The sequence below is a fragment of the Macrosteles quadrilineatus genome, unplaced genomic scaffold (genome assembly GCF_028750875.1).
Source record: "Macrosteles quadrilineatus isolate MER2022 unplaced genomic scaffold, UCM_ALF_1.0 Scaffold_9__3_contigs__length_116548681, whole genome shotgun sequence".
Taxonomy (NCBI): Eukaryota; Metazoa; Arthropoda; class Insecta; order Hemiptera; family Cicadellidae; genus Macrosteles; species Macrosteles quadrilineatus.
Window position 1 is genome coordinate 78993193 of NW_026542602.1, and position 144179 is coordinate 79137371.

General features: G+C 33.5%; 4 protein-coding genes across 4 annotated transcripts; 3 read left to right on the forward strand and 1 right to left on the reverse strand.

Annotated features, from left to right (window-relative positions):
* The first annotated feature begins 614 nt into the window (after positions 1-614).
* On the forward strand, positions 615-8215 carry LOC129003902 (mediator of RNA polymerase II transcription subunit 10). Its single transcript, XM_054432238.1, has 3 exons — positions 615-872; positions 6488-6571; positions 7852-8215. The coding sequence occupies exons 1-3, from the start codon at positions 751-753 to the stop codon at positions 8051-8053; spliced, it is 408 nt and encodes a 135-aa protein (XP_054288213.1). The 5' UTR covers positions 615-750; the 3' UTR covers positions 8054-8215.
* Positions 8216-12541: 4326 nt separating this feature from the next.
* LOC129002079 (vigilin) lies at positions 12542-51075 on the forward strand. Its single transcript, XM_054429610.1, is given in 24 exon segments — positions 12542-12587; positions 12670-12744; positions 22925-23139; positions 23872-24087; positions 27799-28005; positions 28415-28630; positions 29430-29750; positions 30269-30446; positions 31147-31256; positions 32119-32275; positions 35852-36027; positions 37491-37622; positions 38314-38460; positions 41163-41321; positions 42467-42601; positions 43274-43492; positions 44480-44618; positions 44915-45069; positions 46257-46385; positions 47238-47348; positions 47972-48169; positions 48452-48670; positions 49596-49619; positions 49622-51075. Coding segments are annotated over 22 exon segments (3723 nt in total). The 5' UTR covers positions 12542-12587; positions 12670-12744; positions 22925-22965; the 3' UTR covers positions 49823-51075.
* A 6033-nt stretch (positions 51076-57108) lies between these two features.
* Positions 57109-79049, forward strand: LOC129003589 (protein scarlet). Its single transcript, XM_054431886.1, has 16 exons — positions 57109-57125; positions 62437-62558; positions 63689-63827; positions 63912-63960; positions 64651-64700; positions 65431-65567; positions 66826-66948; positions 67184-67470; positions 68097-68289; positions 69259-69287; positions 71256-71361; positions 72441-72668; positions 73421-73556; positions 74448-74553; positions 77940-78040; positions 78880-79049. The coding sequence occupies exons 2-16, from the start codon at positions 62463-62465 to the stop codon at positions 79047-79049; spliced, it is 1950 nt and encodes a 649-aa protein (XP_054287861.1). The 5' UTR covers positions 57109-57125; positions 62437-62462.
* Positions 79050-127860: 48811 nt separating this feature from the next.
* Positions 127861-141729, reverse strand: LOC129003590 (uncharacterized). The gene is made up of 3 exons (XM_054431887.1): positions 141631-141729; positions 132724-133008; positions 127861-131769 (listed from the first exon to the last, which is right to left on the reverse strand). The coding sequence occupies exons 1-3, from the start codon at positions 141727-141729 to the stop codon at positions 127861-127863; spliced, it is 4293 nt and encodes a 1430-aa protein (XP_054287862.1).
* Positions 141730-144179: the final 2450 nt, after the last annotated feature.

Below are 144179 nucleotides of genomic sequence, written 5' to 3' on the forward strand. Positions count from 1 at the left end.
CACTCGAGTCATCTATTTTCTTGTAAACAAGGAAAGAAATAAAAAAGATAAATAACTTATTTACAATATAAAAGTTTTTAGTCAATAAATGGCCAGCTTGAAGATGTCCGTCGGAATTCGGATTTCGGAATCAACAATCAACAAATATTACGATACGACTCATGAGTTGAGGAACTGAACGATGAATTAGAACAACTCCTTTTCAAGAGTAGCTCCGAAGAACGGGTGCTTGTCGATATACTGGGACTATTTCAGTGTCGACATAGTGAAACTATTTCATTGTCGACAATATGGGATGTCGACAATTTGTGGTGTCGATCGTTTGCGACGTCGGTTATTTGGGATGTCGGTTAAGTGGGAATATTCCAGTGTCGACAAACTGGGAATAATTCAGTTTCGATCAATTTCTACGGTTGTCGATATTATGGAACCCACCCTGTTGGGTTTGGGTTGTCCACGAATCCGTTTCGTTCTCATTCCCTCCCCTCTCAATCTCACTCTCATCTCAGTTTCAGTTCAGTTCAGTCAGTACTTCAGTGTTGTTAGTGTAGTTGTCTGTTCTGTTGACAGTGTTGAGTTGACTTAATTTGATCTGAGTTGTGTTGACTGTTGACTAGACTAGTTGTTGTGTTGTGGTTGTGAGTCCCTTTGCGTTGAATTGTTGAATAGCTTTGGTGGCTGTCTTTCTTTGCTATTTTGTTCTGAGTTGTAAAGTAGTAAGGTGTAGATTTTTAAAAACTTTGTCTCAAGATGGCATCACCTTTGGAAGATTTGGAATCTAAACTAGAACTTTTTATTGAAAATGTCCGCCAGATAAGAATCATCGTTGCAGATTTTCAGCCACAGGGTCAGAATGTTCTCAACCAAAAAATGTAAGTTGGACTTGGCCTAGGTCTATCAGTTTCACACCAAGGAAGGGTAGGCTACAGTTTCTTAACTGGGCTATGCTAATATCGATTGAATTTATCGATTTGATAAGTAAACCTTCATGAGATTTTTTCACTATCAGCAAGTTTGGTTGGTTAGGTTAGGTTTATATTATGTAGAATTACATCGACGGTGCAGTAAGTTATTACACTTATTTATAAAACGCAGATTGAACACTGATCTAATGTGCATGTGGGGAAGGTAGGTCGGGGTTTATGAGTATTCGTGACTAGGCTACATTAGGCCTAAGTGTTTTAAAGTAAGGTTAGATTAGGGAGGTAAAGTTAGTTAGTTTAGTAGGAGGTTGTTAGTTTATTCTAGCAAATTACTACATAAAAACCAAATGAAAAAAACATTTGGATCTTTGACCATACCTAACAAAACTAACATATACCTAAATTATGAAATGTGAAAAGTTGTATAACTTAAATAAGTTGTAGGCTATATCATTAAATACTATTCTGTAATATTAATAATTGTTCGGCAAATCCTCATTTTAATGGCTCGGCTGAAAATGGAATCTGTATTTTGTGAAACAGTAATTTGGTACGGTAACAATTATTCAGTAATTTCAAAAGTTGATAACAGTAGCCTATCCTATATAAAAACAAGTCTATTGCAATGCCATGGATACAGCTTGTGCATTTAATATACATTAATGTTTTAAGTAAATAAGCGAACAAGTGATTTTGCGGCCCTAGGGATGTAAACCCCTGCTCGGCCCCTATATGACGATGACAGCTGGCTTGGCCAGCAAAACGTAACTTTCAGCCCCCAATTAACATATATGTAAAACAGCTAAAAACATCATAGTGTGGTGAAAAATTTGCTACGCATACTTTTACATTACCATGAATTAATTCGATGCATAAAGAAAAAACTTATTACAGAGTCATACTTATTGCGTATTTTTATATTCCCATGAAACTGATAATTTACCCAGCAAATTAAGGCCTTTAATCCAAGTATCTAAGTTCGCAAACCATACATACAATGTGACGATAAAATATCAACGACATAGCATGTAGTTTTATGTAATCCTCACAACATTTCATTTGGTCCATTGACTTTAAATCCAATAATTGTCAAAATCATTGGAGCTTGGAAAAACTGCATGTAAAAAAATCGTTACACTAATAAAAGACGACGTGATGAGCGCGGGCAATGAGCTACAGCGGCTTGGGCATAGCCACATGAATACGGAACGGAAGGAAGGTACTAGAACGGAGAACTGGCAACAGCGCACGCGAGAAGTAGGGGGGGGGGGGGGCGAACACACCGCTCAAGCGCTGGGAACGCATTAGTGGCATCCTGTCCACACACTGTTGATTTATACCAATTTGTGGCAAGGTGCCACAATTAAAAACTGGAATGTTAGATGTTAAAATGGAGTGTTCATTAAAAATATCGATGCACACATGGTTCTACCACCTTCCTTCATCCACTGGTGGCCGCAGTTTGAAAGATGCCACAATTAGGTGTTTGCGAGTATTCGGTAAAACCCCGTAAGTTATGTGTGTGTGTGCGTCTGTGTGTCTGTTTGTCTGGGTGTGGACAGAGCTAGAGACTAGACCTGTGGTCCGATTTCGATGAAATTTGGTGTACCGTATGTTCTAATCCATGGTATCTCCAGGCGTTTGATTTCATATTTTTGAAATTTTGATTTTTAATGGGGATTTTCCCATAAAAAACAGGAAAAATCAAATTTTCTCTAAAATGGCCTGAACGATTTTGATAAAAATTTAGTATGTTGTAACCCTTAAAATTCTGAACAAAATGGTACAAATCCCATTTCTCTAAAAATTACGGCTCAAAAGTTATGGTAAAATATGTTATTTTCCCATAAAAACCCCATAAAATTATCTACGAAAAACAGGATTTTAGAAAAAATTTGGTTTTTATTTTACATAGGCTAGTATGTCATGGTCATTACAGTTTTAATTGGTATAACAAATTGGTACAAATCAACCACAAATTGGTATAAATCAACAGTGTGTGGACAGGATGCCACTAATGCGTTGCAGCGCTTGAGCGGTGTGTTCGCCCCCCCCAACTTCTCGCGTGCGCTGTTGCCAGTTCTCCGTTCTAGTACCTTCCTTCCGTTCTGTATTCATGTGGCTATGCCCTAGCCGCTGTAGCTCATTGCCCGCGCTCATCACGTCGTCTTTTATTAGTGTAACGATTTTTTTACATGCATTTTTTGATTTTTAATGGGGATTTTCCCATCCCCATAAAATAACGGAAAAATAGGATTTTCCCAAAAACGGCCCGAACGATTTTGATAAAAATTTAGTATGTTATAAGCCTAGTCCTTAATATTCTGAACAAAATGGTACAAATCCCATTTCTGTAAAAAAATACGGTTCTAAAGTTATTGTTTCAAATTATCTTATTTTCCCATAAAAACCCCATAAAATAACGGAAAAATCGGATTTTCACAAAAAATGGCCCGAACGATTTTGATAAAAATTTAGTATGTTATAGTCCATTAAATTCTGATCAAAATTGTACTAATCCCATTTCCGTATATTTACTCTATCCGCTTACACATGATAAAGGTTGTTGACAAACTTATGGGAGAAAGTATGTGTCAGAATTCTGATACCGTTTATTTGTATATTTTTAGTAACCTCCTAGATGTAAAACTAAACATAAACTCATTTTCTTCACAAGCTTCCTGTCATGTACACTTAACCAAAAATAGAAATGATTTGTCCACCCCCCATGTTAGGCTGAAGTAAAACCTTAAATGTCATTTGTATCAACAGTTGCAGTTTAATGTTTCATAACGATGACTGAATTATAGTTTAAATGTGTTGAAATAGTACTGACCTTTCCTATTACAATAAGGTAATATTGTTTAACTGAATAAAGAATTGTCTATTGTCAAACAAAAATGTTAAAAATAACAGTTTATCGATTTTCATCACCAACTTAGGCTAGGCCTATTTATTATAAGTTAGGGACAGTGCTTGATTTGCGGGGGAACACAGAGTCCCGGTACCTCCCTTTCGGAAAGATAAAAATATTGGCATAAATAGGGTAGATATCACATTAAATAGGTTACAGCCTCATTTTTTACAAATCGATCCCTAGTCATGTTTGTAGCAGGCATTTAAATGATTCCATACAACTATTAACTCTAAGCTTGACAAGGTTCTTCAACTTATTATATATTTTTAAACTGTTCCATGCACGAATACTAGAAAATACCCAAAGTGGATCATAAAAATAAACAAATGATGTTTTTGGTCTGAAAGTAAACAAAACCCCTCTATACTAATAGCATTAATTATCATATGGTTTTGCTTACTTTAGAGCCAAAAACGTCATTTGTTTATGTTTATGATAAATACCGGGTATTTTCTAGTATTCGTGGTGACGATAGTGACAAGAGTACGTAAAATGAGACTGTGTTATGTTCTAGCATCAACCTCCAACCATGCTCTGGTATATTTGGCAATAGAATCAGTTAAATTATGAATATTCCTAAACTTAGTCAAGTACAAAAAAATGTGTTGCTTTCTTTGTTTCAGTCCTCGTTCAATAATTAGTAGAATAACTTTACTTACTGGCTTCATACCCAAAAAGTTTTGAGTTATTTTTATCGCTAATGTAAATTGTGTTTCCCGCCAACAGAAACGGCCACTCCCAAATGTCACACATGTTTCTTCAAGTAGGAGTGTAGATTATGACAATCAGTGGTGTAGGGGTGCGGGAACGTCTTTCCTTATCTACTTAAAAAAAAGCCTATATATTGATAGGCGGCCCATGTTGTTTCTACAACAATGGTGAGCTACACTGGAACATTAACGACTACACCACTGATTGCTAGCGGTTCATTTGATATCTCTTTATTTTTTTATTCTCCACCATACAGAGCCTCAATTCTGCTCTAGCTTTCTTAGCCTTTGGGTAACCAATTTTCCAACCAATTTTACCAATTTTACCAATTTTTACCAATTGTACCAATTTTCGACTATCACCTAATTCTTTCCGGACTTTATACAATCGATAGTGCTCTTTAAGACGAGTGCAAAGAGTATATATTTGTATATATTAACACAGTTACAAAATCAAGTCTTTTTGTTGAACCTTGATCTCCCAAAACCAATTTTAGACTTTCATAAGATTCTTTCCGGACCCTACACAATTAATAGTGCTCGTCAAGACGAGTGTAACGAGTATATTATTGCATATGTAAAGAAGATTAAGAAATCGAGTTTTTTAGGTGGACCTTGATCTCTAAAAAACCAATTTTCGGCTATCACTAGATTCTTTCCGGACCCTATACAATCGATATTGCTCGTCAAGACGAGTTTAATGAGTTTATAACTGTTTATAATAGTTACACTCGTCTTGAGGAGGCCTATCGATTGTATAGCGTTCGGAATGAATTAAGTGATAGTCGAAAATTGGATTTTAAAAGATCAAGGTCCACCGAAAAACTCGATTTCGTAATCTTCTTAACATATGCAATAATATACTCGTAGCACTCCTCTTGACGAGCACTATCGATTGTAAAGGGTCCGGAAAGAATCTAGTGGTAGTCGAAAATTTTTTTTTTTAGAGATTAAGGTCCACCGAAAAAACTCGATTTCGTAATCTTCTTAACATATGCAATAATATACTCGTTGCACTCCTCTTGACAAGCACTAGGCTATTGTTTGTAAAGGGTCCGGAAAGAATCTAGTGGTAGTCGAAAATTGGTTTTTTAGAGATCAAGGTCCACAAAAAATCTCGATTTCGTAATCTTCTTAACATATGCAATAATATACTCGTTGCACTCCTCTTGACGAGCACTATCGATTGTAAAGGGTCCGGAATGAATCTAGTGGTAGTCGAAAATTGGTTTTTTAGAGATCAAGATCCACAAAAAAACTCGATTTCTTCATCTTCTTTACATATGCAATACTATTTATAATATATGACAATATTTGTAAATTTATAATATTGTAATAATATATGGGTATTGTATAATATATTGTAAAATAAGCGGTGACAAGTGTGTGCTCACCCAAACCAAAGATCCTAGTCTTAGGCCCCGTCCTAGCTGGACGGCAAGAGCGGCGTTACTGACAATATCGACAGATACAAACACATGGCAAGTAATGGGAGTGTGCTAGCTGAGCAGCAACAGCGGCGTCGCTCCTGTCGGTCGTGCTAAGAGCGCTTCTTGGGACCATAAGCCATAATTAGGTGTCCTGAAAATTACTTAAATCGGTTACCGCATTGTTTGGATCATATTGAAATAAGGATTGTATCTTATAATATTTTCATTAACTACTAACAAGCATTGTGCGTCTTTTGCAGCTTGTTGGGAACTTATTCGTAAAAATTAATTTTTGTAGGCCAAAACTTATCTAAATAAGCTTGAAATAAAAAAAAAAAAAAACTGCCAATGTGTGCTGTAAAATTAGTTGCCTGAGTAAAATATGCATGCATCAAATTTTTTAAGTTTCCCCTCAATAATGTGATCTTTTAACTTAATAAAAGGGCTAGACTATTTCATAGCACAGGATGCCTAAAGGTTTTGTAAATTTTACATTGTGTGTTTCAGACAATCCTTGGTTTATGGACTGCAAGAAGTTGATAAACTAAAAAATCAGGTCCAGGAAGTTCACGTGCCTCTAGAAGTTTTTGAGTAAGTACTATTAAATAGAACAATTTTAAAAATTAGGAGAATTTTTATTAGACCAAGCTATCTAGGCTAGTTGGTAGATCCCTTGATCAGAAGCAAGACCTTTTAAGATAATAAAGAAGGCTAAGCAAAATTAAGTGTTTTGAGAGAGCTTTGCCTGTCAATCGTAGGCAGCGCCACCAGCGTTGCTATGCTGAGTGCATGGCAACGCTGGTGGCGCTGTCTACGATTGGCAGACAAAGCTCTCTCAAAACACTTAATGCTTTTTACCATGCAGTTGGCATTCTGGGTTATAGTAATATGTTTTCTGTGCTGCAGTAAACTTGTTTTCAGGCCAGATAAACTACTTACAACATTTGAAGAAAATCGTCGTAGCCGTTTTTGAAATCTTTGTGCAAACATACACACAAACATTACCGGTACTCGTATTAGAATATAGGATTGTAAACCTTTCCGAAATCAGTAAAAATAGATATAAAATTAAAACAACATAAAAATTTATTAAAAAATAATAAAACATTTTAACAAAGGAATGCGCTTAATTATAAGAAAGCATAAGTTATTTTACCTTTGACCATTTCAGTTCAGGTCTTAGAATGGAAAAAGTTTCACATAACAGCATTGTTTTCTTTCATAACAACACAGGTAACGATTGGACCAATGAGGTTCAAGGATTGAGAGAGAAGAAGTAAAATTGCAATGATTCAAACCTCAATTAATCAGCTGTTCAGGCCAATTTAATTGTTGAGTGGTGCAATTAGTGTTTGGTACAATGTTTCATTGCAATACTGTCAGTGGCAATGAGAGGTTAAAAACAAAAACATAACCTCTCTTAGAAGTTTTGAGTAGTGATTTTTAGTAATTAAACACTGTCGTAGGTAAAGTAGTGTACACAACTCGCGTAAATATAGTGTTAAAGACACGAGTAGAACATTTAAGGTACAAGCCTTCTGTTGCATCAACTACTAAAAAAAGACCAGCCTAATTTTCATGACACATTTAGTTTAATGTAGGCTAGTGTAAAGTGTTTTAAGTGTGTCAGTGGGCATTTAAAATTGAAACCACTAACAGGATCTAGTTGAATGGATTAATAGGTACCACTAAAACATGGAATATTACAAAACCGTTTTTATAATCAATAGTCATTTTAAATTTTTACATACATTATGAGTACATTTATTGTGCAGTACAATCCACAGTGATGTTCACAACCATTCCGAAATTTTGCTGCTGCTCTTTCTATGGATTGTGATAGAGGTTGGGTAACATCAATTTTGTTACAGCTACATTGATAATGGGCGCAATCCACAGCTGTACACAAAGGACTGCATTGAGAAGGCCCTCACTAAAAATGAGCAGGTCAAAGGGAAGATCGATGCTTATCGCAAGTTCAAGGCTCATATGATGGTCGAACTCAACACTGTGTTCCCTAACGAGCTGGCCAAGTACCGAGCAATCAGAGGAGATGAGCGACCAATGCAGTAATCTCTCTTGTCTTTCCCTTAACAGTAATGTGTTGTGAATAAGTGGAAAATGTATGTAAATAGGTATACAGCAAGTGTGAATACAACTTACCTGTCCAAAAACTTACTTTAATTAATGTTTTATATCAGTGTACAATAAAAGTATTACTTGTGTTTGTAATAATTTGTTATTAGTTACCTTTAAAAAATATGAAGAAAAATCATGGTTTTAGGCCTACCATTTAATGAAGCAGTAAAAAAAATTTAAAATTAAGATAATTCTGTACGAAACCAATAAGTGTTGTAATTAAGTCAATTTATTTTTGAAATATTCTTCTAAACCCTAAATCATCAACAGCTTTAATTTAGTCATAAGTCGAAAGTAAATAAAAATTTGTCTTATAACACTTGAAACCATGGTGGAAGGATAAAACATAGGTGCGGTACTTCATCATAGGTTAACGTGTTGTCGTCACCCAGATTTTAAACAGAAAATTGCCTGATTGTAACTGTCATATAAGTCCTAAATAATATATATTTGTTTTTATTTAATTGTTAATGTTTTTATAATTTTTTGTAAATAGTGAAATGAAGTTTACAATCTGGGTGACGTCAGCCAAGATTCACTGCCATATACCATATGTTTTAGGTAAATATGCTGGCTGTTTACGTCCGGAAATTTTGTAATTGAAGTACAACTATCCACCACTGTGATACAGTGTTGCGGCTGCAGCATGGCCTTTTTTCTAGTGGGGCCTTGCATCACCCTATGACGGGAGTATCACACCTATGTTTTATCAAAAAATATTTCCAATAAAACTGTGGAAACCAAACCATCTGTTTGTTCATAAAATTTGTCACTAAATCTAAAGCAATTTTGACCAATCCTTCGGAACACTAGTAGCCTTGTCTATAGGTGGAATGAAATGAAAAGGTGCTTTATTTATTATACCAGTCTGCCTAAGTGTATACAGCTACATTAATTTGTTTTTGTTAGTGTTATGATGGAATCCCATTTCAAATGTTTGTTAGAGGGGGCCCACTTTTTCTACAGGTATTGTTGCATATTTGAAAACAATCATAGTCTGACTAACTTTACGTGCAACACTTATTGTCATCAACATGACTCCTAAACACTTTGGTGCTTGTGATTTTCTCGTATTGATTGATCAGAAGCAAACAGATGCCGGAACACCCTGCCATGATAACGATGTTGTCGGCATTTGAGCAGAAAACGAGTACGGTACAAGCGAGTGTGTCGGCCACTGCTTGGTCGCAGAGAGTACTGACGTCAGTTTCGGAGTTGGTTGATCTCACATCTTCTTCATGTGAGAGATCTCCAGATATAACAACTTCAAACGCCCCAAAGATATGGTGGAAAATTTCTTGAGAGGGGAAGTGGGCAAGGCCAACCTTGTTTTCCTCAATGCTAAAAAAATATTTCAATCTTTTGGCAGTGGAACTTTCTTCAAGAAATTCTCCATCATAACTTTGGGGCGCTTGAAACACATCTTCTTTTTGGTGTTATGAAAAAACCGGAAGCCTTGCCTCCAACAAGTGATATATAGGTACTGAGACTAAAACTGCTAACTTGTCATCAGGTAAAGACACGATCGTAAGTGAGGACATACTGTACTCAATGGATTTACAAACCAATTGAGTTTTTGGTAATACTTGCGATTAACGTGGCCATGGGAACCTATTTCTATTTATTTATGACCATAAAATAGATTTTTTGCTAAAATTAATGGTGCAAAAATTTCTCCACACTCAAAAATATTAACAGAACCACTGCTGTTTAAAGTTTTGTTTACTTTTGTAAATCTACAGAATTTTAATGCAATGTTTCCTTACTAAAATCTTTAATATAAATTTTCTGTTCAATTTAAATTATTTAAAGTAAATATTAGGCCCACACTTAATAGTTACTTAATATGTTATTTAAAGTATACGCTAATTTCATATCAATAGTTTGGGAAACAAAAATAACCCTGGCGCAGGAAACCTGCGGACTAAGCGAATTTCCACTTGTCTGATTACATTTTTACTAAAATATTTCCATAAATAAGACATATTTATTCCCAATTTAAATAGCATTAGATTTGACGAGTGCTTTAGGTTTGCTGATACAGGGAAGGTAAAAAGTGTTTTGACCAAACAACAATATAGTTTGAAATAAATAAATTTGCCAAATTTTATCAACATATATCCATAAACATGTAAACTACAACAGTTTTCATTTCCTCCATAAGAATAACATAAGAATTTTAAATTTAAACATTTTTAATTATCTCCGTAACCATTAGGCATACAACAATGCTTCAACTGAATTATTTATTTTTTCTAGCTCTCATGGTTGGGAAAGAAATCCCAAAATTTTATGTTTTTAGGATCAAAATAGGAAAACCCATTTTTATCCCATAAAAAACCCCATAAACCCCCGTTCCCATGATCCGATCATGCTGGTTCGCGACCTCGTTTGATTTGAATGTTCAGAAGAGAACAAGAAATATGAGAAAAAGGCAATTTTAGAGTAAAAATCTTTTCATTGTAATATTTTAAAGAAGATACGAACAAAATAAATCAACCATTGGTTCAAACATTGTCGAGAACGGTGGATGGATATCGAAATATATCATATAGCCGCCTTTAGTAACATTCAGTTTGGTTGTCTAAGATGACGGGGGTTTTTAGGGAATTTTCCAAATAGGGAATAAGCTATTACCGTAGGTCGCATGAAGACCTGGACCCGGGACCGATTTACTTTTTCGTTTTGAGGTCAAATTTCGCTTTGGCAACAGGCAGATTCGTACTCAGCAGGGTCGAATTAGCCTAAAAATGTTTTTCCAATCGTTACATGAAATGCTTTTTGCGTTGCCCTATTTTTAAACGTGCCTGGTCTAATAGGGAAATTCGCTAAAACCAACCTAGATACGGGTATAATTTTTTTAAAGGCATAAATTTGTATCATCGTCATGTTCTATCTATTTGCTTGGAGCGACTGAAGCGGTAGTCCGCACAGCGATTATCGTTCAGCTACTATCGCTGATACGGCGGCCGTTTTGCTTAGAGCGATTGATTTTCGGTCGCCACGCGATTTTTCATAGTTAGTTAAATACCAGCACTCACAATGGTGAAGTCATGAGTGCGTGTTGTAAGCACTGAGCTATAATTCTAACTGGAGGTAGCACTGAATGTCAAAGATGCGTGTCGCCAGCCGCCATGTTTGCGTGAGTCTGGTGTCATAAGAAGCCATATTATTGCTATAACTATTATTATACTTGGCTTAAAATACCTACTTTGTATAGTCGCCATTTCAAAGAAAATTATTAAAGTATTAAAAGTATTCAAGTATGACAAAAATACTCACTGCTATACCAACCTAGTTATAGAAGCCATGTTATTGCTATGGTAAGAAAACTTACTGCTATACCAACCTAACAAAATCAGCGACACGCTTTTGACAGACTTCTGCCATGGCAGCTACCTCCAGTTATAATTTTAGCTCAGTGGTTGTAAGTCATAAAGTATCTCCTCAGTGAGGAGTTAGGAGACGAGGCTCTACTCGGCCTTAGTGGAAGTATCAATGGACGATCAGTAGAAAATACATAGTGATACTTAGGATTTGGGATGGATACGTATCACTAGAGGTCACGAGATAGGATATAAATAGAAAACTGTAGTGATATCACTAAAAAAATATATTTATATCGATAAAAAATAGTGATATTAATAAGAGTACATGAATGTCGGAAAATAAAAACTGGAGTCTAAATATAAAAAAATAATAATCATACAAAAACTTGCACAGTATTAACGCCCACACTACAAATAACACATAACAACTTGGAACAGTCAAGCATTTTATATTTAAATTTGAATAGACGTGGATTACCTTAACACAACCATTTGAGCAATGACATTGCAAGGTTCGCTGGAAATAAAGAGTCGCCTGTTTCTTCTAAAATTTAATTTAAAAAATTAAATGAATGTGTAAGGAATTATACCGTAACCAAAACAGTACAATCGAAGAGCACATGAATAGAAAAATTCATGTGAACAAAAAAGTAAATTATGGTTAATTCAACCCCTATTATGTGCCTACTGAGTGAACTGCACTGTTTTGAGTCCTAGTATACATCCAGCAAGTTTCATTGGCTGGCGTGAAAAGGTCGTCGACGGTCGACGTTATTGTTGTTAACGTTTTTAGATCCAGAATATAGTGACCATGAAATATTCTATTGTTACGATCCAATGCCAGCAAACGAGTGTGTTAGGTTGTTTAACACTCTTTTCTTGTTGATAACAGGGTCTCTACCCAACGCTATGAAACACAGGAGTGATGAAGTATTACATATAATATGGATATGCTCAATGGTCTTAATATTAATCCCTTTCCTTTTTGAGAGGTGAAAATAGGTAATACACTGTCTACTGTACACTCTGCGCTGATTTGGATTGTAAACCGATACTAGCGCTACTTGTGTAGAAATCACGAAACATTCTGTAATTCTGTGTCTCTCTCACTCTCTCAGTCACTTTATGTCTACCTCTCGGTAAGTCTGCAATCAGTTTGTTATTTTACTTGTAATCAAGGGTATAATTTTCCGTATTGTAACATTTTTGTTTAATTTTTAGGAAGACATACATTCGGCAAACTGGAGCAGTTAACGCCTAAAAGGTCGTAGGACGGATTTCTTGGATATCAGTACAGTAAGTAAAACATGTTTTATACCCAAGTTCATGACCGATACACGTCTTGAGTCCCGATTGCCAGGCACGGTGACACGTCGACTTCTTATTTTAAAGGCCTATTGATTATCTATCGTTGATATACTGATGTAAAATTTATAATTTGATAAAATATTTTCAAACTTTACCTATTACAGTGTCTTGTTATATTTATTATTGTTTAACATAAATTTATTCTATTTCTGCTTGTTTAACAACTTGGGAATCTACCGTATGACAACGTGTCAGCGACCTAAACCAGTTTGTAAGGCTACAAATTAAAAACGAAATTGCATTTTTGGTGTTCACTTGGCTTATCTAAATCCTATCTTTTTGTTGAGACTTCATAGATCCGCTATTATAAATAGTAAGTTAAACTTAGTAGCTTACCACTAACTTAAGTTAAAGAGATAGGCCTAAGTTAACTTAAGTTAAGCAATAATAATGGGAATGAGTTTAAATTTGGTACTTTCCTACATATGAGATTTCACCTTAAAAATGTTATGATGTTGTGAAGAATTAGGCTACATCTATTTAGGCCAGATCACCACTGTAATTTGTCTTCCTGTCACTCTTAAAGGAAAATAGGGTTTTAACCTATTTTTTTACCTACTAACTTAAGCTTGGATTTCATGTTAACATTTGGCATGTTTGACAGATGGATGACAGATAGAACTAAACTAGCCTAAGTGCACTCAAGTGGATTTGGATAATATAACCAGCATTAATAGCCACGGCTGTTCCAATTACTAAGTTAAACGCCCCATGTTCCAATTACTAAGTTAAACTCCCCATGTTTAACTAGTTAAAAAACTTAAACTAGTTAAAAAAAGTTCACTCATCAGGCCTAAATTAATTTTTATCTAAGAAGTTACTTAGGCCTACCTAAGTAAGTTATCTTAATCAACATCTTAACTTGCGTTTTTCTAAAGATACTAAAGATACTAATATTATGACAGTAAAAAATTAAATACCATAGGGTATTTTGCATATAACTTTGGCCTAAGTTTAGGTACATAGGCCTATTTTATTTATCTGTTAAGTTACGGTAGCCCCCTACAACAAATATTACTTAAGAAGGCTACTTACATTTTATTACTAAAAGGCTTGTGCCAATGTACTTTAACTTTTTTTAAGTTACCAGATCGGGGGGGGGGGGGGATGACGACAGAACAGCGGCTCAGTGTCATAATTAGGCTACCTATTTTCATCTTGTCCATTACTGTCCTCATAAAGAACAACGCTAGAGAAGTGACTGGGCCGAAAAATTCATGCATGTTGAGTCTCGATATTGTACAAATTATTAATGAAGATGAGGTAGAACATGGCATCGTCCTGTAATACAGCGAGTAGGAGGTCACGAATTGTGAATATTTATAGGCATGCACTGTGGATGCGATAATCCCTGGTGTGGATTAACGTCCACACTAGTGAGTACCGCTGGGATGGGGTTACGAATTTAACATTGCTCTTATGGCGAGCAAATCCAAGATGGCCATTGGATTTTATGGAGTCCCTTGGAAATCAATCCAAAACAACAACAAAAATTTCTAATCTCATAGTAAGTTATATTAGATATTACAATTATAATCACATTGGTGTTTGAAAAAACTTTTTGGATGATAATTAGCCTAGTAGCCTAACTCTTCAGCAGCTGTTTGAAATTATCGAAGATGGCCGCTAGCCTCCAAGGACTCTTAACTGAAATATGTTTGATAACTCTGTTACTAAAATCAAAAACATCTTCACTTTTAGAAGGTTTCAGAGATCTCATTATTTGAAGCACATCAAGCTCACTAACAAGTTAAATGCATCTTAAATTTCCCTGCTGGTTCTACATTGTTTAACCCTTTCAGTATTAGGCCAATAATTCATATTTTGTAAGACTTTTTTGTTTGCCTTTTAATTCCATTACCTGTTGTTGAATTTTAACTTTCATGTTGTCACTATTTTATTAATTAGGCTAATTTTGAATAATAACACAATAAGAAAATATATAAGAAAGATAAATCCCGCTATTTGTAGTAAACATTAAATAAAACTTAGTTTTTGTTGTAATTTTCCTGGTTTTCCTATAAATTTTTATGTTCTGATAGCATTATTTGAAACCAAAATCTCATAAAATCAAAAGACATATAGTTTACAATGTAATATTAAATTTAACCTTGATTTAGTTGGACGAGGTTATCGTAATATAGCCATTTTAGGGAAACTAATGTTTTGCAGCAAAGTCTCAGGAACACATTTATGATCACTGTTGTGTTTAAACTAAAAGATTGCATCTAAATAGTCCGTGAATAACTGGTGCTGCAACCTAGTAACGCATTGAACAACCATCTGCAGCGCCATCTGTTCGCAATCGGTGGCGACAGCTTAAATACGGGGTTTTGACTCCCCAGTCTTCAAGCACAGATAGCCGAGAAGGCTAGGGCGTGTGTCACTTGGCCAGTGGCATTCGTCTGCTCGGGTCCGAATCCCGTCCTGTGTGGCAAATAATTGGTGACCTGTGTGTTTGTAGCGATATACTACAACCACTGGGGCATAGTGAGGTGTTCATAATCCTTGGTTTAGACATACACCTCGAAATCATCGGATTGGGCGAATCTTTTAGCTAAGTGGTTGATAGTGTATCCTATGAACATGCAGGTCACCAATGGCCGTTTTGCTATTTTTTGTTAAAATAACCTTCCTCTCTATATCCCTTAGAGATTTTTTAAAACAACGATATATCGTTTCATAGCACTGAAAGGGTTAAAAAGGTAAAATAACTCAAATTACATTTATTAATTAATTTAGTACCATCAAGCACCTTTTAACGAATTTCCCATATAGAGAATAAGCTATTACCGTATTACTCATGGTAAGACCTGGACCCGGGACCGATTTACATTCTTGTTTTGAGGTCCCTAGAGAGGCTAAAAACACCATCCGTTAAAATTCATATATATGTACTGTATATGTGTCCGTTAGCACAATAACTCGAGCAAAAATGATCTGATTTTGATGAAATTTGGTATAAATGTGTAAACCTACATTTATTCGAACGAGTTCGCAAACCACACTGATCAGATCATGGGGGGTTTTATGGAGTGAAAATAAGGTTTTCCCATTTTTGATCCTAAAAACATAAATTTTTGGAATTTCTTTCCCAACAATTTTGTTGAGCTTAAAAAAAGAAATAGGTAATTTAGTATATTGAAGTATTGTTTTATGTCTAATGGTTATGGAGAAAATAAAAAAAATTTAAATTTAAAATTCCTATTTTATTTTTATGGAGAAAATGAAAACTGTTGTAGTTTACTTGTTTATGGATATAGGCTAGGCCTATAGGCCTATATATGTTGATACAAATTGGCAAATTATTTATTTTATCCTATTTTATCGACGTTTGGCCAAAAAACATTTTTTACCTTCCCCGTAGCAGCAAACCTGAGCACTCATTAAATCTAATAATATTTAAATTGGGAATAAATAAGTCTTATTTATGGAAATATTTGAGTAAAAATGTAATCAGACAAGTTGAAATTAGCTTAGTCTGCAGGTTTGCTGCGGCGGGGGTATTTACCCTCCCTGTTGCAGCAAACCTAAGTACTCGTAGAACTAATTCTATTTAAATGGGGAATAAATGTGATATTTTTAAGGAGACATTTTAGTGTAAATCCAATCAGGCAAATGGAAATTCGCTAAGTCTGCAGGTTCGCTGCGGCGGGGGTATTTTCCAATTAATCATTAAATTCATCAGCTGAAATGGGTGGAATTGGATTTTCCCGCTGATACTGCAGTAGTTACCACCTTCTGATTTAATTATATGCCATGCGGCTGAACACTTATTCCTAGAACTTTTTGTTCTGCTTTCATTGTGCATGATTTTGGCTTACTTGATTTTGGACCTACCTATACAATTTCTTTTTTTCTATGTAATAGTTCTTTAGTCTCATGTTATTTTTATAATTTGGTACACCTATCTTTAATAGATCCTGTAACAAAATTATTGTGCTTCTCATTCTTCTTTAGTTATGATCAAACCATGAAGAATTATGTCTAATTTGTTTTCTTTGTTGAACCTTTTTACTCTTTTTTGGTTAACTGCAATAATTATACACGGTTGATAACTTAGTTTAAAACAATAATAGGCCTACCGGTAAGGTTAAAAGGTGTCCGGATAAGAGGGAGTCTACTGTACTGAAATAATGAAAAATTAATTTAATTTCTCATTCTTCTTAAGCTATAGTCAAACCATGAAGAATTATGACTAATTTGTTTTCTTTGTTGAACCATTTTACTCTTTTTTGGATAACTGTAATAATTATACACGGTTGATAGTTTAAAACAATAATAGGCCTATTATATTATGTTTATATTTATTTTTTATCTATGTCAGGAATCAAATGATTTAACATTTAATTAAAAAAGTAAACGTTTGGACAAAGGTCATTGAAAGTGACCAGTGCAATGGTTTGAGAGAGATTTGATGATAAAGCTTTTTGTAGTATCAGTTCAAGTTCACGGGTTATCTGGTGATACTGCCAAATGCTGAAGTATTCAAATTTATAAAGAATTGTTGCTGTATAGTAATTTTGGTTTAAGGCTATTTGCAATATGGGTGATACTGCTATATGCTATATGCTATATGCAATATACTGATACTGGGTGAATGTTGAGACCAAAAACCATTATTCACATATTCATTGAAAGACCTAATTAAGCAGCTTCTAATTATGAGTAGAATTGAAAAAAGTTTCTTTATCATGTGCTATCCTATAAAAAAATGGCATTCTTTACTCAGCAATCATTTTGTTTTGCATATTTAAGAAAGGTGCTGTAATGTGGAAATGTTAATCCACTACCAAAAGTCTTAATATCTTGTTGTATTTAAAAATTTTAATTTTAGGACTGTAATATTTACCAACTTATGATTATTTTTATTTTTGAAGGAAAATGAAAGATAATTAGAAAAAAAATGTAGCCGATTGCTGGTAACAGCAGTTTCTCAAAAGCTACCAAATCAAGAGTTCACACCAGAGAGGCCCCTCTATTCTGATTCTCGGTGGATGGAGCCTTAGACTAACTATGTTTAAGTTATGATGGAGCTTAGGGGTTTAGAAATACGGGGTATTGCTTTGACCAGATAAATTCAACCCTTTTGTTTTTGCCAATCCAATTGGCAAATAAACAGGATACCAGCTAATCAATCATTCCATTTTAGCGAATTTCCCATATAGGGAATAAGCTATTACCGTAGTACTCATGGTAAGACCTGGACGCGGGACCGATTTTGTTTTTCGTTTTGAGGTCCCTAGAGGCCAAAAACACCATCCGTTCAAATTCATATATATATATATATATATATATATATATATTTATATATATATATATTTATATATATATGTGTCCGTTAGCACGATAACTCGAGCAAAAATGATCCGATTTTGATGAAATTTGGTACAAACGTGTAAACCTACGTTTATTTGAACGAGTTCGCGATTCAGCATGATCGGACCATGGGAACGGGGGTTTACGGGGGGTTTTATGGGGTAAAAATAGGTTTTTCCCATTTTTGACCCAAAAAACATAAAATTTAGCAATTTCTTTCCAAACCATTTTGTAGAGCTTAAAAAAACAAATAATTTAGTATATTGAAGCGTTATTATGCGCCTAATGGTTACGGAGAAAATTCCAAAAAATTGTAAATTTAAAATTCCCATGTTATTCTTATGGAGAATAAGTAAACTGTTGTAGTTTGCTTGTTTATGAACATATTTTGATCAATTTTGGAAAATGTTTTTATTTCTTACTAACTATTAACATTTTACAAAAAAAAACAAAGTTTTACCCTCCCTGATGCAGCAAACCTAAGTACTTGTTCAACTAATTCTATTTAAATCGGGAATAAATGTTATATTTTTAAGTAGACATTTCAGTGTAAAAATCAAATCAGTCAAATGGAAATTCGCTTAGTCTGCAGGTTTGCTGCGGCGGGGGTATTATTTTATAAAATTATAATATTAGAGGGTCTTTGGGCCAAACTTTGAACTCGGGTTGAGTAAATATAATTTTAATTCTAAGATACCACGTGAAAATGGGATTGCTTTGTAAAGAATTGATTTAAAACATACATATTTATTAATAGGTACTCTAATTGGTCTATACAACTTCTGAAATCATGGCAAAATAGAATTTTAAACACAAACCTAATTCAAAAATGAACTAAACTGTCCTCAGTCATGACAAAATGCCCAGGGGCCTGGCCAAAGCCTGAAAACAAAACTACAATTTAGATAACTATCAATATCTTTTCTTTAAAAATATTGGTAGTTATCTAAATTGTCCATGAAATAGAAAAAAATACTTAAATATAAAACAAAACTGTCCTAAACTTCAGTGCCCGCGTATGCATAGGCCTACCATATGTAAATGTTGGGAATCTACACTGCAGGTACACGTCCAAAACGCATTACGTCACGGAATGCCGTGGCCTCCAGCAGGTTCGTTCCATTTTATTTAGGATTATTTTTTTGATTATTTTGCTATGTAGGCTAATTGTAGTTAAGTTTTGGCCAAATGTAGGTTGGTGATAGGGGCTCGTTATGGTATAATAACTCAATGCTACTGAAATAATGTCAATAATAAAAACAATCAACAATTAATTTTTCAAGGTTGGAAAGTCAAATCTTTGTTTTGTCAACCCTACGGTTTCTTCCTGGATTAAATAATTCTTCCTAGGTTGGGAAAGTGTAACAAATATATATGGACTGTTATTGCTATTTTTCTGGAGACAGTTCTTACGCATAGATATTCTAAATGTGTATTAGACTAGACTCTTCACATTCCAGAATATCAACCCTTTGCCCTTGAATGGCCAGCAGTGCTGGCCTCAGCTGTTTCTGAGTCAGCTTGTCATTGTTTACGCAGTGCCGTGCCTCTCACGTCGTACCCCTGCTGGATTTCTCTCGGCAGCCCTGTTAGGGAATTATGGCCCTGACTAAGTCTGCCAATCATGTTTTTGAAAAAAGAATTCCAAACCAATTATTGAAATACCCAAAAATAATTTCCAACAATTCTTTGAGGCACCCTCCCAAGCCGACGTCCACGGCCGCGGCAGCTGCCTTGTCCGTCGTTAGGGAACAGGGCCGCCGGAGGGGGAGGGGGGGGGGCAAATGCCGAGGAGGATATCTCCCTCTGCTAGAAATACGAGGTGCTATGACATAGTGATGGGGTGACAAGAATTATGAGAATAGAGAATGATGGGGTGACAAGAATTATGAGAATATGACTGAAACTTCGAACTTAACATTTTTGGTGGGTTGGGGATCCAGTGTTGTCCTATTTTGACTTAATTATTTGAATTAACCTATGGCTTGATTTAGCAGTTAATAGCTGGGAAGACCAATTAAACCATTATCAATTGATCTGAAATCTAAGAGAATGAAATAGCCGTTCTACACAAATCAAACATACACCCCTGTGAAGAACCATTTTAACTGAGATAATCTACTCTTTTATCCCCATGAATTTATAGGATATATGAATGTATGAATCCTACAAATATATGAATATGGTTTTTGAATTGTTTTATATTTCATTTCACTTTACCAAATGTATTAGGCCGGCGCCACACTATCCCGGTTAAACGGGACCTGTTCGGATGATTTGAGCTCATGGGTTTTATTGGGCGCGGCCACATTGATGCGGTTGTGGTGCGCCAACGGGATCCACCGCATGCATGCTGCGGCGTAGCGGGACGACCAGACGGGACGAACGGCAAAATACATACAGTTTAATGAGAGCAGCCACACTATCCGGTTGTGCCGCGCGTTTATCCCTACTGTTGTCGCTATCAACAGTGCTCAGCATGTGATGCTCGCGCTCTTCACTCGGAGTATGTTGCGGTAGAACAGGAAGGTGTCGCGCCGGCCTTAAGCCTACTTTTGCTCTTGGGAAAATACTCATATTCACGCACTTAAGTTTGTACGGTATCTATTGTGTTGGTGTAGTTGTCTATTTTCCTAGAAAACTAAGAATGGTGATTTGGTATCTAATGTTCTTTCCTGTGCTGTTTTATGTTTTGAACGGTATTGGTTGCTGGCGTATAGGCCAAACTAAATTTTTTTGGTTTGTTCCTCTTTGTATTAGTGCTACAACACCTTCATTTATGCTGGTTTTATATTTTAACAAAATCCAAACCACACAGTCAGTGATTCACCCACTACTGCTACTTGTCACCAAATCACTTGAACCACTTGGTACTGCTAGAGCTGTGAAACTTTAAAACGTAATGTAATTCCTCTGAGGCGTAGGCCCTACCCTACCTCTGCTGCCTGGGATTCAATATAGAACTTCTGTTCTCTGGTTTTGGGTTTGCCAGTGTTGTCGAAGCTGTATACCAATGGGCGGCAATAAATCTGATCAATTATTGAGCGGTCTAAAGAAAGATGATAATCGAAATATTTTAACATTTCCATGTAGGGAAATAAATTTCAAACATTTTCATTTTATATATCTTGAATTTCATTTAAAGAATTTTTTCTTCATGCAGCAAAGTTTTACTTTTAAAATTTTACTTTTAAAATTTCAAAATTCAAAAACCAATTTTTACTTTTTCCCTCTATACGGAGAAAGTATATGGGGAAAGTATTGTTTTCGTCCAAATTAGAGTTTTATATCAAATGCTGTTGCACCTTTTTCATGTGGCGATCAAATCATTTCTTCACTATGACAACATTTTTCAAAAGCGGGCTAAATGTAATGTCCAAAACATCAACTTTAGTAAGTCTATGCTAAAGAAACAGTTTACAAAACTTAATATGTACAAATAATAAATATTATTCAAAGTGATAAAGTCACAGTCTCACCCGCGATATTTGTTGTTGGTAAACAGTCAATAAAGTTCTCAAAAACCGGTTAAAAATAGTGTCTCAAGTTTCTAGTCAAGGCTCAATAAATAATATCCAAACAAAAAATTTACAAATTTACAACTTATAATCACAATGTAAACTAATACCTACCTAAAGTAATATCACACCAAACTCGACTTGTTAGTTGTTGGTCAACAGAGATTGAGGTTAGTTAGTCAGACAAATATTTACAAAAAGTAACAGCTGATAACTTAATCTAAAACAATTAAATACCACAATACACAGAATTTCATGAACTTTCGAATGAGATACATTATCTTATGGACAATTATATATTTCAGTGAATAAAATGTGTTTTATGACTGCGACTATTATATAGTTGCTCTGCCACTTCACGAACACGTAAAAATTGATTGATTTGTTTTTGTTGTGAGATTGTATGTAATTATATCAAAATGATTTTTGCACCATAATTTAGGAAATTTATTCCTTATTGCAGTGGTGCCATATGTTTCTTTGTAGACAAAAAATATCCCTTGTTATGATTTTTTTAAACATACCGTGTGTTGTCAGTTTTGTGACGCACACATGTTGCAACTGACTTTGCACAACATTTTCGTTCACTTTAGTGCTCAATTACAGTCATCCTTTTGTGAAATAAAGTTCATTTATGTAACAGAGTGCAAGATTAGAATCTTATCTTTCTAACGGTATAAAAATTATTCCATTTCACAATAGTTTTTAACTATTTATTTAGTGTCAACCAAAATCGTGCAAAACGCGACTATTTTAGTCGCTGCCACTACAGCAACCACCTACTAAGACTAGTTGGAGGGTTAAATAGACCAACTTTAAAAACTAGCCAAACTAAAAGGGCAGTAGTATACTATTGAATCTAGCATATTTATTGTCTCAGTGATTCAAACTAAGGGAGAAAATACAATTGTTAACCGCTCACTCACTGTGAGTAGCTTATTCAGCTATGTTCTTTTTATATTAAAATTGGTTACATGTGGTCCATTAAAATGCCTGTCTATTTCAGTATAAAAAATTTGATGGTGACATGTAGTTAAAGATGCATTTATACATTAATTATACTATAACACACAAATGGTCTTTCAATGCACTTTGATTATTTTTGGCTATTTCAAATGATTATGTTGTACTAAATTGCTATACAGTTTTGAATGAAACAGTGCTTATCCACAACACTATCATAAATTAATCGACTTTAATCATAATTTATATCTAACTTTTTTCATGTGTCATCTGCAACAAATATCTACAGCAGATGTATTGTTTTGTAGTGGTACTGTAGACTCGGCGCGAATCAGGACTTCCAATCACAATGCAGCAAGTAGTAGAAGAGGGAGAGGGTTACGGAGGAGAGGGATCCAGCTATGTGTACGACGACATGTTCCCGGCACTGCCAGAGTCAGCAGCGCCAGCCGCACCGGCCACTCAGAGCGCCTGGGGCCAGAGTAACAGCAGGATGAGAGTGGGCACTTCGGACATTACTCAGGTTAGGGCAATGTGGCTAACTTACTTCTGAGAACAGAGTCCAGGCTTGGAGAACAGATTTAAATCTCCTTCCATCAATTCTCTTATTAAATTGCTATGCCATGTTTAAAATACTAGTAGGCCTATTGTGTTAGTTGTTTATTTGAAGCGCAGTACAATTCCTTTGTAGCATGATACACCATAACTATCTTTTTTTTAATTTAGTACCTGTAGACATTTAACTTGATGTCCTAGGACATCACTCGACTCTCTACTCTCCTTGTTTGTCTGATAAATTATGTTTCATGCTAGGTAACACTTTTTAACAACAAATAATGTGTATAGGCCAACTTAGTTTTGAAAACTCGACTCTCTACTCTCCTTGTTTGTCTGATAAATTATGTTTCATGCTAGGTAACACTTTTTAACAACAAATAATGTGTATAGGCCAATTTAATTTTGAAAACTCAACTCTTTACTCTCCTTGTTTGTCTGATAAACTATGTTTCATGCTTAAGTAAATCTTTTTGACAATAAATAATATGTATAGACGAACTACAGTTTTGAATTAAAAGTGCCATTAATAAGTTCCTACCCTATGTTGCTTTCACTCTATTTTTTGTTTGCTTTTGAGTTTAATTTTCCTTAAAATTGTACTTATTTAATTTTTATCTATACATATTCGGCCATTGAAATGACAGAATGTAAGGTCCGTCACTGTACAGCAACTAAAAGATTTGATTGGGTTCGCCAGGTGTTCCACGTCCCCGCAGAAGAGCGCAGAGGTGATCAGAACAACAGCTTTGGAGACAAGGAGTCAGTGAGGACATGTCAGAGCATCATGAAAGAGACGGGTGCTTGTATAGAGATGTCTACCAGCAAGGACCAGAGCCTCACGTTCTTAGTCAGTGGCAAACAGGACGCGGTGTTGGATGCTCGCAGACGCATCCTCAACAGCTTCCAGACTCAGGTACATACATGTATACACAGATGTAAGGCCAAGTATGTTAGTCTGAGAATAATAGTACAGGTAAAACTCACCTAAGAAAACATAAAAATTAGTCCATTCATGAAACTTTCAGGAAACGTAGTAATTACCATTAGGTATTGGAATCTGAAGAGTCCCTAGTGATTGTGGGGGTGGAAGTACCATTTTATGGGGTTGTAAGTTTATGGGGGTAGTGATTTTGAGAAAATTTTTATTTATGGGATCCAAGCAAGTGGGGTGTCGTTTTCTATGTTTCTTAGGATGCAGAATCGAAAAAGAACATAATAAAAGCAATAAAACGGACAGTTTATCAGAAATAGACTAATTTAATGAAAAACTAAATATGACGAATTAATTAGGGTAAAATAATCCAGTTAATTAATATCAATCACCTATTACAAAATTGATCATGAGTCTGTGTCACATGTTAAAGTTGTGAGGAAAATTAACCAAGAAACTAGTAGTTACGCCTCTTTAACCACCACGTGTCATATTGTTCATCAGCTACTGATGCATCATCACCTTCCATGGAATCGTCAGGGTATCTAACTCGTTCTTCTCCATCATCGTCTTGCCTTAACACTGACAGCTTGGGAATGGGTAGCAGAAACATATTTCAGTTCTGGCGGTGATCCTGCAACTTTAGGGTGAAGATAATATATAAGCCCAAGAATGTAAGACCGCCTAGACCCCAATTTTTAAGGACCTTGGTCGCCCGTAGTGACGTCATCAATATGGCGCTCGGAAGAGGATGCTGGGTCGCTATGAATTGGTTATTATACCAAAATGCCAGAACCGATTTTAATAAAATTTGGCATACAAGGGCTTGAATACGATATCTAATCCCAGTTTGTCAATGGTCGAGTTAGATTCGGTCATTTCAAAATGGCGGCCGTTAATAATTAAAATAATTAAAAAACTTGTAATGTTTTGTTTTATTAACTCTCTTCAGAAATCTGCAGCGATCATTCATTTTCCTTGCAATCACAGGTTGTGATGCCATCTCTGCATTTCATGGAATAGGCAAAATACCCCCACCGCAGCAAACCTGCAGATTAAGTGAGTTTCCATTTGCCTGTTTGATTTTCAATTAAATCTATTTCAATAACATCAAGTTTAATTAGTACCTAGGTTTGCTGCTACGGAGAGGATAATAAAGTGTGTTTTTTTAATTAAAAAATTAATAGCTTAGGTAAGAATAAATAAACTTGCCAAGTTTTATCGAAATATATCCATAAACGAGTAAACTACAACAGTTTACTTATTCTCCATAAAAATAAAATGTGAATGATCAATTTACAATTTTTGAATTTTCTCGGTAGGTTACCAATATCCGTACAAAAACACATCAATAAACAAAATAATTTGGTTTTTAAGGTATTAAAATTCATCATGGTATCCAAAATGGTTTAGAGAGAAATTGGAAAATGTTATAGAGGGTTAAACATGACAAAACCCAATTTTGACCCCATAAATATCCCCGAAAACCCCGGTCCCATGGTCTGGTCATGTCGGATTGCGAACTCGTTAGAATCAATCCAAAGATTTGTTGTACTTTTCTATATGACATAACATCAAACTTTAACAGCGTTCATGACTGTAGACTTGTACTTTTTAAAGAACGTTAGCACAACTCAAGTAAAAATTACCCAATGTTGTACGAAGTTTGGTAAAAACGTGTAAACCTACGTTTACTCGAACGAGTTCTCGAACCAGCATGGTCGGACCATGAGAACGGGGTGTTCTGGGGGGGATTTATGGGGTAATAATTGGGTTTTCTCATGTTTGCCCCTCTAAACGTCAAATTTTCAAATTTCTCTCTAAGCTATTTTGAATACCCTGATTAGTTATTTTGCTAGTTTATGGTTATATTTTGGTAAACTTGGCGAATTTATTTAACCTATTCATATTTTAATAAAAAAACACACTTTATTATTCTCTCCGTAGCAGCAAACCTAGGTACTAATTAAACTTGATGTTATTGAAATAGATTTAATTGAAAATCAAATCAGGCAAATGGAAACTCACTTAATCTGCAGGTTTGCTGCGGTGGGGGTATTTTGCCTATTCCATAAAATGCAGAGATGGCATCACAACCTGTGATTGCAAGGAAAATGAAAGATCGCTGCAGATTTCTAGAGAGAGTTGAAAAAACAAAACATTAAACAATTTTTAATTATTTTAATTATTAACGGCCGCCATTTTGATATGACCTAATCAAACTTGACCATTGACAAACTGGGATTAGATATCGTATTCAAGCCCTTGTATGCCAAATTTCATTAAAATCGGTTCTGGCATTTTGGTATAATAACCAATTCATAGCGACCCAGCATCCTCTTCCGAGCGCCATATTGATGACGTCACTACGGGCGACCAAGGTCCTTAAAAATTGGGGTCTAGGCGGTCTTACATTCTTGGGCTTATATATTATCTTCACCCTAAAGTTGCAGGATCACCGCCAGAACTGAAATATGTTTCTGCTACCCATTCCCAAGCTGTCAGTGTTAAGGCAAGACGATGATGGAGAAGAACGAGTTAGATACCCTGACGATTCCATGGAAGGTGATGATGCATCAGTAGCTGATGAACAATATGACACGTGGTGGTTAAAGAGGCGTAACTGCCAGTTTCTTGGTTAATTTTTCTCACAACTCTAACATGTGACACAGACTCATGATCAATTTTGTAATAGGTGATTGATATTAATTAACTGGATTATTTTACCTTAATTAATTTATCATATTTAGTTTTTCATTAATAAATAAATTAGTCTTTTTTTAATAAACTGTCGGTTGTATTGCTTTTATTATGTTCTTTTTCGATTCTGCATCCTAAGAAACATAGAAAACAATACCCCACTTGCTCGGATCCCATAAATAAAAATTTTCCCAAAATCACTACCCCCATAAACTTAAAAACCCATAAAATGGTACTTCCACCCCCACAATCACTAGGGACTCTTCAGATTTCAATACCTAATGGTAATTACTACGTTTCCTGAAAGTTTCATGAATGGACTAATTTTTATGTTTTCTACTGGTTTTTTAGTATAATTTTACCTGTACTATAAGGTAACCAGTGATTCAAAAGTACTAAGAAGTACCAGCCAATGCTGTAACCTCACATTCAAAGTGCCTTACTGAAATTACTTAATACGTTACATAAATTATTACATTACATTTAATACATTTTAATATTAATAATTTAAGTCTAAATTACTAAAATAAACACAGCTTCTTTATTTATGAACCGATTTTATTAATTTTTGTTTTGTTGGATTTGTCATAATAAATACTAAAACTTTTGTCTCTTACAAAATGTTGATTTAGGTACCTGTTTTCATGAAATTTGGCATTAAAAAATTCAAACGGCCGCCATTTTGAAATTTGGAAAGTTAAAATAATTTTTTTTATAAATGTTATTTACTATAGTGTAAACAATTTTGCCAAGTTTCGTAAAAATATCTCAAAGGGATTTTGAAATAATAAATATTTTCCCCAAAAAACAAAATGGCGGATTACGGCTAAACTAAGCCGAAATCCAAAAAATTTTACTCTTCATTTTTGACTTATTTTTGCATGTAGAATTAGGTCCTGTATAGCCCATCACACTTTTTTGTGACACCCTTCCAAACTGAAAGATTCCAATAGGTTCTATTTGTTAATTAAACTGGACTGTTTTTGATTGCAGGCTAGTATGACAATAACCGTGCCAAAGGAACACCACAGGTGGATCCTAGGCAAGGCCGGCACCCGACTGAAGGACCTAGAGAAGGAGACGGCCACCAAGATAAACGTGCCTAGCATCGGTGACAGCTCTGACAAGATCACCATACACGGCACCAAGGACAGCATCGACAAGGCGGTGCACGAGATAAGACTTATATCTGACGAACAGGTGAGATGGAATAAACTAAGCCAATTGCCAACGTTTTTATTGGTAACTGATATAAAAGCATTAAATGGTGTTAAGTTAAACCTCTTGATCTCTTTATGCCTTTTGAGAGTTAGGACAGTACCTAACTGATTGGCTTTCAAAGTTTCATGGTGATTAAACAGCATGATATTTTAAATTTCAGCTGGTTTTGGTAATGACATTCGATTAAAATTGTAGTACCGGTAACAAGTTATATAGTATTTTCTATTTTGTCGTCAATTTTTCTATATAACCTCCTAAAATTTTGTAGCCTTTGGGTTTTAAGGTTAAAGAGGTGAAAAAACCGTAGAAATTAACTTTTCCAATGTTATAAGTGTGTTATTGTGAAGTGCATGTAGGCCTATTTCAATCCTGATCCGTCTGTTTGCAGTCTAAGAAGGCTCTGGAGAGGTTTGACGTGCCCAAGTGCTATCATCCGTTCCTGTTTGGGCCGTTCCAAGAGACGCTGAACCAGATGAGGGCGGAGACAGGGGCCAGCATCAACATCCCCCCACCTTCCGTGGACAAGACAGAGCTGAGTATCTCAGGGGAGAAGGATGGGGTGGCAGCCGCCAAGGATAAGATCATGAAAATATATAAGGATATGGTGTGTATTTTTTAACTTTGCCTGTACAGTTGTGGATTGAAACAATGCTCAGTCTTCCTAATCGCTTTGAATCCACTAAACTCTGCTAAAAATTGTTAACAATTACACTGGTTTTCAGATGTAAATTCAAATTCTATTCATCAAATCTCATAACCCTAATATACATTGAGTTGGTGATTTGGTCTTAGTCAGTAGCTCAACAGAAAAAACAAAGCGATATGTTGGGTTTGGGTCCTGGTACTGTCAGTTAAAATTGATCAGTACATTGTCAACATGTCTTGCGATCTATGTGCCATCTTCAATATGTCCTGTGATCACGAAGGTATCATGATTGTCTCCTGGGTTTGTGAAAACTTTCTGAATACTTCTTGCAATGGGGGTGGCATTTCCTATGATTGCAGGGACGTCAATCATCATTTTGTGTATCGGTAACAAATGTAACAAATCTTGTCTTGAAAAAATCCCAAATAAAATCTAATCCAGTTCGAAATGATATTTTCCTCAAAGATTCCTGAATATTATTTAATCTTTGCGACATACAAACGTTTTTCCAGCAAAATTTTTTTGCAAACACACTTTTTGCTAGCTGTGTAATTTTAATCTGGAAGACTGAAAGCGGTTTAACAAAAGTTCCACAAATATTCACTGAACCAGGTTTTTGTTTGGATTTCAATATCATTAGATAATTCTAAAGGCAATGTTAGATTTAATAATTGGAGGTCTTAGGGTACCTGGTTGTTCCATAAAACAAATTCATAAACATGTGGGAATAGTTGAGTACGAAGTGTTGTACTTGTAGGAGGCAAGGTGTGCCACAGTGTCGGTGGAGGTGGCCAAGCCACAGCATCGCTTTGTCGTGGGACCTCGTGGCTCCGGTATACAGGAGATCCTGCAGAAAACTGGAGTCAGTGTGGAGATGCCTCCCTCAGACTCAGGACCTGGCCAGGGAACAATCACCCTGCGTGGACCTCAGGAGAAGCTGGGACAGGCTCTCAACATGGTTTACGAGAAGGCCAGCAGTGTTCAGATTGAGACAATAGACGCTCCTGAATGGCTCCACAAGCATATCATCGGGCGCAAGGGAGAGAATATCAGAAAAATAACTGGTGAAAACCCTAAGGTAAATTATTGACAAAATACTGTTACTTCTAAGTAAAACTTTATGCTCGGATTCAGAAAATTTAGATATATTTTGTCGAGTTTACATGTATTTGTTTATTGTTGGTTCCAATTATGTAGATAAAGGATTCACTGGTTTAGTAGTTAGAGTGCAGGACTTCAAACTAGAAAGCTCACATTCAAATCATATCACTCGTCAAAAGCCCATCCATCAGTAGTGGAATAAAATTTCAGGAATAAATTTTGCAGTGTGCAACCAAAGTAAACTGTCCATACAATGGATGTTGAATAATCGATTCCCTACACTTCGACAATTCTTAGATAGTAATGTAAGATTCATATTTGAGTTATTTACGTTATCGAGCTAATTGAGTTGATAATTAGTTATAAGTTGAGCAAACAAAAGATGATGCAAAAATTATTTTACTGTTAAACAATAAAACATTGTTAGTCTTTTTAGTGACTCGATTATTCTTTTAGTAATAATCTTGAGTTTATTTGGTTGTTTTGATTTTATAGGCCCATGTAGAGCTGGCTGATAACAAGATCAAGGTGGAGGGACCACCAGAAGAAGTGAAGCAGGTGAAGGACCAGTTAGAGGCTGTAGTGAAAGACTTGGTGGCCAACATGACATACGCATTGCTGACTGTAGACTCAAAGCACTCCAAGCACATCATCGGCAAGGCAGGGGCCAACAGTAAGTACACATGTGACTGGTCTGCTGATAGCCCACAGTAGGACCAACTAGAGTCTGTAGTGAAAGTCTTGGTGGCCAACATGACATACACATTGCTGACTGTAGACTCAAAGCACTCCAAGCATATCATCGGCAAGGCAGGGGCCAACAATAAGTACACATATGACTGGTCGGGTGATAGCCTACAGTAGGACCAACTAGAGTCTGTAGTGAAAGAAGTAGTCTGGTGTTACACAATCTCCAGAAACCAGGCTAGGATCTGCTCGATCTTGAAATCAAGCTGCTTGCAACCTAAAGTTTTTAAAATGTCAGGTCGAGGATTTGGTAGTTTTATGCTAGTTTAATCTGAAGTATATGACGAAGGCTTTTTTGTTATGATGTAGGTTAGATTTTTATGTTATTTGTTTAATTTGAATGAAAGCTAATTTTGGGGTTATTTCTTACAATAAGACGACCATAAATCAGGTTTACACAAAAAATTGTTCTTAACTCTCTTAAGCGTATTTTAAATCATGTGAGTATTTTAAATGGTCTCAGGATTCCAGGATTTGTTTTCAAATTTCATAGTGATCACTTAGGTCCTTATTGAGAACATTAGCTCTCCATTTAAAAAATTACAAGGCTCACTTTCTGCACAGACGTGTACGTACCTAGACAGGTAGTGTAGTAGGTAGTAATAGGTTCATAATTCTTGTTACAGTAAACAGAATCAAAGAACAGACGGATGCCCAAATCTACATAAGTGAATCTGATGGACACAGTAACATTCGGATAGAAGGAAACAAACAAGGAGTGGACCAAGCAAAACAGGCGAGTAGCAGTTTTTATGTTTGGCTAAAACATGGCTATTACCCCGGATATTTGAGATTCTACTAAATTTAGTTTTTAAGTGACATTTAATGTCACTTAAAAACTAAATACATGGTGGGGGGGGGGGGGGGGTGAGGGAGACCACAGATGTACTTAATGATAATAATAATAACCGTAAAATGAGAAAAGATAACAATGGCATAAAATATTACTTATTATTTTTATTTCTATTCTTTCTTGGGTTTCTCTTCATACACATATTCAACAATTACTAATCCACCCAACCAAAGGCTACTAAAGTTGCCCTGGCCAATCACTCAATCACAGATTAAACTTGTCATAGTTACTGATTGCCCAATCAAAAAACTGTTGTGACATAGAAAGGATGTGAAAGGAGCAGACGATTGTCAGTGCAAGCGGGTAGCTTGACCTTGAAATTATCGATCAATATGTCTTTGTCTTGCTTCCATTTTATTTTTGTCAAATGAACTGTGATGTTTCAAACGCACTAATGTGGGAGCCTACTGCAAATAAATAATTGGTAGAATAGTTAAATATACAATGCATTCCAACACATTAGTCTAAAGAAATATATTTAAAAAATTGTTCTTTGACTTTGAGGTTATGTAACCTAATTTTAGAGGCAACTATTGACCACAGTTGATCTGCCGCCCAGCTTATCTGCCCCCGATTAATCGAGGATCTTGTTGTAGATCTCACTATTTAAAAATTTTATTCTTACATCCTACACTTCCGTTCACTGTACTTAATTCCTAAGGTTTATTTGTTGGATTTATTTTAGAGTTGGAAACTTCTTAAAAAATATGATGATAATCAATTATGAGTTTGTTTCATTTTACAGGAATTGGAAGACCTAATCAACAAACTAGAAAATGAAAAAGAAAAGGATGTAATAATTGAGCAAAGGCTTTACCGAAAAATTATTGGCCAGAAAGGGGAAAAGATTAAAGAAATCAGAGAAAAATTCAATCAAGTTCTTATCACCTTCCCAAACCAAAGTGAGTAGAGATGATAGTTTATATTGACTATTTGTTTTTCTGAAGCTTATTAGGAATAAGATATATAAAAGTAGTTTTTGTTACAAAAGATTTATTGCATTAAATTGTTTCATTTTAATCATTTAAGTAGGGATGAACGGGTCCCGAAATTTCGGGAATTTTTCGGGAAAAAAATATTCCCGATTATCGGGACGGGATTACATTTGACTCGGGAATTTTTCGGGACGGGATTTAGTCCGATCGTCGGCGATTTTTCCGCTTCGCAAGTGCCGATAACGCCGTTATTGCGAGTGATAGGTCCGCGAACGCAGGAGATGAAGTCATACCGACGATCGCGCCGTGATCACGGAGTCCTACCGACGATCGCGCCGTGACTGCGAGTCATACCAACGATCGCGCCGTGACCGCGAGTCATGACGACGATCGCACCGTGTCTGCGGAGTCATGCTGACGATCGAGCCGTGATCGCGAGTCATACGACGATCATGCCGTGACCGCGAGTCAGACCGACGATCGCGCCTTGACCGCGGAGTCATGACGACGGTCGCGCCGTGACTGCGGAGTCATGCTGACGATCGAGCCGTGATCGCGAGTCATACCGACGATCATGCCGTGACCACGAGTCAGACCGACGATCGCGCCTTGACCGCGGAGTCATGACGACGGTCGCGCCGTGACTGCGGAGTCATGCTGACGATCGAGCCGTGATCGCGAGTCATACCGACGATCATGCCATTACCGCGAGTCAGACCGACGATAACCCCGTGACCGCGGAGTCATACCGACGATCGCGCCGTGACCGCGGAGTCATACCGACGATCGCGCCGTGACCGCGGAGTCCTACCGACGATCGCGCCTTGACCGCGGAGTCATGACGACGGTCGCGCCGTGACTGCGGAGTCATGCTGACGATCGAGCCGTGATCGCGAGTCATACCGACGATCATGCCATTACCGCGAGTCAGACCGACGATAACCCCGTGACCGCGGAGTCATACCGACGATCGCGCCGTGACCGCGCAGTCATACCGACGATCGCGCCGTGACCGCGGAGTCCTACCGACGATCGCGCCGTGACCGCGGAGTCCTACCGACGATCGCGCCGTGACCGCGAGTCATGACAACGATCGCGCCTTGACCGCGGAGTCATGACGACAATCGCGCCGTGACTGCGGAGTCATGCTGACAATCGAGCCGTGATCGCGAGTCATACCGATGATCATGCCGTGACCGCGAGTCAGACCGACGATAACCCCGTGACCGCGGAGTCATACCGACGATCATGCCGTGACCACGAGTCAGACCGACGATCGCGCCTTGACCGCGGAGTCATGACGACGGTCGCGCCGTGACTGCGGAGTCATGCTGACGATCGAGCCGTGATCGCGAGTCATACCGACGATCATGCCATTACCGCGAGTCAGACCGACGATAACCCCGTGACCGCGGAGTCATACCGACGATCATGCCGTGACCGCGAGTCAGACCGACGATAACCCCGTGACCGCGGAGTCATACCGACGATCGCGCCGTGACCGTGGAGTCCTACCGACGATTGCGTTGTGACCGCGAGTCATGACAACGATCGCGCCTTGACCGCGGAGTCATGACGACAATCGCGCCGTGACTGCGGAGTCATGCTGACAATCGAGCCGTGATCGCGAGTCATACCGATGATCATGCCGTGACCGCGAGTCAGACCGACGATAACCCCGTGACCGCGGAGTCATACCGACGATCGCGCCGTGACCGCGGAGTCCTACCGACAATCGCGCCGTGACCGCGAGTCATAACGACGATCGCGCCGTGACCGCGAGTCATGACGACGATCGCGCCTTGACCGCGGAGTCATGCAGACGATCGAGCCGTGATCGCGAGTCATACCGACAATCATGCCGTGACCGCGAGTCATACCGACGATAACCCCGTGACCACGGAGTCATACTGACAATCGCGCCGTGACCGCGGAGTCCTACCGACGATCGCGCCGTGACCGCGAGTCATGACGACGATCGCTCCGTGACCGCGAGTCATGATGACGATCGCGCCGTGACCGCGAGTCATGACGACGATCGTGCCGTGACCGCGAGTCATGACGACGATCGCGCCGTGACCGCGAGTCATGACGACGATTGCGCCGTGACCGCGGAGTCATACCGACGATCATGCCGTGACCACGAGTCACAAGTTACTATAGGTACCTGTAAATTGTTACCCATTTTTTGGTTTTTATAGATCAGTGCCACAAATGGTAAAAATTGATTTCGTATGTCTTTTTTGATAACTGCAATACAGTACTTTCTTTTTATGTACAGAAAAAAATCCAGTCCCGTCCTGAAAATCGGGAAGGAAATAAAAATCCCGTCCCGTCCCGTCCCGAACTAAAAATTCAATCCAGTCCATCCCTACATTTAAGTACCAAGTTTAATTCTTTAATGCAACAAATGATTTATCAGATAGTTTATTATTCTTGATTTTGGCATGAGGAATCTTTGTCATCATTTTTAGTTTAGAGGGTGTCCTGGAAGAGTCCTGAAATTCGGTTGCCAGTCCTAAATAATGTTTTTATGGAGTTTAAAGGAATAATACGGACAGTTTCTATTACAATTTATTAAACAATAAGTTTGTATGACATTTTGGGATCTGAAATCTGTGTTCAATATGATTTTGGAAATACAGTAGAGTCCCGAAAACTCATCGTAATGTGGACTAGAAGGGTGCCGAGTTTGTGAAATGCCGGGTTATCGGGAACTAGGGTTAAAAATAAGTACAATATAATTTTTAAGCTTATTGATTTTTTGGCCTCTTTTATTTATTTTTATAAAAGTTTTGGTTTATTTTTATTTTAATTAGTATTAAGTCATCAGATATAGTACAACAAATCCTTGGTACGAGCAGCGAATGATTTTACTTGAGCTGGCTTGAGTCCATGTTTAACTCTGACTAAAAAATAACTAATTTTCTGATCCAGGGGATGGCCGAGTTATCTAGACTGCCAGGTTATCGAGTGCCGAGTTTGCGGGACTCTACTGAATCATATTAGGGATGGGTCGATTCCTCTTTTTCTCGATTCCGATACCGATTCTTGCAAATCGATTCCCGATTCTCGATTCCGATTCCGAATAAGTAAAAAAGTCCTAATGAGTAAAAAACATAGAAGTAGCCTAATTGAATAACAATTTTTTCAGATTTTCCCAACTCACCATTTAAAAAGTATGTTATTTATTTATGACTTTTAAACTCTATAATATAATTCTTATAACTGCGATTTCGCATTTTTTTTTTTAAATATACAGGCTACCATTCAACAGTCCAATCAAGCCTACAAAAACTATAATTTATGTAATCAAAAATAAAAAGTTATATGTTTGTGTTTACTTATTTATATCACCGTTTCCTTTTTCCCCTACCATTAATAATGTTTCATTCATGACCCAGGCCTTGGGATAGCAGGATTTTTAGTTGGAGGTTTTAAAATTTTCTGTTAAAATTCTGTATTCTGAAAAATTCAATTATTAAATTAAATAATGATCTGAACTTTTGAACTAGGTTTGGTAGTAAGGTTGATTGTTTTCAGATGAGAAGAGGGACGTTGTAAAAGTACGAGGTCCCAAGGAAGATGTGGACAAGTGTCACAAGTATTTGTTAAAACTCGTCAAAGAAATCAACGAGAGCAGTCACACTGTTGAAGTACCGATATTCAAACAGTACCACAAGCTGGTCATCGGCAAAGGAGGCGCTAACATTCGCAAGGTATTTTCTTTTATGCTTAAGCACAGTGTTGAGTTTTATGTAGCTTGTGTTTGTTAGCTTTGTATTGACAGACTATTATGCGTTTTATACAATAACATATTTTATAATTAAGTTTAATAGAAAACTAGGACACATTTGAGAAATTTAAATTAAATTTTAACCTCTCTTGTTAAAATGTACACTACCATAAATATACACTACCTTAACCCTCCAAGTGTCCATAGTTTAGGCCTTAATGTCCACCTATTTTTGGCGCATTTGCAAGGTTTTATTAAAACGGATCTGAGAAGCTTAAAACGATGTTAATTCTAATGTTCTATATACCATTTTGTTTGGAAAATCATGGGCTTCAATATTATATATAAAACATAAGGAACATTTTTTCAAAAAAAAAAAATTTTTAGGTAAAAAAAATATAATTTCGAAAATTTTCAAAAAAAAAATAAGTTTGCGCTCAATGAAATTGTATAAATTATAGGCCTATAAATATTTGAAAATAGCCACTTTGTTCTAAATTTTATGAGGATTACAAATATATAATAATATAAGGAAGTATATTTGCAAATAAATAAGTTATGGGCAAAAAACTGATTTCAGTACATAGCGTTTAGCTAAGAATGCATAGCCTAACCATAGCTAGGAATCTGGCTGATAATTTACATCAATATCACTACCTACTTCTTCAGGATCATCAACCAGCACTTCAAAACCACTTAAATCTTCTTATAATGCACCACGTATATCACTACTTTTGATTTTTAACACTAAAACAATGATAAACGTAATAAAACACATCAGTCATCGGTCCGGGGGAACCTAGCTGTTTACAAATACACGCACGTCAGCTGTCTGCTACAATATTTTCGGAACTAAAATGAATAGCGCTTAGAGACAGACCTCTGCAGAAAGCTTAGAATATTACGGAAAGAACGATACCTAACTCGATCCAGTTCAATCCGATTCAGTCAGTTATAGAGCCTTCGCCGTAAACGATGTCTGCTTGTCGAAAAATCGGCAAGTAACACTATACAAAGTGTGGTGCTTGCCGAATTTTCGTCAAGTAACACTGGGAGGGTTAACTACTAATTAAACTTTTGATTCCCATGTTAAGTTGTAGCCGGTTTCAAGTTTGATAAATATTGTTTAGTTGTAAATATTGATTTTCCATCCATCAATATTTTACTTACTCCAAGCTGATAGGGCAACTTATGAACTACTACCCCCTTTATTCTTTATAAACTATCATTGTGAAAGAAAAAACTCAAACAAAAAATGAGATTCATTAAACATCTACATTGATATCATACCTGCATCCATCTGATAATAGCATGATTATAGATACATTGAGCCAAATGGTTTGACAAATTTTACTTAAGGTTTTCAACAAGTAAAAATTTAATATTTTATTTTGGAATTTCTATGAAGATTGTTGCGTTCTCTGACAGAATTTATACTGTGTCTAGATTCGAGAAGAAACCCACACTCAGATTGATCTGCCAGCTGAAGGGGACAAAAGTGACAATATCATCATCACAGGCAAGAAAGAAAATGTGGAAGAAGCTAGAGAGAGAATTCTCAAAATTCAAAATGAACAGGTACATACAGTAAATTTTTAACATTGTACATTTTTTAGCCGCTCTTAAGAATCTCCAAGTAACACACATATTGTGGCAGTGTTAGTTGAAAGTGTTAGTTACATTTTTAACTGTGGAGCCATGTATGTATAGATAGATATTTGGTACTTATGATCTCAATTTCTCAATTTCTCAAAGCCACAAGTCTTCCTGAGTTTCTACAATTCTCTTCAAATCTGCCTTAATTTTCTTCCATTTTCCTTTTTTTCTGCCCCATTATTTCCCCTATATCCCCCCTTAAGTCCCTTTTTATTACTTGTTTTTACTATATACTCTCTTTTCACAAAGTGGCCCTCTGCCAAATCCTACTTAATATAAATTTACATTCTTACTACTTTTTTGTTCTAAAAACTAACCTTTATTGCCATCTTTCACTAGATTATCTGGATGGACCTCATACATTATACTTTTTTTAGATTACACACCTTAAGATGGTTTCTCATTCTATATCATAATGTAAAATGGGAATGGTAGGTTATCTGGAATGATCAAAAGAACTTTCATGGCTGGTAGTTCACTTGTATCTTGATGGCTATTCCAGTTGTTTTGAACCTGTTTAGGGTCCTAGCAACTTAAAAACCTACTAACTGTTTTGACTATCAAAATATAGTCTTGTAGATATTGTGCTATATTCTGATGTTTATTGTTACAGGCTAACATAGTGACAGAGGAAGTGTCCATCCCTCCCAAGTATTACAACTCCATCATCGGTGCAGGAGGCAAGCTGGTCAAACATATAATGGACGAGTGTGGAGGCGTACAAATCAAGTTCCCAAACACTGACAGTAAAAGTGATAAGGTAAGGTGTTCTTGTGTTGTTCGTTTGGTAATTTGGCCAGTGATTGATATAAGTTACCGATAGCAAATGCTGATTTTGCAAATATGTACATATGTTATGTTTACAATTTTAATCCTCTTTGAGTCCAATATGTTAATAGTCGTTTCAATATTATGACATTTTTATTTTGAAAAGACAAATGAGATGGGTTTATATTAGGGGTCTGCGGTGCACCGAAAAAGTCGGTACGGTACGGTACAAGCTTAATTACCGTCATCGGTTCGGTACAGCATTTTACACGGTACAAATTCGGTTCGGTACAGCCTATTATAATAATAAATTACTTTCAGTTTACTATCGTAGTCAACGGCAGTTGGTTCCAAGCACATAAAAGTCTTATCAGATGTTTGTTTACGATCTTCATAATTTATTACTAGCGTGATGATGCAATAAAAAACCCATTAGCAGTCCCAAATCCATTAACATTTTATCACGACAATAATTGTTGTATTGAAGTACTTCCAAGAACTGTTGAGTTTTATCACTTTTATTTCTTTACGACTTTCCCCAATTCTGTTTTATCATAAAAATAATAGTTTTATGATGACTGTTAAATGTTATCTCTAACTTAATCAGTATTTTCGTGAATATTGAATTTGCCGCTGGCCATTGCCTACTGCCATAAAACTGTTTATGGCTACATATTAAACTTGTAACTAATCTACAATCTTATTTTATAAATTAAAATATTTGTTATGGATATTTTATCTGTCTATTGACGACCATGGATATATACAAACTTTTGTTGTGATTTTAATTTCAACATCAAAATACAATATTGCACAATCGTGATATTTTAGGCCATTGACCTTCATTATGCATCCGGTATTGCTGTTTCAGAAGAGAAGCACGTTGATAAATTATAAATTGATATTCCCGTAGTTAAAAAGAATTATTTTATAAACCTATAAAACAAAATCATAAAATCTTACATAAAGATAACAATAACGGAAATTGTAAAAAGGGTATAAAGATAACAACGTCATTCTTTCTCTTTGTTCTTCTATTTCTTGGGTTTCCCTTCATCACGCATTCAACAAGTTGCCATGGTTACTAATCACCCATGTCGTTATCAGCTTTTGTGACATAGCGCACAGCAGGGGGTAAAACTTGACGAAAATCGGTAAATTTTTACCTATTATTTAATTACCAATGAATGTACTACTTTATTGGTATTTGGTATTGTATTAATAATCGGTCCAAATGGCAGATTTTTGTCAAATTTTACACCAAATTTATTGAAATTTCAAGGTGAATATTAATAAAACAATTATTACCAAATATTTGTATTCATTTAAAAGATTGATTTGTGGTATTGGGTTCCCCACTGAGTGCAGCCGAGCGGCACTAATGAGGGTCGGACCTTCTTGGGGGTGAACAATAGACGGCTTATCAGACCCTCCCCTCCCCCGTGGTCTGGAGAAAGCATGTAAACAAACTATTGCACAAGCGTGACTTTGACTTGACATTGAGCTGCTTCAACTATAATTTTGTCAAATGAACTGTGATGTTTCAAAATCAAAAACAATAATTTGGGACCATACTGCTTAACAATAATGGACTGCAATTATTGTTGAACATACAATCCATTTTTAACAAACTAAGATTATATGATTAAAATACAATTATAAAAATTATCTTGGTATTTTACTTGGGGTAATGAAGTTATGTAGGCTAGTGTAATTCTCGGTTCATCAAGGTTCTACTGAATTATGTTTGGCAGTGAATAAGTGTAGAATGCAATTTATAAATTCAGGGATACACACCTTTTACACAGTTATAAAGTCTAATTGCCCAACATCAAATCTTACTCTGTGATAATCCAAATTTTAGTTTCAGAAAAAAACTTTGCAAGAATTGTATCCATCTTATAACTTAACTAGTTTTGAAGCTGATAAAAAAAATGGTCTTTGCCATTGCCACTTCATCATAACCTCCAGTTTTTCATTGTCATCTGCTGTGAACAGCTGGCAAAACCACACTGTCTTCTACTGAATGCTTTTATATGTTTTTAAAATTAAAAAAAAAACAACAACTAGACATTGTGTTGGTTGGAAATAATTTACCAGTTTTGTGAAATTATCTTGTCAATAAATGTTTCAAACATGTTTATTCATAAAAACTCTTATCCTATTTTTAAACTACTTTATCATGGCTATTCAAAGTATCTCAGAGTAAAATAGGTAAAGCCTTTATCTCAACTGTGATTTTTCTTGACACAATCCTCGTAGTAGTAAAAGGTTTTGTTTTAATAATATGTGGTACAGTAATTGTTGTTAGAAAACCATGAATGTAGGATACTATCCATTTTCATAGTAATGTCTATGTATTAAAGTTAAAAATAATGGTTTGGATACAGTTCTGAGAAGAAAACCGCAAAAATACGGGTAGCTGCGTACCGTACCGATTTTGTACCGAGAACCGAGGTACAAAATATTGTACCGTACCGAACCGTACCGACCTTAAATTTTCTGTACCGCAGACCCCTAGTTTATATAAAATTATAAATATTTTATTTCCGATGATATTTGTTATATTTACATGAGTAGAGTAAGTGTTACAAGACATCCTACAATTTTCACCAGATTAAAGTTAAAACTTCCTCTGTAAGCGTTTTAGTCCAGGGTCAGTGCACTTGTGAAATTGGTGTGTTGTTGCCTCAGGTGATCGTGAGAGGTCCCCAGGATGATGTGGACAGAGCCAAGCAACAGCTGCTGGAACTGGCTTCCGAGAGGGAGCAGAGTAGTTTCACAGCAGAGGTCCGCGCCAAGCCTCAGCACCACAAGTACCTCATTGGCAAGAGTGGCGCCACCATCAGAAAGGTGAGACCTTGTCTTCTATTTCTTGTTATATAATCCATCCTAGCTGAACAAGAATTAGGGTTACTGATTGGCTTGAATTTTTGATCTTACCGATCACTATAGGCTCATGGTCTGCTCAATGACCTGTATGCAGTTAAGTATCGTTATGGCAAGTCATATGGCCAATGTAGGGGTTACCGCAGGGATAAGATTTTGCAAGGGACTGTATTGAACCAGCAATCACAGTCTTACTATCACAAGGCACCACCATTGAACCTTTTAGTCAAATGTAGGTTATGTAACTTTTGTCCACTATCTATTATTTATTAAATGATTGGTTACTCAGATGCTCTCAAAATATTATAATGCACTAGCTGGCCCGACAGACGTCGGCCTGTCCTATTGTGGTTTTATGTCACATGCTCGTTCATTTTCAAGATGAGCTCGTTCGCATGGCTCAATCACGTCCTGGTTGAAGTTCGTTCGCTACGCTCACTCATCTTTAGGTTAAAGCTCGTTCGCTGCGCTCACTTGCCTTCAGGTTAGCTCGTTCGCTACGCTAACTCGCCTCCAGGTTGAAGTTCGTTACTCACATTTTGGTTGCAAATGAGCTATTCTCATAACTTAAAAAAATATAGTGCTGCACCCTGTTGGTAAACCTATTAACTTTTTAATGTTATTGAACATCACAGAATCAGATAGTTTAGTTGAACCAGCTGTTAAGATTCTTTAATTCCATTTAAATATGAGTACTCATAAGGTTAACATGGGAAACTCCAGAGCCACTGGGACGGAGCCCTTTTGACGGATCTGCACCAAACTTCACACAAACCATCCTTGAATAATGCTTAATAATGCCTGAAATCTTCATTACAATCTGTCGAACGGTTTTGGAGTCCATAAAGGACAAACATACAAACAAACATACATTGGATTTTTATAGATATAGATTGACACTATTAATCTAATAATGCATAGTGCATTGACGACGGCAAAAGGTATATAAACCTATATTCAAGCCTTTGTATGAATCCTGGCATCCTCTATGGCTGAATTGGCAGTGGAGCCTATCTTCCTAGCAAATGCTATCAATTTCTCTGTCTGTTTGTGATTGATATAATGGTTTCTGGATGATTTTATGATTTATATGACGATTGTGTTTGCAGCTAAGAGAAACAACTGGCTGCAGGATCATCTTTCCCTCAGCAGATGATGAAGACCAAGAACTCATCACCATTGTTGGCAAAAAGGAAGGTGTCCAGAAGGCTAAGGAAGAATTGGAAGCGACAATTAAAGATATTGTAAGATATTCTACTTTGCAACCCTTTCTGTTTATAATTCCTATAAAGTTGTTTATATTTAGCAATTATTATAAAAACAAGTTGATAAAAAAAATAAAGCACACTTTTTTACTAATTTCCATTGAGTTTTTGCATGTGTAAATTATAGATTAGTTTGTGTTTGAGCTGTTAAAATTTGATTGACATTTTTTACATTACCAGAAAAGCATTTATAGACCAATTAGTGCTAAAAGAGTTATAATTAAATATCATAGACAAAAAGAATGAAGTATAGACCGTCAGCTGTGCTGCGATTAGCATAGGTTCTGGTGTCCACTGCTGGGAGCTCCATGTAGTTACGTAGCGAGTATGTCGTGGACGCCAGAACCTATGCTAATTGCAGCACGGCTGACAGTCTAGATTTAATTCTTTTTGTCCATGGTAACGTTGAATACAAAATAAAAATAATTAATAAATAATCTCAAAAGAGAAAACGTGTTTAGCAATGTAAATTAAAGAACAAATGATTTTCATTTTACATTCTTATAGATTGGGTCTACTACAGTTTTCAAAAGTCAATTAAGGTATTCATTTTTAATTTTCACGACTTGCTGGATACCCTTTAAACGTCTCTGGAATGATGCTTCTTAAATTTAGTCTCAACAGTTGGGTTAAACATCTTGTTGGTTGTAGGACAATGTAGTGGAAGACGAGATGCAGGTAGACCCGAAGTACCACCGTCACTTTGTCTCCCGTCGTGGTGAGATTCTCCATCGGATATCCGAGGACTGCGGCGGGGTCACCATCTCCTTCCCTCGTCCTGGAGTACAGAGCGACCGAGTTGTACTGAAGGGAGCCCAAGAGTGCATACAAGCAGCCAAGCTTAAGATACAGGAGATCGTCACTGACTTGGTAAAATTATTTTACACCTCTGGGTTCCACATGAATGAGTTGAATGATGTTTGTCCGATAATGTTTGTAGTATGTCAACTGTCTGGGTAGCTAAGTGGTTGTAGTGCCAACCTTCCAAGTGAGATCGTTTCTGAACCAGATGCAATTCGCCATTGCACTTTCAAAGCTGCATACAGTTTTGGTTTTAATGACAAATAAATTTTTAAATTTAAATGCAAAGTTTCATTGTGATTTGTAGAGTTTTGCAGGAGTTACAGGTACCTAAAGTATGTAAATTTAACATGCGTCGTATAGGGCCGCTGGATTCCCCATAAGTGATCAGATGATCTCATACCTTTGTTTTTGTGTCAAATACTGCTTCCATAAAGTATTACATTGAAATTTTGAGGGCCCGTGGGGTGGATTCTGTGGAGAATTTTTAACACCATAATAGCACTCGCCGATGGTATTTATGGTATGGTATGGTATTTATCACCATGCGAAATTTGAGAACGATTGCTTCAGCCGTCTAGGAGGAGTATTACAAAATGCTCAAGAGTCGACGTATAAGAGCTTTGGTTGCTCCGCTCAATAATAATGAATGAATGAAAATTCTTTATTTATACAGGCAAAATTAGTTGCATGTACAACTCATTTTTGATATTATAAGTTGTAGTAAATTATAATAATGATAATTAATTCAGAATAAATATTTCTTAATTTTCAATCTCACCTGTGGTGTAATTTTTTTTTGACCTAGGACGCTAGGCACGAGCCTGGAATTGTTTTTCACATTACTTCAGGCTAGACCTAGTGGTTGCGGCATTATCACTTAGATCCATTGGTGACTTGGCGGGGATCGAACCCGGGACCTCACGGACCGAAGTCCCGCGCTCTAGCCACTACGCCAGCTCACTCCCTGTGGTGTAATAGCGCCTTACAAATCTAAAAAAAACATATTTCAATAGTTAACCATACAGTTGTTTGATTGTAATAATTTGTTAACAGGAGTCCATGGTGACAATAGACTGTGTGATCCCTCAGAAGTACCACCGCTCAGTGATGGGTCAGCGTGGAGTTAAAGTCCAAGACATAACCTACAAGTATGACGTCCAAATCAAGTTCCCCGAGAGAAGTAATTATCAAGGTATGTCAATTTAGATGAATCACACAAATTTGCCATATCCCAGTTAAGTTAGGCTGTCTATTGATCCGAAACCATCTTTCTTTATCCAACCAACATCTGAGTTACCAAGTTGAACATTGAACCTAACCTAGTCTGACAACTCCTTACCTTATTAACTATCCCAAACTAGCATGACATCTCCTAATATAAACCTGTCGTACAAATCCCAACCTTACCTCACCTAATCTGATAGTTTCTAACCTCTAGAGTAACTTAGCCATAAGGGAGCTTGAATGACAATAAACTGTTGGTTAAAGATGAAGAAGAGGGAGACCATCCAGCAGAGAATGGAGACCTAGTGAACGGAGATGTTGCCCCCAAGCTGTGTGACACCATCAAGATCACCGGGAAGCCAGAAAATTGTGAAGCTGCCAAGCAAGCTCTATTAGACAACGTGCCTATCACCGTTCAGGTAAACTGATGGAGCGAAACAAAAATCTACATACTCTTACGGTTTAGCTACAAAAGCCATTAGTGGCTTGTCTGTAGCAATTACTACTAAAACAATTAGTGCCTTGTCTGTAGCAATCTAAATATATAAAAGGCAAAGCCCTCACTGACTCACTCACTCACTCACTCACTCACTCATCACTAATTCTCCCACTTCCCATTTACCTAGGAGGCTGAAATTTGGTACACCAATTCTTTGGGCATTAAATAGGAAAACTAAGTAGTTTTTATTCTGATCGGGCTTTTGTGCTCCGCCCCAGTGGCTCTGGAGTTTCCCATGTTAGCCTTATGATTTTTCATGTTTAAAAGGAATTAATGAATCTTAACAGCTGTTTCAATTAAACAAGTTGGTTCTGTTCTATGATGTTCAATAGCATTAAAGTTACAAGGATTACCAACAGGTTTTTTATTTATGACAACAGCTAATTTGCAACCAAAAGGTGAGTGAGCGTAGCGAACGAACTTCAACCAGGACGTGATTGAGCCATGCGAATACTCATGAAGTTAAACGGGGCAAAGCCCGCGGGTACAGCTAGTTACTACTAAAGCCATTAGTGGCTTGTCTGTAACAATTATTAAACATTATTTTACGTCACCTCCAGGGGTACCCTGAGGGAGGCCTGCGGCACTTGCATTACAGTGATTTTTGGAAGAATTATATTTGATATATTTTCATTAATAATTTAGAATGTTTTTTATTAATTGACCTTAACAGTTTTTTGACAAATTCATACAACTCTATGGGTCCATCCTTCTTATACGTATGATTGAAATGAAATGTTATAGATAAACTAACATAATCTTTTTCTAATCTACAATCTTTTTCACACACAATCTAACACAATCTTTTTTTAATTCATATAATGCATTTAGATACTAAAACCCTAGTTATTTCCTGGATCAAGAACCAATTTATTATTTAACCATTACATTAAAATGGTGTCATAATTTTCACTACTTGATTTATGTTATACATGTAAGTTTATATAAACATTATAAGCTTAATAAAGGTGTTAAGTGGTGTTTTGGTGCCAACACTGACTGACTTAAAAGTCGCTACATTGGTTTAGCCTTATTTCTGTACTAAAGAGTATACTATAAAAGTGGTAATTTTACAACATGTATTTTAACTTGTTATTTGTTGCACAGATGGATGTCCCGTATGACTATCACCGATCCATCATTGGCCAGAAGGGCCAGTCCATCAGAGACCTCAGCGACAGATACGATGTGCACATTGAGGTTCCCAACAGCGACGATCACCTAGACTACATCAAGGTACGAACCATTGAACAAGTCTTGGAGATTCACCTGAATTGTAATGTAGCGTAAATTGAAAAAAATTATGTATAACTTTTGTAGAATGTATTAACCATAAAAGGTTAGTAGAAGCTATTAATGTTGACAAATTATATAAATTACAATGATTTTGGAGTGACCTGTTTTCATTTTGGCTATGTTTACAGTAGTAAAACATGTCTCACACTGATTAAACTTTACAAAACTCATAATTTGGGATGTCAAAACAAAAAATTATAAAACAATTACTAAAGCAATAGTTACATGTAAAGAATTAATTAAATAAGAACGTCTTCGCTAAGGAAACGTAACAACAACACGCTCCTGTATTGCGGTATTGCTTAGACTTTCTATAGGCGTTTTTAAGAGTAAATTTTTTTTATAATTGCGTCTTTAAAAAATTTTAATCAAAATAAAATCTTGTCTCATAGAACAAGATTTAAAGTTTCCCGAAAATTTCCCAAAATTTCGAAACCCCTCCATCTCTAATAAAAAAGGTAAACGTACCTTAACTACTATGTGTTCAGTCTTTTGAGGCCAATAACCCATCATCAAATCCGATGTCAAATTGAAAGGGTTTATAACCGACAAACCTTAACCTCACTACACACCGACACACCTTAACCTCACTTCACACCGACACAACACGATGGACGTTAAAAACATCAAGAATAAATTCACATTTGAAATGTTTGCTTCAGATGTTTGGTAATTACAAGGCCTACAAGTTGTAACTCTCCTACTAAGTTATGAATAAATTGGGCGCAAAGAAATGTTTATTTTTCTCTAAACCTACACATGTACTAATTTAGATTTAACAATTACTTTCAGATCACCGGCACCAATGAAGCTGTAGAAAATGCCAGAGCAGCGGTGGAAGATAGGATTAAAGAAATCGATGCTGACAAAGAAGATAGACAACTCAGATCATTTGAGCTCGAGGTAAAGTGATTAATACTTTGACATTAGTACACATTGTTAAGCATTATCTAAAAGCTTACAGTCTAAAGGCGTCGTGATACAAGCACTTAATGTTCAATTCATCCTTAGTGACATTCTTCTTAATTTTCTAACAGATAGTGTTGCTCTGTCAATCGGGAACTTTAAACTGACTTAGTATATATTGTTTTGGTCGATCGGCCTACTGGTTGATTTCTTATTAAAATCTTTACAAAGCATAGATTTGTTTTGTGGCAGTTGACTGTCCTTATGTTTGTCTATGTTGCATTTTGTTTCTATTTAACTTAGTTGTTATGATTATAAATATCAGGATAAGTTTTATTTGGACTTAAAAATACTGTGGGGTTTAGAGAAAATGTATAGTTAAGTTGGTTTATGAACTTCACAAGTTTACACGTTACTCTTCCTTAAAAATTTTATAAAAATATAGCGTATGATTATTGGGAAAAAGGTTTTTACAAACTGTTTCTACCATTAATAGAAGATATTTTACCAAATGTCTGCAAAACAGCTGCCTCCTCAGAGGAAGTAAACCACTTCCTCAAAGAGCCTAATGTATGTGTATCAGTTACAGAATAATATTTTTGTGTCTTGTTTTTTAACAGTTTGAAGTGGATCCGGAATTCCATCCTAAGATCATTGGAAAGCGAGGCTTGGTGATCAACAAGATCAGACAAGACCACAACGTGCAGATTGCTTTCCCTCGCCGCGGAGACGAGAACGAGAAAATTATCAAGATCATCGGCTACGAAGACAAAGCTATAGCTGCCAGAGATGACATTCTCAAGATTGTCAATGACCTGGTATGTTTGCTCAAAAATATAGTACAATTGAATTTTTCTCCAAATACAATATTGTTTAATCTTAAAGTCCAGCTGTTCCTAGATCATTGGGCTTTTAAAAAATAGGCCTCACTGAGAAACAGCTGGTCGTAGTCGACCAGTAACATAGCTTCACAGATCATCTACCTTCTTTCTACACTCACCCTTAATTTGTATTGATCTTAAAATAAAGAACCCTGGTGTGCTTCACTGTCTTAAAGGAATGAGTTGAAAATAAAATAACAAATTTTAAATTTGTGACAGAACGCGCTGGCCCGTGTGGAAGTGTACCTGGACGCCAGAGTACACTCCAGACTGATAGGCACGCGGGGGCGCAGCATCCGCAAGATCATGGATGAGTTCAACGTAGAGATCAAGTTCCCTCGGTCGTCTGACCCGGAGCCTGACCTGGTGGTCATATCTGGAGCTGAGGCCGACTGTGAGGAGGCCAAGGACCATCTGCTCAACCTGGAGGAGGAATATGTAAGTGTCCTTCTCTTAGCTACCCTGGATATCTTGGCAATCATTACTCCGTAAAGAAGTGTATTGTAGAATGGTGCACAAATCATAACAAAAAATATAAATGTATTCTCATAAAAATTATGGATGGACAAGATTGGATTTTTATTTTGAGACAGGATTTTTTATTTCTTATGCTATTTTTTTTTTAGACAAGATGGAGATGGGATTTCCCTTTGGGATATGCACGTGCAACATTTTAACCAGATTTTGTAACATTGTTAAATACCTACTAAATTAGGACAGATAACTGGTTAAATACTAAAATAATAATAATTTAATATTAATAATCTATTAATAAAAAGGTATTAATAAAAAAATATAGGTATAAAAAATATTAATTAGTCCTACCTTATTAAAATAACTCTTACAAATAGGAAACATGGTGATATCAGTTAGCATAGAGTTCAACTTTTAAAAATACAAAATTTGTTAGTCTGAATCACCAGTCTTAATAGTTAAATACTAAATTACAATAGTAAAATTTGAAAAATACCAAATTTATCAGTCTAACTAACTAAATAAATAAAAAAACTTATTCTATGGCAAAAATAAAGCTTTCTCCCAATAAAACATCAGTTATTTTTAGAATGGTTTAGAAGTGACTTATTTTGGCTTTGTTTACAGTAGGAAAACATGTATCACACTGCTTACACTTTTTAAAACTTCTCATAATTTGCAATGTCAAAACAAAACATTATTAAACAATTAATTAACACACGTGTGGTTGCGTGATGGCCGGCCGCAGGCCGATGGCAAACCCCTGCGTGATCGAGTGCGCGAAAACGTTTTGAATTTAGTTTCATCCAAATGAGAGGCATTTTATAGCATATAGTCGTCAAACCATACAAGATAGCTATATTGATAATGATTATATCTGTTTTGACAGTTGCAAGATGTGACAGAGACCAGCCTTATGGCAGACCAGAGGAGACCAATAACTTCTTTGGCAACAACAACTCCAAGGCTGGTGGTGCCAAGGAAGGGTTTGTGGTGAAGGGTGGTCCGTGGGAGCAACAAGCTCCTGACACCACCAGCACCGAGGACTTCCCGTCCTTCGGTGGAGGCACTACACACGCGCCAGCCTCCGCCTCCTCCTGGGGCCCGCGCCGCTAACTGACTACACTCGCCACTCACGACACATCCACGCCTCATCAGAGCCTCATAGGTTCAGGAATGTTTTATTGTTTTGCCACCTTCAAATTCATTTTTGCTCGATTTATATCAAGTATTGGCCTAACTGTATCGACATAGTGCAATCATTCAAACCGTCACGTGGAATCGTCAACCGAGACTAGACTGACGGCTGCGGCCGTCTCTCCCTCTTGTATCCTGCTTGCTGCATTGGTAAGACCCGGCTCGTTTATGGATTTATGAATTCGGTCGTCAAAAAGTACTTTCTGACTTGGAATAATTTCACTTAAACTCTTTTCTTAAATATAGATTATTTATTTACTGTTAGTTACGGTTTATTTTATTGTTTTTCCTCTTTTCGAGAGGTAAATGGCTACCTTTCTGTACCTCCAATCTTCGAGTTTCTATCGATGTTAATTTATTGATGTCTTCTCTCTTTGCGGTAAAGACAGCAACAAATGTCTTCCTAGACCGACTCAAAGTCAGTTTCCTTAGATAGTTCCTTTTTCTTTCTTTTGTCTGTGCAATTTACAATTTTATATCCGCGTTGTATGACTATATTTTTTTATACTGTTTTGAAATCTGGTGCCTTTTATTTAACTGATATTGGTTTGTCGAGATTGTTGTTTGATATGTTTTTGTACCTTTTACACACAGGCAATCACTAATTAAGTTGATTGAAGCAATATTCTGATCTGTTTAAAAGTATTTTAACGACAATACCATCTCAAGTGGAGTTTGAGATTATCTTGGCCTCATGTGAACATGTTCTTTTACTCGATTAAGTGAATAATCATATTAAGTAAATTTAAAATCAAATTTTCTATATTTTTATTTAAATTATGTTATAGATTATTGTTATTATTTTCTGTTAGCGATTAATTATTTATCTCTATATTTTCAAGTGGTTTTGTAGATTTAAAAAGTATGATTTTGTTGTGTTTTGAGTCTATGTATAAAGAAGATTTCTTTACAGGTTTTTTATGTTGTTATTGTTAAAATGTTAAAAATTATAAAAATTGTAAAATAAATAATAGACTGAAAAAAACTAAAACTATATATATTTATAAGTAAATAACAGATAATGTATCTGAGCTATATCCCAGATCCTACTGGATTTGTCATCTCCGGAAAGTTATTGTGTGATCATATTTTATATTACAAGATGTACATACGTAGGCTCTCATTGTCGTTGGGTGGATAATATTCTTACGAATAAAGATAATAATACCCAAGTCTGTTTATTTTAATCACCCTGGCCTCTATTTATTGCTAAATATTTCTACCATTTTTAACGGCTACATCAAGTACATAATGAATTATGTAAAATTGTCTGACACTTTACCTACAACAAATTTAAATCCTCTAACACTCTTAGTTTGCAAATGCCAGTAATTTTATCAGAAAAACGTGCAAAAAGCCTAAAATTTAGCAAACAAGTTAAAGGAAAGATTTAACCGTTAAAACTCTGTGAAGGGTAGTGACTGGTATAGACTCTTGAGAAAATTTTCCATTAGGTTTCAAATGGTGTTGTTCGAAACGTAAACTAAATTGAATAAAAAACTGTTAACCCATCAAGGGCTGGCCACAGGACCTTAAACACTCTTAAAGACACAAAAACATTTGAAACCTAAACATTTTAGCACCTTTAATTTTAGTGTTTGTTTCTCTATACAAACACAGTTGGACTAATATCCAATGATTAGGTTCCGACTTTGATTTCCCAAGGTAGCCCCCCCCCCCTTTGTTTGAGTATTACCTTTAAGAATCACAGTATTTCTTAGATTATTTCCCATGATGCCAGAGATATAATAGGTTAGTTTATTTGTTCAATGAATAACTCCAATGAGATTCATAATTTTGCAAACAGTAAATTGTTAGTAATTTTCATCATAAGGATTATAAGTTATTATTAGAGTTAAAATCATGCTTTATGAAAAAAGAGAATGATATAGCCAATAAATGTACATTAGTTTGTGTTATACTGCAAAAATAAACATTTGATTTACTTTTTCAAAAGCAAAATTTTGAACTGTAAAGCTATTTAATAGCCAATGTGAGGTTCCTTGGATTAGAAGTTCTCTATATAGGTACTTTCATAAGGATAATTTGTATGTGCATAATAATTTTCAGAGCTAATTAGCAATGTGTTTGTTATACAGTCTTGAACCACAAAGTCAGAGTCATGTTACAGGAATTTTTCACATTCAACACCTTTAAAAAAAGTATTGAAATCTTTCACGTTTAAGGAGAGAACCTATCCCCGTTCTGGATAAACATATATTTAAGGGGATTGTATGGGGTAAACACATCGAACTATATAACACAACTGGAACACCGGTTAGATAGGAGATTTGGGATGAAAAGCGCGCCGTTTCAGCAACCTTCCCCCACCACAAAGGGGGACTCGACGCAGATATGTCAGTTCCTCAAGCCGTGCACACAGTTGTTTATACCCTCCTGGCCATGCATACAATAGGTTGACTGCAATTAAAGTAATATATTCGGAATCTGCATTAACTGCAGAATCTGACAGTATAAATATAATCTTATTTAAATCGTAATTCAAATTTTAACTACTAAAAATGTTAAACAAATATCACACCTTGACATGAAAAAGTTACTAGGATTTTTTTTTATTTTTTGGTCAGAAGCAAACTTCAAGCGACAAAATTGTAGCTAATGAGATGATCTTCAGCATATAACCAACACCTCAAATAAAATAAAATAAAATTCAAATAAAATTTTCTAGTCGTGTGTAATGGAGTAATTAGTAACGCAAAGAGGCTCTTTATAAATCGCGCCGCGGGCCGTCCTCCCTGGTTCCGCTGATCTTTTTGTTTACGGTACTCCCAGAAATGTTTTGAGTACAATAAATAGTTATACTAAATAAATTTTAATTCCAGGTAATTAAATTTTTTTTAGTATAACTATGTGTTACAACTGTGAACTGTGTTACAACTAAACTGTGTTACAACTAACCCCCTAACTCTTTTTAAATATGGAAATTCTATTTCAAATCAGAAGTAAACATTATTTATACCATTACATTCTGCATTTGATGCAGATTACAAATATATAAACATTATTGTACATATTATTTGTTATTGAAGGCTAGGAGCGAGTTAACAACTTCGCGCACTATTCGATGAATTGGCTAAAATCCGCTGGGTCCCCCATGGTGGTGGGGGAAGGCTGCCACAACGGCGCGCTTTTGTGAACACGTACCTAGCATTCCAGTTGTTTTATATACTTCGATGGGTAAACATTGTTTTTTATGCAGTTGTTAATTCCATACTTGGAGCTGCCCTGTTTGACAATTTCTGTTTCATTGGCAGTGTTCCTTGCTAGAATCTCAGAATACTCGTGCATTCACACATAAACATCCCTATCTTCATACAAAGGGCATTAGCAAACAACTCAACTGTAACAATTAAAAATAGTGGAGGAAACATGATCCAAGAGAATGGATGCTAAGGATAATTGGAAGCTTAATTACTTTAGATCCTTTTGTGTCTGTCTGAAAAAAAAAAAAAAACTACAAGGAGATCCTTTACTGTACAAGAAGTTGAATGATTTCTGAAAGTAACTGGTAATCTATACGACATCAAGCTTGTCTCTGAAGTAAATAGTAAAATATTTGCTAGATATTTTGTTACTTTTAAAATACATTATATTTTAAAATTATTAGTTTATTGCATTACTCAATAAAGTTTAAAAAAATGAGGAATGGTAATTCAAAGTATTTTTTACATACCATTTAATTACTCTGATTTTATAACAACTAACAACATGCTTTTAAAAGTTATGGATAAAGTAAAATTCTGTACCACGCCAGCACAGCAAACCTGCAACACATTCTTATTTGATCAGGTTAATGTCATAGTACAAGAAAATTTTCACTTTAGAGCAAATCAATGGGTGAATGAGGAAAACAATTGGTTTGCTGCTATTTGAAAAACAAAAGATATTGCTCTTATGGTTAAAATTTATCAATGATTAGAAGTTATTTTAGCAACTAATTGATTCTTTGTGCAAATAAGATGAGAAATATTGTTTCCAAAAAGCGTAGAATGGAAATTAATCATTATAATTACGAACTGATTTGATTTGTAAAACCCCTATGGAAACGAAATAAGACCATGCTTGTCTCAACTGGCTCTTTATGACTCCATCGATTTCAATCTATTTACAGATCCACAAAATTCAATTTGAGTATGGCTAATGGAAACATCCTAGAGACAGTTCAGATTGTAACTTAAATATCCCTCAAAAGAATTTACTCTACCACACAGTAATAGCAACTGTCAGAATCAATTAAAATCCCCTCTACCTGATTCTACCAACTTTAACACTTAAATATTTTATTCTAAATTCCTTTAAATTCAATTTCCCTTTACAAATTCCCTGATAAGAAGGGCTTGGCCTGAAGACAGAGTAAGCAGTAGCCAATAAACCTATGGGCACCCTGCCCCGGCCGACTATCCCTTAGCATTCCTCAGGTGGCTTATTTATTGACCTGGACTGCTAGTGAGTGCAAGACCTTTCTCTTGACCGTTCCACTGGGCTGAAAACCTACTAGGGCTGTTTTAGGACTGCGTCCTCCTCAGCATTCTCAGTGTTAACATTAACAATGTTGAATGCCTCTTGAACAGTTGCATGTTGACAGTACAGCGAATAAATATTTCCATAGAAACCATTAATTTTATTCATTCGCCAGTTCAATAAATCAATGCAATACAACATTTTTTCCTTATGTAAAAATTATGATGAGGAAGAGTAAAACTAAAGAAAGCTAAGCGTCATGACTCCATTCCAGAGGGTACTACAGTAAGTAGATCAGTTCTGGAAGATCAGTGAAAACTTGCCATGATTCGTCTATTCTTGTCATTACTGCTTCATACGACCTAACTTGCAGGATCACTATAGGAAGCAACCAAAATAGGGACTTCTAAGGAAAATGGAAGTTTATAAAGCTACACAGAAACCTGGTGTATATTGCTTCTGTAAAGCAAGAAGGATCCACATAGTTGAAAGGATTGCTCAGAGTAAAGTGCCAAAGGATCTGCAATAGGAAATGATTTAAGAACATGATGGAATATAGGAGATGAATGCAGATAGGATGAGGAGCTGGACTATCTGGGAAACTTCAAGAGGAAGAAATCAAAAAGTTCTGCAGCAACACTGTAAGCCGATTGAAGACAATTTGCGATAGAAAAGAAGGATGAAGCCTGAAGATGAAAATAATAGTTATAAGGAACTTGTTAGTATTAAGTATGGTATGTATCTAGTATTAAGTATTGCTGTACCTATTGTTAGTATTTTATGTATCTTTTAATAAAGTATCCGTGCGCTTTCCTACTTCAGCGTATACGGAGCGTCCCCTGGGTGGCGGATAGGGGGAAGGTCGGTGGATCTGCTTGTCAGTCCTCCCGGCTAGGTCCGATGGACCCGCTGACCAGAAGTAGGTGCGGTCCTCCATTCATATTGGGGGTTGTGGCGATGGGCTAACCACCCTCCCATGTAAAAAAAAACTCTTTTAAGCATGTTGTGTATCTAAGGTTAAATATGTCATATGTATCTAGTTGTATTATTTGTACATAGTGTTAAGCTTCTTACGCCTCTTTTACACGATGCGGCGCTGCGCCGGACAAGCGTGTTTCTTCACACTAGTACGGTTTCGTATGGCACTCCTGAAGATTTATTATTTATTATAATTATTATTACATATTATTATTACAGCACATTTTCATTTAGGTTAAACCACCCCAAACATTGAACAAAATGGGAAAGCTGCACCAGCTGATCGTAGTCGTAATATCTTTGAGTGCTGCAAACTTATTTTCAAGGTACTGGTACACTGATTATGTGCACAATAAAAACACGCTGTTTTGTGTTTTTTTGTTGTTGTAATCTTGGAGTGCAGCAAAAAAAAAAAAAAAAAAAAAAAATGGAGCAGGCGAGCAGGACAATGGCTATGCTGACCCCACCGTGAATACTCCACTTAAAAGTTGAATAGGCTAATTCAAAATATAATAAATTTGTCATATCTGAAAATATTGTATTCTAGAAGTCTCAAAAGAATGTTTCATTAGTATAAATTACTAAATTATTAATTTAATACTAAATATTCTCCTGTAGTTATTAAAGGAAAAAAAATGTTTTAATACTTTAAGTTGGCCGATTTGCATGAACATAAAAATATATGTTTTGTGATAACTTCAAATATATTATTTTCTGATACTGCGATATATATTTTTTAATAACTCTTGCACCCTCTTGGTCAGGTAGTTCGCCTAAATTGTGACAGCGTAGAGGTTGGGCCGTGCGGCGTTCGCCGCACCGTGTGAAAGCTCCCATAAGAACCAATAGCCCTTCACCGAGTTGTCCGGAGTTGCGCGGCGCTGTTGTCCGGACAACGGCTGTAGGTGCATCCGGCGGTAACTCGAGCGCCGTGCGCGCGCCGGACATAGTGTGAAAAGACTCATATACTCCCATAGCCCTACGCCGGATCCGGTGGGCGCCGCATGGCGTGCGCCACGTCGTGTGAAAGAGGCGTTTATGGATCTAGTATAAAATAATTTTATGAACTAACTATAATAGTGTATAGGATTTATTTCACTCATAATTATTGAGAAATCAAAATTCAACCTTTATGGCCGCAGGTACGAGCCCTGGTGTGGAGGATGCAATACGCCAGCCCCCGGCGAGGAACACGCAAAGATCGGCAGAAAGTCCTCCCGATGGGGTAACCCATTCCCCGAAGATGAGCCACATAGTCATAGCCTTTGCCCTTTACAAGCATTACCAGCAGGTTAGCTAGTCTCCACAAGACTGAAGAGGGCATTGTCCTAAAACCATCCTAAACAGTCACAGAATGGTTTCAGCTCCCTGGAACGTCACGATGATCACGTCACTCCAATGAAACGGTGCTAATTTTGATTACATAGCTACTTTAGCCTCTAATATTTCTAAAATCGGTTTTAGTACAAAGTTTACTTAGCCAAGTAAATTTTAAATTAGTTTTGTCGAAACTGTCACCATTCACTGTCAATCAAACGTGCTAGAAAGGAATCTGTAATGAGAGACCTTGAGTTCGCTCTACAACCAAGACAAAGTATAACGTTACAAAAATAGTAAGTTGATCGATACAGGACAGTCGATCTGGTGAAATATGAGTGTTTCGGCCTGAGAAGCGGCGGGGCTTCTATTAGGTAACCGTACAGTACTGGACATGGATCAGTGTTTGTGTGTTTGTGCTACCGCGCGCGGGCATGTCCTAGGGGTGAGCTATACATTGACTTTGGATACGGTAGGTAGAATTAGAATTTTATTGTTAACTCAGAAGTCTATTATGTTTGTGTTTCGTACCCTACATTTGGGTTTACTAATGTCAATTTTTCGTTCAATTTGTGGTAAATTTTACAATATTTTCTTTGCTCTTCGATTGTAATATAAGGTGTTAAGAAATCGCTTTTGTTCTGGGGGTAGTAGTAGGTGACAAAATAGCCACGAATAAATATTGACAGCTAAAATGTTAACAAAACTTAAAATCTTCTTTTTAATTTTAAGATTAAATGGATGGCTAAGTTTAAACCACACTACTTTTCAAGAGGCAAGGAAACTCTTCCAGTTCTTAAGTAGGCCTATTCAAATTTTCTTCACTGATTCATATAAGAGTGCTAAATCAATAGCGGGTTTTAATGATAGATTTTGAACAGTGTGAATATACTTCTTTTCCTGTGGTAGGCCTAAAATATGAAGATTGTTTTTGTATCTCATGTTGGCATCGTTCAGAGAAAATTAGTATTAAATAAGTCTATCTGTTTGATTTTAGGGTGGATTGTACAATTTTACCTTGTCTTTTTTTTAAACCAGAGAAAGCTTTTAAGAATACATAGTTTTATTCGGTTCAAATAGTTTTCAAATAAGTTTAATAACAAGGAAACGTGTTAAAGGAAAAAACGCATTCTACTGTTTTTACACCGGACGGAATTAACTCTAAAACCGACCAATAGAGATGATACATGTTATTACGATGTATCCGCTGTAATTGAATTTAGGATACTGAATCAATCTGTCAATAGTCTATCAGTAATAACAGTTATTGCCACGGAAAAATAAATAGTTTTCAAAATCTATAGTTGTTTATGGTAAACTTTTTACAAGTTCGTGAAATAACAATAAGTAAACAGTAAACTTAAAAAACTCCCTGTCTAAACCAGATAAAACCGCATAACAGTAGTTTCTAGCGGATACTGATACATAACGACGACAACATCTGTAAGAGTGATTTAAAATATAGGTTTAAACGTAGATAATTGAAACGCACACTTTGACACTAAACGGTTTGTTTATTTCAAGGAAATTTGTATTATTAATATACAAGCACATATAGAGATATGCTTGTCGTACTTTGAAACAGCCTCTGATTGAAAATGTTTCTATCCCACGAAGCTAGTCTATCACTGACGATTGTACTAGGAAAAGTGTTATCAATGGCAACACCAGAGGATTAAGAATTATATTAGCTTTACTTAGGATTGTGTTTCAATTAACTTTGAGAAAATACAAAATGGAAGTAATTGGAAAATGCGCAGATAAAGATTGGAGTTATTCATCCCGTATTTCACGTTCTATTATTGCATATTATTTATTTTATACTTTTGTTAAATTAATTTTTCCTACAGTTACCTAACAATGTACATGTTCTCTCACTGATTTGAGACAGCAAAGTGGCCAATTCGCTCATCAGTGAGACAATGTTAACATTGTCTCACTATAATTACTTTGTCTCACTCCAGATTTGCAACATGAAGGCACGAAATAGTGAGCGCGTAACATGCAGACAAGGTCGTACGTTGGCAGCACTGGCTGTAAATCAGCTGGTCAGCTGTTGTACTGTTGTATTTGTCACTTCACATTAAATGTCATATTAAAAGTTCACTTCTGTGTAAAAATATGTCACGTTTCTTTACCAATTTATTTGTTTTATGGTAACTGTAGGAAAAATATAATGTGCAACTCGAGTGCAAAGTGCAATTGACTCACTAGTTGCACAAATAACTATTATTGTCAACTAAAAGTGTAAATTGAACATGTGTAGCCTTGTACATGATTGTGGTTTGTAACAGCAATGCAGGTTTATAAAACTATCCCCCTCATTGTGCTGGTATTGTGAGTAATGAAAGGTTTAGTGTTTCAAAAACTTGTTAACTATTTGGTCCAACAAGAGCAAACGAGTGAACTATTTCTTCTCCCTTGACAATCCCATTACTAACATCGTGAAGTTGTTAAAACTATTTCACAATAGAGGATGATTGGTGGGTTTAATTTCTGGTGCTCAATCACGTTTTGTATAAAAATAACTATAGTTTCTACTGGCCTGGATCCACAGATACGTGAAATTGCTATACTATAGTCATTAATATTGTCTTATCATTAGATCAATCCTCACCATGAAGTGAATAAATAACCAAACGACATACCACAAATTAAACATCCAAAGAGAATGATGCAACACTTACAAAAACGTATCAAATGAAAATTAGTCATGCATAGATTTTAAAGTTTATGTAAGACTCCTAGAGAGTAGTATCGATTGCTCACCTGTATGCTGATAAAGTATTGTTGTTGAGCTGAGTTGAACAAGTTATGCAAAGCTCAGATAAACTATTTACACTCAGGACTCATCCAAGTAATATAACTAACCGTTTACTATCTATGTACACTACTCAACATAGTTTCTAAAGTGTTAAACTGAGTGACGTATAGTCTTGAACAATGTATCTAGTTAATTAGGGGCTTTTAGTGTACTCACTGAACTTTGCTCTTAAAATGCTATTAAAAACGTCCTGGAAAAGTTAACTATACCGGTGACTCTATTTAGCGGATTTTGAGTGAACTAGATCGTAAACAATAAGTGTTAAATGCTTGTGTATAAGTGAAAAGTAGGATTACGTTGATGATGGAGGGACTGGATAATAGGAGTGCAAAGTTCAACGCGCCTATTTATTTACTCACTGGCTATATAGCTTGTAAACGTGCCCCTTATGATCGAACCCTGAAGTAATGAGGGCTAATGGTACTAAATTAATTAGCAGACTAATGAATTAGCAGCCATGTAGGCTGACACCCTCTTCGATTAATGGTTCTGTGGTCCTGGGTGTTGACATACTGTGTTGTGGTCTGTGGTGTGTGGTCAGCTTAGTCACACTAGAACATGGGAATACCTACAGTACAAGGGTCAGATGTACACGTGCTGTAGGCCTACCTTGTATGTCAGCTTGTTGGTTAACATCTTAAAAGGGAGGGAAAGAAACTTGTTGTTCCTCAGTTACTATCTAAATCAGCTGCATAAAAAGATCAACGTTTACCTCCTAGTAAATAGCTTGGATTGTGTGAAATGGTACAAAACTATTGTTGTTGCTAGCAAACAGTTACCAATTAATACAATACAAGTTACTCAGTTACTCTCTAAAATCTAAATCGTCTGTCAAGAATGGTTTACGTGTTAACCTACATTCGGCTAGTAAACAATGTCTTGGATTATGTGAAAACAATTCAAAACTATTGTTGGTGCTCAGTTACTATCTAAATCAGCTGCATAAAAAGATTAACGTTTACCTCCTAGTAAATGTCTGGGATTATGTGATAATAGAACAAAACTATTGTTGTTGCTAGCAAAAAGTTACCAATGAATACAATACAAGTTACTAAGTTACTCTCTAAAATTTAAATCGTCTGTCAAGAATGGTTTACGTGTTAACCTACATTCGGCTGGTAAACAATGTCTTGGATTATGTGAAAACAGTACATAACTATTGTTGTTGCTAGTGAACAATTCATAACTAACTTTTGATTTACTCACCAATAGTGTTCGTAGATTAAACTTACATTAGATCAACTGCATTAGTTGATAAGACATGTTTACGTGTACATTTGGATGGTAGACAAAGACAACGTCTTGAATTATTTTGTTTTTAGGTATTGTTTGTTCTTGCGGCAAAGCTATATTACCCTCCAATATATTTCCCCACGTAGTGTGGCTTTTTCGTTTTGCACTATATATTACTTCAAAGAAATAATACATATTGAAAATGAAACACACATAAATTGAAAACATGATTAGAACTTTTCAGTTGAATGACAAGAGTGTACTTGCAGTATTCAAAATCAATGGTACTGCTTAGCAAAATAACTTTATATGTGTAATAAAGATTTTACGCCATGGTTTGGGACATTTCACATATATTTACGTAGTCAATGTTACAGTAAAAATATATGTATGGAATCACTTAGGTTTGTCCCAAATTTGGGGTAATTCGTTACAAAAGCTGTTCCTTGCAGTTAAATACGTAATGATAGTTTCTCATAGAACGATACGCGTGAGTGGAGTTCAACCATTTTAATGTTGGAGGGTGTGATAAACAGGATGTGGTTTAAGAGGAAGTTTTACCATCGAAAGAGCTTGTTACTTAAGGTTCTATAACATCAGTCGGCTAAGGTATGGTTGATGTGTAGGCGGTAGGCGGATGGAATACCTCCTAAATAGGGGGATCAATTACGTAGGGCTGAGCAGACGGAAGTGTAGGTCATGGCTGGGGAGGGAGGAAGTAGGGGGTAGCGCGTGCTAGACAGGACGTCGGGGATGAGGTATCAAATATCAAGTAATGCATAGGTGGACTTAGTTAGAAATGAGTTTATAAAATGGGATTTCTTCTGAAATTTATTTTTGTGAAAGGTTTTCGTGTTATTCCCTAATTGGATATTAGGTTTTCCCCTTTCCTTGTAACATGTTTTGGGCGAGAATAGTATGAGTGGAAAATAATAATTATGTGCAATGACATTGCACTTTCTACTCTGGCTTCACTCGGGAGAATTGTTTTACAACCCTTTAAAAAAATTCCTGTGACTACTCGTACAAGATCATCTTTTGGTTTTATTTACCTGGGCAACTATTGAATCAATGATGTCTTCAACAAAATATTAATTTCGGTTATAATTTACTAGCCCTTTGTATAGTTTTGTGGCTCGTTTATAAAACACATTCGAATAAGTCAATGTATTGTTTATACTTATGAATATTATTAAAATAAACCAATTCACTTACTTTGATTACGAGTATGAAAACACTCGAATATACTAATAAGAAAACCAACATTTTGTTCTTGTACTGTAATTTGTTTAGACATACCATTGTAATATTTTTTCATTCAAAAATAAATGTTACTAATATTTTAAAAAGGTTACTATTTTATTTCAAAAGAGTGTTGATTAAACAATCTGGTACATTTCATGTAGTTGCCAAATGTTATGTTTCAGTACATTTCAGTACCTCCAACAGGACCCCCAAACATGGGGGACCCCCTGGGTTTGGGGTATTGGGTTTTAATACCTACAATGGAAATATTTCCCATATAGTTCGCTCCTTAAGCAGGTGCAACTCTATATTTACTCTTATGAAAATATTATTCAGTGTTAAAACAACTCCCATCTCAACTCCTTGAGCTTTTCACTGATGCTTATAGTGTATTTTTCAGTGAATACCAAACACGAGAGAGGTTATATTTCTACCTTCTTCTTTCTTTTCACAGCCACTGTTATGAACCTTCCTTGAGAGATGGGTGTGAAGCTGTTTTCATCCGAGGAGAGATCTACGTCGCCGATGAGGTTCCTGTTGAGGAGAGTAGAGAATCCACGGTTTCAGGAGTCCCAGGTAGTTTATATGGAAATTGTATGTAATCAATCTATAACATCTTTAAACAGTTATCTTTAAACAGCAATTTCTAAATTACTTAATGATTTGTTGTGTGTTGGTAATTTATATGATATTATACGCCTTCCCACGCTATATCGAAGTAGATAATCAAGGATGTAATTTTTATTCTCCCAGCGACCGTTCTAAATGGAATGCAATTGTAATATAGGTACTAAATCTTATAATTTTTTTTTCAAAAACACCTTGTTAGATAACAGGTAACTTATTTCAATTTTTGTATTTTTGATTTTTTGTATCTTAACAATTATTTAATATAATAATTGTGCCTTTTCATAATAAAGTGTTTTCGTTTAAAAATTGTGGCCATTTTAATATGTATAACTTAAAAGTAAAATAAATGTCCAGACACTTTTTAATGGCATTTAAAATATTCTTTAAAATAACACCAAGCTCTATAAAATCAAATAATGAATTTCTGTGAAATCACGATTTTTATTTGTACCAATCATGTAGGTTGCGCCAAAAATCGTGATTTCTCACTAATTTATAATTTGATCTTCTTGAACTTGGAGTTGTATATTTTTGTTGTATATATACTTTTAGATGTATAATTTTAAATGCTAACAAAAGTTTTGGATTTTTTTTTAACAAAACCAGCAATTGTTTTATCATAAAAAGTTCAATATCACGTATATCATCATTACTAGGCATTTAGTAAAAATGTTATTTTTATTTTGTTTGGTTTTCACCCATTTAATCTATCCTAAATTTCGTGTACTTACGAGAAACTATATATATTTACCATCTTGCAAATTTTCACAAGCGTGTGTATGTTAAAAAAATTTATGCCTGAGCTGATATTTTATTAAATTATATTTATAAAGTCGTATTCTGTGGCTGGATTCTATTCATGTTGTTGCTATGTGTATAAACTAAAGCAACTCGAATTTAACGATACCTAATCTAGTAGAGTTTGACAAGATTAAACAGATTGGAACGTAATTGAAAGAAAAGTTAGAATCACCAGTGCTTAACTCTGAGCTGCTTTAGGTAATTTGTTTTACTTTTCTCAACTGTCCTTTGGAATCTGTTGACACAGACTTCAATGTCGTGTATTTTTGTTTCAGAGCAAAGAGACTCTAAGAGATGACGTCAGCAGGGAAGGTTTGACTTTGACTTGGAGGGATCTCTCGGTCTATGCCAAGGTACGGACGGAGAAATGGTTCAATTCTGCGTCTACTGAGTACAAGAGGATCATCAACAATGGTAAGAGAAACCTGTTTTTGTTTTTGTAGATTGATAAAAACTGTTGAATAAAAGTACATTCTTCACTAAAATGTTAAAATTTAGTTTCAGGCGCAGTTCGACCAGGGACATTAGTGGCTTTGATGGGAGCTAGGTTAGTATTCGTAGAGCCTTTGATGGGTTTGGGAAATCTGTTTATCTTTTATTGCTTGTATGAGTAGTTTAATATTTGTTTGGCTTTGGTGTTGTTGTCAAGGCTTACTATTTTCTGGAGGTAGCTGAACACGTTAACAAGAGGTACCTAACTATTATTGCTTCACTTAAATTTATTAACTTTATTACGTATTACTCGTCATCTATTGTTTGTATGCCATGTTTTCTTCTTAACCTTATTAGAGATATTTTTGAACTGAATATTTATAAATTTACGTTGTAAAAATGAAAGCGATGTATTGACGTTAAGATTTACGTTTCGATTTAGTCTTGTACTTAAGACGAAATTTAAAATTAATTGACGATTATATTTTAAAGAAAGTAACTGTTGAAAGCTCGAAAATATACTCTACTTACACTATACTAACTATACTAAACCATACTAACTGTCACACAATTTACAATGTCCTTGTACGGGTATTTCAAAAAAACTTATTTGAAACTTTATGTAAAATCGAGTACCATAATTTTTAGTAGATAAAATATTGATTGTTAAAATTTTTTTTACGTTTCAGAAGATATTTAAATAGTAAATAGCTTCAGCTATATCAATTGATATTTTTTATTCACAGTCTAAATGTTACTCAAGTGAATTAAAAAGCACAAAGTAAATAACTGATCGTTATTTCAGTGGAGCTGGGAAAAGCACCCTCATGTCAGCATTGGCCTATCAAACAACAGGTAAGTCATAAATAGGTTCACACAACATTCTTTCTTTGGTGAACCGTTTCCAAATCAGACGTTAAAATTCTGCATAGAAATAAAACTTACATCAATTTTTAATAGACATGATAGTTAGGATAAACACGGTGTAGAGAATCATTTGACTATATTGCAGGATAAAAATAATTCCAATTATTAAATAGCTAATTTGGATTAAACTGAATGGAAGTAATACGGAGTAATGGAAGTAATTTAGCGACATTCTGTGCCTAAGGTTGCATTTTAAAACTAATGACTGTAGTCTGTCCATCATAGTACAAGGAAAAATGTAATCATGGAAGAAACAGATGAACGGAGTTAATCTGAATACATGGATGGACAGTTATTTTTGGAATCGTAAATTATTTTTGAAAATCGTAAAACAAGAAACGCACTTTTAATTTAAATACTATATGAAATACACAAACACTTTTTGTTTAGTTTTACTGACTGATCAATTGTTCTAAATTTTGTGTATATCCAGGCATTTGGCCTTTTTAACTTTTTTGTAAGAGAACAGTTCAAAATATGGTCTTGACGTTGTCTAACGTTGTCCTAATTCTAGGTAGCATCATTAGGCCCACACTGATAGTCCACTATTTTGAAGCACTAATACAAACTCGTTTTATGTATTCTAGTACTACTGTAGAAAAGAGTATTTTATAATGTATTCAATCAAAAACAACCACAGAGACATGTTATTTTCCAGCTGCTATGGTGGTGGACGGAGATATTCGAGTGAATGGTCGCCCTCTTGGACCATTCATGCGGAAAGTGTCCGGTTACATGGACCAAGATGATATCTTCATCAATACCCTCACAGTCACAGAATACCTTCGATTCATGGTCAGTAAGTTAAGGCCACCTAATTTATAAGTAGTAAGAGTTAGTAGAATTAGATGAATAGAAATCACGTACTATCTTTGACATTGGCCAATCCCAACTCATCCGCGACTGATTCAATATTAAATATAGAAATTGAGCGTTTCATAGTAAGTCAGTTTTGAGCTATATTTGAGTTAGAGACATTTTTCAAACAGCCACGAGGATCTTGTAATTGCCATTAATAGTGTAGTCCAATGTTTACTAGACAGTAAAATTAGATGTTAAATCGTGTTTACATCGTGTTTGCAACACGATTTAAACTAGTTTAGATCCTCGTCATGTGAAATTTAGTGGACACGCTATAATTAATATCCTTTATGAAAATAAATCAGTATTTTCATCCAATTTAGATTCATAGATGCATACTTAATTGATAAAAATTTGTAGGTTAACCCATAAGACGATTAATAAAAAAATTACCAATGGGTTGAATTGATAACTGATAATTAATAATAAACAAACACTTTTAATATTATGTTAGCAAATCACGATTTTAAATTATCACTATTCATTTCTGATCAGTAAATGTATTTACTAGTTTTGAATTACAATAAAAAATTATTAAATCGAATGCTTGGATCGGAACCTGTACTTTTTTTTAAACTATTTACAATAAATTTGAATTGAAAACAAAATACGAGGACTATAATGCCTCATATTCCCGAATGGTTCAGTTTGTGTCGTAATAACTGAAACATGCTGAAAAACACTTTTTAATTTTATCCTCTAAACGTTATTGCGGATCCAACAAACAACATAAATCTCCCTCGTAAAAGTTGTCCTGGACGTACACAACCTCCTAATATACCTACGGTGGATATTCATATTGAGTTTTAGTATAAACATTCAGTTGATGGTTGACAAATAGTTGGCAAGTATAATTTAGGACATGGGCAGTTGTCAAACATTATGTGTGTTTTGTTCTTTGTCAAATCATTAGCTTCAGCAGTCATATAATGTTGTATATTGAACATACGAATGACTAAAAAAAATGTATAAATAAAAATAGTGAAGGGTTTCTTGGAAATGGATTGTGGATCTGAGTCAAAAGGTTTTTAAAAATCTTCGGTAAGATGTATATGCTTAAAAAAGTAAATATAGAAAGGATGAATGGTGTCATAAGAATTTGAGAGTCCATTGACAAGAAGCATTACAAACTACCTCTAGGATGTTTAAGATTTTTTATAACGTTTTGTCAGTTTTCGTCTGATCTTTCCAGGCACGGTTAAAGCTCGACAGACGAATAAGCAGCCGAAGGAGAGAAATGACAATCTCCCAGTTGCTGACGTCACTGGGACTCGCTCATTGCGGAGATGTGCGGATTGGTGCAGCTGATGAAGAGGTAAAGTAATAATAGATTTCGTAAAATCTGATTTGAATTAAAGATTAGTGAACACGGACTAGTATCATGAAAATTAAAACAAAGTTGCATATATGCAATTCTAAAACACCGTTTAGAACTCAAAATGTTTCAACCTAATCGCTGTACAAGTCCTAATATAAGAAATATTAATATTTCCAAGACATTATGGGAGGACTAAACATTTTTTTGACCAAGAACATGTAACTGTTGACAGTCTGTATTATCTGGAGGAGAACGTAAGCGACTCTCGTTCGCAGCAGCTTGTCTGACGGATCCTCCCCTGCTGTTCTGTGATGAGCCAACCACTGGTCTGGACTCCTTCAGCGCCGCCACCATCGTCCAAGCCCTACAGACGTTCGCAGCCGCCGGCAAGACTGTCGTCTGCACTATACACCAGCCCAGCTCTGAACTGTTCACTATGTTCCACCAAATACTACTGGTGGCGGACGGGAGGATAGCCTACCTAGGACCCAGTCACACTGCTCTAGACTTCTTTCAAAGGTATACACAGGGTTTATGCTCGGTAAGTTGATATGTAGAAATACAGTGGTTTAATGTAAATACATTTTAAGGAAGTTCAAAATTGGACTTAATCCGCAGCATATATAACTTAGCGTAGAGGAGCGAGAGCTACCTGGTACCGAATCTGTAAAGGGTGCCGGAATCTAGCTCTTTAACACTTTATTCCGTTTGTTAACTGTGTTGGAAGATTTTGGGGTCAATGTTTTATGTAAAATATTATAAATCACTGAAATTTTCCTTTGGTGTGCTTCAAACTTAGCTTAATGAACACTCAGTGGAGGTGCGTTTTTATCCTTTATTAATAGCCACAAAACAATAATTATAGCTCCACTTGATTGGACAAAACCATTTTGAGTGATTCAAATACAATCCCACTTGCCAATTAAGGCGGTTCGTCAATTCATCTAGGCTGTTCAAGCTTTCCCTAACAACTCTACAAACAACACAAAGTCTATAAAGCACCAAAAGAGCCCAACATGCAATAAGAATAGTGAAAAATATTACAAACGTATTCACGATCAATGATCTAAACCAAATGGGATTCCCAACATACGATTGCGCTGACCATGGATGTTACAACTTCAAAGCGAAAATGTGTGTTCCAGTATAGGTTACGTCTGCCCCGAAGACTTCAACCCCGCGGACTACCTCATCCAGACCCTGGCTCTCACCCCGGGATCAGAGTCCTCTAGCAGGCGATCCATCAAACACATCTGTGACCAGTTCGCCGTCAGCGACTACGCCAGGGAGCTGGAACTGCAGATCAACTTCCAGCATCAGATGGGCCACGCTTTTGACGTTAGTGGTAGAGTCTTGTAAATCAGCTTGGTGGTTGTTATCGTATTACTACATCACGAAAGGAACAAAATGCTGCGTATACCTGCAAACGAATGAAAGAGAATGTAAATGAAATGTCCCTTTTGAACCTTTGTTACTAACTAAGACCAGTCGTTTCTTTAGTTACTTATGAGTCATTAGTTAGGACTTATAATAGAAATTTACAATGATTAAGAATAGCTGGGTTCAGCTTTAAGTTGATAAATGAAGGAAAAATAAATTGCTTAAATAAAAGGTATTTTGGGAGCTCCTCAAGGAATATGAAGTTTGTTGATTTGAGTTGATTAATTATGTGTAACTCCTTTCACGGTCCGAAAACTGACTTTAAACTTCGGCTGTTAGAAATTTGTCGATTTCAATAATTATGGCAAAGATAAAATGCTTTGATTTACACGGATGTTTGTGTCTATTTAAAGGAGTTTTTATTTTATTTATTTTTTTGTGTGTATCTACGCCAGTGAATCTTTTTACGTTTTGAAAGGGAACGGTCCAAACCCTGGTCTTGTTACTATCTAACGTCGATCGTTTTGTTAGATAACATCATTAATTCATAGTCCAATGACAAATGGCATCTGGGTCTGGAAATTATTTCGATTTGAATCGAACCAGCGACCTTCAGATTTGAAGGTGAGCACTATAACCACTCGGCTACCCAAACTCATCCATGTGTTAGCGTCTTCCAGTCATACCGACAGATTCTATAGATAGGAAATACGACTCTAAAATGGAGCATCCAGTAAAATGTTAAAATAAAATTCGTAAAATGTTTAAACTATAAAATATCTTACTTACGTCTTCGTTAACTTAATTTTGAGTTTTACAACTACATTTTCTACGTGGCAAGGACAGAATATGACTTGATCTAGCTGTATTAAAAAATATGTCAGACATTTACTTCACAATTTTTAAACACATTTTTTTATGTTTCAGGATGTCTTGGATTCGCGCTTGAAATCATCGTAAGTATTAATAAAGGTGCTCCTTAAGTTTTTTTGGTTAGTATATTAAAAGATCCATAACTGAGTCTTCTATAAACCTAAAGCTAAATAAAAACATTATAATTAGGCATAACAATCGTCAATACATTATTTATTTATTTTTTTTTATTTATACACAATTTACAATAGCTACAGGTATAAACCCAAAACAGCTATAATTAAAATAATACAATATCTATATATATAAAAGGCAAAGCCCTCACTGACTCACTCATCACTAATTCTCCCACTTCCCATTTACCTAGGAAGCTGAAATTTGGTACACTGATTCTTTAGGCATTAAATAGGAAAACTAAGCAATTTTTATTCTGATCGGACTCTCGGGCTCCGCCCCAGTGGCTCTGGAGTTTCCCATGTTAACCTTATGAGTACTCATATTTAAATGGAATTAATGAATCTTAACAGCTGTTTCAATTAAACAAGTTGGTTCTGTTCTATGATGTGCAATTAGCATTTAAGTTACAAGGATTACCAACAGGGTGCAGCACACTATTATTTTTTTAAATTTATGACTACAGACGTCTAATTTGCAACCAAAAGGTGAGTGAGCGTAGCGAACGAACTTCAACCTGGAGGCGAGTTAGCGTAGCAAACGAGCTAACCTGAAGACAAGTGAGCGCAGCGAACGAGCTCCAACCTAAAGGTGAGTGAGCGTAGCGAACGAACTTCAACCAGGACGTGATTGAGCCATGCGAATGAGCTCACTATGAAGTAAAACGGGGCAAAGCCCGCGGGTACAGCTAGTTAATACATAAAGTGAAGAACGAAAAAAAATACAAAAAGTGCACATAAATAGACAATACAAAACCAGTGATGATAATAGTAAAAAAGAGTGAATACAAGTTAATAAAAATGGACAACGTTGTTGAAAATTACACTTATTTTGGCTGCGAATCTAAAGGGATGGATTACATTACGTAAGCAAAGCGTTTATCTTAAATTTAAACTGCTTAATAGTGTCAGAAAAAACATCTATTTTACTATTGTGGACATTTAATAAACGTAAGCCTGTAAAAAGTGAAAAACTGTAAAATTGAACAGTGTTACAACGAGGGATAAAAAATAAAATTGACGATCTTGAATTATTACGAGGGACATAAAAAGCAATCTTACTCAACAAAAACAAACTATCAACTTTGTTATTTAGGATTTTATACAGACAAATCAATGCTAAAACTTCCCTTCTTAATGTAAGGCTTTGGAAATCAAACAATCCTCTCAATGAATCAGTTGACATATGCCAGTCACATCTCTGATTATACCTTTTTTAAAACAAGTATCGTAGAAATTTATTTTGGAGAATTTCTATTGCATTTTTGTGGTATGAGTTGAAAGGAGACCAAACTAGAACACAATATTCCAGCTTACTTTTAACAAATGAGTAAAACAATCAAATAACGGGGTCAATAGTTCTGCAATTCTTGGTATTTCTTTTTATAAAACCTAACATTCTATACGACTGAGTAATAATCAATTCAACGTGTTTGTCAAATCTTAGATACGAGTCAAAAGTAACTTCTAAATCCTTAATTTGGTCCACTCTTTTAATACATACTTTTAATGCATTATGCTAATGTATTAATTTTATTAACAAAACTTTTCTGTTGAGTAATTTTGCTTGTCAAATTAGTAAAACTACATTTTTAACTACGTTTCCACTTGTAACATAATTTAAAATTGGCACAGAGCTTTAGAAATACATACATTTCGTGAATCATTTAAAACAACCAAGAGATTTTGATTTTAATACATTACTTACGTAATATTCCTAGCCAATCTAAACTTATACTTAAAAATGAATGATAAAAGTACCAAATATAATAATCTACAATAAAGTTTAAGCTGGCCTAATTGATATTATTGTTGGTGTTTATTTTGGTGTCGAGATTGTAGCCGTTGGTGATGAAAATGTTTGTTTATGTATTCCAGCAAGCAGCCGCGGTGGATCAGCAAACTTTGGTGGCTGACGAACTGTGCTCTGCTGGAAATCCTTCGAGACCCAAAAGTTCAACAAATTAGACTCTTGCACAAAATTGTAAGTTTCAAGTTTTAAATTAACCAACCATCGCTCCTCATCTGGTGGTCTTAAGATTATCTCTCAAGGTCAATAAGGTTCCTTAAGTTTTTACTTTATAAAGTACAATAAATATTACTGTATAAAAGCGATTAAAACGTATAATAAAAACAATTATACCTGGAACCCCATTATGAAACTAAAAATAGCTCCACATATACGATACAGTAGAGGTCTAGTGGGAAATAAAGTTGTGGAAAAGTAGACAAACTTTAAAATACCGTAGTAAACTTTGTGAATATAATAGAAATGTTAATTGAACAGATTATATGAAAAAAAAGCAACTGGTTTACTTAATTCAATGGCGTTTTAACATACAGTAATATATTAAACCAAAAACATCACCATCTTGATTAAATATTAGGGCCTTGATTTTAAATAGGATTTTTACTTTAGAGGTAAAAGATAAAACAAATCAAAGGATTCATTCAAATTATCCTCAGCTTGAATTAGGTTGGCCCAAATTTTTCTCAACAGTTGTCTGCATTATTGTGATATGAACTTACTTTTAACCAGTAACGATACAAACATACGCGCGTCTTTTAAGCTTAATCATAGACAACAGTCTTTAATTAAATATAGACTGTCAGCCATGCTGCGGTTACCATGGTTACCATAGGTTCTGGCGCACACCGCTGGGAGCGCCATGTAGTTATGGCGTACGCGCGGCACTCCCAGCGGTGTGCGCCAGAACCTATGGTAACCGCCGCAGCATGGCTGACAGTCTATATTTAATTCTTTTTGTCTATGGCTTAATCGAATACAAGGTGAGTGTAGTAAGTTAGATTGGAGTAAGATTATTGCTGAATCTTTGTTACTGATTATCATCAGCTGTTTCATGAGCTAGGATAATTTATGCAAACACTAATGATGAGGGTCAGCTGGGTCCAGTTTCGTACCATCAAAAAGTTACTGAATTTTCTCACGATCGAACCACCAACCTTTTGACAGTTGGTTGGCACTATAACTTCTCAGCTACACATCCTGATGTTATAGTTCAACAGTTCAAAACAACAACTTTACATAGATTTTCCTGACAGGCCATCGCATTGATGGTAGGCCTTTGCTTCGTCGGTAGTCTCCATCTCACCCAGACTGGTATACAGGCTACCCAGGGCGCTCTCTTCATGTTGGTCACGGAGAACACCTTTGGTCCGATGTACGCAGTACTACCACTCTTCCCAGCAGAACTACCCCTGGTGATGAGGCACTATCGCGCCGGACTGTACGGACCTCTGGCTTACTACCTCGCCAAGATTGTGGCAATTGTGAGTATTCTCCTTAAAAAAAAAAAAAAAAAAATTGTACCGACAGAATGTTGTGTTGAGTAGATCAGCTGATGAACTGGGGGTCAGTTACATGATTTATTTGGAGGAGGTGCCCGTTTTTGGACCCGAGCCTTAGGTCCAAGTAAAATAGTTTTGTGTTTTACTGAATTATTTTGTATTGGATATTTTCAAATTAGGTTATGGTTCTAATAGTTAACACAATTTCGCCGGGCACTCTATCTTTATTTATTATTAAAATATCCTAAAAGAGTGTTGGGATTAATTTTTGGGCTGTATCTCCCACGTTGGTGATTCCTTTTTTGACCGTGGCCATTTAAATGATAGCTAAGAACTGTTAGCTTGGATTACAGGCTATTTACAGTATAAACGGGGGCTTTCATTACTTTTCGTTGTTTAAATGTACATCAGAGAATGATTAGGACCTCTTTTAAAAGTTGCAGCTATTTAGGAAATTAAAACCTATGTACATTTCATAGTTTTTGGTTTAATCAAATTTATTCATTTCATTACTGTCTAGAGCTAACGCTTAATATTGGGGTGTCTGCCTTACGATAGTGTAGTAACAGGTTGTACATAAGTCATTTCAAAAGGATTTAAAAGCCACCTTCGATATATAGTATGTCAACAACTTTATCAAGTGAGAGAATGCGTTCCCAATAGTTCGATTATACCTTGATGGTAAATTGATTAGTGCTTTGAAAAAAATTAAATTTTTAATCAATGTGTTTCAGATCCCAGGTCTGGTGGTTGAGCCGGTGGTATTCACAGGGATCCTGTACTGGTTGGCTGGACTGCAGAATACAGTTTATGCCTTCATAATGACGTCAATCATAGTCACCCTCTGTATCAACGTATCCACGGCTTGTGGTAACTCATGATATTTGTATGTGTGTGGCATAAACTATTCCATGATCTTTGACTAGTTTAAAGCTGTTAGTACAATTGGTAACATTGCACAAACATGTATATCGAACTTTTGTTGTCATCACTATTTGGAAGCTCAATGAGGAATATTCCACTTTGGAAATCTCTTTTGAATTTGTTCAGAGTTTATTGTTTTAGTAAGTTTATTAATGACTTAGATATTTAACCACTTGTAAATTGAACTTTTGGGATATTGCTGCTCGATGTTAAACTTAATTTTTAGCCGAAACTACATTAGCTATAATCTACTGTGATGTTTATCTTCTGCCGGGAAAATAGTTGGAGTATCTGCCCACGTTGGGTATTCTTCCCAGATAAGAGGGCCTCGAGTAGCCGAGGAATGGTGGTATCGAAACAGGAGGGGCCAAAGTGACAGGGAATTCGGGAAGGAAGAGCTCATCGGCCACTGAGGTGACGATCACGGGTGGTGGAGGCAGGATCTCAATCTCCTCTTCGATGAAGGGAACCACTATTTCTCTCGGAGCGATGACATCCACCGCGTTGAAAACTTCGACTTCGCCCTTGAATGTGCAGACAGGCTCAAACACGCATTTGGTGGGAAGTTTCATCGGCAAGGCAACATAGTCTTGTTCCGGGATTCCGTAGCCCTGGATGATGTCTTCACTATTTACGATGGTTTATATACATATAACAAGTTATCTTAAAAAATTAAAACTATAGTCTTTAAAACTGTAAACTCATAGCGTATACAGTATAACGTGAGATGTATCAAACTCTATTACACGCAAATATTTGACGTTTGATAACATTTATTTTAAACTTGTTGTTTGAAAGTTTTGTGAGTTGTAGTTCGTAACATTATTTGTGTTTCAGGTTGTTTTTTCTCTGCCACATTCGAGTCTGTTGCTATGGCGATGACCTATCTGGTGCCGTTCGACTACGCGATCATGATCACTTCTGGCAACTTCATTAAACTCGAGTAAATATACCCTTTGTTGCGAAAATTTGTCGATTAAGACATAATAGCTTAATTTTCGGATAGAACTATCCTCTGAATATTTCATGTTAGTAGAAATAATCCTTTTGCATCGTCATTATAGGATGTCCTATCTAAAAGCCATCATTATTATCTACAATGATTTGTTCGGTTTATCACGTATCAATGGAGATTGAATAAATAAAACTACTTTGAGGGCAACTAATAGTTTCCTTTGACTGGGATAGGAATATGTAGGAAAAGTGACTGTTTAATTTGATTTAAAATTAGCTTAGAGGTTAGAAAATATGTTATTTTTACGACCATTTCTTATAATATACTTTGGATGTGAGGTGATGTGACTTGGTAACGTCGAGAATCTATCTCGCAAGATTTGCTGATGTCAGAGGTTAATGCAAGGCTTACTCAGAAACCATAACCACACTCTCCTGTTTTGGTATGCACATTTCATTAACACTGGTGAATCTTAACGGTGAAAATAAATTCTTGGGCTAAACAAAATATTCGAAGAATCAAACATGAATAAGTACTAAACTGTGATAGAAACACATTTCTAATAATATATGAAAGGAAATATTGTGTAATTAAAAGTGTTCCAAACAAAAATCCTAGACCTGGAGACACCAATGTACTTGTTAATTTGCCAGTCTAGGAAGTAGAATATTTTGAAAATTAGATATCTAATAGGTTAAGACGAATTTAATGTGGAAATCCTTCCTTTTTACTTGTTGGCGAATAATATTGACCAATTTAATAGATTTGTCCAATCAGGAGAGAATCTATAAACGATAAAAAATGTAAGGATAGCTTATAGAAAGTTAACCTACTTTTACTGATTGTAATGCAATCGTTGAGGTTTTCAGATACTTCAAAAATTGCACAGGTTATGCACTGTATGCGTGTTAAAACTAACCTACAATATTTCACACCATGCTTTGAATATTTTCTCACCCTATTTTCCAATTGTTGAATCATGTTTTCCTTATAAATAATGCTCTCGTAAATTTTAATCATGCAGTTACAAACACCCTAAATATCCATCGTTAGTACTCTCTCTGCATATTTTGTGCAACTAAAAATCCAGACTAACAAGAAAATCTTTGTACAAATCCATTGTGGAAAGGTGGAAATCAATGGAGAACAGATTTATCGTTGCTGAGATTCCGGCGCCTTGAACATGGGCAGAGATAAATTATCCTTTTACATATAAGAATAAGAATAAGGTGGAGTATAGCAGCTCTGACTTGATTTACCGTTACAGAAATATCTTCTGTAGACAGATTGGTGCTACTCGCTGCATCTTTTCTTACAATTCATGTAGCGCATTCAATCTAATCAAAAAGTTATAAAAAAGTAAAATAAATGGGACAATAGTTTTTTGTTGTATTTGCCATAAATGTTGATAGTGCAATATCAAAACTAGGTGTGTGTTAGTATATGTCTGTTTAAACTTGTGATTTTCATTATATTTCAAATATGTAGTGAGTTGTTCCATAGTTGATCTGGAAAGAGTTAAGTTTCAATAATACAGGGTGATTACCGAGAAACGCATGTTTTTCAAATAACGAGTATTCAGGCAATTCAGAGAAAAAAATTATATTTATGAGTGGAAAAACAGTGTACACAATATGCAATTTCAGAATAAAATTACTTACAATTTAGTGTTTAAAAATTACATTTCTAAGATGGTCGCCTTCTGCTTGGTATGGAATTCCTTCATCGAACATCCCATACAAGAGTTATCACACGTTTTGGTGATGTAACTTGGTCTTCTCGCTCACCGGATCTTAAAATTCCAGATTTCTTTCTATGGGGGTTTTAAAATCCAGAGTTTACTTAAACAAACCACAAACAATACAAATCAAATCAATTTATTGACACAAATAACGTTACATTGGGTGCTTATAGCAGTAACTGATGTCTTGTCAATTACATAAATCTTAATAATAAAATACATAGAAGATTACAATAACAATAAAAATGTACAATGACTAACCCAAGGAGGTGTCTGCTAAAAAGTCTGAGATGGAATAATAAACCTTATCCAGTAGAATTTCTTTAATTTTAACTTTAAAAACATTTACTGCCAATTGTTTAAATTTATTCGGCAAATGGTTGTACAGCTTCAGGCCTGTATAAAAAGGACATTTTTCAAATTTTGTTGTCCGATGGATTGGGTAACTGTAAAGGTTCTTGTTTCTAGTGTTGTATTTATTTTTTATTAAGAACTTTTCAAAATATTTTTTATTTTTATGGACATAATTAAGGCTTTCATAAATGAACAGGCTGGGGAAAGTTAATATGGACTGATTTTTGAAATGTTTTTTACAGGAAGCCCTAAATTTAGCGTTCGCCATATTTCTAATGAATCTTTTTTGCATTGAAAATATCTTTTTACTATTTTTTTAATTTCCCCATAAGGTAATGCCATACCTCAAAATCGATTCTACATGGGAAAAATAAACTATTCTGATAACATTTTTTGATGCACACTGAGAAAGAACTGAATAAGCAAAAAAGAATGATCTTAATTTTTTTAACAAATAATCAATATGTTCCTTCCAATTTAGTTTTTGGTCAATGATCACTCCGATAAATTTTTGTTGTGAAATATCTGTCATGTTTGACTTTTGAAAAAATAAGACGTTTACAGGAACTTAAAGAAGTTATTCGCCAGGAAATCAACTCCATTCCTAGATACATTATAGGAAAATCCGTAGCAAGTTTTAAGGAACGCCTTCAACACAAAATCCAAGCAGAAGGCGACCTTAGTGATGTAATTTTTAAACGCTAAATTGTAAGTAATTTTATTCTGAAATTGCATATTGTTTACACTGTTTTTCGACTCTTAAATATATTTTTAGCTCTGAATTGTCTGAATACTCGTTATTTGAAAAACATGCGTTTCTCGGTAATCACCCTGTATTACTGAACTTTATTAACTAATTATTTTACAGTGTAGGGCGAAATATTGCATGTTTTTTGTAAACTTGAGAAAAAGTAATAGTATAAAAGAAAGAACATAATTTTCCTTTGAGAAGAATGTGATTTATTTTTAATTTTGTTATGATATACAACAATATACACACTAAAAGCATTGATCTTCTTGAACAAATACTAGAGGTTAACCGTAGAAGAAAGCATTAACTTGTTCTAAGAAAAGTGTAAAAACTTTAACTACAACCCTAAAACACAGCATACTTTAACCTCTAAAAAACGTCCTACAAAAGATGATAATTCAACTTCCTCAACCTTTTATACTTTCACATTTGTATTAGAAAAGGTAATAAATACTATGTAGGCATACAAACGTATTATGTAGTATTATTTATCTATTTTCATGACTGATACATGCAAACCTTTTCCAGTACTCTAAGTCCACAACTCAGCTGGGTCCAATACTTGTCCTGGATGATGTACTCAAACGAGGCTATGACAATTATTCAATGGCAGGACATACAGAATATCAGTAAGTTGAACTTGTTACACTGCTTATTTTAGAGTGATCTTTGTATAAGACAAAAGAGTCGGGATGAAGTAGTTTATGAAGCAAATAACATATAAAGTTACACTTAAACCTTATATGTTAACCCAAGATATTTTGTTCTGCTATCAACTAAATATTATAGGAAGTATGTAATACTTACTTTACTACAAGAATATAGCGGAAATGTTAAATAATAATTTAATCTTAATGTAACTGTTTTATTATTAATTTATCGATTGTTAACTATTGTTACTTACCTCAAATTCTATTTTTATATCCATAGCTATTCTCACATTCTGTATTTGATCCTAGGTTCCTAATAATAGACCCATGTGTCCTTGACCATTGGGCCCTTGTTACCTTTGTACCTTTGGGGTCCTTGTTATGTTTTTGGGGTAATGGTCGTGACTAATGAATCAGCTGGTTGGTGAAAAAAGCTACACAAGGCGTCAAATATCATTCTACACTCATCCTTCACCCATATAGGGTTAAAATACGCACCTAGGTTGCATCCCCATCTCAAACGATAATAATATGAATGACAATTTTGCACGTAACTTTGTATTTGTTCAACAAATATTCTCAATTATCTCACTTACTATTTGTATTTTCTCTAACGATCCTTTCACTTTATCACATTTAGTTTGCATTTTCCCAAAACTATTCTCACATTTTAGATGTTACTTTGTACCAAGGCGTACGCTTTACCACACTTCCCACTCCTCACATGCTACTTTACTCCCAACTATTTTCTTTGTCGTATGTTACTTTGCATTTCCACCACGACTATCCTCACTTATCGCATGTATCTTTGTCCCCAGCTTGTGAAGAGGATCTGCCCTGTCTACACTCTGGTACGGAGGTCCTGGAACGCTACAGTTTCTCCGCTGACAATTTCTGGAGAGATATCTACGCTCTCGTCGCTCTCTTCGCCGCCTTCCACGTCCTCGCATACTTTGCTCTATGTCGCACTATTAAACGCAACTCGTAATAATACACCTTTATTTATATCCCAAACCTATCCTTGGTTGTTCGAACAACGTTCTTAAACATATCAAGATAAAAAAGAAAAACAATATTGTAAAGTTAGTGTGGTGTAGTTGTTTTTATTTGAGATTTCGCTGTTGGTTCATTTTGTTTTTAATAGCCCAGAAAGGTTCAAACACGATTAAGGCTAATAGTTGTTACATGTAAGTACTTAAAATGGTGTCAATAAAATGAGTTGAAACAAACGAGAGCACGTCCTGGAAATAAATCAATAATGTACTTAAGTTAAGCAAACTACAGTAGTTCAAAGTGAAATTCTTCTGATGAAAATTCATGATAACGAAATAACACCTCTTTCAGAGACACTGCTTTGCGAAAAATCTAATCTTAATCTTTCTGAAATTAAATGAAATTGAATTGTATTCAATATATTGAGTTCCCGTTGGGTTCAATTCATATTCCGAAAGTGTTCAAAACAATTTAGGAGTTCACATTAACAAATGGTAGTTGAAATCATTAAATTATTCATCATGGGAATATTATCGTACTGTTTTTGCACCTCGCAAAAATATAGAAATGAGAAATTTCATTACGTTAAAACCGACATTATACTATCGAAGCTTCTTCAATGAATTTGGTTAATGATGTTTTGACAACATTAAGCAGACCATTGACAATTATTATAGAAGTTAAACTGCATATCGTAATAAATTATATTAATATACAGTATATAATGATATTGTTAGCCTGTGGGAATATAAGATAATAAGAAGGTCGCAGCATGATGGTTTTATCGATACTTAAGACACGCTAGGAGGGATCACGCAACAATATAATCTAAGTGAAAGCCTGTGATTTTTACGGAAGTAGTTATAAGGTGTATACGCTGTTAATATGTGATCCTAAAAGTAGCATGTTTTGGCAAAGTGACCTGGAAGTGGCTATTTCAGGGTAGTCGAAAAGTAGAAATTATGAAGAACAATGCCACTGACTTTAACATTCAAGATAATCACATACCAGAGTTATAATTTGGTAATTTTAAAGGGGTTATAGAGTTCCAATAAATGTGTTCACACAAACATACTATGCATTATTTCATACGTTTGTGTATGGAAATAGCAACTTAGTCAAATATACATCTATGTCAATCTGGGTCTTACCAGTGCTGCCCCTCGTATGCTGTGGCTGATTAGAGAACTATGACTCAGAGACTCGAGAACTATCACGAAAATATTAATGTCAGAATTGAGATTTCAACTCTTGTAAATATTAGCTAATTGCGAACTTTCTAAACTCTAGTAACCAAGCTACACAAGACATCATACTCCTATCTACACTAATCCTTCACTCATATTCAAGTTAAAATACGCACATAGGTGGCATTCCCGTATCAACTGATAATGATACTTCTGTCACTATGTTAGTTGATATATATATATATTTGAAATATAAATGTAAATAAACATAGCCTATGTATTTTATAAACAAATTAAAGTAAAGAGTTGCTTGATAATTGCTAATAAGTTCGTGAAGAATTAATGAGTTGCACCAAAGAATACTAAGTTTATCTTAAAGCGTTTAATAACTTGATTAAACACTCTTCTAACCGACTTTGACTTGATAAAGAACTGTAATTACTCAGGATTAAATTAATCCCTGAAACACAATTTACGTAAACTATTACAGTATTGGTAAGCTTTACACTGTTCAAACTCACGTGACAATTTAATCAGTTTACTTGAAGAGGTGTGATTCGAGATTGAGTTTTGAGTTCCGGAGTTATTTCGGTTTGAAATCAAACTTGAGGGATGACGTATTCAGATTTAGCTCAGAAAAGCCGTGAAATGTTATTGATTGACGAATACTTGCAAGTTCACTGGAGTAAAATATATGCAGATTATATACAAGAATATGCAAGTCAGTAAGTTGCATTTTAGGCTTGTCGCTGAAGTTTAGGTTTGACAAAATTATTACATTCCTCTACTCGGGTACCTTATTCTAAATTTAAACTATTTAATAATAATGTAAATGAAATAATTTAGAGACTAAGGGATGCTATTGAATTAAAAATATTCCGTCATAGATTTTATCCACCATATTGTGCATAGTGAACTTATTCATCATCAGGCAAATAATATGTAAACTATTTAAAACAACATTTCGGGAATTTGAAAGTCAAATTATTTCCATCGGTTAAAATTATCTTGTCTTTGTCATTTCACATTCCTTCACGTAACATTTCATTGTATTTAATGATTCAGAATAAAAATTGTGAAAAATGCAGCTGTAAAAAGTAAACTCTGTTACCATACCTAAGTATTACTAAAACTATAAACAAATTATTAATCAATTCCTAAATGAGATTGTTAACTGTTTGAGATATAATGTAAACGTGTCTCAAACTTTGGCGTTTCCGAAGTTATAGTTACAAGTAAGCTGTTACTGAAGAATTCGTAGAGGTTGTTTGTAAAGAGTTAAACATTGTTAACTTAACAATCTGAAACCAATCCAAACAAGTTTTTAAGTGTTATCAATAATTTTATCGTCTAGACAACCCATTCTTTGCTAACTTTAACAAGTACTTTAAAACCTTAATTTTAAATATTTGAGGTTTGGCAGCATTGACGTGTTTGAGTTATAAAAAAACTACTTGTACATTGTTGTGACTTAGCACGAAACCAATTTTTGAGATCAGAAAATAAGTCCTAATGTTATGGAGCAAATCTGTTTTGCATTGTCTAAGAATAGCACTACATGAATTTGGTCTGTAATACGTAGTGTTACATTGCCATTTGCTTTTTTTATTGACTCATAATTATAATGACTTTTAAAAATCCTACAAATTTGACAACCGACAACGATATGTTCAATGTAATCCTACCCAATATTTAGTATTTTTAACAAAAGTAATTTGATTTAGTAAAAAAATAATAACGAGCACGTGAGGGATAATTATTGATGCAACACCTTTCTATTGTAAATATATGACACTACTTTTTAATTTTTTCCCTTTTTAATAAATAGTTTACTTCCGTTTTGTGCGATATCATATGTTCAGCAGTTTTTGCTGTTAAGGTTGTAAACAAGTTCGATGTACATGATTCTGTTCATATAAACTACAATATGTCTCTACTCTTTTCTTTCAAAATATCTTTTCAATCATTCACAAATAACTTGTATTCTGCCAATCTTATTGCAAAATAACGTTCTATTCTGGTCTAGAAGTAGTGGAGGACAAGAACAATAAATGTCTTGGTAGGGACAGCAGTGTTATTTATGTTTTTTGTACTCAAGCAAAGATTCTTTTTCAATATTTACAGATAACTTAATTATGGTGGTTATTTTATACCACGAGTAAAATCTTATTTTTATAAATGGTATCTTACAATATGCAGCCGTCAAGATATTATCTTGTTTTAAAACTTTCTAGTTGGGGATTATTGTTTACATTACTTAAGGGAAGACCTAGAAGTTGCGGCATTATCGTTGATTGGCAGGACTTGAACCTGGAACCACGGGAACCGAAGTCCCGGGTTTGATCACTACACCAGCTCGCTCCCAGCCTTGATTAACAATATGTATAGTTATAATTGATTTTATTATAAGTATAATATCTAAGTGCTCTGCAGCCAAATGTTTTTATTATTGTCCTTTTACTGATAGTTTTATCTCGCCGAAACACACGCAATAGTTTAAACAATATACTGTGGTATTACTATAATATGTTGCGTTAGTAAGATATATAGACATGTCTCCCACAATAACAGAAGTAGGGAGACTCAATTTCACTACAGATACAAACAACAGTTTCATATCCACGAGATTGTCGACATTCTGAGTTTATCTTGATATTGCTCAAGTTTTGACATTTCTGGCAGCCTCTTCCAACAAAACACATTCATGCTATCTTGCTACTAGTGGAAGTATTGCATCTTCAACACTTAATACTGCAAGATAAAATGTATTTAAAATTTTAGGTAGAAAATTAAACTCCTTCTAGTCAGGCTTTTATATATACCTATAAATCAGCAATATTATACATAGGTTAATCAACCATAAAGCAACCATGATACTATATCAATTCATAACCCTTACAAATAAGATACTTAAAATCATTGAAATGTGCACAAATTATTAGGATACCAAGAAACGAACATATATCAATAATTGAATAAACAAAATTGTTATTCAATTATTGATATATGTTCAAGGCTCAATTATTGAGCCTTGAAACTGTTTTATAATATCAAATCTGACTGATATATTATGCATTAATTAAAAACCTCAATCCTTTAATGTATATGTTTTATGCGTTCTTTCTCAATATTTTAGTTGTGCAGACCTTTTTTATGATAGTTAACAAATCCAAACATTATCTTTAAGAAATTAAAATGTAAACATGTTATTTCATAACCTTTTTTACTATTAAGAACTAGATGCATTGCCCAAGCTACACCATAGGAAGAGAAAGCCAAAGAAAATGAATAAGGGCTGAAGGGTGGAAACTGAATTTTCCCAGCATTGTAGCCAACTCCAATCGATTTCTCGTGGCCAAACACCCCATAATAAACAAAAAAATTTAAAATTCTCGGATAGAAATATAAGTTTGTCCATAGGTACATCAGCTTGTTTTGGATTATATGATTTAACTGCAGCTTAATAAAGATTGATTCAATCAACATGTAAAACATACATCATAGCAAACAATCGAGCAATATTGATTGACTCGTGGGAAAAGTTACGGTTCATTAATGCATTTCATGTTTGCAAACAAATAAATCTAATCAAGTCAGATATGAAAATAATGCTTTGGCCAAACAGTGTTGTTTACATAGGTAAATTGGTATTAGCCTTTTAGTTTTATCACAATTTAAACACTTCACTGAATCTCAGTTTTCGTAAATATGTCAAATTTCAATAGTTTTAATCACTAAGCCACTTCATAACACTGAGGAAAGATTTAATCATTTCGGTTTAGCAAGCGAATACAAATTCATCCTTTTTACGAACTTCAAAAATGTTTGATTTGAAATTAGTTATTTACATCAACTAAGAAAAACCACTACTACAAAGGGCTGAATTAATACTTATAAATAGAACGAACAGATTTGCAATGAAAATGGCTTAAACTATCTCTTCAATCTTAAATATTGTTTGTTCCATGTATATATGTTTAGAAGGGTATACGTATAAATATTAATTACATTTATAAATCACTCTAAACCACTTTTAGACACAACTTAGCAATGTTATTTTAAAGATAAGCTATCTAAAATGAGAGTTAGTATTTTACCTTATAGGCTTTTGTTATTTTGTTTAATGCAAATGTGTTATCTGTTTATAACAGTTTTTGTTTTAGTGCTGAGCTTGTTTAACAAAACAGGATTAACTTCCTGTTATTGAAACAAACTATTGTTTTAACTGTTTCGAATGGCTTTATTTCACATCTTAGTTATCTTTGAAGGTTCCACAATAAATGCAGTTCTTAGGCAAAACTTGTTAATTTGTAATTGTTGATGTCAACAACCCATATCTGTAAGCAAACATCAAATGGCTTATTAAATTTCAAAAATTTCAGACATATATTTTTTTATCAATAGTTAGATTTTTCAAACAACCGTAAAACACCCATACAACCACTTGGGTATTCCCAAGTATGAAAATGCAACTATTTAATGTTTAGTGAACGTTAAAAGAAAATCATAAAAACTGTAATAATACTGAAAGGCACATTAATTTAATAATCATACAAAATGTCAATCATATTTTAGTGAAGGCCTACATGCTTGACATGATAAGGGTTATATTTGTTCGCAAACATGCATTACGTTGATGAACAGCAACTTCTACCATCAGTCACTAAATGTTACTTGAATGTTTGTTGTATGTGGTTGACGCGTCGGATAAAAAACAATGCATTATTCATTTTTCTAAATGATTATACTAAATCATCAAACGTCAACCACTCAAAACACATAAAACATCTACGAAATTCTTAGTTCTTTATGTAAAACAAATGATTTTAAGTGATTGTGTGGCACAATTTGATAAGAAAACAATTGGTTTTGACTACAATATGAGAGGAAATATAATGATTTTATTTTCTCAAAGAACCAGTTGAAAAGAAGCAAACAAGACAGGAAAGTTGGAATACAGTTAATTACTTGAAAGATCATCTTCGCTATAGGTAATATAGGAAACAAGTTGAGGACAGTTTAAATCGTCCAATCGTCCAATCGTCCAATAGTCCAATAGTCCAATCGTCCAATAGTTCAATCGTCCAATGGTTCAATCGTCCAATCGTCCAAACATTCAATCGTCCAATCGTCATCGTCCAATAGTCCAATAGTTAATCGTCTAATCGTTCAATCGTCCAATTATCCAGCATTGGTTGATCACCTGTTTTTGCAGGAAATGTAATAATATCACCGTATAATATTGTCTGACATAGATCAAGGTACCTAGGTTGGCAAAAATATCTTTTTCTCTATCTGAATAGCAACGATAATACTTAAAATGAAAAGAAAATGGCTAATGGTACATGAATTATTATAACAAGTTATTTGATCTTCAATCAATGAGTCTGTCTAATAATAATACAAATCGTACATAAGTACAAAACAAAGTTGCTCGTATTTAAAATAGTTTATTATGTGTACATTTTTTATGTAGACAAACAGCTTGCTACTTTATAGAAATAACAAAAACAATCAAGAGTCATAAAATCTAAATAGATCTAAAGAAAATTATTGATTCTAAACGTGTCAATATTGACGCATGAGTTATCATCAATATATCATTATTACAAAGTAACGGTTAACCAACCATTACACTAAGCTTAGGCTAAAATAAAGGATGAATGATCCAAAGTATTCTAATAGGCTAAAGTGTTAAACTACTAACATATTGCCAGGGTAAACGTTTACTTAACTTAATGACTTAAGCTATAGAGAAGAAGCTAAAACGATTGCCTGAAGTAATAAGTAGTGTTTAATTATATACTGAATTTGCAACGAAGATGAATTTCTTTATGTAGTATGAGCAGAGTTTTATCTAATTTGGGTAATAAGGTTTCAACAGAGAGTTTGTTCTTCACACAGGGCTTAGACTACACGTTAGTGGAATATGAATAATTACTATAATTACAGTACACTATTATAAACCATAAATAAAATGCAAATTCTATTTCATATTTCAAAAACTACACCACACTGCGATTAATCTATTCTAAAATTAATTAGCCTTTGTATTTATTAAATACAACTTAAAAAGTAATGCATTGCATTTAATATACTTCGCATATAAATTAAAATACACAAAATTGTATGGACCTTAGTTTTAAGTTTGTATTCTTATCTTCAATCAAGTGTTTAGCCATTTTGGGTTGTGGGATGGCAGCTTATCTACCACTTGGGTCTTAAGCGAGGTGGGTAATCCTTGCTTGGACAACGTATATATTTCCGAGCGTTGGTTTGGATCTTCCTCTGTCCAAAATCACCTCAGGCAAAATCATTATCTGCGTCTTAACAATTTAAAAATTTTGACATTTGATTAATTAAAGCCAAATAGAGACTTAAAGGAGGTTTAGAAAAACAAAAGTAACCAACAATAAAATTATTTTAACAGAGGAAATTACTAGTCGCAATAAACTGATTTATTTTTATGTTTAAGAAATTAGCATGGTTAAAGATAAATTTGTTATTATGATTTCCCTCCCCCCTCTTCAAATTAACTTCTTTACTTCTCATCTGACTTCTGTGAACAGTGTAAAGCTATAGTATAAGAGTTTTCGTATTTTTTTATAGAAAGGATAGCCTAATTTGATTAAAATAGATTGCAGCCCTTTAATCAAGTCAAAGCTGGCTTTAAAATAGTTGCTTAATCAAGTTACCAATTGCTCTTAGATAAACTCAGTACTCCTTTTTATAGCTGATTTTAATTAATTCTTCACAAACTTATTAAATTTTGTAGTCAACTAAGTATTCTAGTTAGCGTGACTATCCAATGCCATTATTTAGATTAAACATTTGTTTATGAACTACTGTATTTATGAATTTAATTATCAGTTAAAAATTAATTTTATATTGCAACAGAATGAGTTATAATTGTTTTTATCCGTCGTTACACCTGATCTCCTCTAAAACCTATTACAGGTATAAACAAAACATCCTTTCATACAAGAAATTAAATTTAATATTTTTGTCGAATTTGTACAAAACAAGAAACAAATTTTGTATTATGGTTATAAAATATCTGAATATAATAACACCTTACTGTGTACAGGATATGTTTTATGGTCCGATCGTTTATGTACTCTTATTATGTTTATCAACTCAGTAGTGTTATAATGTTACAGTGATTATATAATAATACCATCGCCTATTAATGGTGCGGTAATGGTTATTTTTAATGTTGTAATGGTATGGTAATCTAGATGTAGATATAGAAACGATCAATGATTAAAGACGTAACTTAATGACGACTCATATTTAATATCAAACCACCAAGATTTGTTCGATGTTTAAACCTTTTGTTATCACAATGGTTTCAACTCAAGTAGATTATCAACGGTGTGACCTATACAAACTCAATTATCAAATTATCTGACAGTTATAAATTAGTTCTTCACTTTTCAAAGCTAACAAAGAGGTAAATCAAAAATATATTTTGGAAAAATTTATAGCAACGTTTCAACAGGGCTAGAAATTACTGTATGTTTCTTCACTCATTTAAGTAGTTACAAAATAACAATGTTACATATTTTAGTAGTTTCAAAGTTTATCGCATTGAATTCTTGAAACTCCAAAAACGAAATAATAGCTTGATTTGCTGCACTGAATTAAGTTATACTAAAATATGTTAGAAACCTTAAAGTAGTTAATTAAATATTTATAATTAGTGACCGAGAAAAGTAAAATGCAACAGGCGATAATAAATGTGTAGTATAAACCTCATAATCAATCCTTACCTTTACACTTTAGTTAATCATGCAAATTTATGAAAAGTCTTCTGACCATGTTTCTTCTGACTAGAATTGGTGAAATTTAGTTGTCAATTAAAATACATGAGACTGTAGATTGGAACATGTGCTTGTGAAGTGTTTAACGAATTTTTTGTCAATTGCTGTATGACTGATATTGATGAAATATTAAATTGATTATATTTTCTGATTTTATAGAATTATAAAGAACAAATAAGCTTTCTCTATAAGTACTCTAAACTACTTAATAAATTTGCCTAAAAATAACAAACCTTTACTACACAATAGAACAACTTACTGAGATAAAAACGGTTTTTTTTATGTTAAACTTTTAAGTTACAACTACAGTTGTAATTTCGGAAGACCTGTTACTAGTACCTAATTACAAGTGGTTGTCATTGTATAAAAATACATTCATAGTAAAAATCTACCGATATTTGATATATGATTGTAAAAGAAGACAAATATTTATAGACTAAATAATTTTAATTTTATTTCCGTTGCTTTGAAATTTTTAGAATGTATTACACGACCTATTCATACATTGAAAAATACGTTTACGGTATGAGTAACCGATGAGTATTGTTGTGTTTCACAAAAGAAAAATTTGGGAACATCATAAATAAATGTACAAAACATAGAAATTTGAGGATAACGGTTTGCAATAACCTGCAAACAAGTTTGTAAACTGTTTCTGCCATATAACTGTAAACTTGGAAGCATATATTCGTCAACTTGTCTCAAACTTTGCCGTTTCCAAAGTTAGAGTTACAAGTAAGCTGTTACTGAAGAATTTGTAGCGGTTGTTTGTAAAGAGTTGAACATTGTTAGCTGAACAATCCGTAAACAATTTATACAGTTAAGTGGGTTGATTAAATTCTATCGTCTAGACAGTTTTTGTCACTGCTAAATATGTGAAGTATTTCTTAACTCTTATTGATTAACTTTGTTTGTTCTGTTCTGTTCTGTTTTATGAAATGGCGACCATATATTTGTGAAAAGTTTATGTGATTGAAGAGTATGGATTGAAATAATTTATCGATGTTTATCGGGAACAGTTTGAGGGGATTAAAATATCATAAATTGCCAATAGTAAACTAGAATAATGCATATTTAGATGCATATCTAGGCTTCCACGGTCACATTAGTCAACTTAACCTTTTAGGGCGGTGACCGCGTTGTACAATAAGCTAAAATAAAAGAGGCCTATTAGTACTTTTCGGATGTGCAACAGTTATCTATCTTCGGGGCAAACTACTATTCAACTGTCCAAAAACATGATGAAAAATCATAAAGTCCTCTCGTTTTCTGTTCTGCGTGGTCTTGCACACTTTGTGATATTGTTTTAATTGGATAGTTTTGATGTATTTGTTGATTTAATATTTTGCGTTGTCATAATGGATAATTTGGATCCTGTGAATTAACAAATTTAAGTTTATTTCACATGGATACTGTCGAAATGATAGACTGCAGATGTTTTAAGCTGCGGATGGGGCATATTATCACTTTAGAATGTCTGCTATGTGGTGTGGTTTTGACATAGTTTTTTACCAAAGACTGACGACGAATATCCGTGAAAATCCGCTAGGCAGCTTGAGCCCAACATAAATTAGTTTGCCTACCATGAACCTTTGAACATAATTTGAAAATTAATTTGCATACATACTTGTTAATTACTTTAGTAAAAGTGGCATATGAAACTATGAATAAAATCGCCCATAGATATGAGCAACCGTACTGCAAAATATATCCACCATTTAGATATTTTAGTTGGTCTGATGATGGCATCATAGAATGTCCAAAAATAGATTATCTGCCATCTAGTAATATGCTATATATTATACAGAATTAAGTGTCCTTTGGCAGAAATAGTGTGTTTTTCATTTGATTGCATATTACCTATCACACTTTGCGTTAACCATCAAAATGATTAAATATGATTGAGTCAAGATAAATAACAACTGACAGCTTTGATTGATATAAACAGTGATGATTGCTTGTTCTGAGGAGTTGCTGAAAACCACGTTTTATTTAAACTATTTACGAATAATTTTCCAGCTGAACGAGGAATATTATACATGGATTACCATACTAGTTTTAGTGTTATTGATGGTATACCTATAACATTATAAATATAAAATATTTCCTTTTTATTCAGCGTGTATAAGAGCACTCAATGTAACCACAGATACAAACACCAGTTTCATATCCACGAGATTGTCTACATTCGGAGCACACAGTTTATCTTGATATTGCTTAAGTTTTGACATTTCTGTCGGCTTCTTCCTCTAAAACACACTCATCCTATCTGAACTGCTGCTAGTGATAGTAAAACAGTTCTCCACTTGATAAGAGCGGATTTTTATATTTGATAACTACTATATAATGTGTTTGATTTATAATGTTTATAAATAAGCATTACAAAGATTACAAACATGCAACTATATATTGCATTCAGTATAATAAATAGAATCCTTTTACTAATATCAAAACACCAAGATTTGTTCAATGTTTAAACCTTTTGTTATCACAATGGTTTCAACTCAAGTAGATTATCAACGGTGTGACGTATACAAACTCAATGATAAAATTATCTGACAGCTATAACATTAGTTCTTCACTTTTCAAAGCTAACAAAGAGGCAATACCCTTAACGTCTCAATATAGTTGAGGTTGTTGAGTTTACTTTGTTGTGGCTTTTATGTTTTATAATAGTTAGTTATAATATGTATAACTCGTTATTTGAATAGTAATAATGTCAATGGAATTATTGTAAAATATAATCTGATCTTAATTAAATAATTACAAGTAAACAATCTGATCAACTCTACACTATGTACCTGAAGCTGACGATGGTGTTTTAACACCGAAACATGTCCTAAATAGACATATTTTATTGAGCTGTGACGGGAATTACGTAAGTAATTTAGTCTTACATTAAGACAGTATTGTTAACCTTTTGAAAAAAAAATTATTAGGTATTTAATAAGAAATTTATAACTCTCTGCTGTATCATTATGTTTGATGTAAAATCACTTGAAATAATTTACAGTTAAATTACACATGATCAACCTTACAAACATAAGCTTTGTAATATATCTATTAAAACAAGAACAATGACAAAACAAATACATTTTGTTATTGATTTTTTTTTGTAGTCAATTTATAAATATTTTGTAACACCGAAGATGTTTTAAAAGGAACGGACAACTATTCTCAGCTCACTTTCAAAATTGTGATGTAGTAATATATTTTATGAAGTTTGATGTCAAAGCAAATTCAGATGAAAAACCAAATCAGATGAATTTGAGGTATCAGATGATGTTGTTGATCTAAAAAAAGAATCACTTGGTGACAAGAATTGTAGTCGGATACAAGTGTCATATAGTTTCGTCATATACTTTGCGTATCTCTTGCAGCTGTGAAAACAGGTAAGTTTTAATTTTTTAAAAGACCCACATTTAGAATATATTTGACGAATAGTGGACAGGAAGCTATATCAAATAACATTTCTCGGAAAGAACGGACACAGGTAAACATTATTGTAAGCCAAACTTTTTATCCTTTTCCATCATTGTACATGCTTACTCACTGATGGTAAAACAAACTATATAAAAAAGAGTTTTGAGCAATGAAATATTTTTCCTTTATAGTGAAAACAAACCCACCAGCGTACACCCCGTTACGTAGAAATATATTTGCCTGTTGACTACTATTATAAATTAAAAACTTGATGGTCTGGGTCGCTTGTTGTATCTTACCACAGGAAAATTAAAGTAATTTTTAAAACGTGAAAATCAAATCAATCAAGGCGAGATTACATATTATATGACATTGCTTTTGTAAGCATAGCGCTAGAATAATAACATATGCAAAGCTGCCCTTGATAACAAGTGTCAATTTAAAATCTCCTAAAAATTATTTTACCCCTAATCACATGTGATTACAAACCACGATAAGAAGTCAACCTTGATAATAAGTCTCATTTTACAATCCCCATGAGAGTATTGTTATCAAGGTTGTAGTTATTTTTATTTTGAATAAAAAAGTTGAAGCCTATATCTAGGTAAAAAAATACAACAGAGTGGAATTTTATGAATTCCAAATGAGAATATTCTCCCAGAATACACCCGACGCAAATAAATAGAATCAGTTGAACCTGCTTCTGAATGCATTTGTTTGGACGGAATAATAGGGAACAAACACAATTGGAACGTATCTATTTCACAGCTTGGGAAAATGTGGTTGTATATTATATTTGGTGCTATGTTGTGTTATACATTTTATCATAATTAGTTACTTTTATAGCTTGATACCCTTCTTCAAGAATGTATTTTCAAATTTCCAATCAATTTCCATATCTAGCAATAGGTCTAAATAAAAATATCAAAGAATCCACTTAACGATTCAATAACGTAATTATGGTAGTATCTACGCATAAAAAGAATTAGCTACATTATTTTGTTATAATTGAACTCCATTTAGGCAATTCGTCCTAATTTAAAGATTTTACAGATTTCATTCACAGGAAAAATTAAAATTGAGTTATATCATTGCAGTTTACCATAAGGTTGTTTCGGTGTAATATAATACAATCTTTTCCAAGATAACCTTTGCATTTAGTTGGCCTTAAACATTTATTTCCACTTCACAAATATTTTTTTGGCTGAAAGTAATTTAACGAGTTTATTGGACATTGAACATACAATACTATTCAGGAATAGTTACAATAGGATTAAGCTCCGTTATATGCAAATTTACCTAAATCCAATAAATACCTTGAGGATTTGTTTTGTTTTTGCATTACAAATGTTTTACATTCAAAGTTATAGTTTTAGTTATTTATAATAGTGCAAATCGCTTTTTTATTCGTATCAACTTTGACTATAATTATTACAACTGGATATTTTATACCAAGTTAAAATTGGTTTCAGATTTATAACGAAAATAGACGTAGTAAAATCGTTCCAGCGTCAAAGTGCGTTGATGTAAATTATTTTTATTTATAAACAATTTTTGACTTACCAACCAAGTAAAACGAATAAGACAACTTATTGTAAGCTAAAGCATCGGTTATGCCAAGTCAAATCATAGTAAATACAACTAGACTCAGTGGTTTAGACCTACACCCTGAACCAGCAGCCGCACCATGATCATTAGTTGTATGACCATACTTCGTAAAATGTTTGTTTATGTTCGTGTCTCGTGTATGTATTTTGAAGACTTGTTGACGACCTCCTGGGAGCAACAACTACACATTAAGGCTTGACAATGACACCTAAAATGTGTAGAAACCTTTTAGACGACCAAGGCTTACGTTGGCAACGAGGTATTTAGAAACCTATAGAGTAGTTATTGTTGAGTAATCTAAAAGAAAGCCCCTCAAAAATGAATTCGGTAACAATGCAGAGTCAAGTCACATTGAAACTTCTTGTGTGACAAACATTCAGTATTTCCACTTGTTAAATATTCTTTTTACTCTTTGTAGCTGCCACGTTGGAGCTTGTTATTCTTAGTTGACGTAAACAACACAGAGAATGAAAAAGGCAAATCGTTTGATCACAGTTCATAAATAGAAAAAAATATCTCGTATACAGGTACCTGCAAATATATTACTTTGTTTAAGGTAAATAGCTAAAAAAATTTTATTTGCAAATCTAACTATGGAACATTTTTTTATAGTATATATGTGTTTTTTTATATATGTGTTAAAACTGTAGCTTAAAAAAGGGCCGATAATTCATTCATATTTAACTACACATTTTGAGCACTCCTTTAATATCGTGCTTAACAAGACTGGATTGATATTTGTTCGCAAACATGCATTACATTAATGAACAGTAGCAACTTTACCAAACAGTCATTAAAAGTCGCTTAATAATCTGCTGTGGTGGTGCTTTGACACAGGTTGATTGGAAAAATACTTTTACCTACGACCGTTTTTTAAAGTAGCCATTTCAGTCCAGTTCTTAGAATTGAAAAGTTTCACTTTACAGCTGTTTACTTTCATATCCGCATAGTTTCATTTCATATCCGCATAGTTTTCTCATATCCACACAGGTAACGGACCAATGAGGTTAACTGATCAGCTGATCAGTTGACCAATTTAATTGTTGATCCAACTTGTTCATGTTGATACTCGCGTATTCTTAATTAAGTTGGTGGAAGTCCAAAAATAAATGAAATATTTGCCGAATTGTACCTGATACAATATTATTTATGGTAAGAATGCTGCTAGCAATGTAATATTTAACGAAGTTTAACAAACACGTAATTACAGGAAATCAGCTGATTATACAACAAGTCGTTGCATCACTTTCAGTGGCAATGACAATACACGAAAACATAACCTCTCTAAAAAGTTATCATTAGTGATTGTTAGTAATTAAATCCAGATTGATAGTAATTAAAAAACGGTCGTAGGTAAAGTAGTGTACGCAACTCGCGTTAATAGTCTTTACGACACTCGTAGAAGTTTTTAAGGCACTCGCCAAGGCTCGTGCCTTAAATTTTCTACTCGTGTCGTAAAGACTCACTTAACGTAATCGTTGCGTAAACTACTATTCTAGTAATGACGTTATACAAAAATACAATATAATTGAGTTTTAAAATTATAAAGTAACAGCAGGTTAATACTTGAATCATTTAAAAAATCTGAAACATGCTAAAAAAATAATCAGTGTACGTTGATTCTTTTGATACTTATTAAAAATCCAATTACCTAATGGTAATCTACTTAACACAGTCTTATTAATATCACAAATGTATAAAAACTCTTTTTAAAATAATATACTATGAATTAAAATTTAGTGATTGATAAATTACTTAATTTTTCTTAGGGAAAAATACAAACAGACATAACATGTATACTAATAGTTATTTATTAATGATTTAAGTTACAGATACGATTTTTCTGATGAAAATAAAGTACATAGTTGTCTCAAAATAGTCCAAGTACCTATATTAAATAACTTAGCGAGCTTCCGCTGGATAAGCTTCTTCAGTTAATATATTATTTAGAGCGGAAGAGGGAACATTCTGATTGAAATCGACAAAACAAATTTACACCATTTACCGACACTTTGGATGGTAAAAACTATATTTTTAACATTTGAATATTTTCATTTGAAATATGCTAGTGTTGAATTTGTAGATTAGTTTATTAGAATAAAAAGTATACAACAAATATACAGTTCCCAAATATTTAATTATACATGCTTAATCAGTAGGTTTTTTAGCACTTATTTAGGAATAAAGCAGATTTATCTTTTGTTCTGAAGCACTTAACCAAGTAAAAATGTTATTTTAAACATTCATAATATTACAGTAACACAATTCTTTGATTCAATATTTGTAAAAATTACTTTTCAAGTAATAATAACTCTCTGATGGATATTATTTAGATTGCGTTAAATAGTTTTTTTGATGAAAAAGTAAAGCCTGTTGCCCTTAAAACCATCCATAACAGATGGTAAAACATCAAAATTCATCCAACGGAAATTACATTTTGTTATTATATGATTATTTTATATAATTTAATATCCACCATGCTATGATGTAGGGTAAAAAAAAAACCAAAAAAAAAACACTTAAGTCAAAATGATAGGTACTTTAACTTTAATAGAGTATAATTTCTTTGATATGCATATTACCCTCTCACTAATAATATACTCAAACTGGCATGAACATATTGACTAAAATGGTACTTAAATTTTTATCTTAAATGTTTTGCTCATATCTAGTGGAACCTCCTTATGAAGAAACACAAATTAAGTCAAATATATTTTATTGAGAGAGGGTTAGTTAGTTATTTTAGGGGAGAGGGTTGCTATTTTAAAGTGTGCCACAATTTTTGCAATATAATAACGCACACAAAAACTAAAGATAAATTGAACAAGGGAACGTGCTGTATTTGTTGTCAAACTGTCTGGGTTGGATAAAACATACGTTTAAGGTTTACCAAGAACGTTTTGCATTGATGAAGCAGACAAACACTTCACAGTAAACATACACGTTTCAATCAACATGAGGAATGATAACTGCCTGAGGAGGCAACTCGGCTCTCTTCGTGTTTCTGATACTCATATATTTTCAATATTACTTTCTCAATATACTTATTTTCTGACGTTTCAAATTGAACAATCTTTGATAATATTATTATAAAAAGAGGGAAATCTTGACAATAAGCCAGAAATCCACAAGTAATGGCGTTGATGTTGTAAATGTTATTCTAGAATTAGTGGAATAAATAATATATTGAATAAGGAAAATACTGTTTAATTCACACATTTTAAATCTACAGTATCATTTACTCTTAATACAAAATAACTCATACAACATACATACATACATACATACATATATATATATAAAACTAAATAAACTGTAAATATAAAACTCCACATCGGTTAAAAAAATCATCTGCTTGCATTATTTTTATAGGTGAAAAGGAATGTGGAATTTTTGCATCTAGGTAAACATTCCATTCTACCCCATTGTTTCCCAACCCTGGTTTTATTCGTAACATTCCGTGGGTTGGAAATCTTAAACCGGATAAGGTATATTAATAAAATAACATTAAATAAATAGTTGAAAATTATTAAACAGAATGTATAAAAAATTTAAATTTAATGGGCGATCCAGCGTAGCATAGAGAACCTTTCTATGACATTTATTAGTACACATTAAACGCCATAAGGTTATAAAAATGAACTAATAAATTAAAATGTAACTTATAATATTCGACCAAATCTTCCCATTTGACAGAAGCTCATTTTTTATATATTTGATTTAATAAACCAAGCAGTGTTTTTTAATGGATGTTCAAATTAATTATAATGTAAACATGAAATGTTACTCGTTAGTCAGTAAATACGAGAAATAATACCTCCAATCCACAGATTGGCCAGTAAACTAAGTAAATTGGAATCCCAACCCAATATTCCAATAACACCGAGTGTGTAACCTACCTCAATTACTTGGTGATGTACAGTGACAATACTCGGCCCATACAACTGGCTAACTGGTGTTAGAGGATTAACAGTACTCAGATTTACTCTTAATACAGTATTTTATGTTCAAAACAGTAACTATAATGTAATAATACTTAAGCTGATGGAAACAAACAGTAAATATAAACGATAAAACTCTAAAAAATAATATATTTTTTACATTAACGCTTTCACCCTGTAAAAAGTTTCTTTTTAATCTTACAGGAACATTGACCTCAAAATCGTTATATAATTTGATTTAAATATTTTGATTTTGATATTTTGAATAAAAATCTGTAAAAACTATTTGATAAGCATTTAAGGTATAAGAACCATTTACTAACCCATTATTATAATAACGAAAGAAAATATAAAGATTGTTTTGATTTTGCCTTATTTTAGGCATTTAAGGCTATAAAATAATGAACTTAATGAAGGTTATCCATACACAGTTTTTATACGCAGGGTTCAATTTATATTTTTATTGTTTAAATTTGAAATTATGTTAGTGTAAGCATTATTCTAAGCATATAAAGAGGACATACACAGTAAATACTTGTCCATACTATTTTTACATAATGTTTTGAATCATCTACACTCAAACTACTCATGAGTTAGTCCTGTACAAACCTCAAATTATCACAGCTAAGTCAGTGTTATCTTTTTGGATTGTTGGTCTTCTAAGAAGCAACTGTAATGGAAGCTATGTATTGGTATCCTAACGGTGCAACGGGGAGGGAGTTTTTACCACTGGATCATAGTGAACAATAATTTAGTACAATACATGTTAAATTTATTAGCATATAGCATAACAAATAAAATGTTTTTGTATTAACACAAAAGACAAAAGTGTATAAAGAGCATTCCACTATATTTAGGAATACTACACTTCTATACAAATCCATAGCTATAGAAATTAACGAGGAACAAAATAAAGTTGAGTATTAAAAAGAAGATAAAGAAGATAAGGTGTAAAACAGTCGGTAAAAGGTTGAATTGAAATGAAAGATATCGTTAAAGACGATTGTTGCATCAGTGAAGTAATAATAAAACACTACAGGTATAAAACTCTACGTATATTACTGGTATAGGCTTATATTTAATTAGATCTTAACATACACGAATCCATAAAATTATATTTCAGTTACTAATTAGTTATTCAACTGTTTTCAGTAGATCCAGATATACAGATATGTATGTGATTTTGCGCTTCAAACATGCGGCATTTCAACATTGCTACAATGCTAATGTTTAATTCATACTATTTATAGATTAAACCGATTATTTTGAAGAAAAAACATGTCATGGAATAATTGTAAAATATAATCTGATCTTAATTAAGTAATCACAAGTAAACACTATCTAAATCAAAAGCTTACCACGACTATCACTTTCCAGATTGACTTAAATGTTAACTTGATACAGAGGGTGTAAAAATATTCATGACGCATACTGATTAAATTCTAAACTGGTAATTCACAAATCTAAAAATCATAAAGGTAATAAAACTTTGGTCAGGAATCCAATTCAATTTACTTGGCTCGCCGCTAACCGAAATTAAAATTCATGACGCAGTAGATTGGACCAGTATATTTATTTATCAACCTCGATAAAAGTTTCGTCGGAACGACTTATAATGTTTTATGGATATTGGGGGTTTTTACAACCGCATCACTGATTTTCCGACGGTTTATCCATAGTTTATGAACAAAAAAAAACTTGGCTATAAGAAATTAATCACGTCAACTAATAAATCTAGAAAGTAATGTATAGATCAAGAAAAAAATCACGAAAATTTATCACGAGCATCTTTGTCACTTAAGGTATAGGAGGTAAACTTCTTTTGAATAATAGAATTGAATAATGGAGAATGGTAAGAAGTCCAACCCAAAACAAGCTAAACAGAGAAATGATAAACTAGTATCAAAACTAGGACTTAAAAAAATAATAAAACTGAAGCGGTTATATAAAAAATGTTGAATGCGTAAAAATATTATAACGGCATCACGTTATATGCATTACGATAACCAGTACTTAAGTTAGCATATTATCATAATTGTATAGGGAAATTGAAACATTATCATTCACTATTACCACGGTCAAACTTGTAATCCTTGTTAGTTTAATTACCAAAGTTTAGTTTAGTTAACAACGGTGATGGTAAAAGTAGGGTTGCTCATAACCAGTAGTACTACTTTCCCCCCTAACCAGCGTGACCAATATTACCAATGTTACACTACAGGGGGAGGTTGTGGCACAACACTCATCTCCGGCAGGATATTACTACATCAAACTGTCCAATCCACGTATACAAGTAGCCTTCAGCCAATGTGTTTCTTTCAAGCACTGAAACTAACTTATCAAACTTACATGTCATTGGTAAATTCTGCAGTAAATTTCCTTTTGCAAAACAAAAAGTGTTTACTTAGTGTGTGTCAAAACGCAAGTGGCACCCCCATCTCACAATGACAATGAAAATAATTATATGAAAAACTTCACTTCATACTACAGGCTAGTGGTTGAATAAGACAATTCAGTTACCATGGCCATTGAGGGTTTTATTTGTTTTCTTTGTAAACCAACTCTTATTTCTGTTACTATAGTTTTATATGAATGTTCCAAAATAAAACTAGTTGACGCAACACAACAGATAAAAGTTCAGTTTATTATTTAAAAATATAAATAGGTAGACTGTAGAGTCGTACCAATCCGTTGTGTTCAAGTCTAAGTTAATATATTCCCTGTAGACAGCTACAGCAATGTCTGCTGCATACCAAAGGAAGCTCTATACCAGTGTGTGCTGCTATTGTACCAAGCCATCGTATTGTTGCATGCATTGTGTACTATTATTTGATCTCTAATTTCGTTATTACTTAATACTATGTCAAGTAAGTATACAATGTACATCTTTCGAAGATAAATTAAATTCTATAATTATACTTATTTAAAATAAATACTATATTTCGTTAACTACTCAATAATTAATGTCGGTTATAGTGTGTTAAATAAATGTTCGTGGAAAAAATGGGAAATATTTGTCTTAATAGACATGTGGATTTTCTAAACAGATAGACAAAGTATAAAATATAAAATGACTACGGTGAAATATATTTATATTTTATACATCAATAAATGATTTAAATATTTATTGCACAAGCGTTTTCAATTAAATAAAGGTATCAAATTATACTGCCAAATAAGATAATGTGTTAACTCTAAACAACATGAAGGCTTATTATCAGACAAATAACCCCCAAAGAAATCCTTCTCCAACCTTCTTAAATAAACGAAATTAATTTATAAAAGTAAGTAATTTTATATAAAATAAAATCTTAAAAAATAGTGTTTTCAACTTTGACCTGATAACCCTGATATCAATAATTGAGAATTTCTTGCCCAAACAAAGATTTTAAAAGTAAAATTTTTAGGTAGGCTCAGAGGAGCACAATATGTAGCGTAAGCAGGTAATTTACCTTGAATCAATCTTCCTGAAGACAGCCTGTTATAATCACACGTTCAGCGACAAGGCAAAGGTTGTAATCTCCTAATGTTGTTTTCAAGGTGACATGATGTTCTTAGCTAAGCTTTATTCAAATTTGTATTTGGATTTTTTTATCTTATTCAAGAGTTTTATTTTTTTGATTGGTTATATTTATTTTCGTAAAATTGCTTATTATGTTATGTGGTATTAAAAAAATGTGGCAAGTAAAAATTAATTATATGTTGATTAAAGCAATAGCAATTTACTAATTGTACTTTTTTGTATTTTTATTGACTTGAAGGTGTTTTGTGGTAAAAAAACCCCGGTTAATTATTAATTACGGGTATATACTTGAGCTAGGTATCTGCCAAGTGCAATATGTTAGAAATACAAGACTAAAACGATTTGATGTATATTTCTATTCTATTAAGTACTGCATCTTATCGGTCTGTAAGCTTATACAGCATTTAGCGAGGGGTCTTAGCAGTGGTCACGTAGTGTATGCTTAGTACAATCTCTGAGCTTTGGTGTAGGCATTTCATCTAGCCTCTAAGATTACAAAGGGGAAAGTCTAACTCAAGTTAAAATTTAACTAACAATGTTGAGTTAAGTACCTTGACAAAAAACCAATTAAGGTCAACAGATACTAAAATACTACAGTTAAGGATTTACGTTATAATTGTTATGTATATTTGGTTCTAAATTACTGTGGTTTATTTCAATGCAACTTGTGTAGTTACGTTATGGGTACGAAACTACGAAATAGCTTTATAACTGTTGGACTTTGTGGCCTGTAAATACATGCAGCATTAATTATGTTTTTATTTAAGTTGTTAATTCATCTTTAGAGGGTTACAATGAAATATTTAAGTCTTACGTCATACGTCCTGTCCTTTTACATGAGGGTACATGATATATTGGTTTGTATTAAATCTTCTGAAACGGCATATGGTCTTGAAAATAATCGGACAGTAATAATAATAATAGTAATGAATTATAATTTCTATTCTGAATAAACTAAGTAAATTCAATTAGTTTCTAGTTCAATGTTTTTCTGTCTGTTGGATAGTAGTTGTTTTTTTCGAACATATCTCAATGAATGTTTTCGGTATCTAAAGGCCACGTTAGACATTCAAACAACGGGAATTCAATTTCGTTCAATCCTTAGGTACCTAGAAGTACACAAGACGTGCTAAAAATGTAGTAGGTCTATTAAATAAACACTAGTTTCTCTTCTAATGGCTGAGTATATATATTTACATTTTATGTTGTTTTGTACCAAAACATCTAAAGATGGATTAAACATTAAAGTAGTTACCAAAATGGGTGAAATTGTGTTTTAAAATCAATATGGAAATCATATCTAAGACCACATGAACTATATTTGTCTAAAAACAAGCTTTAAAACAACGAATAATTTACTTATGTGAACAAATTTGATTCCAATATCAAGGTAATGACAGGTAATAGATATAACAATAATTTCTTTGAAATCACTGAAAAAAAATAGAATAAAAGGATACCCTAATATTTTAACTTGTAAAAATTATTAGATCTATATTTATTGTTTTAAAAAGCAACTCATGTAAATCTACTTTCTTATTGATAGCGTTAGGTTATATAGCAATTAGCTTTAACGATGTATTTTACTTCATTTCAACCGTTTACTGCCTGTTTTATATCTTCCTTTACACCTTACTATCTTCATCTTATACTTTACTTTATTGTTTAGATCCATATACTTTTTATGAGTACACTCTTTGATGGGGTTTGAGCTATTAAAAACAAAATGTATGTATAATTACACCATAGGTGATTCGTACTGGTTAAACTTTCACACCTTAATTATCAAAGTGTACAATAAAATAGTTTCGAAAATCTTGTAAAAACATAGGTTAATTGACTTTATTTAGACTAAGTAATATATGGAATTCTGCTTAAGTTACAAATACCATTCTATCTAGTGTTCTAAAGTTCCGTTATAATTTTTTTTGTAGTATAAACATTCATGTTTTGTTGTTTTATCTTGTTTGAAATATTTATAAAATTACACAAAGAGTCATAAAAATTACAGGAATTCAAATCTAACCTACTTTGCAACCACCGTGGTTTGATTCAGTTATGTTAACATGGTCAAAACTCATAATAAACTTGTGAGTTCTTTCGTAATCATATTTCAACTGACAGACACATAGGCAAGTGTTTAATGATCGTATCGAAGCAACATTTATTTCACTAACATTAGCATGAGAACTAGCTGGTTACTTCTTACATAGTCTCTACAGAGTGTCGTTTCTACAGATAAATCATTTAATCCAGGAGCAATATAAAGTTATTAAAATACTGTATAAAAATAAAGTAATAATATGTTGTTAAAAACTGTATTGATTTGTGAAAACATTAATATTAAAAGGTGCATCTGAATGTTTGATTTCTGATTAAAGTGTATTTGTATGATTAAGTGGTAAGTGCTTCGAGCTGTTTAAACGTGTACACCTTAATTAAAGTGTACAATTGTTTTGAAAAAAAAATTCCAATAAAAAAAACATAGGTTAACGAGTCGATATTAAGTTAAAATTTTAACTGAGTCATTGGTACTTATTTTAATAATATTGAAGTTGGTTAGTGAAAATATTATGCAATAATATAATTTACACATAGCACTGATAACCCTGCAATAGACGTATAAGTTATATACAGTAATTACTTGTGAAGTTTTGACATTTACCGTACAATCTAAATGCGTTTGATAATTTAACCTAAATAGCCGAAACACGCAAATAAATCTCTTCAAGTTAATTTATTCAAACCCAAAGAGTAAAATAAGTCTAGTCACTTATGTAATCTTTTTTGCAGGAATATTTTAGTACTGGTACCTAAAAACTAAAAAACCTTTCTGATCAAAATAGGACAATTTCGCCTTATAAAAACCATACAAAAAACAAACTTGGATCAATCTAGTTAAGTTTGCAATTTAAAATATTTAACAAGAACGTTCCGGATATTATATGTAAGCTTAAAGAAGTAAATGCAACGTAAGTAGGTAATTTACCTTGACATAAATCTTCCTGAAGACAGCCTGCTATAATCACACGTTCACCAAAGCAAAGGTTGTAATCTCCTAATGTTGTCGTCAAGAGTAAACATGATGTTCTCAGCTAAGTTTCGTGTGAATTTACAATATTTTTTGTTCCAAAACTCTTTTAACTTTTAGTATTTTTGAAAAATACAACTAGCTATTGCATCTTTGATTGATCATTTATGATGTTGTTTAATTTAAGTTTATGTCTAGGTATTTTAGTGTTAGTATTTTAGTTATTAAATTTTGATAGTGATAGGAAAGTTATGATATTGATTATTTAATAAATGGTAGTAAATTTGGGTAGGTTAGGTTTGTGTGTGTTTAAACTCTCTGACTGATACCATTGACTAGGTATATATAGTCAATGCTGATACTAAAAAAACAAGTGAATGATAATAATAACATTTATAATAACCAATCCTTGCATTAGCTTCTTCAGTGTTGATACATTAAGGTTATTTGAGTCCAGCTTGAGTTGATAATTTATAAGGGATGGTAATGTTTTTGCGACAATTCATTTGAAGGGTACTCTTTTGTATACGAAGACATTTTCAATTTAACATAAATGAATATCATGAAATTTAATTCTAAGTACATAACCTAAACTGAGGGAATCATCTAACAATTTAAAGAAATACAAATACAACACCTATATTTATTAATACTTATTTACCGCAATGTCATTCATTTGATTGTATAAAATGCTTTCGTAAATACGCTTTTGTAAATAGCTTCGTAAAGTCAATTAAATGCCTACAAATCACTCGTTTAATACGCACTTAAAATGCTCATGTTCCAATTTTCTAACTCATCCATGTTAATTAGTTTGGTGAGTACCCATCACTTAAGGGTAAAATTAAACGTGAATTTTAAATTAATTAATTGTTTGCATTGGGCTAATTTCGTGTAAAATATAGTTTTGTTTCATTTAGGATATTGCTATACAAGTTAACATTTGATTTAATTTCCTACTGAATTTTAAAACAACAAAATAAATTGTTTGGTTTTGTAAAAGTAGTATTGCGTTTACTTGTATTGAAATCTATGGACGAAAAATATTTGTTCGTAGGATAAAAAAATACTTAAAATAAGAAAAAACAAAAAAATGCAAAAATATGATGAACATTTTACATATTAGATTTATATTATATTTTTAATATATTGGTTATAAAATAACCTAAAAGTGGATGTAATGTTTTTTTCAGATTTGAAAATATAAATTTAATATATAAAACTTGACTTTTTGTGGTTAATTATAGCACAAAGAGACCAGCTGATTGTGCTCCTTATAACTAACCCTGCTGATCATAATCAATGCATCTTTTTTGTTGTAATTTTCAATGTTGAGCAAAAACAACACTAATAGGGGTAAAAACAGTACCTTACATTTGACTTTAATTTAATAATAGGCTGTAAAGATTTAATTAGAATCTTTACAGCTTTTCATACCATAAAATTCTTATTTTAGACGTAAAGACATTTCTTTGCAGTAAACCTTCCCGACTAATAGGACAATAACGTAATAGTATATTTCGTACATAGGGCCGAAAACAACCGAAAACCATTTTTGGTCCGTGGTACGAACACTATTTTTCACCACACTACTACTATTCACAATAATAATAATAAACACTGATAGTCAACGCAACTTTAAGGTTATGTGAAAAAGTAATTTCAGGAACCAGCGAAAATAATAATAAACAGTTGCTAGGCAACGGTGATAATAAAAGAATTCTATTGCAATGCTATGGATACTGTTTGTGTATAATGCAAGCGGGCAGCTAACTTTGCGGCCCTAGGGATGTAAAAACCTGCTCGGTCCCTAAATGACCATGACAGCTGGCACTGCCAACATAACGTAACTTTCAGCCTCTAATTAACGTATGTAAAACAGCTAATAACAACATAGTGTGGTGAAAAATGATTAACGTAAAGGTTCATTTTAATTTTAAAAGTTCACAATTTATACCAGACATATGTTCCGTTCTTTTACAGATTTTACAAGTTTTGAATTGAATTGATTAAATAAGTATTTGAACTAATCAAATATCAAACATTAAGTAGCATACTTTCTTAGTAACAAAAGAACGTCGATTGAAAAAGGTTTCTAGCGATTCAACAGTATATTTTTAATATAAGGATAAAACGCGAATCACTAACCGTTACGATGACACCAAATTCATCAACTTGTTTTCTCAGTTTATTTTATCAGCTAAATATAACAAGTTATAATTAAGGTGACAACAGACACGTGGTAGACAGAGAGAAAAATCCTTTAAGCGAGACACTATAACATTTCTATATTAAGTGTACTTTTTATCGGCAATTTCCTAGAAAATCTTATTTCAGAACAAGATTTATCAAATGAAATAGTAAAGATATACAATATCAGGGGGTTTATTGTTGAGTTGTTAGGTATCGGAAAAAGACACAAACATAATATATTAAAACTATTACGTAAAAAAGTACTTATTATCATTATAATAAATACTCGTTTTTAATGTCATAGAAATTTATTCTCGGTTTGCTGTTCACGTGTTGGAGCTAATACATAATGAAAATATTAGGCATACAAATCTTTTTTTAAATGCATTCATAACTTTTGTACCTTAAATATTAAAAATACGGTAACTTTAAATAAGAGGTTGAACAATGGTGACTAATTTAGATAAATAGCTTTAAGTTTAGTCTTTGAATTGCATGGTCTTAATTTCCCAATAATATAGACTTATCTGATTAAATCAATCAAAACACTAAAAATATACAAACTGGCACTAAACTTCTTTCATATTGTTTCGTTAAAAATAGTAATATATCCTAAAAAATGTATTATTATTTTCTAATGAAATTCTTGTACCCTCCACTTATATAAAAGTTACAAGTATGTAAAAGTAAAATAAAGCCATTGTAGGGAATAACCGACACCGCATCACTGTGGCTATTGGTGAAAAGGTGAGAGAGACATTTTCATAATGTGAACATTCCAATAATTATCATCAACAAAACTTATCCTATGGAACTTTATTTTAATTAAGTATCATCACCTGACCTCCCTACATGAAATGTTCATAACCTTTTAATATTTTTAAATCGCGGAGTTTAAATAGTCAACAACTGCATAATAAAAGAATTAAAACACAGAAACAGAATTACCAACATATATTCCACAACCTTCCGGAATCTGTTTAACATTCCATTTTAAAATTTGGGTAATTTGTACACACACACACTATAATCTCCCTGAAAATAAGGCGTAAAATGTGTTCTACAATTTATTTTTTTATAAATGATAATTTTAACAACTATATTATGTAATTTTAAAATCTTTTAATATTTTAGGCACATATATATATTTTTTATTTAGTTACTCAACATAAAATTAGAACATTGGTCGAAATGGAGATACAAAAATTACGTATTTAAGGAAAAACGAACCCACCCTAAGAAAGATCGAACCATAGCCAAAAACATGGATACGTCTGTTTCTATGTTGGCCGATACGAAAAAGTATATTGCTCTATGTACCTCACCTCACCTAGTGTAAAATGTTGCTGCAACACTTGAGCTATAAAATGGCTATCCAATATCCACTGCTTCCTTAAGTTCATTTTCTAATTTAGGGAGTCGAACTTTATTATAAAAGAAAATTCAATGTCCAGAAAGTTTTGCAAAGTCCTAGTAAGTATTAACGATCATAAATTACCATCCAACAGTGCTACTGCATTTTAGTTATTTACCTTGCGTTTTAAATTTCAAATATTAGCCGAATAGTTATGCCTAATAACACGTTTAAACAAATTTCATTTGAAATGCTAAAAACTCTAGTAGGTAATGTCCCTCCCGATAAAATAACTTGAAACGGGACAAATAGTAAGTGGTCAGCGTTTCGAAAGCCCGGCGTTCCTACGGTCTATTATTGGTTTTGGAATGTCGGACTGGAAAGGAGCTGGGAGAATTTTACTCCGTACTTCACATTACATTAAAATGTTTTACTTGTTTACAAGATTTTATCCAAAGAAAATAAGTGACATTCTTAATTTCCAAGTGCCTTGTATCAACCAATTACACAATTTAATATGAGTTCAATAAACACTTAAGAGAATATATCATGACTAGGACCTAAAGTAAGTCGCTCAATAAGATTGCAGGTTTATGGTTTCTAAGCTATCTCTAAAAATTGGTATCCTGTTTTTAATTTCACATCTTTTACTGTTATTTGTCTTCAATAAGTATTACCCCACCCAGCACTACAATAGATTCATATTAAATTACTGAAATTCTCGTATATTAAAATTAGATTAAATGACAGCGAAATAAATAGCTGTGGAATATGTCACGATGATGAAAATATGATTCATTTTAATAACGTTACAATTTTATTTGTGTCAATCAGAAATATTTTCTTGTATTAAAAGGGGTGGTTTTTACGGCTATACAAATGTGCATACAGCTGTTTTCTTCGGCTACATTTGATTCTTTTTTACGGAGAATAAGAGCTACATTGGTACCACATTCACGTATTTTAAATACATCTGTTTTTACCGTAGTGTGATCAAAAACATACTACGAATTAAATTATACATTAGGCTGTATAATGACTTTGTTGGTAACTTGAGTCATAATTTACGTAGAAGAAAAGTTTTGGTAGATTTTTGATATTATGTTTTGACACAACACAAATTCCAAGTATCTTCCACGTCAAAAGAAGATGATGATTCAATTGCACGTGTAGTCAAATTAAGGAGCAAACATTAGAGACATAACCAATTCATTATCTTGCATTGCCGGACAGTGCGTATTGCTTTATCGACATCTATATATAGCTAGGCCTAATGGAATGTATTGTCTATAAAAATAACATATTATCGGGATACATATACACGTGTATATTTTATATGTATAAATACACGTGTATAATACACGTGTGTGATAAATTTGAGATTTGAAAATTAGGATCAATAAAACATGTAGTAATTATAATAATGAAATGGGGCATTAGAGTGGGGCATGTAAATATATGTCAAAACATGAAATTTTAGAAAATATTTTTTTATTTTGTCGAAAAGTTAGATTTAAAATATTCTTTACACGTTATAAAAGATTCAGCCCTTTGCACTCTTACTGCCTATAAGAAAGATATTGGTGAATTCACACATATTCGAGTGGAGGAATTGGAATATGGTATTTTTTCTGAATAAAACCTTTGGTTTAACCCTTACACTAACAAGGTTTTAAGTCCATTAAACTGTAGAAATAAATAAAGGAGCATTTATGGCCCCGTAAAATCGTTTAAGTTCGCATATCCAACATTAAATTGAGAGGACAAGGAGTCAATTTACTGAAGAACACACCAAAGTCTTAAAATCATACAGTGATGATAAAATGATAAAATGATAAAGTTCTACTAAGTTCAGCAATAACAACTACGTAAGGTAGAACAAGTTTCAAAAAACATAGTACAATATATGAAACTTTGATTTGTTGAAAAACCTAGTGTTGCCTAATAATACGTGTAATGTGTTCGTAAAAAGGTGCCATTATTATAAGAGCTCAGTAGCACCACAATACCGTTTATTGGTGAGAAGGTGAGGGAGAAATATATATTGAGGTGAAAATTCCGATAATTCTCATTAATTTTCTTGGCATTCACTTCATTGAAGTCATTTTCTCTGAATTGTCTTTACCACTACAGTTTTACCCCTTCTACGCATTCTGAACCTTACAAGCTATGAACCACGAACCACAGCAATATGCGGTAGACTGTAATCATACAATATAAAAAAAAACATTTTTTTTTGCCTAGATACGCCAAGCTGCTATTTCTCAAATATAAGAAATTTGAATTCACAGCCCATAAAGGTTCTAAATAGCGTATAACATGATCTGAAAAAAGAATATTGGTCAACCTAACAATCAACAACAAAAAAAAAAAGAACAAAATGCAGCGAAAGAAATACTCATACCAAACAAAGTAAAATAAACTAGCCTATAGCAATAAACCTCGTAGGACGTGTTTTTCCACGTTGGTGTGTGTGTACTATCGATATTTTCAATAGAAAACACGATCCAATGTACCAATAAATTGCTCGATACACTCTACCTGTAGTATAAAATGTAGCTGCAACACAATTTCAATACAACTGGCCATCAGGGTATTTACTACCTTGGTCAATTCATTTTCAAGTTTTGGTCGTCAACTGTATTTTATAAAGGGAATTTTATGTTCCCAAATACTTTTCTAAGGTTTTAGCTATTTTAGAAAATTTCCTATATGTATGGGGAATAAGATATTACCGAAGGCCTCATGGCCAATTTACTTTTACGTTTTGATAAACTCATAAGCCATAAATAAACACCATTATTCAAAATTCACATACATCGAGATAACGGAAATGCGTATTTGTGTTCGTTAGCACAACCTGAATAAAAATCATAACATTTTGATGAAATTTGGTAAAACACGTGTAAACCTTCATTTAATCGATCGATTTTATGAACCAGCATGATCGGACAATAGGAACAAGGTTTTATGGGGTTAATAATTGGAGATTCCCTATTTTTGCCACTAAAAACATAACATCTTTTTATTTTTTCCCAAACCATATTGTAGAAAGTAAGGCAAACAAAATAATTTAGTCAATTGAAATTCTGCTGTATGACTGATAGTACGGATACAATTTAATAATCGTCAATTTAAAATTCCTCTGTGTCTACATGTCTTGTGGAGGAAAAGAAAACATGTGTAGTTTGTTTATTTACGGATAAACAAATTGATAAAATTTTGCAAATTGTTTTTATTCCGTACCAAGCTTTTTGTACTTTAATTAAACTTAATTAACTTTATTAACTTTCCTGCGCTAGCAAACCCGAGTATTCGTTGAACCTTTTTGTTTAGGGAAATATTTAGGTAAAAATATAATCCCACAAATAGAAAATCGTGGAATGCCATGGGGGGGGGGGTTAAAATACGGGGCTAATGGTTAGAAATGGCTAGATAACCATGTTGTATTGTTTGAATTATATATATTTTTGATCTGCTTTTTGTATCGAAACAGAATAATTTGAAACTTTAAAACTCCAGTGAACAGATAATGTAGCTTTAAAATGACTTGATGTGGCACAAAGAGTAAGTGCACAGCGTCTCGAAGGTCAAGGGTTCCTTTAGTCCATTATGAGCTTGGGAATGTCGGTCTATGAAGGGGCTGATACCGTTTTACCTCTCATATTATCACTACATGCAATGGTTAAACCAACTCCTATTTTGGAAACAGAAGTCCACATTTTGGAAAACAATTTATGTAAATGAATTGGGTTATATGCTTTTAATAGTAATTTTACTTAACTCTGAGAAAACTGAGATGAAATATACTGAAACTCTTGCTACTAATTACTTTTATGAAGTTGGTGTAAATATATCGTATGTAAGTTAATATTAAGTGGGAGACTATTTAATGTAACGCTCAATTCCCTTTTCTTTCCCTACAGATTTGTTTGTCATATACCAATCGATAAAATCTACTGTGTTAAAACTGAGTTTATAGTTTCTATTGGGACGACTGCTTCACGACAGTTTGTCTCAGTCGTGAGATTATCGTACAGTCGGCGAGCTCTCATAAGATCCAATGGTTCACTGTTGAAATTTTGTCGTTCCGACACAGTATCGTACGACCGAAATCGTATAGTGGGCGAGGGGCCTTACGTCAGTTCATGTCAAACAAGAAGAACTATTTCTATGAATTGGCCCTCGGGCTCAGTTCTTCAAAACAGTAAGAACTATTTCAAATTTATTGGACGAATGATAAGAAGATACAAAGGTTATACAATACAAGTTGAATTTAGCTTCCGCCCACGATAAACTCTTTGTAAGAGACATATTATGTGAGATAAACTTTAACAATAAACCAAGTTTTGACTTCCTCTTGTGTATAGCATTCCTGTTTGTCGTATGTCAACGTCTTTTAAATGTGAAATAAGATTAAAACGTAAGTTTTTCAGTAATCCATGACAGTTTATTTTCAGAATGATTATTTGTTGCGTTTAAATATACATAGACAAATAATAAATGTTATAAAATCAAAAGCTATAACTAGACAAAGTTTTGACTTAAGTTTTCCACGAATCTTCCATTGTTGACATAGGATAAGTACCAACCTAACATGCTTGGGAGCCAAATAGCCGTTTTAACAACGCTGGTAGCATTCCAAAACAGCTAATCGGTTTACATTAGTGAATGGTGTACTTTATACTGGAATACTTTAATGTGTGTTACCACTGTACACCAGTTTACCACTGTGAAAAATTGTAGATTGAATATTTAGTATTTTATTTGTTTAGATATTTGAAACTTATCAATGTGTCAAACAGGTTTGTGGCCAGTCATAGACTTAAACACTATGGACTTATTATTTACATGCTATTAGCAAACTGCCACAAGAAAATCCGTACCTGTAAGTAGTTTGCATTTTACTACAATCAAGATAAAGCAATTCGCGTGCGAACTTGGTAAAGTGTAAATCAGTCATAGTTAACATATTGACATACGTTTACCGGTTTGGAGTTTTGATTTGTTTAAGACCTGTTAATGATGTTGGAACAACATTCATATCTAGTTTCAATGAGACACATACCTGTATCTCATGTATTCAGCACCTATTTTATTTAAGTTTAGATGAATATTATTCGTTCTTATCATAATAGGATGATATTAGAAATATCGTCTTCGTACGGGAGTAATTTGAATAATACAGTTTTTATTGTAGTAAATAAAATATTTCAGGAATCGAAAACCTTGAGGATTCAATATTGAAAATAAATGAAAGCCATATCAGGTAGTTTCTTACACCTGTGATGTTGTTCATGGGTAGGTTCAATAAAGACTGAATATTTCTTTCTACACTTCATCGGAATTATACATAAAAGTACATTTTTATATGTTTGATAAAGATACCATGTTTACGCCTACCGTGATCTTACTATCAAAAAAAATAAGGAAAAAAGAGATTTAAACAACATAATTAACGAGTTATGTAATCATTAAAATATTATCTTAAAAATTATAATACATTTTCATAAAAATGAACACGAGTTAACTAAGCAATAGGACTGTATGAAATCGCTTTAAAAATATAAAACACTCAAACAACTAAATCACTTAGTGGTGAAAGTTTAAAGTTTATGACATTTGGTATAACTTATGTTTAAAATGTTAAAATATTACTATCCAGATGTAAGGAATTTTACATTATATTTTACAAATGACACACAAAAAATAGATTAATTTTCGATTGGACCTTGACAGAGCGACTCATGGCAACCACGAAAAACAATTAAAACCACTGAAGAAACCCCTTAAAGGCCTACCACATGCATATTCTTACGCAGGTTGTTTTTTAAGTAAAATACGTTTTTGCTGATAGCTCCCTAATTCGCGTCTACACCGCTACGAGATGGTTTGGTAGGTGTATACTGGCACAAAGGAAAAAGGTAAGTAAGTATTTTAGAGGTTTCGAAGGAGAAGCTGATTTAAGTTTGGTTCAAATCGTTACTGGAGACGAGACACGGACATCACATACTACTGAGAAATCCTAGCAATAATTCTTGGAATTATGGAACTCAACCTCCCCTGTCAATTTCAAAGGCCTTCGAGACCCATCCGAGTGTTCTTCATGAAGGACATTTTCACACTCTTTAACCGAATTCCGAACTTTATCCTCACTCATTGCGTCAAGTTTAAACATTTCAGTCATCTAGCAATGATCGTTGACATCCTATATGTGTTTTCTGAAAAAAGTGAATCGTTGACCTTATCTCGTGGTGGGAGGGTCAAAAATTGTAAAAATATTCTGGACACAGTGCAGGATAAAGTCAGCTACTAAGCTGCGTAGCTGTGTATAAGCAAACTACGGAGCTATGCACAATATCACCGCTTACTTAAAATACAAACCGTATAATTAAAAAATAAAATAAAATAAAACCGTAAATCGAGATTTCTGTTTATCCATCAAATACTTTACTCATGTCATTATAATTTTGCCAAAATGCAATTTAACTTTTGATTTGAATACTGTAGAGTAGACAATTCTATGCTAATCATGCCTTCAAAACAAACTATATTTTTAGGTTTGTTATCGAGTATTCATCAAGAACTATTTCAACCAAAGCAATCAAATTTCATTTAATATATTTTCATATTCTTGTATTTTACGGTAGATAATACATAACGGCCGTTAGTATTGTCAACCATAACGGCAATAGTATCAACTATAACCGTTTGTATCAGAAAGTTGGACCGTAATTCTCATTCAACCATAATACACACTGAATTAGCCAATTATGTTGTGTACGCCTGTAATAACTCGTAAATATCTTCACGTTATAAGCTTGTGATCGTTGAACATTGTATATTTATGTATTCATAACTAGATTTTATGTTTTTTATACATTTTTCTAAAAAATGGTATTAAGTACATGGTGTAATTACAAGTATTCAAGCTACTCAGTCAAAACTGTCATGTGTATTTCCTACACATATACAACAATATGCCTATTACTTAATCAGGAATGTGAGCTATCATCACCCTAAATTTCATCCCAATCTGACCAGTATTTTTCGCGTTTACTTGTCACAAACATCCATACATACATCCAAACTTTCTCATTTATAATATTAGTAGGATGAACTTAAAACATTATTTAATTCTTTAAGGTTTCTTACATTTACGTCTTATCGAGCTAAATCATTTTAATTACCAATAATTTTAGCGTAATGTGTACTTTTCAAAGATTTTTTTATCATATATTTTTTAAGGATAGGAAAAGGCGTTTTAGTTCATATATTCTTGTTATAGGAGTTTTTGAGGCAAGTTAAAGTGAATGAATGCATTAAAGATAAACGTCATGCGTGTGATGAAAAGACTATATATTAATACTGTATTTCCAAAGTACACTACTAACAAAGTACACATCAGAACACTACTAATTTTACGGCCTGTTAACCAACGTCAAAACCACTAACAATAAACAATGGAACTGAAAGCTTAGAAACAATGTTTAGGTTTTATTATCCCAAAAGTTTACAAACAAATTCAGCCAAAATATCTTCTTAGCGCTTTTGTTTATGGTGTACAATAGGATACAAACTCGATAGAAACATGCGGATTGTCAATCAGCAAAACGTGTTTCGACATTTCGCTCACTGCATTGTTGTTAGTAGAACAAAGCATAGAAATGTTATTCAATCGTCCACTGAATTCAACTACTAAACTTTTAAACACTTTATTCGTTTATTTTTGACAGCTGATAAACTTTAAACACTTATAAGTAAAAATATCACGTACATCGACTATTTATAGTTTTACAAATAGAAGACTTTCCTCTAAGAAAATTTCCATTTATTATATAACCCATCAAAATCGACAGTTACTGTTGAGGTTTCAAGCAAAATTATTTGACTATCAAACGATGATAAATAACTCCATTTTTGAATAATTTGTTTTTTTGTGATTCAGCAGCATGCTTTAGGTAAGTCTGACCAATAATCAATAACTCAAATGAACGCTGGTATTTCACTGACGGTTTTTAGATAAAAAACATATAGGATAGCTTAGGTAGAGTTCAGTAAATATATCTAAATTAATATTACATATCCAAGAAACAATCAAATTTCTGTTTTTAATCGAGTAATACAGTATCTCGAACTTAACTGATTCAAACGATCAATATCCCAATGAAAGTCTTAATTTCTAGGAGTATTTAGATATATATATATATAATAACCAAATAAAAATGGAGTTACGTTTCATTGATAAGTCCCAAAATAATTATAATTATTGTTGATTCGAGATTCAGCAGCTTGCTTCAGCTACTTCCAATCTTAATAATCAATAGCTCAAATAAAAGCTAGTATTTCACTGAAGGTTCTTAGACCAAAACATAAATTAAAATGTAATTAGAACTGGTGAAATACATGAAGTAAGAATTCGGAAAAATCTGATTTCTGCTTTTTGGTTGAGTAATACAGTAGATAAATGATCAATGATGCTTGATGGCAAATATGTGCGAGCATGTCTTAAATTTAAGACGAAAATTATGAAAATCGGTTGGGTAGAAGAGCCAAACCGACTTGGAAAAGAAAAACCAATATTTTTTAATACATAGATTTTTTCATTTTAATAACCAAGCCTTTTTTTAATAATGAACTTTTAAATATAGTTACGGAGTTGTTCAAGACTATATTATATATCACGTATGTGTAATATAATCTTAGTTTCTGTTATCTCGTGTAGTACCAAACATTTTGATTTACTTACCATACTTACCTTAACAATAGATTGCTAGACAAACATTTAGAACGAGTTATATAAATACTAATTAAGTTCACATTTACAATTACTCCTTTTACAAAGAAATATGTGCCATTCAAAATATGCATTCAGTATAGTGCGTGTATACACATGCTGCCATATTCACCATATTCCAATTTTAAATATTCGTTTTCTCTCTGCAGTTGTCAGGTTGGAGCTTGTTATCCTTAGTTGATGCCAACCACGCAGAGACTCATGTCAAAGGCAAAATGTTATCAGTTCCGTAATAGAATGCAAATATTTTTCTAGGTATTGAAAATTGCTTATTGGTTTATTTATAGCTATAAAACACAGTTGATGAAATAAAATAAAGTTAAGGATAAAAACTAATATTTGAAAATATATTTGTAAAACAATGCTATAACCTCAACTACAATACAGTAAGGATAAGGAACTATCCATTGTTTTCGATTAACTGAGTATTTCTGATTGTGTCAAATATAGTGGTTATATGTATTGAATAATCAATTTCTGGGGAGATTTTCCAATCAGTGTACATCAAAGCAAAAATTGGTAGCGAACCAAACAGTCAAAAGCTGTATGATAGTGACAAATTTAATTTTAATGAGGTGTTATCCACATAATATTACCACAAGCACAACAATAATGACAGTCTTACAATCGAGTAGGTATTGTCTGAAGTTCCTATGTTAGTTGTTCTTATGATGAAGTTAGTGCGGAACCTTGTGTGGCTGGAGAAGCGTCTTACTGATTGAATAACTAATATAATTATTAATAGTTATGCTACGTAGTTATATAGCGTGTATTTCCAGTGAGAGATTACTTAGGTGAATTACACAGTAATGCAAAATGAGTGCTTGTATCCAATTATTTTACAAGAGGATAATAAAATAATTCGAGCTTCCTTCCCTTGCACTGATTATAGTACAGCAAGTTGCTAACTGCTGTATTTACTTACTTTTGCCGCACTATTTTTTTGCCGCTCACCAGTAGTCCAACCAAACAACGTAAAACAACGTGCAATTATTATGCATGTAATCTGTGTACGATTGGAAATAGGTTGGCAACACTTAAAGACCACGACTACGGTCAGCTGTTGCAGTGTTTCCAATTTAGTTCAACGCTTGGATTTAACCTAACCTAAAACTTGTTGTTTAGTGTTTGAAAGACTAATTATTTCTATACTTTACAATAACTGCAGGAAAAAATTTGTATGTAACACGAGTCAAAATTGCCTTTGCTGCAATCGAGACAAAGTTTTACGTATAGTCCATGAGCCAATTGATATTTTGGTACCACCTGGGGTGGCAAGTGCTATCAATGTTTTTCTTGTATAGTTTTATGTGTAGATCAAGAATATATGTGATAGCAATGCATAAGTAGTAGCTTTATGTACGAAAAATAGGTTTTATATAACAAAATTGAATTTTTTCTCAAAAAATTTAATTTTGTCTCATACATTGGTAAGAAGACACCAGTCAAGGTGGCACGTGCTATCAACGTTTTTCTTGTGTAGTTTTATGTGTAGATCAAGAATATTTGTGATAGCAATGCATAAATAGTAGCTTTATGTACAAAAAAGTGGGTTTTATACAACAAAATTGAATTTTTTCTCAAAATATTGAATTTCGTCTAATTTATTTTGTAAAAAGGTACCAGTCAAGGTGGCACGTGCAATCCATGTTTCTCTTGTATAGTTTTATGTGTAGATCAAGAATATATGTGATAGCGTTGCATAAGTAGTAGCTTTTATGTACAAAAAAGTAGGTTATTTTTTTATTACCATTTACCAGATGCCATATACCAATTACCAGACTGCAGTTTGGAAAAACTGTATGAAAAACTGATGAAATTCCAAGTCCTATTAGGCATGGGTGGTTAGTGAAGGAGACAAACGAAGGAGACGAAATAGGAATTGATTGGATGGAAGGACTTCTAGCACCTCAAGTGGTCATTGAAATGATATCTTGTGATTGCAAAAGAATTTTCAAAGAAGACCAATGTCCCTGCATAGCAAATGGCTTGAAGTGCACTCAGCTTTGTAAATTGGCAACTTGCACAAACCAACCTGACAACCATGAAGAAAAAGTTACAGAAGAAGAATATGAGGAACTGTTTCATTAAATTACTAAAACTACTTTATTTCTAACCCAAACACCTGTAAAGGGCATAAACTGACATATTCATTAAAGAAATAATTAAAGAATACAATAGCTAATCTTGTGTTCTTTACCAGTTATACCCAATATAATGCCATAACATTATAATTATATAAATATAATATACAATATATATATTACAAATATCAATAGGTCTGTTAATTTGGTGCTAGACTGGACGGGCTCATTTAAGACCACTTGATGTTTTGAAGCATGGAGCCAGAACGCACTCCAGTCCATATAGCGAATAAATAGTAAGACATACAGACAAAAGTAAATACGCTTTGTTTTAGATATTGGACAAAAGAACAACATTTACATTAAACAGTTTTTCATTGGAACGTTTTGAATCAATCTTCATGCCAAAAAGATGTTGTTCAAACAAAAGTTTTGATATTTTCAAATTTAAAATGATTTCTTTAAGAAAAAGCTTCTACTGTACATAGATAATGCTATAATGTAAGTTTATGATATACATACAAAACTAAATAAAAAAACATACAAGAAAAACTTTGATAGCACGTGCCGCCACTTTGACTGGGACCTTTCAACAAATTTATCAGAAAATATATTTTTTTTTTGAGAAAAAAATCCTTTTTAAAATATAAAAACCTATTTTTTTACATAAAGGTACTACTTATGCATTGCTATCACATATATCCTTAATGTAAACATAAAACGATACAAAAAAAACATGGATTGCACGTGCCACCTTGACTGGTAACTTCTTACAAAAATATGAGACAAAATTCAATTTTTTGAAAAAAACTCTATTTTGTTATATAAAAACCTACTTTTTTACATAAAGCTACTACTTATGCATTGCTATCACATATATCCTTAATGTAAACATAAAACTATACAAGAAACATTGATAGCACGTGCCACCTTGACTGGTAACTTCTTACAAAAATATGAGACAAAATTCAATTTTTGAGAAAAAATTCAATTTTGTTATATAAAACCCACTTTTTGTGCATAAAGCTACTAATTATGCATTGCTATCACATATATCCTTGATCTACACATAAAACTATACAAGAAAAACATTGATAGCACGTGCCACCTTGACTGGTGTCTTCTTACCAATGTATGAGATATAATTAAATTTTTTGAGAAAAAATTCAATTTTGTCATATAAAACCTACCTTTTTGTACATAAAGCTACTACTTATGCATTGCTTTCACATATATTCTTGATCTACACATTAAAAATATGCAAGAAAAACATTGATAGCACTTGCCACCCCAGGTGGTACCAATTAAGGTCATTTTTAGTTTTGGCTCATGGACTAGTAGGCGAGTGTGGAAAGTTTCTCGAGCCACTTCGCTCACTAGTTACACAAATAACTATTCCATGTAGTTTTCTTACTTTGTTCTTACCATTGTTTAGACATACTCGTGTTTAAGCTTAACTATATAAAAATTACTGGTTTGATTATATTAGAAAATATATTTGAGAAGTACATGGTTTGATCATATTTATAGTCATAATGAGGAACAAATAAATTATGCACTAAACGTTTTAGATTCTCGTTACGTGATATACCGATTAATTTTGAGTAGCTTAGAGTAAATTTAAAATAATTAAATCCAATCTTTTTAGTATAAAATCTTTGGTAACATCTAAAATTTGTTTGTAGCAATTCAATGGTAAAATCATGTTTCTTTTTAATTTATGAATATACTTACCTAAAGTGTTATTGCCATTTTCTAGCAGCCATATTTGAATTATAAATGTAAATGAGTTATCTTGACTTGGTTTTACAAATCATTGAAGCAATGGATATAGTTATAAACGTGTGATAAATAATTGGTTTCAACTGTTTGCTTTACACATGAGATTGGCCACGTGTATAATTGGTCGTAAATCTAATTTGCTCGTGTAAAATATTGCCAACCCTACAGGGCGAACATTACTATTTATTAAGGTGAAAATATGGTACGCGTCGATTGTATCGGCTTCCATTAACCGATGACCTACATTTTACGTTGCACTGTTTTTCAAAATACTGAATTTGCAATCCTCAGATATTATTTTTTTATTATTTGTTTGCTAATATTTTTAAATAATACATTAACGTACCTCCTTTCCCCTCCCATAATAATTTGTATTCGATCCAAAATTGGAAATCGCTAATATTTAGTACTAGGTTAAGATAGAGAGAACTGGTTTCAATTTTTCTTATAAGGTCCTAAAAATGAGTTATAGTTTAGTTTATTATCAAAATAAACAGTTTGGTACCATCCCTAATTATGATACAATTAAGTATAGGTAAAATGTAAATTTCACATTTCACTTAAATATTTTATATTTACTACCCAGAATGTTGAACTATGTTTGGTTTCCCTGACACGGTCAGCTAAAAGAAGTGCTCGGATTTATATTACCAGTATACGTTCATTCTTTTGGATGGTACACGGCATGAGTCATAAGACAATATCATTCTAGAAACTAGAAAAAAGATTTGTCTGTCAGTTTTTAAAATCTCCATTATAATCATCTAAATACTTTACCAAGTGTTCTTGCGTATAAAAGCTACTTTGATGCCACGAAACTATCAACAACCTACCATACTGCTATGTTCAATTTAGGAAATTGTGTGTTTTTTTAATATAAATTGTACGTTTAGTCTTGACAGATGAGAAATTTTTTCAGTTGTTGGACATCATGTAATTTAGGGATACAAACACGGTAACTTATTACAAAGTTCTCTTTTCCACTTAAAGTTATTGGGATTTAACATTAAAAAATGTTCTCCTACAGCCAGACATGTGTTATTGAAAAGATTTTGCAACATTGATTGTTCGCATGGATTGTGATTTACGTTCAACGAGACAGAAAGCACTAATTATTTTGTATATATATCAAGTGCTGCAAGGTACGGCGAGCAATGTTATTTTGTTTTTAGTACATTGCACAGTTATTCCAATTGAATTACCTCTATGCTTCGCTCAATTGGTAAGGTATTCACTCAATATTTATTGATAAAGTTTGCCCATCTTTTATTATGAATTTGTCATTGACTGCAGATAATAAAGCTTTTGAATTTATATCTACCATTTACTTGACTCGTCCATTATTAGTGTAGTAAATTTTGTTCAGCTTAAAAGACAAAATAATGTACATACTTTATATCTGATCAGGGTATCTAGCTTGGAAATAAATATAAAAGAAATATTACAGTTATTTATTAAACAAACATGACGTAAATATTTACATTGCTATGACTAGTCCAGTGTTTTGTTGGCTACAACATTCTCTAACTAGGTATAAAAAACCATCTAAACTTTGAAATATCAAAGCACAACACAGTTGTGCACTGCATTTGACACAAATCCTTAGCATGGTTAAGAAAGATTTAATATAAATTCAAGGCAATTACTAACCATAAACATAAATCTTAAGTCAAATAAGAAAAATACATAGACTAAGATTTTAAATTAAGGAAGTAAAAGTAGAAAACAAAATACTACCATTATACCATTACCATTATAAAGTACGTTTCTAAACACTTTAAATAATAAACGATTAACTGTCGGAAGTTAAAATGATTTTAATAATGCATTATACAAAGTGGATTAGTAAGATGTTAATAAGATTCATTGTTTAACGATTTCTAGTTTTCATTGGAAGAAAATATATTTTGGGTTGCATTAATACTAAAAACGCTATAAGTACTAGCGTAAAACGTTTATTACTCTACCGAAACGAAAGGCAGGGAAAATTAATGAGGTAAAACGGAATTTTAACCTCACTAAAAATTCCTCTCTCGTCTTCCCACCAAAACACACTAGCATAGCATTTTGTTCACAGGAAACCTGTTATATTTTACCTTTAATATAGTTCGTAGACAAAATTGTCTTTTTTCACAGTTTACTACAGTGTTAAGTTCAATTTGTATTAAAAACATAGTGTTTGAAATGATTTGGTAACCGCCCCATGTAAAAAGTTGACAACAGACCTGAGGATGATTTGGTTAAACTAATTTAATACAAAGAGATTTTATCGTAGTATACAATCATTGATTATATCATATATAGTCAATTATACAATTTATTATCTTGATTATACATTTTTATATTGTGTAGCCAGCTGTTACATCAGATAATATTACTCTTCACCAACTCACATAATAGTAAATTATTCTCTTAGTTTTCTGTATTGGACGTTGACAGACGCATTTTTAATGTGGAAAAGTTGATTACAACATCACGGAAACTCAGAAGACCTAGCTTTCTAACGCTGTATACGTGTTTAAAAGTTGCCACTGAACTAGTTTTGTTGAAATATTTGTTTAGAGTTTAAGGAAAATACTAACTATGCGTTTAAAATAAACAGAAGTTTAGGGAACCATAAAGGAAGTACCTCTTTAAAGTTTCCTCACTTAGTTGTTGAATATTTTACTTACCTTATGTAACTTTGCCGATCCAATAAGAGTTTAAGTGTAATACTGCTAGTTAGTTTAGCAGCCATTGTTTATTAAACATAATTATTAATGTAGCCACATAATATTTACTTGTAATATTAATCTTATAAACAAAACTCTAGTCTTTGTTTCCAGACCGAAAAAAACATTGCTTCATAGTAGATGGGAGAACCAAATTAAAAAATAACAGACCACGATAATATATGTCATAACAGTTTTAAACAATGTGTTTGATCGCTAATTGTTTATGAACAAAGGACTCTGTGCTGTTGACACCGCACATAGGCTACTAAAGTTAAAAAGATCTACCTAGTTGACAACTGTAGGGTAAAAAGAATATTTAACGAAGGCAAATGACGAATGCCTACACATGTCTTGATATGTCCCTATACTCGATGTCATCATAGTAAAATGTATGGGGTGAAAATACTAATAATGTGTAACTGTATGTCGGATAAAAATATTTCCAAAAATGGGCAATAATATACTGGATGTGGAAAATAATTTTTTTGTTCTCAAATTATTTACACTATCTCCTTTTAAATATTGATATTAAAGATTTAAATTACACCATCATAAATCATGTATTTTTATCCTGTTGTGATTTGACCTCCCTTTTTAGATTAACAATTGTTTTCAAATATATAAGTTTGGTTATTAGCATTAAATAAATAGGGTTTAGAAAGGTTAGTTATCATAGTGTTTTACTAGTTCATATTTATTTATAAAACATTCTAGTTTGATTTATGACCATATCTAGAACTTAAAGAATTTTAATAAGCAAAAATTTACAACACAATTTTACAATTTAGTAACAATTTTAGGCCAATCAAGCTATCAAGTAGCATGTTTTTGGAGACCAAGGTATTTGTGATTAAACTTTATTTACTATCTTACTGATGCAATAGTAGTTTAAGCGACGATTGCGTAAACACTATTTACGCGAGTTACGTACACTACTTTACCTACGACAGTGTTTTCATTACTAAAACTACTCACTACTCATAATGTCTAAGAGAGGATATGTTTTCGTTTATAACCTCTCATTGCCACTGACAGTGATTCAACGAAACATTGTACCAAACACTAATTGCAAACTCAACAATAAATTGGCCTGAACAGCTGATTGAAGTTCCAATCATTTCAATTTTACTTCTTCTCTCTCAATCCTAGAACCTCATTGGTCCGTTACCCGTGTTGTTCTGAGTAAAACTATTCGGTTATAAAAGTTGATTATGAATGCTGTTATGTGAAACTTTTGAAATCTACGAACTGGACAGAAACGGCTCCTTAAAAATAACTGTCGTAGAATGTGTTTAAAAAAACATGATAACACAACAGAATTTTAAACATTCCCTTCACTTTACGATGCTCTACGGTTCGATGACGATGGTGAAAAGTAAAACATTTCAGACTGACGGTATGAAGTAAAGAAATTAAGTTTTTTTTATGACACAGCATTCAGTTTAGAAAATCAAACGTGATCATATTTGACTGGTTTTAAGGAAATAATAGTAATCAAGATGTGTCTTAATTCAGTTTATGTGGTGTGACACAATATTAACCGAAGCTGGAAGAAATATTTTAAATCTTTCAAGAAGTGTCCATTTTAGCCTGTGAGCTAACAGCTAATCCGTCATATAGGTCTAGCCTGAGGTTATATAATCCTTGAAGGACATAACCTCTATGCTTTGGTTCTTAGCTTTCAAGTAGGCTCTAGGTTCAAGTGAGGCTTCAGAAGTAGGTTAAACGTGTAGGCTTATCTGAATTTCAATCCAAGCCCCCAAAACACGACCCCAAGCCCCTAAGCACTTGCGACAAAGAAAAGTCTGCAAATTTATTATTTAATACTTTATAAAGCTCATGTAAGTATTGATATCATTGATGAATTAGTTGTGTGCAGCAAAGACCTAATAAAGTAAGTGTAAGCATGCAAGTATGAGAGGTTTTACGTCTGTTTTAATCTTAACTACGAGTAACATATGTTAAAGATTGATAGTTCTAACTTTGCTTTAAGTTACCCACAATATTCTTTCATTACATGCAGTAGTAAAGTCGCAACTACTAATTTCTCGAGCAATTAAAACAGAATAATTAACTTAGAAAATATGAAAAAGGTACTGGATTGTTTCGCTAGTGATGTCATATTTGGTCAAACATCCATTCGTCATGCATTAATCATTAAAAGGTTCATCTAATGATCAAACTATTTGGTGGGATTCAAATTTTTACAATTTAAAACTAAAAACTGAGTTGAAAATTACCGTCACATTTAATTTGGTCATGACCAGATAACAAAAATAGAGATACTTCCAACATTGTTTAGGAATGCTCATTTCCAATAATTAGTCAAATTATTTTGTTACAATTCATTTGAATAATCAGTTTTAAGCTAAGTAGTAATTAAATAATTTGTATAACATATTATGATAGCATTATTGTCGTACACTTTCTAAATAAAATTTATTTATTTAAAGAACAACTACATTTATCTGTATTTAGTAGTATTATCAGAACACAATCACTATCAATCGATAAGGTTTGACTTATCGATTTTAGAATAGTTTAGCTCTTATGTAAAAAAACTTCACAAACATATTATATAACGCCAAAGCTAATTCGTATTCGTTGTGCATCAATGTAATTAAGAGTTATTTGTGTTTAAATTTGGATTAAACATTTAGAACCTTTCCTATTTTCATTGCTACAAATATTGCAGGAATACCTTCGAAATGAATAATACAATTACTAAAATAAAAGTCACACATAAGATGAAGTGTCTTAAACCAAGATGGCCGCTGTCATCATCCATCTTGTACGTGACCACGTCCCGGACTGTGACTTAACATTGGATAAAGATAAGAAGCTCGTTAAGAAACTCTTATTAATAATAGATTATTCAAAACTAAATGTAATAATATTGTTCAAAATCGTCTGATCAGATTTCTGTCGTTAAACCTCTAAACATTTCTCAGTAGTTTCCAACCAACTTGGGTTTAGTCTTACGAAGTTGTACAACATATGATATATGGAAAAAAATATAAAAAACCTAATTTAATGTGATGTTTTTAGGTAAGTATTACCCAATAATGTATAAAACATATTTGTTATACTTATAACTAAAACCTTAGATCTTGAATTATATTATGATTATGTAGTTTGGTTGTAGTTTTATGGGGTAAACAGATTTGCCATGAAGACAATTAAAAGTAACAGTATTGCAGTAAATAACAGTATCAAAATTCTACTAATATTTTTAACACAACTAACGATCATGTGCTTTCACGGTATATGATGAATGGTAAAAAACCTTTTTCTTGTATATGTAATCAGCAATACAGTACGAAAATTGCTTAAAGGCATGATTCTAGTAACATATTGTCTTTAGAAAAATCTTAATGATTTCATTCATGTAGGATCTTGTGTTGGATAATAACGCAAAAGACATTTTGACACAGAAAACAACTCCCTTAGCGATGCACTTGAATCAAATGAAGATTTTATTTTTTTATTACATTTACTAAAAAGGTGACAACGAGTATCTTTATAAACCTTATTACCACACTGAACCGAATTTTGTTCAGTTGAAGCTACTCAAGTATATACTTGGGTTTTTAATAAATAAATATAGCAAGTAACAGTACAGAAAATAAACAATTAGGCAGGGATAACATGTTCTAAAAGGTCAATTTTAATTTTTCTGATAAATCTATGAATTTACAATCTTATATGACCAATTTATTAAATATTCAATCACAACTAATATATATATAACGCGTTATTATAAATTAAAAACTGACAGTTTAATACAGATTTTAAGGAACTTAGAAATATACTAGGAGTCATATTTATATTGAAGCAAGACTTATTATTTTCGTCTATTCACAAAACGTTGAAAACACTTTAATTTGGTGTAAGTTGTATTTACATACTTCAAAACACAAAATCGTGTATGTCTCTTATCTATACGATAGAGTCCTTTGTATGAAGTTTTAATTTAATTTAAGGAAGTATTCGGATTATTTGTTGTACTATAATGGAAGTGTGCAAAACCAAATATGTGATAAAGTATGAAACATTTAATCTTCAGCGCAGTGTATTTTAATTTTGGTTTGATAAAAACAATGTAAATTAAATTGGGTTCTTGTCCCATGTTTTATTGCCCTCAGGATGATTAAAAGCTTAGAATAGCAAACTTTACAAGCTCCTCATGGATATAATTAAATACATTTAATCAGTGATATGGTTAGTAAAAATGTTAAGTCCGATTTTTTGCTTAAAACATAACGAATGCCATTGGTATCTAAAAGTCACTTATGACAGCAGTAAATATTGTAAGAAACGTATTTCGTTAACATCAGGATTTAATCGTTATAAAAGTCATATATAAGAGTATCAATCTTGTACGAGTGTTTTCGTAATTTTAGTTCAGACTAGTTAAATTTTATTCAAGCATAAAAAAAAATCTAAGTTGGAACATTTATATAAAGCACATTTTAATCGATATAAATATATCAAAAAGCTTTCTTTAATTGTGCCAAAACCAATTTACATAAGCTATTTAAGCACAGTACGGTTGGCAGCTATTTCTTAAAGTTAAATAAAATAACCAGAGCATTGTATTTTAGTGTGCAGGGTGTTCAAAAAAGGTGGGGACATAATTCACATAGTGATTCCTTGGATAAAAATAAGGAGAAAATAAAGATATTTTTTATCGCTTCGTTATCCAGATATCCACTATTTTGTATTTCTTGCATAAACATTTTTATCTTTGAAAATTTTCAACAGATTTTTACGAAACTTGGTATGTATGTTAAGGTAAAAGGGACCCATGATAGAAACAAAATTAATCTTGGTCAAACTTAAATTTATTTTCTAACATGGCTTTCTTCTACCTTAATATACATACCAAGTTTCGTAAAAAACTGTTGAATAATTCAAAGATAAAATGTTTATGTAATAATACAAAATGGCATATATCTAGTTAACGAAGTGATTTTGGAAAAAAACAATTATTCTTGATTTTCTATTTATTTTGACCCAAGGAATCACTAAGTAATTTATGCCCCCAAAATATTTGAACATCCTGTATTGAATGATTTGTAGAGAATGAAATTAAATGGAGATTATAAGAGGGAGAAAAAAATGAACACACTTTTGGGATAGGAGAACAAGACTGTTTTATTTACTTTTTGATACACAACATGTGTTAGCAATAGAGAATAATTTAATTTGATTAAGAACACATGTTAGTTGCAAGGAAAAGAGATGTACATTAAATAAAACATAGAGTGTTAAATAATATGAATGGTTAAAGTTTACTGAACATACCGGGGGCCTTGAATCCCCAGTGGATTCAACAAAAACAGTTCACGAATCCACAGTTGGCAGGGGAAACACTTTGTGGGCAGATCTTCTGAGGTTGCCACTTGATGTTTTTAAGTCTATCACTCGCACAACCCCATCAGCCCCTGGATGAACTGCTGTAATTCGAGCGAGAGGCCACGAGAGAGGTGGTGAGTCCATATGTACCAGAACAAGGTCACCCACTTCAAGATTTTTTGATTTCCGAGTCCACTTGGTACGTTGTTGCAAGTTGTTTAAGTATTCTAGGTGCCATCTATGCCATATGCGTTGATGAAATGCTTGAACTAGCTGCCATTGCTTGAGACGGTTTTCAGGAACTGTCAGGAGATTAGGTTCAGGTACTGCTGTGAGGGGTGCACCAATCAGGAAGTGTCCGGGAGTCAGTGCTGCGAGATCCGAAGGATCATTTGAAAGAGGTGTCAGTGGTCGGGAATTGAGCATTGCTTCGATTTGGGTCAACAATGTGATGAATTCAATGAGTGTTAAGACTGAGTTTCCCATTACTCGACGGAGATGATGTTTCACATTCTTTACAGACGATTCCCACAATCCTCCTTGATGCGGAGCGGCTGGTGGATTAAAATGAAAATTGATGCCTTTAAGTGAAGAGAATCGTTGAATCTTCCGTTTGGAGTCTTGACAATAAAGAGATTTTTCAACAATCTTGCGTAGGGTAGAGTTAGCACCAATGAAGTTGGACCCACAATCCGAGTAAATGTCGGAAGAATGTCCTCTGCGAGATACAAATCGAGTCATTGCAGCAATGAAAGATTCAGTCGTTAGGTCTGTTACTACTTCCAAATGTACAGCTTTCGTGACGAGGCAGATGAAAGTACAAAAGTATGACTTTATGTGTCTCACTGCCTTGAGGTTGAAGATTTTAACAGTAAAAGGCCCTGCATAATCTATGCCGGTGTGGAGGAAAGGTCGAGCAGGAGTTACACGAGACTGAGGGAGATCAGCCATGAGAGGACACACATTTCTAGGTTTGACTTTGAAACATCTGACACATTTATGGATACGAGAGCGTATGGCACAACGGGCAGACAGTATCCAAACATGTTTGTAAAGTAATGATTGAGTAAGCTGAGGGCCTGAATGAAGATTGTAGATATGGTAGTGGTCAATGAGGAGATTTACCACATGATGCTTTTTTGGCAGAATAATGGGATGTCGAGCATCTTCAGGAAGTGATGTCTGAGAAAGACGTCCTCCAACACGCAATAATCCAAATGAGTCAATGAAAGGTGAAAGACGTTGTAAACGAGTGGAGCAAAATGATTTCCGTTTGAGGCAGTTGATTTCTTCTGTGAATACTTCTTTTTGTACAAGTTTAAAAATGTGATATTTTGTGTCTTTCAGTTCCTGTGTTGAGATGAAACCTTGGCGTTTTTCAGAACCTTTACAGTTGTGTATGAAACGAAGGACGTAAGCAAAAATCCTAAGAAGTCGTTCCCATGAAGAATATTTAATGAGAAGATTGGTCAGCGTAGATTCAGTGGTAGTTGACACAAGTACAGTTAGAGGAGTGTGTTTTACTTCATCTAATGTTGAGATATCTGTAGGTGAAAAAGTTACATCAGGCCAGTTTGAAGGGGGAAGAGAAAGCCAAGAAGGCCCTGACCACCAAAGGGGGTGAGACACAAGCTCAGTGGCTAGAATACCTCTTGAAGCACAATCAGCAGGGTTTTCCTTGCTAGGGATGTAACGCCAACAGTGATAGGGGACAAGTTCTTGTGTTTGGGCGACTCTGTTAGCCACGAATGTTTTCAGCCTGTAAGATGGAGTTTGAAGCCATGTCAAGGTTACTGAAGAATCACACCACAAATAACATTGGTTGAGTGAAATTAAGGGTTTGAATGAAGAACAACAGAAGTTTACGAGTTGAGCTAATAAGTGGGCAGCGCAGAGTTCTAATCGTGGAAGAGTCACCTTCTTGAGAGGGGCGACTCTAGTTTTAGATAAAACCATACGTGTAGTCACTTCTCCGTTGGGTTGGGAACATCGTACATAGACAACAGCTGAAAACCCACGTTCAGAGGCGTCTGAGAAGCCGTGAAGTTCAACACTAGAATTTGGAGAGATTTTCAATGCTCTAGGGATCTGAATGTCTGCAAGTGCTGGTATCGCTGAGATAAAGTTACTCCAAATTGCACTAAGTTCTGGAGTGAGAGGTTCATCCCATTGTAGACCGGTCGTCCAGAGAAGTTGAATAAAACATTTCGCTGTCATAGTACATGGGCTAAGAAATCCACAAGGATCGTATATTTTAGCGACTAGACTGAGAACGTGACGTTTAGTTAGTGTTTTTGGCGGTAGGTTGAGATGAAATGAAAAATTGTCCGAGTCTGGAGACCAGTGTAGGCCAAGAATTGAGAAATGGGGATCAGGTGTATTTTCAAGAAAGACTGGAGAGTCTTTATGAGTGTCTGGAAGAGACTGAAGAAGCTCGGGAGAATTTGAAGTCCATTTTCGAAGTTCAAAGTGTCCACGGTTGAGTAGTTGAATGAGTTGATTTTGAAGGTTCTTTGCTTCATCTACCGTGTCTGCTCCAGTTACAATGTCGTCTACGTAAGTCTGAGTGCGCAAGACATTTGCTGCTTCAGGGAAGTCTTTACCTTCGTCTTCAGCTAACTGGTGGAGGGTACGAATCGCTAAGTAGGGTGAGCTATTTACTCCAAAAGTCACTCGAGTGAGTTTGTATGTGGATATATCTTCAGAGGGATTGTCACGCCACAAGACGAGTTGGAACAGTTGATCGGAAGGTTTGATTAAGATTTGAAGATACATTTGGCGAATATCGCAAGTGAAAACGATATTGTGTATTCTGAAATGTAGCAATATATCACAAATGTTGGTCTGTAATTTAGGGCCGGTCATGAGAGAATCATTGAGGGAAATTCCAGAGCTGGTTTTGCAGCTTGCATCATAAACGATTCGGAGTTTAGTTGAGGTACTGGATGGTTTCACAACTGCATGGTGTGGCAAGAAATAGTGAGGAGAGTTGATATCTAGATGAGGTAGTTTTACCATATGACCTTGAGAGATGTGTTCATTTATATTGTCAGAGTAAGCTTTATACAAATCAGGAGAGAGTGTAAAACGTCGTTCAAGTGAGTGAAAACGTCGTTCTGCGATGAGTTTGGAAGATCCTAAAGGTGGATGATTTTCTTTAAATGGTAGCTGAACTAAGTAACGGCCATTTTCGTCCCTAGAGTGGGTAGCTTTAAACAGATCTTCACACTGTTGCTCTTCAACCGATATCTTTGAGGGTACAGATAATTCCTCTAATTTCCAAAATTTCTGTAGAGAGTTATGCAATTCGTTGTCAACCGTTGAGAGCAGAGAGATGGATGGAGTGTTGGCAGGCTGGGAATCGGTTGAACAAGGTGCATTCCCCATAACAACAAAGCCAAAGTGAGTTCCCATCATGTTAGGCATGTTAGGGCCGAGAGAATAGTTTTCATTCGTTAAAAGAAGAGGGAAGAGAGAAGCTCCGATCAGCATGTCAATGGGCCCTGATAAGTGGAAGCTGGGATCAGCAAGGGGGTAAGGTTTTACTTTCAATAGAACTCTTTGTGATATTTGAGATCTAGGGAGATTGACAGATATTTTATCAAGTATGTGCACTTCATGGTTGGATGCAACTAATTTTCCTGCCAGTGTGTTAACAGTGAGGTTCACAATACCCTTTGTGAGAGTTGGAGATTGAGAAAGACCAACTACTTGTAAGTTGGATTTGAAACGAGGTGCATTCAGTAGTTGAGCAGCTTTTTCACTAATAAAATCACACATGCTGCCACTATCAATCAATGCTCTGAACACATGAGAAACGTTATTTTGAGCAGTAACTTTAACCAGTGTTGTGCCTAAAATTACAGTTTTAGGGATTTGATTAGCAGGACTGGCTTCCTGTGAGCAAAGAGATACGGTAGGTTTTTCATTCGAAACATGAGTGGTTGATGGTTGTGATGATGTAGAACCTTGAGATGTCTTGTCATGTTCAAAATGAAGTAAGGTGTGATGACGTTTGTGGCATTTGAAGCAAGATGCTTTAGACTTACATGTTTTAACATCATGTTTTCCGAGGCAAGAGACACATCTGTTGTTGTCCTTTACGGTTTTAAAACGTTCATTTGAAGAAAGAGAGAGAAAGCTAGGACAAGCATAAACCTTGTGGCCAGTTGATGAGCAGACAAAGCAGGGAAATGAGAAAGGATTTTTTGAGTTGTCTTGATTTGATGGAGTTGGAGTAGAGACCATTGTAACTTTCTGAGCTTGAATGAAAGAGGGCTTGGATGTGAAAGATTTGGGTTTAAAATTTGAATTGTGGTTGTTCGTACTTTGAGCAAACTTGGTATGTAACACAGCGTCTTCCATTTGGTTACACTCTTGATTAAGAAATTTGACTATTTCGACTACTTCTGGTAGAGAATGTGTTTCGCATTTTATATTAATTCTAAAAGCCTCTAGTTGTTTTAGAAGGTCATTGTCTAGTTTTCGTAAGAGTATGGTGGACAACAGAGGGTTAGAGTTAGAAGTAATGTCACAGTCAAGAGCTTTAAGTGCTTCTGTGTGTTCATAAAACAAGTTGAGGAACGTTCTGAGACATTTGTTTGAGGTAGAGGAAATGTCCGGTAGGTCGATCAGTTTGTTGAGGTGAAGTGTAGTTAACCTTCGGGTGTTGTGGTATCTGTCTCTGAGGAGCTGATAGGCAATTGAGTAATTGGCTGAAGTGATACTGAAAGCTTTTACGAGATTTAGTGGTTCATTTTTGAGCACGCTGAGAAGATATTGAAATTTAGTGACGTTTGAAATGCTTTCATTCAGATGGATGCTAGTGTCAAATAAGTTGATGAAACTTACCCACTGTAGAGGAGAACCATCAAACGTGATGAGGTCTAGTTTTGGGAGTCTTACGTGAGCAGATGATGAAGCTGAGATGTCACTAATTCTTGTTGAATCTTTACTTTCTTCTGGAACATCTTGCGGCTGCTGTTGGAGAAGGGCTTCAATCCGAGACTTGGCTTCGACGAATAGCAGTCGCAGTTTGTCTTCAGTGTCACTTACTGCATCCAAATCTAATTCTTCTGATATATGTTCCAAGGCTCTTTCCAGGTAATTTTCATAGGCTTCATGTTTCTTTTCTAACTGGTTCGAGAAGTTGTTTAAAGTTCTGATTTGTATCACTGACAAGATTGAGGGGGAAAGTGTTTCAAGCTCTTGTACAGATTTGAGAATCTTTTCAAAAGAATTTTGTATGAGAAGGGTTGATTTGTTGAAGTTTGAGAGTGAAATTGATCTGGTAGCCATATTGGACAAAACAGATGGAGTGAAACTTTACTAAGAATTAGATAGAGTTTGTGACACTATGAGAGTGGGGAGAAACATAAAGAGATTGAATGATAAAATAAAGATATTTCGATAGCTTGAAAGTGTTCTGAAAATTGAATCCAAAGACTGAAATTCAAAATCCGGCTCGAAGGACCAATGAATGATTTGTAGAGAATGAAATTAAATGGAGATTATAAGAGGGAGAAAAAAATGAACACACTTTTGGGATAGGAGAACAAGACTGTTTTATTTACTTTTTGATACACAACATGTGTTAGCAATAGAGAATAATTTAATTTGATTAAGAACACATGTTAGTTGCAAGGAAAAGAGATGTACATTAAATAAAACATAGAGTGTTAAATAATATGAATGGTTAAAGTTTACTGAACATGTATAACATTCGACTACCTAAATTTCAATATTAACTAAACCGGGCAATAAATAATAAGGTAAACAGCTGTATTGAACTGTATCGAGTTTCGCAACACCATTTCACAATAGATGATGTAAGGTACACCGCGCAATATATTGGTATATTGGATCGTATTTCCAATTGTACGCACCGATGTGGAGATTAACCATGCGCTCATTTTATTGCTATGGTTTGTCTTTCTTTACGTGGCACAGGTTTTTCTTTGTATATGCTTTTTAAAACTCATATTATGATTCTATATTCCCTTGTTAATGAACTATGAATATTATACAGTTATAAGGTTATGCAGACTGCAAAGATAAAATTAAGTATTTTTGAAACTACGAGTATAGTTTTAAATGTAACTCGCTGACAGATGATCACTATATCTACAAAAATATACAACCTAAAATTATGAAATTTTGCATAGGGGACTCTGTATGGTGTCGATGTGCAATAAGAGTGGTTGTTCAAAAATAAAAATGTAAGGGGGGTTTTGGAGGGAAGGAGATGCTTTTTCAATCTGGAACGAATTTCGAGTAAAATCAGCTTAAAGTCGGAACTGTGAAAATTTACTATTTCCTTATGTTAGCACCTCAAAACAAGGTAGTTTCCATTTATTTAACCACGATTACCAAACTTTTTAGTTTATCCAAAAGCAATATAAGTTATATAATAAAAATAAATATATCAATATACATCGGTTAAAGACACATTTATTAAACTACTCACTTTATTACATTTGACGATTTATTGACTAAGCTATTTCTTCCGAAACACGTACAAAATAATTACCATTACTTCACAAAAACCGTGTAATTTTTTCTATACTAAAACTGTATTTTATCATTAGCTGGTTACTATTAGCGACAATGCTTTAAAAATGGTTACAGTTTTTGTTAAAAGTTAATACAGGGATAGAATATAGTAATCCTGCGTACTTAGCCAATTCAGTTAATAATATAAAATACATTTTATATCTTGAATCGATCTTGGCTGGTAATTTTCATAAAAAAGTCAATAGCAGAAGAATGAATAGTAAAACCATCAAGATGTGATGTCTATTTTTTACTGTGTTACTATACACTCATGTTAAGAGAATAAAAATTTGTCTATTATTGTAGAATAGTAATTGTTATTAATTTTATTTTAGTAACAACATTTATATTTATTTCTATTTTTAACACTCTATTAAACAAGTTTAAATTTACGAATGAATCTTATATTGTAAAAAGAAATATTCACTATATTAAAAAAAATGAATTTCCTGCTTGTTATAAATACTAGTTGAACACACATTACTTACATGGTTCAGAATATTAAAAGGGAAGTCGGCAAAATGGCTTGAATTAAATTAATTGAATGAGGTCCAGATAATTAATGGGTGAATCAGAATGTTCACCTCAATAAAAATTCCTTTCGCACCTTTCCACCACTAAACACAGTATAGAGGTGCTGGCCATTTCTAACATCGGTTTTATACGTTTACTACAAAGTTGTTAACTTTGTTTCAACGTGTTAACTACAAAGTTTGAAATAGTTTTTTCTTCGTAACTATTAGCTTACTATCTTTAATTATACTACATGAATAACGTAAAATTTTACTTCGTACTGCCGTGTTTTCAAAATTTTATTTGTTTAAAATAAGACTATATGTAAAAATGATACAAGGTTCTTTAAAAACCAAGAGTCCCCTGTTTGTAATTGGCGCAAATTATCAAAGCCGATTAACATTTTAACATATTTGTTATATATTGTAGTCATTTCATAGTAAATTTATGGATTTAGTGAAAGTGATATAAGAATATTTTAGCATATCAGCACCAACTTGCACAGCTATAAGCAAAAAAGAAATCTACACAAGTGCGGTTTAAAACCACCACATAATACGATGCTTTTTAGAATTATTTATAAAATAAGGTACTGTTAAAATAAAATAAAATACTGTTAGAGTAATATCAAGAAAGATTATAAACGTGAATAGCCTTAGAAAAAAAAAACAAATATTTAGAGCTAATGATGTAAATGATTTACTACGGTATATAAAAGGATTGGATGGCTAAATTCTACCAAATTAATATTTTAACACATTGATCACAACGATCAGGTATTGTGTGTTTACATAGTCTCTCACATTATACCAGTAGGAAGAGGCCTATGTCCATACCTCTAATTTAAAACATAATATGCTTTACATAATTTAAACAAAGGAAAAATGTAAATATATACCTGCCAAAAGGTATTATATAAAGCTAATATTAGATGTAACGTGTGTTTTAAAAAATCGTGTTTAAAGTGTTGAATGTATATAGATTACGAAAATTCGTTTGTTTATTTAATCTAAAATACCTGGTTTAATTAATAAAAAAGATTATTTGGTGGATTTTCCTTATTGGTTTGGAAATATTTGAGTTTTCGGATATTACATTTAGCGTCAGAAGCTAAAACATAATCTCGTTTCCTATATACGCTGTTACCATTAGCGTAACTGAAAAGAATTAGTGATAGTTTTCCTTAAGACTTAATACAGAGATGGATCATATAAATCCTGAATGTTCAGCCGATTCCCAACAGATTTTGACCAAGAAAATATCATAACACCTGATCAGGTATTTTATTTACATTTTTTCCATATCAAAACAAACTATTCTATTAATTTATATTCGAAAAGCTATGTCAGGTGAAGGCAACAGATAGTTGATGATATAAAATAACTCTCTGAAATTAAACTTACAATCTGAAATCGACTTCCGTAGGTACATAAAACTAAACTGAACGAATCAATGTGAGATAATTTCACTTTGGCTTATCTATAAAGGAAACAGGTTTGTGATTTAAAACATCTTTGTTAAAAATATTTAAGTTTAGTTATAATTACGAAAGAAACTTTGTTGAAATTTAACATCATATCGTAATAAAGCTTTGCTTATTTGTTGAATTTGTTTGTTTTTTAATCTTACTGAAAATAATAAGTAATGAACGGTAACCTATTACAAATCTTTGTTATTAGAGAGATTCATAAGTCCTTACAGGTTTTTGAGAAATTATTAACTGATGAGCTAAACACAAAGTTTATCTGTGAGAAACTTAGAACATTTGATAACTTGATTAAACAACTTTTTTGAAGACGGTTTTTACTTGATTAAAGAACTGCAAGTACTCGAGTTAAAATTAAAGAATCTAGTATCCAAGATTTTACCTACATAATTTGCATAAACACTCGATGGTAATTTACACGTAGTTTTGTTAATATATAGAGCAAGTAAAAATGCGTACTTGACAAGCTAAATCATTTACGGTGTTAAGCGTACTTTAGGATTAGGTTTTTGGTTAGAAGTATTGTGGTGTTAAACTAATCACATTTACTCATTCTATTAACTTTATTTAATAGGTACAGATGGTAAACAAATACTGACATATATCAATAGTGAAAACAACATCACAAATTCCTGGGACATAAATGAATCTCATAGTTAAAATTTTAAACCAGAAAACTTAATTACCGCGTTAAATGATAGTTGGAAACTATCAATGTTATTACGTTTCAACTCCATTATTTTATTCAACCTATTTAAACTTGTGACTAATTACAACATAGTTTGACCTATCAAGCAGTTTACTTACTGGGTCATATGTTAACAGTAATATTTAACATATGGATTAATATTTTAACAATTTCCCTTTATTAGTTCTCCTGCGGTACAAATTTATATATCCTACGTTTGGCTATTTATCACATCATGGTTTTAGAACTAGACTTAAATCGTGCATGTATACGTACGTAGCGTATATGACTATTTCAAATTTAATCTATTTCTTAAGATATGTATTACAAATGGTGAAAATAAAACATAATTGTTTTGATATTAAAACTTCTTTTAAGGTATTATAAAGCCGTATCGTTAAGACGGATCAACAATAAAGTGAAATATTAGATTCAAGGTAGCACGGAGTAGAATAAGATATAAAACATCGTTAAAACTTGTAAAATTAATGAATAAACTATCGCCACTTCACTATCACACTGGTCGTTATAACATTTTTAAAACTTAAGTCTCAATATAACTTTTTTTGATAGAATTTCTGCAAAGTTTTGAGATAATTATTTCTAATAATTCCTAACTATGGACCATTTAAGAATTTTTATATAATAGTTGTTGATTGATAAGCATGCATTGTTTGGCTGGTAGATTTATAAATCTTAATATCCATATTAATTTAATTTTGTTCGTTCCAGTTTAAACTACTTATTTATAACTTATTAGACTGTCAAAGAAAGGTTTTGCAATCTGCCGCTAGAGCGTTTTTGCCGTTCGATATCAGTTATCGGTATTCGATTCGGTGTCGTCGTCGACTACTTGCCAGCTGTTACCAGCACTACCACTCTTGCAAACGAAATGATTACTATTCGCTATTATCGTCTTCTGCAATCGCGTCAAAATCATAAACATCTTCCGCGGCTGTGTAGACATCATCATTGAATGCCGTGGTCCCGAAACGTCATCGTCGTCCACGATTGCGGCAAAATTGTGAACATCTTCAGCGGCCGTGTAGACATTATCGTCTTGCGCGATCGCCGAAAAGACGTGATCATTTTTCCCGCGGTCACGAAAACGTTGTCTAGCACGGTGGCGGTTTAAGAATATCTCCCGCGGTCGTGTAGACATCGTGATCGTCTTGCGCTGTCACGGAAACGTGATCGTTGTCTAGCGCGATCGAGGTAAAATCATGAAATTTCCCGACTTTGATATCAAAATAAAGACTAAATCCCAACTTTTCAAGACCATTTTGAAATTCAATACTAATACCTGACTTTCCCGTTTTCCCCGACTACTAGACATCCTGGTTAATTATATTTTGACCTTGCAAATATAAAACAAAACCTTCCAATAAACCACTTCCTTAAATTATGGATTAATAAAGAAAAACTTTGAATCATTGTAATGAAACTACAAAAGTATAACAAATATATGTTAAAAAAATACAATAAAAGATGGCATTTAAATTAATTTATTGCATATATTAAATAAGTCAGTAAACTCCAATTCCGGGGGATTCCTTCAAAGTTGGCAACACTACTTTCAACTACCAAGTTGTTATGGAAACGGTCGCTAGCGCTTGTTGCTGCAGCGGTGTGCGCCGTAACTACACATCACCCCTGGCGGTCGGCGCCGGAATATACGCTAAGCGCAGCACAGCTGACAGTCTATATTTATTTCTTTTTGTCTATGCTATTATACAGTAGAAATGGTCATAGAAAGATTTTTTTTTGTGGTGTCGTTATCTTGTTGTTTTAACGATTTATTCTTAGAAATACTATTTATTTCAAAAATAATTTAAACAAATTCTTCAATTACACAAATTTAGCATATTAGTAATTTATTACAAATTAACGGTTAATTGTTTCTTTGTATACGCAATATGCAATCATAGATCTTACACAAATCTTTTTACAGATTAATTATGATGCCAGCCTCCTACCTTGACAGTATAAATTGTATAAAGAAGCTAAATATAAAATAAATCACAAAAACTAATGCCTTCTTTCACACAAAAAGTGGTTTCAGGCAATTGCAACATACAAATCATGCTTAATAATTATGTACAATATACGTTGATTTAGATTATTTCATTTTCGTATAAAATACTATAGTTTTAATTAATAATAAATGTGTAATATAAATAGATTTAATAATAACTACAAATACAAGATAGTTTTAATATCCAACAATTAAACTTTCTCATAATTAATTGTTTACATGAATATAGTTCCAATCCAAAAACTATTCGTTTATGTGGTATGTGACGGAAGCATGTGCATCTTTAATAGTTATAAATACAATAAAATAACACAAGTACACGCAACAATTTACTAATCTACAATTTTATTTAGTAGCTTATTGATTTTATATTGTTACTGGTCTTATAAAATGTGAGACAATGGAGGTAAATTTCATCTCACACACATTTTACACTCATATAAGAATTGTATAAGAAAATATAAATTCTTATAATTATAAAGACTTAAAGTTTATTTAGACGAATTGTATCCTTTATTTCAAACTTGTATTGAGTTTAAAAGTTATACGACTGAGAACCGAAGCACCTGGGTTCGTTCCAATCACCTACCTAGTTAACTACTGAATTTAAAGCAAGTCCAATTTTCCAATCGTATTGCATTTTAATACGATCACCTTTTTAGTGATTCTCAATCATGCTTTAAAATGTATTATTTGAAAAGTGTGAAGCTTAAACAAAAGCAAAATACAATAAATAATATATTGGGTTACTCAGCCAAAGACTGATTCACAATATTAAAAAAACAAAAATAAATATTACAACTTTTTAAGATTAGGTAAAGGATATTCGAACGGTTTTACAATTTAGGGTTTATATGGAGGTCAACTCAAATAAATACACAACAAGCGGTACCTATTTTTGTGTTGTAAAATTATAAGGAAATTAAAATGTATAAGGTTAGAGAGTGGAACATTTACAGTTAAGTGGGTTATTAATGAAGAATGAAACAGGTACATGTTCAACGGATTATTAATATATATTTTTTCTACTTATACAAAACCCCATATTCAACTATACCCAAAATCGTATTCTTGCGACAATTTTAGGATAAGATTCTTCAAAAACTAATTTGTCACTTATCGATGAACTATCTAGAAAGTATAATCATTTAGGTTCACACATACTGACGTTTTTATGAATACCCCAATATATACCAAATGGATTTGAATAAAATATCTCTTCGTCTGGTTAGTTACAATTTGTAATGTATATTATTTTAATATGGGGTAGCTATATTTCATTTCCTTGTATTTAATTATAAAAGGTGTTTATATTTTACCTGAAATTACTTCTTGCCTACCAGCACTGACAACTATTTGTTGACAATTCTACAATAAACAACTAAACTGATTAAACCAAGTTCTAAATCCTCTTGGAAGTTTCCTAACAAAGTTGTACGATCCTCGTCATACTCGAAGACTTTTGATTCATCTCATCAACAGAAGAACTTTATTCAACTCATTGTAAGAAACACTTGATATTTCGACATCTTAATTGTATTTGAAAATCCTTCGTATATCTCTGATTATATGTACAAAAACTACTATTGAAACATATGGAATACAGATCATTAATAATTTGAAATTTTTTATACACAAATATTTTCTTTCTTTCTATCAACATTTTCTTTTTTACTTATTTATAAATTACATGTATTTTGGGTTTTTGCTAAAACCATCTGATACAGAGTGGTAAACACTTGTATTTGTTATTGTTTGTTTGTTCCTGAAAAAGGCTAATGCCGAAATATAGAACTTTTTTTAAAATGTGTGCGATAAGTTTATTTTGTATAATGATTTAGCTGTTTGGCATTATTATGAAGAAATAAAGTAGTATTCAGGGATTTCAACATTGTAAAATAAATTATGTCAAATAATGTTAACGTTTTTACCAAAGTGTCTCTAAAGTTACTTTTTAGAGGTAGCCTAGGTGTTGTAAGTTTACAGCATACGATTGCAAAATGAATTGGTCTTTTAGAGCCTTGTGATAATTTAAATACCTAATTTTACAGTTTCTCTCGTACAATCAAAACATCTCTGAAATTTTAAATGGAAAACATTTATCCGACATTTTTTATAATTAATACTTTATTTGAAAAAGTCAATGAAGTTTTTACCGAAAAGAAAGTAAGCAAGCGTAACCATTTCAAGACACTAGATCATGATTAGAAACTAAAAGAGAAGGACCTCACTAGTGCCTGATTCATTAGGGAACTCTTATTTCTCGTACGGTCTAGTGTTAATACTTTTCAACATATAAAACTGGAATACAGGTTGTGCTATAAAAAAAAAAAAAACTATAATAAATAGACAACAAATTTAACAGAATCTTCTTAAAATTTTAACTATTTTTGAATGAGATCAACAGGTAATCTAAACTTACAGTGAACGATACTTTCACTCAAGAGGTTTGTGGTTATCTTTACCTCGTCGAATGAAACTAACCTTTACCAACATTTCCTTAACGAGCTCCTTATCTTTACCCAATGCTACGTCACAGTCCAGAACGTGGTCACGTACAAGATGGATGACGACAGTGGCCATCTTAGATACATTTCATCTTATGTAGACTTTAATGTTGTTAGGTTACTCTTATTCACTTTATAGATACAACACCTAACAAACATTAATGACAAACATTTTTTGGTTATTGGTAAAAAATACTGCAATAAAAGAAATATTTAGGACAAAACCATAAACTAATACCAATCTAACTAGTCACATAACAATTGTTTTTAAATCAGTGATGTTTAAACCCTAAATTTTTCCATCCTATAATCTATCCCCTAGTGTTATCAACTTGTGCATATTTCTCATTATTGTTATGTTTAAATCATGTAATTTTATTAGTTACTAAACCATTTGTGACATAAGTGTTGAAATCTGTATGTCTATAGTTATAGTAATGAATGCCATATGCATCTTTTAACAACACATTATGCAGAGCGCGTCACACAACACCATTGTCTTACTTTTAATTTCAACCCTGAATAAAATTATAGGATTCGCCAATCGTAAATCCCTCTATCACTTATACATTTAGAGCACCAATTATATTATAATAAGCCACAAATACATACAACTGATCACCAGGTTCGTATTTAAAATATTAAAATCAGTTTAGTACCTGTTCAATAATACATTTGCATACTTCTCATTGCTGCACCTAATCTATCATCGTGGAAATTTTGTTCAACATCTAGTAGCTCTTCAATCCCAATTTATATTGTTGCCTAGTTGAACCCCAATACCAAAAGTAAAGCTCAGAGAGATTTTGCCTAAGCACAGATTACTTACTCATCAGGCGTGATTAATACAAGTGACAGATAAGCTGTCATCTCACTTTCTGGGTTGGTAAATGAAAAGCACTTCTTGGGAGATAACCATACATAAACCGTTCTTAATAACCTTAATTAAGTATATTTCACACTACTTCAAGTGAATAGAAACGTAATATAAGTCCACTTTAGTTATTTATACTCTTGCCGCGATTTTACACTATTATACATCTTCAAGTTATTTTGAAAAATTAATTCTAAAGAGGACAAAATTCACATTTTTAACCAGGAATAGAATGATGATCTTAAATATTTCCATGACAGCTAGTCTCCTGTAAGAAAAACAACTCGGCTTATAGGCATCTTGTTATAATCCTAGTATTATACGAATAATTATTTTCTGAAAAATCACCAACTAGCTCTAGATTCTCTTAGATTAATGAAACTTATTCAAATAAATAATATTTGGCCAAATATTATTTTGCATTTAATGCCAAAAATAAAGTAGCCTACCTATAGATATAATTTTTGTAAATACTAAGTTAGTATAAATTTTTTAGGCGTAGTGACTTATCACATTAGCAGATATATAATGTAATACATAAGAGGGTTACGCACGATAGGTTTAATCATGTTTAAATAAAACTAAGCCAAGAACATCGTGTCTTCTCTTGACGACAACATTAGCAGATTACAGCCTTTGCCTTGTCGCTGAACGTGTGATTATAGCAGCCTGGCTTCAGGAAGATTGATGTCAAGGTAAATTACCTGCTTACGTTGTATTTACTTCTCTGAGCTAACAAAAATATCAGAAAAAGATTGAAAATATTGTAGTTCTTAAATTGCAGACTCAGGAAAAAGCTTTACTCGTTTTTAAGGTTATCAGTTAAATGTAGGAAACTTGGTTTTACAACATGGGTGATCACATTGCCGTACGAATTTATCACACTAATCCAAGTAGGTTGATGGAGTTACAGATTGTTGTATTAGAGAGCTATTGGATTTTTTTATAAAATATGTTTAGGATTATTACATTATTAAATTTGGCATTTTGAATTTAGGAATTCTATTAGGATGGCTTACAATAGTTCAAGAAGAATGAAAATAGTATGTCTCGTATCTCGTATATCTATGAGCTTAAAGTAAACCTGTTTATGGATCAAACTGTAAAATCTGCATGGATTTAGGTAAAAAGATTTAATATTTTGGAAATCAATTAAGTACTATATCAACACTTTTATCTATTATTGTAAACATCATATTACTTCAATCTCTTATAGAACATAATTTATAGTTTTGATGTAGCTACAAAATATTGAGCACATTTATACTACGTTGGAAAATTTAATTAAGATTTGTATTAAAGTCTCCCTAGTATTACTTTGGTGGAAAATTTGGCATGGTTGCAACACTACAATGACTTGGTACAATAGCAGCACACATTGGTATAGACCTTCCTTTGGTATGCAGCAGACATTGCTGTAGCTGTCTACGGGGAATATTAACTTAGACTTAGACACAACGGGCACATTACTGCTCTATGTGTTATTCATTGAACCTAAACAATGCGTATTACATTAACTAATAATTAGCTTTGTTAGTCAACATTACTTACTGCTTTACTTAGTAGTAAGTTAATTTTATCACAATGCTTAAATAGTTCAGCTTTCAATACCCCGGCTAAAAAATTTAAAACAAACAAGATACCCCCAATGA

Coding starts and splice junctions, on each gene's coding strand:
- LOC129003902 (XM_054432238.1), top strand. CDS start 751: ATGGCATCACCTTTGGAAGATTTGGAATCTAAACTAGAACTTTTTATT. Junction 873..6,487: donor AATGTTCTCAACCAAAAAAT/GTAAGTTGGACT, acceptor TGTGTGTTTCAG/ACAATCCTTGGTTTATGGAC. Junction 6,572..7,851: donor GTGCCTCTAGAAGTTTTTGA/GTAAGTACTATT, acceptor ATTTTGTTACAG/CTACATTGATAATGGGCGCA.
- LOC129003590 (XM_054431887.1), bottom strand. CDS start 141,729: ATGGCCACTGTCGTCATCCATCTTGTACGTGACCACGTTCTGGACTGT. Junction 133,009..141,630: donor TTAAGGAAATGTTGGTAAAG/GTTAGTTTCATT, acceptor TTCTCGAACCAG/TTAGAAAAGAAACATGAAGC. Junction 131,770..132,723: donor ATGGTTCTCCTCTACAGTGG/GTAAGTTTCATC, acceptor CTTTGCTCACAG/GAAGCCAGTCCTGCTAATCA.
- LOC129003589 (XM_054431886.1), top strand. CDS start 62,463: ATGGGTGTGAAGCTGTTTTCATCCGAGGAGAGATCTACGTCGCCGATG. Junction 62,559..63,688: donor CACGGTTTCAGGAGTCCCAG/GTAGTTTATATG, acceptor TTTTTGTTTCAG/AGCAAAGAGACTCTAAGAGA. Junction 71,362..72,440: donor TTAGACTCTTGCACAAAATT/GTAAGTTTCAAG, acceptor TTTTCCTGACAG/GCCATCGCATTGATGGTAGG.